Genomic DNA, 144,179 nt, shown 5'->3' on the forward strand with positions numbered 1-144,179 from the left:
ATAATAATAAAATGTTTAAAAATATAAGTCCTTATATAATAACTAGATAAACTATAATATATTAAAAACATTACATAGAAGACAATAAATATCTCCATAGATAATTAGATAAAATTGCAGTGGCCACTCATAACCCATCCTGTCGCCCATGGTCGGGGGGGGAATGACCAACATCATCACCAGCCCATTAACATCCCCACTGCCGGGGCACGGGCCTTTCCTATGGATGGATAGTGAGATCGGGCCTTAAACCTCCACGCGGGCCCAGTGCGGATTGGTGGTTATTAACGACTACTAATGCAGCCGGGACCAACGGCTTTGCGTTCCTTCCGAAGCACGGAGGAGCTCGAGATGAACTTATTATTTTGTGGTCACTCACAACACAACACAAATACTCACAACACAAATAGCCTATATACGTCCCACTGCTGGGCACAGGCCTCCCCTCAATCGACCAGAGGAGAACATACTCTACGCTGCTCCACTGCAGGTTGGGTGTTTTTTACGGCTAATAGCCAGGACCAACGGCATACCTTGCCGATTATCTTACTTTTTCAGACTATCAGGTGACTCAACCCACAGCAACATTTCCCAGAGAAATCACGCCTGTATCCCTAAAGAGGTAGGCAGAGGTGTATGGTTTATACACCCACTCCTAGCTATATAACCTCAAAAAGTGTATTATTTCATAAGATTTATGTCTGTAACATAAATCGGTTGGTGGAGGTGTTTTTACGGCTAATAGCCGGGACCAACGGCTTAAACAGCCTACCGAAGCACGGAATCATCTTACTTTTTCAGACAATCAGGTGATTCAAGCCTGAAAAATCCTTACAGGACAGTCTCACAAAGTGATTTCGACAATGTCCCCATCGGGAATCGAACCCAGACCTCCAAATCGTGAGCCTAACGCTCTAACCACTAAGCTGTTCTACAATAAGTCACGTTAAATAAAAACTTATGATCATAGATTTTTTAGTTACAAAAATATCTCTGAGGCTGTCCGAAGTTGCCGGGGCAGAAGTCGGCAGCTAGGTATAATAAGCATAATTAAACGTAGCATATTTTTAAATATACTTAACTCATTATTATTTTAAATATGTGTGTACTTCCGTAAAAACAGTTTTTATCAATCGTTATCAGGCGCCACAAACCATAGCAACGTGGTACACTTTCATCTTATCAAGCGCAACAACAAATTAAATTTATGTCAATTTAATTAATGACTTACAAACAAATACCTTTGGAGCACTCTAGAAGGTTCACAAACAATTTTTTCGTATTTTAATTGGATTGGGACTTATATTTATTTATTTATTAATACACAATCGTAACAGGTTACATACATACATAACATATAACACAAATAAATAGCCTATATACGTCCCACTGCTGGGCACAGGCCTCCCCTCAATCAACCGGAGGGGGTATGGAGCATACTCCACCACGCTGCTCCAATGCGGGTTGGTGGAGGTGTTTTTACGGCTAATAGCCGGGACCAACGGAATCACCTTCCTTTTTTGGACAATCAGGTGATTCAAGCCCGAAAAGTCCTTACCAAACAAAGGACAGTCTCACAAAGTGATTTGACAATGTCCCCATCGGGAATCGAACCCGGACCTCCAGATCGTGAGCCTAACGCTTTAACCACTAGACCACGGAGGCCGACTACTTACATTTATTTTGAGCTTCTAGTTTCTATCCTCATTAAACCACATGAATACATTCTACAATCAAAAATGACACTTATTTTTCTTGTTCTTACTGAACAAATTTTGAGTTCGGTTAAACATGAAAGTTTTTCTACTAAAAATGATTATTTTTGTATTGAAGAAAATAATTATTTTTTGGATTGAAAAAAAAAAACTCATTTATCATAATTATTTATTACTTACAAAAAATTTTTTGTTGTGATTGTGAACTAAACATCGAGAGATAAAAGTCTTCAATAGCCTATTCTGTCCCATTCTATGTTTCTGAAAGGGAAATACTTGCGTTCTTCTTTAACATACTGACAATAATATAGTTCTGCTTCTATATAGGGTCTTATATCGGTGAATACTAATGTGGTCTCATTGTTGAAGGTGTAAGCAAACGAGCCTATACCGTACAGAATGCCTTGGTAAAACAATGGTGACCCCGACTGGACTCCTTCTATCTTGCTGATCTTCCGTAAGCAAATGAACAATCCATATAGTCTAAGAATAATCTCATCACAATCCTCAGTCGCAGGTACCTTCCCGTAAAATTCAGCTTCTAAATACATATTTGTTTTTATGTGGAACTTGTCAATGTATCCAAACCCCACAAACATCCAATGTGGAGGATGATATGTGGAATTGGCTTGCACTACTCTGACGTAAAATGGCCGACGCTTTTTAGCTGAAAACCAAGGTTTTGTTATTGTGGACCTTGGAACAGCAACATCGTATTTGGTTGTAATTAGCAACAAATCGTGTATGGGATTAAGTACTGTTATATAATTTTTAGCTACATTTTTTGGCCTTATTCTTCTTAATGGATGCGTCATGCATTGAACACTGTGCGTCGATCTACGATTGGGTGTCTTGTTGATAACGTATATTGTAATTCTATCGGGCTCCATAACATAATCCTCGACAGGCATCCCAGACGTCAGGATGACGCGGGGCATAATGAACACCCCCACGCCAACCGGCTTATTGTCAAGGGCTATCCCAGCCACGCAATCGAACCGGTCATCGGTAACGGGCCATTTGTATCTTATTTTCCGGTTTTGAGTAGCGACGTGAGACACTTGCAACATCGTCACGAGTATAGCGTATCTACAACAAACGCAAAAAAAATCAACAAAAAAATCATAGACCCAAATCTTGGGAAAAACTGATAAGGTCGATTTTTGGTTTGTTAACTTTCCTTTTTTTATGATTTGAAGAATTCGACGCGTAATATTTCTATTGTCGGATATTTTACAAAATAACAATTAAAACAAAAGTTGACCTTCTCCGTTTCGTAATAGTGATTATAATTCAATATAAAACTGAGATTTTTTGACAGCGCGTACGTAGCGGAAGAATTTTGGTGCCTTTAGACAGTTTTGTCTAAAATCTTTTTACTATTAATTAGTCTATCTTACGTATAACTACCGGTTCAATTTGGTTATTATTTTTTGTACTTCTATCCTACAATGTTATCACTTGCAATCTTCCTCGGAACGAGTCATGACTGGGGATAAAAAGGGGCAACTAATTACTCATCATCTTCTTAGCATTATCCCGTTCTTCACAAGGTCCGCGTACCTAATCTGAAGATGAGCTTGAGCTTGGCTCACGATCCGAAGGTCGAATCCTTATTTTAGCCTTTAGCCTTAGTTTGGTTAGGACATTAGTAGTGAAGAAAATAATTATTTTTTGGATTGAAAAAAAAAAAAAACTCATTTATCATAATTATTTATTACTTACAAAAAATTTTTTGTTGTGATTGTGAACTAAACATCGAGAGATAAAAGTCTTCAATAGCCTATTCTGTCCCATTCTATGTTTCTGAAAGGGAAATACTTGCGTTCTTCTTTAACATACTGACAATAATATAGTTCTGCTTCTATATAGGGTCTTATATCGGTGAATACTAATGTGGTCTCATTGTTGAAGGTGTAAGCAAACGAGCCTATACCGTACAGAATGCCTTGGTAAAACAATGGTGACCCCGACTGGACTCCTTCTATCTTGCTGATCTTCCGTAAGCAAATGAACAATCCATATAGTCTAAGAATAATCTCATCACAATCCTCAGTCGCAGGTACCTTCCCGTAAAATTCAGCTTCTAAATACATATTTGTTTTTATGTGGAACTTGTCAATGTATCCAAACCCCACAAACATCCAATGTGGAGGATGATATGTGGAATTGGCTTGCACTACTCTGACGTAAAATGGCCGACGCTTTTTAGCTGAAAACCAAGGTTTTGTTATTGTGGACCTTGGAACAGCAACATCGTATTTGGTTGTAATTAGCAACAAATCGTGTATGGGATTAAGTACTGTTATATAATTTTTAGCTACATTTTTTGGCCTTATTCTTCTTAATGGATGCGTCATGCATTGAACACTGTGCGTCGATCTACGATTGGGTGTCTTGTTGATAACGTATATTGTAATTCTATCGGGCTCCATAACATAATCCTCGACAGGCATCCCAGACGTCAGGATGACGCGGGGCATAATGAACACCCCCACGCCAACCGGCTTATTGTCAAGGGCTATCCCAGCCACGCAATCGAACCGGTCATCGGTAACGGGCCATTTGTATCTTATTTTCCGGTTTTGAGTAGCGACGTGAGACACTTGCAACATCGTCACGAGTATAGCGTATCTACAACAAACGCAAAAAAAATCAACAAAAAAATCATAGACCCAAATCTTGGGAAAAACTGATAAGGTCGATTTTTGGTTTGTTAACTTTCCTTTTTTTATGATTTGAAGAATTCGACGCGTAATATTTCTATTGTCGGATATTTTACAAAATAACAATTAAAACAAAAGTTGACCTTCTCCGTTCCGTAATAGTGATTATAATTCAATATAAAACTGAGATTTTTTGACAGCGCGTACGTAGCGGAAGAATTTTGGTGCCTTTAGACAGTTTTGTCTAAAATCTTTTTACTATTAATTAGTCTATCTTACGTATACCTACCGGTTCAATTTGGTTATTATTTTTTGTACTCGGAACGAGTCATGACTGAGGATAAAAAGGGGCAACTACTTACTCATCATCTTCCTAGCATTATCCCACTCTTCACAAGGTCCACGTACCTACCCTGAAGATGAGCTTGAGCGTTGGGCTCACGATCCGAAGGTCGAATCCTTAGTTTAGCCTTTTTAGCCTTACTTTGGTTAGGACATTACAGGCTGATCACCCGATTGTTCGAACGTAAGATGACCCGTGATTCGGAAGGCACGTTAAGCCGTTGGTTCTGCGGTTACTACTTACTGATAATGTAAGTACGTAGTCGATACATGAGTCATGTCAGGGGCCTTCAGCGGCTCAATTATGACCCTGGTGTGGGCTGTGAGGTCACAAGGTTGTATGTTAGTAAGTAATCCTGAAGTCCTTCCTGTCCGTCCTGTGTGATGGCCTTAAAATGTTATTTACTTGCTAAAATACGCTGGGAGCAAATGTACAGGCACTGAATAGGCACTGAACGGCGGTAAAAGGGAAGCAATGATTGAGTACCATATCAAATTTAAATAATTATAATTTTAAAGTCAAAATTAGCGAGTGGTTGCGTGCAAAGCAGTTTTACAGTGTTGATTAGTTTATAATGAATATGGGTAATATGTGATATTGTAAAGTTAGGCTGTTTTCTGTTTTGTGTTTGAGATGTCCAGAATTATTATATATTTAGAATTTTTAATATTATTAACTAATTACTAATTCTATGTTTATAAATATTGTACACCTGAAAAGGTAAAGGATGTATGCCTCCAATTGTACAAGGCTTGCTATTTGTTAATCTATAGTTATACAATAATGGACTATTGTTCTAGTTAAATAATAATAATTGTTATGTCTTATATGTATTTGTTTCAGTCGAATTGGTTTTTACTGTAATGGCTGAATGTAAAACTGTAAAAATAAAATAAATAAATAAATGCATTTGATTTGATTTTAAATACGCCGAGTGACCGGCCATTTTGACGCTCACGAAAGTAAGGGCCTATGTCTAAACTAGTTGATAAAATCTCATATCTAGCTTATTTAGAACTTATCCTACAGATAGAAGACACGCTTACCTGATCATTTTAAATTTAAAAAAATACATATATAATTTCTCCGACGGAAAATAAAATATTAAAAAATCTACCACTTTGTACGTACTCATTGTTTGCCTGACACAATAATAATTATAAATACTTATTTAGAGATCTGTAGGTTTTATATTTCGTCTGCCTGCGCCCGCAGTACGATTTCACTATCGCGTGGGGTGCGGTGCGGTATATATTGAAGGCTTCGCCCAGTGGCCGTACGATATGAAGATTATCCACATAAATAGCATACGCTGCGTCTATTGGTTGTGTCAAAAAAAAATCATAAATATTTATTTTTCAAAATTGGCTTACAAAGTTAGGGCTTTTTGAACGTCAAAAATTAAATTACATATTATGTAACTACTTTTTTGACAAATTAAACCGTAAGTCTCATTAAATGTGAAATATGATAGTGCGACACGGTTCTAAAGTGGGCTCATGACTGTACCGTTGGATCGTCGATCCCTAGTCACATCACCAACTTGTGGCTAGCGAGGTACCATGGTCTGTTCAGTACCCCGAAAACATCCTTTGGTAGCTCACCCTCGCCATCTAAGTTGTAACGGCATCCATAGTTCAGTGGTTGAGCGTTGGGCTCACGATCCGCAGGCCCCGGGTTCGAATCCCGGTGGGGACATATCACAAAAATCACTTTGTGATCCCTAGTTTGGTTAGGACATTACAGGCTGATCACCTGATTGTCCGAAAGTAAGATGATTCCTTTGATCCGTTGATCCCGGTTACTACTTACTGATGTAAGTATGTAGTCGTTACATGAGCCATGTCAGGGACCTTTGGCGGCTCAGTAATAACCTTGACACCAGGGTTGATGAGGTTGGTATTCCACATCACAACCCACACGATAAGAAGTTGTAACGCGCGGTATAATACAACCGCAAACCTGTGCCGCGCGTGCTTAACGGTAAACAAACCAGGTGCCAAAATAAATAAAACAAGTATTACGTAACATTCGATGTAGAGGAATGTCGCTTGAGTAATTATACATCGTAGTACGTAGATATATATTTTATAACATGCATACAGCTCAAAATGTAGCTCAAACGGAATCCTAGTTTTCTATACAAATATAATCTATACAAATTGAGCACCAAACGTTAATAAAGTTTGTATAGAAAATATCTCGTGAAGCGCAAATTAAAAATTTCAATAAGCATTGAAAGACGATAATGCAGGAAACGAGATATCGCCTTCAATCCTCCGCGAAGAGATATTAAATTTTGAAGTCGCAGCAAATGTTCACTTTGTGATGAGATTCGTTATAATATAATATTTACTTATATAAAAAATGAGAGTCAGTAGCAATTGCAAATAGGTGTGACAACCCTCTCATCATTGGCGTCATTAAGTGTGTCAAATCCTTTCTAGTGTGTGTCTTTTTTGTATTTCCTGTGCAATGAGGTATAGTATTTGCTATGTTGTGTCGTTTTATATAATTGATCCTTGTAGGTATATAATAAATAAATATTATTATTGTAATAAACATTGTTATAACCAAAAAAACAACTTCCAGTTTCGTATCATTTCATAGTGAGCCGTGGTAGCCTAGTAGGTAGAACGATTGCCTCTCACATTTAGGTCGCAGGTTCGAATCCAGCACAGGCCTAAACCAATTGTCGAATTTGTTTTCGAATTCATGTTTGAATCATAAATGATTATCACGTGCTCAACGGCGAAGGAAAACATCGTGAGGAACCCACATTCCCAAGAAATGCATTTTCGGAGGTATGTGACCCATCCTGTATTGGGCTGGTTTTCCCTTTGCGGGTTGGAAGGTCAGACAGGCAGTCGCTTCTGTACAAAACCGGATCTGTCAAATCTTCAGGTTAGGTAAGCGGACCCTGTGAAAAATGGGATAATGCTAGGGAGATGATGATGATGATCAATTTATAACCTTGTCGAGTAAATACTGATCCTCATCATATTTTTTATTGAAAATTTACCTACTTATGATACTTACTCGTTTTTTATTTATTGAGCGTTGGGCTCACGATGCCGAGGTCCTGGATTTGAAATTTGTTAGAGTCATGTAGCATAGAATGGGGAATAATATAGTATAGAACGACAACTCTCCGCCCCCCACCAGCGTCTGAGCTCGGTTTACCTCACCCCCTCGGTCTTACTTTAGTATTCAATCGTATGGCGTCAGACGTCACATACACAGATGCGCGTGCATGATAATGTTAATGTTTCTGTAAAACGAGATTTTTTGGATGAACTGTCCTAGTCCAGGTTGTGAATGTAGTGAGAGGATACAGAGGGCAACAGGTTGTTTCTTGCACCATCCCGTGCTCCAATGCATAAACTTCTTTCACCCTAAGGTAAGGCTCAATCATAACCCTGACACCAGGATTGATGAGGCTGGTATTCCACCTCACAACCCACACGATAAGAAGAAGACCCTAAGCTTGCCTGGCAGAAATTGCTGTTCAGCAATAAGGCCGCCTATTGTGCTATTGTGCCTTTGTAGAGGTATATTATTATGTCGTTGTGCAATAAAGTATCATTGTTTGATTGATTGGTGTTCAATTCCTAAGCCATTTTCATAAGGCAGGCAAAGTCCCCAGTATAAAAAACATCGACTTTCGACACATTATTGGTGAGAAACATACCCCTCATTATCACACACACACATAACCTCTCGACTATATTATGTCAATTAGATTAGTCAGAGGTACATCCATTGCAAGATGAACTAAGTACCCACGCCTCACTGAGATTTTTGTTAGAGGAATGTGATAGTCAGTGAGCCGTATCGCCGTCTATATTGGACACCTTCACTATCGCAGTCCACAAAACATTGTCTATTATTGCCAAGAACACCGCAAATAAGCTTTCCGGAGTCGACCCTTTTGAGATTTATTGTTTTGATTGTAGAGGGTACATCGATAAATGGTCGCTACCTGCGAAGGGATTAATTATTTAAAACAAATTTGCTTCTAGCGACTATAAAATATTTAAACTACTTAGTTCCCGTGTTGTTGTTGTTCTTACTCTTAAATATTGGATAAAAGACAAATTTATTTATTATTTATTTATTTACATTTCACGACTTAACAGTGCAGAAGCGCCAATGCGCCGTGAATTTCAATATAAACAATAATATAATTTAACATGAAACTTAAATGTAAACAATATAAAAACATATTTTTATTTTCACACATTATTCATCATCTCGCAGAACCTCATACACTCGCGACACACATACGTCCACTCACTCACAAACATATCACGGCACGGAGGAGTGGCGAGTGTGTGAGTGTGTGTGAAATATTGAGAGGCAACACAAGCTTGTATTGACAATACAAGGAATAAAAATAAAATTGTTGTTCAAAATTCTAGATTAAGTAAATTATACTCGCTCCTTGTTCGAGAGGTTTTAAACAGTGTAGTCTACGTCTTATGCTCCAGCATCGTCACAATTTTCAAAGCTCATATCCAAAGCTAAAAAAAAAAGTTAGTTTCCCGCTTCCTGAACGCAGCTGTCAACTAATGTCATTACGGTTTTTGTGCACCGGCGCGTCACTTCGCCTCCGTAAATAAACTAATTGAAAACTAATATTTAATACAAAAACATGATTGATATAGTGCGAAAAATGTGTTACTTACATAATCAAGTGCTTTTTTCTCTAAAAAAGCTAGAAACAGTACCAAAGAAAAAATGTGGATGACGACGAGCGTAAGTTCTTTTTGATAAAACAAAACGTGGATTATACTGGTAAGTCTTAACATTATCCATCTACTAAAACAAGAGAAGATATAATTATGATCAATTCAATTTAATTCCTTTTATTGTCGAAAACAAATTACTTTTTTTTGAGGTTATAATTTTATAATCCTAACATTCGAAGAAGTAACTTAAGTTGGTACTTATTACTAATAAAAGTAACTAGTTTTATTAACAGAAATAATAATAATATTAAAATTGTATCGTGTTCGTGTTATAACAGTGATTTAAAAGTTATACTTTATTCCGATGTTGATGTTGTTTAAATTCGCCTTATATAAGGCAGGCAAAGATCTCAGGACTATACAGTCTTGACTTTAGTAATTTAATATTCGAAAATCACGATCAAAATAGGCCTAAGCCTTGTCTTCAGTCCCTGATTGCCGCGTTTTTATTTTCATCTGTCAAAAAATAAAATAAAAAAATTTTTGTTTCTTTTTGTAATTGTGTTCTTGGCTTATGTTGCGGTTGATAACTTACTATCAGCGAATGAAATGAGCAGTTTTTTTTATAAAACAAAGAGAACCAGTGAAATATAACCGCAGAATGGCATAGAAAAGTAAATAATTAACTCGGAAATAATTTGACAAGTTCAGATAATTAGATGACAGAAGCACTTCATGTTTACCCTGTTCATCAAGAAGTACCTATGACACAGTAGTACTCAATATCACAGAGGTCATCTACACCATTGGTAGACAAGATACATAACTTATTCAAGATAACACTTAAAACATTTAGAGGATTATAATTGGTTTACTACAAGATAACCATACTTAAAAATGATATTATATATATTATAACAGTACATAATCCCTTCTCACAGTCTCTGTTAAGTGGTGTTAATAATGTTATCTTCTCCGAATGATACTTACAATATAAGATGATGAAAATATACCCTAACAATAAAAACAGAAAGAGTGTTAAGAGAGTACAGGCAAAAGATAGCCTTATTATAGTAAGCAATTTCTTCCAAATTACTCTAATCTTATTATAATTCAAGCTTCCAACGTATGGGTGATGATTATTGGTACCAACCTAACCAACAAGAGAACACCACTTGGAGAGTCACCTAGTTAAGCACTAGTAGTGAACTGTCTGACTAGAGAATAGACAGACTATTTGTTTCCCTTTAGAGCTATCACAATAGAGGATAGACAATGGACTTGATGTATCAACCCTATTAACATAAAAATCAACCACTAAGACCATTGCTAAGCGCTAATATACCTATTTTACATTTCCATACCTAGAGCTATCACTTAGAGGATAGACAATGGACTTAAAGGCACAATGCACATAAGAGCTACCATTAGGAAGGTCGCCATTGATAAGCGATAATATACCTATTTGTCATTTCCATACCTAGAGCTATCACTTAGAGGATAGACAATAGACTTGAAGGTATCAATGCAATGAATGTAAGAGCTACCACTAAGAAAGTCGCCATTGACAAGCGCTAACATATCTATTTCTCATTTCCATACCTAGAGCTATCACTTAGAGGATAGACAATAGACTTGAAGGTATCAATGCAATGAACATAAGAGCTACCACTAGGAAGGTCGCCACTGACAAGCGCTAACATACCTATTTCTCATTTCCATACTTAGAGCTATCACTTAGAGGATAGACAATGGACTTGATGGTATCAACCTAATTAACAAAAGATCTACCACCAGGAAGGTCGCCATTGCCAAGCGCTAATATACCTATTTATCATTTCCATGCCTAGAGCTATCACTTAGAGGATAGACAATGGACTTGAAGGTATCAACACAATGAATGTAAGAGCTACCACTAAGAAAGTCGCCATTGACAAGCGCTAACATACCTATTTCTCATTTCCATACTTAGAGCTATCACTTAGAGGATAGACAATGGACTTGATGGTATGAACCATATTAACATAAGAGCTACCACGATTATGGTCGGCATTGGCAAGCGCTATATACCTATTTCTCATTTCCATACCTAGAGCTATCACTTAGAGGATAGACAATGGACTTGATGGTATCAACTCAAATAACATAAAGCTACCACTACAAGTATCGCCTTTTGCTAAACGCTAGTAGATAGCTAGAACATAGACCAACTATTTTTTATACTTTTATTTCCATGTTTGGTTTGTCACTTGAGGAATCGAAGATAAACCATTGAATTGTGGGGGCTTACCTACCCATGTTGAAACTCAAGATTAGACTAATGCTGAGAAACAATAGACTATTATGTCAAATTGATTATTATAAAATAATGAGAGTACAAATTCTGAAGAAATAACCGACAATTCAAAACCTAAAAGCCTCTGTTCTATTAATCAACCTCAACTGTGCTAGAAATCAAAGTATGTAATGTCAGAGATTACTTTCAAAAGAGATAACTGTACACAAGACATGGTTAGAGAATACTGCTATTAAATTCTTTCAACCAACATCATAAAATTCAAATAGCACATAAATAATAATGAATAACATTGCCCGAAGAGTGAGTAAACGAGATAGCAACAGGATCTGTGGAACAGAGACAACAGTATCAGCAGGCAGCCCCACAGCCAACAGCATGAACAGAAAGCCCACAAGGAACAGTATCAGCAGGCCGCCCCACAGCCAGCAATAAAAGCAGTGATGCAACCAGTCATGATCAGCAGTGCTATAACCAGCAGTACCAGCAGCCCTACAGCCAGCAGTAGTAGCAGAGCTACAACCAGATGTATTAGCAGTCTCACAGCCATTAGTATCAACAGTGGCCCAGGCAGCAAGGCCGTTTAAGAATAGTACCTCATGAGGAGGAAGAATTCCCTATAAAGTTATAATGGGAAAATTTGCACAAGCAAATATATTTTTCAAAATTCTGGTAAAATTAATTCCGAATGTCTATCACTAAAAGTTTTAGCATTATCATTAAGACATGGGATTCAAATCCTGTCTTTGTTAATCAGGAATAACAATACTAATCTCAGTATAAATTGGGGTACCTACCTGATAATATTATAACTTCAATGAAAATTTCCTTCAAGTATTACATTCGAAATTGTAAAATATTGATACCTAGTTCGGTTAGATAGAATAGTTGCCCTTTTTATTATTAACTCATAGGTGAAAAGGAAGGAAAAATAGTTCATTAGTAACATATAACTTACATCACCATTAGCGTTTTCTCTAAATTATGTTGTTGTAGATTTATTATGTTGTTGCTGATCAGCCCAAAACACAGTTTACAATTAATATAAAAATTACAACAATAATGTCCCTCCACTTAATCAATCGGAACCAAACTGCAGTGGAGAAGTAACAATAATATTTTCATGATAAATATATGTTTATCTTATTTTTCGGTTAGTGTTGTAACGTAAATCAGGCAGGTCCCTTCACTAAATAACCTGACATATTAAATCTTCAGGATGGGTACGAGAAGTGAATCCCTGTGCAAACAACAGGATCATGTTAAGTTAGGTTAAAGGAAAGGATGATTTTTACGAACGATGATAATATACCTACACGACCGATAATTAATAAATTAATGTTATCCTTATATGTAACTGCACACCTAAGGGTAAAATATGTTTTATTCATTTATTTATTTTTTCCAGTAAATAATAGGACGTCACTATTACTGTCCTAAAAACAAATTCAATAATTATTACACTAAAGAGATAGCTGCGTAAACAATGTTACGTGTGTTAATGTGTTGTGTGTACGTTGTTCTATCATCTGATTGGTGGGTGAAAGGTTGCATAGAGGAATAGGAAAAAAATCCACAACAAGTTATATTTATTATTACCACATAAAAAAAAAATATACTAAATATTATTACCAAGCCCATATGGTCGATATTAGGTAATACACAATAACTTGGGCTCAGGTAATCTATTTTAATAAAAACAAAATCTTAATTATTACGAAGATAATTATCACACAAGTACATAATGTAAATGCACTTCCCCTCTTTATACTTTCAGCCTCATTTAACAATATCTTATAATAAAGAGGAAAGTTTAGTTCAGTGGTTCTGAATATTTTAATGAAAAAGGTCATTTGAATAAATGTATCGAAATTCTTACTTGCACTTATATTTGTATTTTCTCTAATCAATTTGACATGTTGTCTTAGGATTCATTTAACTACTCAATGTCGACAACAATTGCCAACTTAGCACAGGATGTTACAATCAATCTTGTGTCTGGGTGCCCTCGTCATTACCCGTTCTTCTTTATGTATTTCTTCTTCTTTTATGTATGTAAACAAATAATGTGTAACTTTGATAATTATTGTAGCCCTTGGTATGCCAATGAAAAATGAGTGTTATACTATATGATGAAGTCTCACAGTCCTTTCGACTATAACTATCGTTGTTTATTTATTTATTATTTATTTATTTATTTGTACACAATGAAACAGACACGAGAAACATACAAAGAAAACAGATAGTACAGGCAAGCTTATCTAATCATTAGTTGAGTATGATTAGTTGTTGTTCAAGAGCTTCGGAAATGTGCTCTATGGTGAGGTCCCTGTGAGGCTCTTATAGCCAATCTTGATGTTGAGCTCATTCAGAAATTTGTTCTTGTGTAGTTCTTTTGTTGTGAAATTGATAGTAATGTGAAATAGGTATTTAATGTACTCGCTCAACTTCAACTTAATTATTTAGAACTATGTATCTATTCTAGTACAGTATAGTATAACCATATATTATATAACATACATAATATCGATTCCATTCTTGAGAACTGGTGAAACTTGTTTAGCTAACAGTTATTATTCTTATTGTTTTTTACATGATAATATCAAAACGTTTGGTGGAACGCCGCGCTGAGTTTATCAGGCGACGGCTGTGCCTCTCACTGCCTTTATTGGGATTAAAGTCATGGGCAGCTTAATTAGCTTTCGTGATAACAATGTACTTTATTCACTAATGAATAATCATATTATTGGTACTCGTTTCAATTTAAATGTTTCATTCCCAACTAAACTTTGAACATCTACACTGTTTAAAACCTCTCGAACAAGGAGCGAGTATAATTATGAGATTAAACGAACTTACCTGTAAGTGAAGTTCTATCTCAATTATACGAAGCTCCTTGTTCGAGAGGACTCCCTCCCTTCAATTTTAATATCCCGCCCTAAAGCTTCCACAGGTGATAGAGTTGTCCATGAAACATGCTTTAAACATAATGACATTAGTTGACAGCTGCGTTCAGGAAGCGGGAAACTAACTTTTTTTTTTAGCTTTGGATATGAGCTTTGAAAATTGTGACGATGCTGGAGCATAAGACGTAGACTACACTGTTTAAAACCTCTCGAACAAGGAGCTTCGTATAATTGAGATAGAACTTCACTTACAGGTAAGTTCGTTTAATCTCATAATTAAATTCATCTTTTTTGGGGTTATGTATACGTTTTTACAATAAAATACCAGATAATATTTTAAATTTGTCAGAGAACGAATTTAAAGCTCACGTGAAGCTTACTTTATGTAAAAAAGCCTATTATAAGATTAATGATTACCTAAATGATAAAAATGTCTCTAGTTATTAAATAACTTGTAATGTACCCTCATTGATTTAAAAGACGTAAATTCAAAAATGTTACATTGACCTTCAACAAGTTTATCCATGATAATTACGTTGAATAAATGATTCTGATTCTGAGAGTTTTTGCGGACAGAGAAGCAAGATGATTGGACACTTAGTAAGACACGACGAATTTATTAATAACATTATAAAAGGAAAGAGAGGAAGGGGTAGACCAAGAAGATCTTACATGGCACAGATTAAGGCGAACGTCGTGTCTTAGAGGTATTGTATATGTCCCTATAAAACACTAGGCATCCTGGAACCAGCAGAACAATGTCAAGTGTCAGGGGCCTTTGGCGGCTCAATCATAACCCTGACACCAGGGTTGATGAGGCTGGTATTCCACCTCACAACGCGCACGATAACAACAACATCTTAATTAAAATAATACTAACCGCCTAGAAAAGTAATCGAGCAATTACGCTCATCCATTACAAGCGGGAGTGAAAGACCGGTGAGGGATCAACGGCTTAACATGCCTTCTTACTTTTGAACAAATCGGGTGATTAGCCTACAATGTCCTAACCAAACCAGGGCAAAAATTGGCTAGCTTCCAACTAGCCAACTCATTTATTTTTTGCACTAAATGTCACAGCAAGTTTTCACACTGTGTAGAAAAAGTCATAGAAATGTCGGACTTATTATTAGTTATTTTTTGATTAAAAAATGTTTTTCGACAATTTTGGATCTTGAACTAGGATACTACCCAATTCAAGCTCAAATTTTGATTTATTCAATTCAAATACCAAAATATCTTTATTCAGTAGGTACACTTACACTTTGAATCGTCATAACGAACAGCTCATCCGCTTAAAACAACTACAGCTTCTCACATAGCCGGGGAACAGAAGCTAAAAGCCTCGGCACAGGGCTCTGGAGTTTATTAAAAAGAAACATAGGATTAAATGGGCCATGGGTTATGGACCATCCGGGCAAAATTGTTAATTGACTTAGGTATACATAAAAATGAGAGGGTCGCTTCTCTATTCACACAATCTAACGACTCTCAGCTGAAATGCCAGTCCTGCGGACGCTATTGCCGCTCTCGTATTGGACTTTCCAACCATACAAGACGTTGCCACAGAAACGCTGTATAAATCATCAGATCAAGATGTAAAGGCCTATATATGATGAGGATGACACACGTACACATAAATGAGATCACGCCTATTACCCGTTGCGGGAGGCAAAGACCACGACACACACCTTTCGCCACACACCTTCCAATCAGATTCAGATTCTTTATTTGCATTGAACATAGGTACATAAAATTGGTGTTACAGTTTTAGGTTATAGTTAGTTCTCTACGTTCCAAATACAAATAGGTATACAAATATTTAAATAATGTTTAGAATTAAATGTAAAAGCACATATGAAAATTACAGAAAACATAGTCATTTGAGATTAAATTAGATACTTTCTTACATAGCAAACTTCAGTAATAATTAGGTATTCGTGAATTCTCTTACATCATATATACATTTATCCAATAATAATAACTCAAATCTCATTAACTACTTCATGCACGCTTCAGTCGGTTTATAATCAGTCTATAACACTGCTTGGTTAATCAAGTTACCCGTAAAATATAATAAATGTATACACTAAGCTCTGTGCTAATAGCCACCGTGGTCTAATGGTTAGAACGTTAGGCTCACGATCTGGAGGTCTGGGTTCGATTTCCGATGGGGACAATGTCCAAATCACTTTGTGAGATTGTCCTTTGTTAAGGACTTTACAGGCTTGAATCACCTGATGCGCTTCGGAGGGCACGCTAAGCCGTTAGTCGTTAAAACACCTCCACCAACCCGCAGTGGAGCAGCGTGATGGAGTATGCTCCATACCCCCTCCGGTTGACTGAGGGGCTTGTACCTAGCAGTGGGACGTACGTAGGCTATTTATGAATGTATACTTTAAGCATGTCCGTAAGTCTTTTTACAAAGTCCGAACCAAGCTGACTTGAGCACTTTCTGGTGGATATTAAGCACAACGCAATATTTTTTCCTTAATATCCGGTCCTGTCTCTATCATTTCCGAAGAATTTCTTTCGAATATTGTGTTTCGAATTGTTACTTTCATATTTATTTCAAAGTTACGCAATAACTTTCTGATTTTATTTCATTTGGAACCTTAATACAATGAGGGACTTTCTACGTCTACGTTCCCAAAAATAGATGGCGCTGTTCAGATTTACTGTGATAATTAAATTTAGCTTTCTTATTGCGCGGGGTACATACATACATACACATACATAACGTCACGTCACGTCACGTCACGTCACATCACGTCACGTCACGTCACGTCACGTCACGTCACGTCACGTCTATTTCCCACCGGGGTAAGCAGAGACTATAGAAGAATTCCATTTGCTTCGATCCTGACACTTCTCTTGCTTCCTCCACATTCATCAATCGCATCATATACGCACGCCGGTTCAGAGTAGATCGTATTAAACCTTTTCTAAGGACATCTCCAATTTGGTCAATGTAAGTCTTCCTCTGCCAGCCTTACCATCAACTTTCGCTTTATATACCGCTTTTGCAATTATATTATCCTTCATCCGCTCTACGTGTCCAAACCAACCTGACATTCCCGGGGTACTTAATAGTTCAAAAATATAATCTAATGGCAGAGGTATTATAAAAATAATTGTAGCTTGATATTTAGATCAGATACGTATATGGTCTACGTCTTATGCTCCAGCATCGTCACAATTTTTAAAGCTCTTATCCAAACTAAAAAAAAGAATCGTTTCCCGCTTCCTGAACGTAGGTACCTGTCAACTAATGTCATTATGTAATTAAGAACATACTCACTCAAGACGTGGCCTCGGCCTTATTAAGTTTTGGACATGACGAAAAATTACATTAGCCGACGGCTGCACGGTTTTACCTTTGCCTTTCCACAAGGGGATAAACAAGTTTTAAAAAAAATTAAAGCATTTCATGGACTACTCCATCACCTGTAGACACTTTAGGGCGGGATATTAAAATTGAAGGGAGGGAGTCCCGTCTCGAACAAGGAGCTACGTATAATTGAGATAGAACTTCACTTACAGGTAAGTTTGTTTAATCTCTTAATTATGTCGCTTCTCTTTATTTTGATCAGAATAATAATGGGTGGACACATCTGTTGTGTCTGGGTGTAACAAGGTGACTCTTGTTGTGTTTGTGTGGGAGGGGGCAAGAGGGAATATCATGGATAACAGACATATTATGCAACTTTTATCTTCGTTTTTGGGTATAAATGAGTCATCATTTGATGATATTCCCTCTTGCCTTCCGCCCCGCAGTACTCTGTCCACTGCTCTATTTTTCCCTAAAAAGTAGCATGGAGAGTTAGGAGAATGCTATACCGACAAGAACGTGGCTCTTAAATTAGTGATGATGATCCATGATATTAGAAGGCTAAGCGAAGGGAAATCTGCATAGCGCCATTTGTATTCTTATTAGCAATTATTATATTATCCCTTCCATCGGCACGTAGTGTTATTCCTTATTCTATGCCATCGGGCTAGATACGTCAAGGTCACGTTGTGGTTACCATGGCTACTCCCCACCAACTCGTTCGAGATCGTGGTTACCATGGTTACGCCCCGCCGATTTGCTATTAGACTACACGATCTGATCGGCAAACCCGTGACCTTGACGCTTGCAGCTAAGCTAGCCCGGTTGCAGTTTTTTGTTGATATTAGCGAGAAGGTTCGCAGATATGATTAAAGGTTCCAGGGTCTGATGATGACCAGATAGTCATAGAAACTCGATTAAAGAGAGTAAAATCCCTCGAATTTGGGCTTGTTTCATTTAATCAGTCTTGATGAGCACTCTGGCCCTAGGTGGTTGGTAGTCAGCGTCTGATGATGACCAGGTGGTCATAGTATAGGTGCTCGATATTAAAATGATGCACGACCTCTAAATTTGGACTTGTTTGATTTGTCTGGATAAGCACTCTGGTCCTAGGTGGTTGGTATTCAAGTTCTGATAATTACCTGACCCCTGATGGCAATTTGTGCGGAACCCTCGGTGCGCGAATCTATATGTATATATTAGTATTGTGTTTATATATTATGCAATAAAGCGTTTTGTCGGGTATTGTATTGTATGTATTCATCCCACGTACATGCCGCGTGGTGGCCCATTTGTTAGGACGCTTGCCTTTCACTTTGAGGTCGCAGGTTCGAATCCAGTACAGGCCTAAATGGATTGTCGAATTGGTTTTCGAATTCATGTTTGGATCATAAATGATTATCACGTGCTCAGCGGTGAAGGAAAACATTGTGAGGAAACTTTCCCGAGAAATGCCTTTTTGGGAGGTATGTGACTTAACCTATATTGGGCTGGTTTTCCCTTCGCGGGTTGAAAGGTCAGATAGGCAGTCGCTTCTGTAAAAAACCGGACCTGTCAAATCTTCAGGTTACGTAAGCGGACCCTGTGAAAAACGGGAAATGATGATGACATCTCACAGCTGGACACAGACCGAAAGTCCCCTCAATCAACCGAAGGCGGTGTGGATCATACTCCGTCTCTTGGTTGGTGATATCATTAAGTAAGGACAAAATTCCTTTTCACCAAATGTCCGGGAAGAAAGCAGTTGAGCTCCTTGAAAATAAAATAAACATATCAACATTATGAAGCTCTTTTATTTTGAACAATATCACTTAACCTTAAAGTATTTAATACTATTGTTTTCACAGTTCACAACTGTCCCTTTAAGGTTGAATTACATCTGACCACACCGCATTGAACTCTTCTATGTTTCTATCCTTGTCTGACACTCACAACCGTCGTTTCCTAGAGCGAGAAAGAGCATAAGAGCAACCGCACGAAATAAAAGGATATAAAGCATAGGAAAGTGCGGCCCGGTGCTGTCAGTTGTGGTTCAACCCTTAATACGCAATGATGAGGAAACTACACAGAATAAGCACAGACACTTGCAACCTTGCTGCTGATGACCATAAAGTCCAATTTGGACTCTCCTCTGGTCACGACGTTGGTGATACATCTGCAGTAAGAAAGTACAGTTATTAACTGTGTTATTCCAATCTCTTTTGTTTTTTGATATTATACACAAGGTATTTGTGACATCGTAACGAAAAGACATAATAACGGGTTCTTACCGCGTTTAAAGCAGGGATATGAGACTCCCGATATTGCAATAGTGTCGAAATATCGGGAGTCTGATATCCCTGCTTTAAACGCGGTAAGAACCCCTTATTATGTGTTTTAATTGTGATAATAACCGCGTAACTTAAAACAATGTATCGTAACGAAAACTTTGAGGGATGATTTAGACCATGATTCTGAGTTGATATCAAGTGGAATTTTCTGTCGCAAAAGTATGGAACTGAAAATAATTAGAAAAAAACATGAATTTTCCGACAGGAAATTCCACTTGATATCGACTCAGAATCATGGTCTGAAATTCTGAATCATCCCCCTCAGTATTCGGTTCGGTGTCACTAACACCCAGTATTTATCCAGGGGACGTACCTACCTAAGTTTTGCATTTGATGTTGGCTGAGGACAACTACAAAGTTATCCTCATCGAAGAAGTCTTTCTTCAGGGTCCGCTCCTCATCCTTTTCCGTATCTGTGGATACAAGAAGGCTTTATAAAAAAAAAGCTCCGATATTTCCAATCGGGGTAGTTAAGGTGCATCGCATGACGCCTTGAAGCTCGTGTTTCATGTGCGTGCGTGCTACTTATATCGTCTGCCAGGGTAGGTTTTTCAAAATCAATATAGATGGCGTTGTACAGATTTAACATGTTAATTTCCATATTTCTCAATTCTCGCGTACATAATTATACTAAAATATAATGTAATGGCAGATGCATATAATATATAAAAATAAATGTTGATTGATATTCGGATCAGATTATGATACAGAATTATGTTGCTACCTATATTGCTTTCTTTTGATCAGAATGATGTATTGGGCGGATGATGTATTGTGTCATAAAGATAAAAGATGCATATGTCTGTTATCCGTGAAATTAGATGAAGATTAGTTAAAAGAAAGCAACTCTGTACAGAGTCATCTATGTGTTTTTTGACACCTTAGCCTGGACAGTCCCTCATCAGAAAAAATGCTTAACTAGAATAGAATAATAATAATAATAAAAACTAAAAAAATAATGATAATAATTTAAAAAAGATACATAATAATATAATTTAGTTCTGTGCAATAAAGTATATTTGATTTGATTTAATAATTTATTTGCCAGAAAACTTTATTTACAGTTATTGTATACAGTAGTCCGTGTTTTTAGCTTACAAGTAAGCATGCATATTATTATACTGTTATGCTACACATGCATCTACAATTACATAAGAATTATATAATACAAATCAATCATAAAATAAAATAATAATAAAACTCTAATTAAAAATGTAAAACTCTAATTAATGAATTACTAGTTAATACTATAAAAGCAGTGTTGTAGCAACCATTTTGTCAAATTAACTTTAAGAGCAGCTTTGGTCATATTTGTAAATGCGGTGGGAAGTTTATTATATATAACTACTTATACACATATTAGAAATATTCCTCTTGTAAATATTATTTCCGGACAGGAGGTTGATATAGCAGGTTCATAATATATTCAAATTCAAAAATATCTTTATTCAGTAGGTAACATAGTTACACTTTGAATCGTCAATTTTTACATAACGAACGTCTCATCCGCCTAAAACTACTGCAGTTTCTCACAACCTGTATAACCGGGGAAAAGAAGCTGCAAGAAAAACCTCGGCACAGGGCCCTAGACGTTCTTTAAAAAAATAAAAATAAACATAAAATATTGATATACAATTGAGTAATTTAGCTGCCTAATATCAGTTCTCAGACAGTTAATCCCATCCATTCATATCTTCTAAATAATCACTAACTTTATAATAACCTTTTTTGTAAAGTTTTTGTTTAACTACTGTCTTAAAAGTATACTTACGTGGATTAACCGTGGTGGATATTACTTCGTGTTTCGTGGTCTCTACCGAAGTCGACGTGAACGTAGTCGTAACCAGAGCTGAAAGAAAAATACTTGTTTAATGTATAACAATAATAAAGCCTCATCTTTATTTTTCTTTTTCTTTCTTTTTTTTTCTTTTTTTCTTTCTTTTTTTTCATCGTATCAACAGTGGCTGCAAGTTGTCTTTGATTACTTGTGGCTCTGCCTACCCCATTAGGGATTACGGGCGTGAGTTTATGTATGTATGTATTATTTTGGTCCTTGACTTCCTTATAAGACACGACGTTAACCTTTAATCTGGTCCATGTAAGCTCCTCTTGGTCTTCCCCTCAAGGAATTGGCCTTTGATAGACTGGAATGGAAAATGTTACACCGACAAGAGCGTGGCTCTTAAATTGATGATGATGATTATTTTGGTGCAATAAAATTGAATTGAATGAAACAATGGATTTCGTATAATTGTGAACATCATCATCATCATCCATCAGCTCGCATCATCCCGCCGCTGGGTATTATGTCGCCTCTTTGCAATCTTCATCAACCCTCCATCTTTTCCGGTCTAAAAAACATATCCAACCTTATCAACCCTGCCGAGGATAAAAACTGCCTATTTATAGTATTATGTGTCGCTACGCTACTGTTGAGTGTTTTTAAATTTCGTCAGTTCCCTATACTATATTTAAATAAACAAACATAATTATTTTAGTTATATTTTTAGACTATAACCCTTTACGCAGCGTGTAACTGCAAAATCATATTTATTTCCTAAAGATCAGAACGAAGAAAATTTTCAAAACTACCAAAGTGTTCTTTTTTATATTATGTTCCCACCGAGAATCAAACCCGGGACGTCCGGATCGAGATACCAACGCTCTAACTATCAGACCACCGAGGACGTCACAAAAATCACTTTGTGATCCCTAGTTTGGTTAGGACATTACAGGCTGATCACCTGATTGTCCGAAAGTGAGATGATCCGTGCTTCGGAAGGCACGTTAAGTCGTTGGTCCCGGTTACTACTTACTGATGTAAGTATGTAGTCGTTACATGAGTCACGTCAGGGGCCTTTGGCGGCTCAATTATAACCCTGACACCAGGGTTGATGATGCTGGTATTCCACCTCACAACCCACACGATAGAAGAAGACCGAGGACGTTATATTGTTATTGATAACAATCCTATTTTTTTATTATCTTTACCTCAATCTAGTAAAATAAGAAATATACCTAAGGATGAATGATTATAGGTAATTGGCCAACCAACCTACCCTTAAGTAGATAATAATTTAAGAATGTATACTCTAAAAAATATATTTATAATAAAAAAACTTCTTAATTATTTCAGGCAAATATTTCTTTTTCTTCCATTACCAAAACCCTTGTTAAACAACCTTCCTTAATTATTAGAAGAGGAAGTAGGTTTAATTAGGCTTGCATTTATCATTAAAAATCTTTTTTTAATAATTATTTTAAAAAGACTAGTGCCCCCGTGCCCCTAACCGCCCCGCAGTGTCGGTTTGTTTACTAGAAAGTTGTGTATGTATGTAGTCCAAGTTAATACATACATACATAAAATCACGCCTTTTTCCCGTTGATTGTAAGTTTTAATGAAATTATATGAGAAACCAGATTGATGGCTGAGGAAGACCTCTAGGTCTAGGCCGTCCTTCTAAGGACGTACGTATATATGGACCAAATTGGAAATGTCCTTAGAAAAGGTTTAGTACGATCTACTCTGAACCGGCGTGCGTGTATGAAACGATTGATGAATGTGGAGGAAGCAATAGAAGTGTATCAGGATCGAAGCAAATGGAATCCCATAGTCTCTGCTTACCTCGCTCAAAAATCAAAATTATTTATTTATATACTTACAAAGTTAGCGCTTTTTGAACGTCAAAAATTAAATTACATATTATGTAACCAGCTGTAAAACTACTGCCACATCGGAATCTGTAACGCTGAAGGAAAGACGTGGCCAGAAAACCTCCCAGCACAGGGCCCTAGTCCTACTGTGTCATGTTTTCCTTCCTTTTAAAAAAAAATCCAGTTTCGGTGGGAAATGGACATGAGTTTATGTATGTATGTATGAAAACCCATTATGATAAACACAGGAGAACCTGATAATACTTACTGTAAAGTGTAATGTCATCCCATGCAGACCCTAGGGCGTTTTCAGCGTGACAACTATACGGCCCAATGTCATCTCTTGACAGCTCGGTCACCCTCAGGGAGGCTTCATGCTTATAACCCTTCGACGACACACTCATCTGGTACTTTGAACCTGTGGAGTAAAGAAGTGCCTGTAGCGACAGCATAGAATAAGGACGACTACGTATAGAACGGCAACTCTCCGCTCCCCGCCAGCGTCTGAGCTAGGTTTACCTCCCCCCGACCCTCGGACATAGTTTAGTCTTGAATCTTTTTTATCAGTTTAGTTTATACGTTCGAATTTTGAAATTAGACGCCGGCTTTCTTTCGTCTGATTCGAATATTTGATCACACAGTAATAAGCGTTTTCAACTAGTCAAATCAATTACTTTTTACAAAACACGAAATTATTATTATGGAATTTGTTTGAAAAAGCACACTATGACGTCATAGAAAAAAATGATAAAATGTCGGACTTATTATTACGTTTTTCTTGCTTAATATTCATAAATAAGTTATATAGACAAATGAAAATGCTTTTCGCTAGTTTTAGATGTGTTTTTATTTAGTAATCAGAATTTAAGTAATTTGTCTTGAACCTAGTTCACGAGCCAATTGCGGCCTGCGCGCGCCGGCGATGCGTGGCGCCTATAAATATTTACTTTTCATGGTGACAGTTCATCAAAACATGCTCTCTCTCTCTCTCTCTTTATTAATTTAAGAGCTGCGCTTTTGTCGGTGGAGTAATCGCCTTCAATACTCCATAGATAGGGCGTGTAGAACGGTGGTTGCCCCAATCGCCTTCCACAAAACATGCTAATAATTTGGAATAAAATTTAACCTAGGCTAAGTGATTAGTTTAAAAATTATGTGAATGTAATTATTTAGTTTAGTGATTTTTTTAAGCCTAGTGTAAAGCCTATTTATTTACGAGTATATTGTGAAACTTAATTGTTCAAAATTTCTTGTTTGTGATTTGTCAAATAGCAATACTTATTGCTTTTGTAGATGAATTGCTTTTTGTGGCTTTTTTAACTCCCCTGTTATAAGAAGAAAATTGCTCGCTTGGCCGGTGCTAGTGGCATTTTTTTTACCTTTGATGAGTTTGCTCTTGGCCCCAGACTTGCCCGAAAGCATTGACGAGGCCTAAGATGGAGCTCGCCCAGAAGGTAACAAAAAATAAAACTCTCAATGATAAAAGTAACTCACCATTATGCAGTCTTCCCTCCAGATGCGTCCAGTACACTACTGGTACGGGATAAGTCTCAATCTTGCACAGCATCGTCACTGTCTCGCCGACGTACCCACCAATCATTTTCTGAGACATTCTCACTGATGGTTTGCCTGGAACGTTGTCATTTTTTACTCCAAATCCAATACCTATATACATCTACGAACTACAACGTCGCTTTATAGCGAAAAACACGCAAGCGCCTTTTTGAAAATCTGTTTCTGTGAGATTTTCACCAAACACCATGGAGGTGGCCAATCAGCTACCGTCTTTACCATAAGGGCACACGGGGCCCGTGCCCATGGCCCCCATTCTCTGGGGTCCCCGAAGGATCCACAATTTTTCTCACACATTTATTCTCAAAACATTTTTGTCGGGCACATTACATTTTTTCCATAAATCAGGAATCTTATCAGAAGGTTAGATTTACTACGCCATTATATTATTGATGACTGCAACTTTTCCAAAAACAAAAACCTATGCTGTATTTGATTACCTATAAATGGGTTTATAGGTACTTAGTAAAAAATGTAAGTGTTTTTCTTTTTTTAATTTCCAATTCGCTTTCTTTACTTTTAAAAAGGGCCCTAAATTCTTGTGTGCCCAAGGGCCCCAGCCTAGTTTAAGACGGCGCTGCAATCAGCTCGCGACAACAAACACTCAAGGACCCCGATACCGACTATTTCCCCCATTCAGCTCGCTTATCGCTATCGACATACTAGGGTCGATTATAGGTAATCCTCCCAGACGACGTCCTGAGCCGAGGTTCGCTCACCAGGCCTGTTATCTTAAATTTTGTACCGGGTGAGAGCCCTCAGCGCTCCCTATTTGTCCGGCCAAGTAGTTAATGCCATCTGCGGCAAACCTACAATAAGTAACGTTAAAAAAAGTGCTAAGAAGGAATTTATATTTCTTATCCACAATAAAATAACTTTTAGCTTGTAGTTAACATTCTTCTGAATAGTATTTAAGTTTTTTAATTGTGGATGATTTATAATTATAAAGAAAACTTTGGAGACAAAGATATATTTTAGGGATTGTCAAGATGAACTTTACCCTTTGTGTGGAAGAGGTCAAAATACTCAAGCTCTATAACCTGAAGATTTGACGGGTCCGGTTTTTACAGAAGCTACTGCCTGTCTGACCTTCCAACTGGTCAGACAGGCAGTCGCTTCTGTAAAACTGGTTATTACATAATAAGTATTAATAAGTCATGTAAAAAAAAAAGAAAAAACTACTTATACGTCACGTCAAAAAATCTTAAAAGAAGTTGTATGTTCGTACTTACATAGGACGTGGAGCATTATCCTCTTGCTGACTGAGGGCGGCACTCCGTTGGTGGCTATACAGAGGTACGCCCCACTCATGTCCCTCTGCACTGCCGTCATGTTCAACCATTCCCCGCTCCACTTGCCCACTGCCGACAGTACTCAATATTACATAACACAACACATCTACGAGAGAGGGTGAAGAAATAGGTTATAGATTTGGTATGACTTTGTTGAATATAATAATTATTAGGGAGCGGGAAAATAAAATGCGTCATTCGTCGTTACCCCATTTTTGTATCTCTTTTATTTGGCGTTGGTTAACAGCGCCATCTGTTGGTTCTTTTGGTTACTACTTTACAATTTTCCTATCATAAAATATGGACGTAGCCAGCTAGCTAAATTAAATTGTTATAGGTTTTGTAGAAATAAGAAAGGCGAGACGAATATTCGTTATACTCTTTATTTCGTTTGCACCGGAGATGTACGAGAGAGGAGCCTATTAGAGCCCCGTAACACAAACACGCTGCGTTGCTGCTTGTCTGTGACAGAGGGGATGTGTGCTCGCTCCAGGTCCTACCTGATGCAAAGGCTGTCCATCGCCATTCAACGTGGCAACGCTGTGAGTGTCATGGGGACCTTTGCGGCGGGTGAGGCGAGGGCGGGAGTTGGTGTCTGTTTGACTAAGCAGGGATCCCTGCTACAGCTACAATGTTTAGTTAAGGTATTTTCTGTTTTTTATTATTATTCATTGTTTTAAGTTTACGCGGTTATTATCATAATTAAAGCACATAATAACGGTCCATTTAAACGCGGTAAGAACCCGTTATTATGTGCTTTTTTATTATTATTATTTTTAAATATTGTGATAGATTGTATATTATTTTGTTTAATAAAATGTCTACTTATGTAAAAAAATCACAATACAACATAAGTTCACGACTATGTCCCAATGGGGTAGGCAGACGTACATCCATCGTAAGATGAACCAAGTACCCACACCTCCCCACGCTAAAAACGATTTGTCGTCGCCGGGGTTTGAACTCGTAGCCGGCCGCCGCATTACAAAACGGCCCTGTTTTTGAAAACGGCTAGCCGTAATGTAATACAGCGGATTATACAATCCGACTGCGACATAAGTACATATTATTTTATATTTCTACACCCACTCAATAGCTAATATTGTGGGCACGTGGTTAATGCCAATATTTTAATGTCAAGCGCAAATAAATTATTCCCTGAGGCCTTTGATTTATTAACTGTCACCTAATTTTCTGTAGTTCATTACGCGATTCTATATGACTACCTAACAACTTAATCGGGTTTCTTCTAGATACAATTTTTATACTCTATGCAAATCCGTTCAGTGGTTTATTTTTTTTATTTTATTTAGAAGGTATACCAACAGTACACATATTGTAAAGTTATAAAATTCAAGTCTTAAGTTAATTTATGTACATGTGCCTCAATTATAGGTACACACTGCATTCACAATTACAACAACAAAACGTATATATTATATCTAGGTGTTAATATACTTAAATAAATATGTAAAACTTAAACTTGTGGTTTTAAGATTTGCTCGAACGCGTATTTATAGGAAAAAGTTCTATACTCTAACCACTGAATTCCACTTTATTGAGCTGTTTGAATTGATGTTTGAATTATAAAGATAATTTAATATGACGTTGTTTCCAGGATTTGCGGCAATATTTACAATATTTATCATAGAATAATGTTTTTATTTCCGGTTAATGGCAATAGGCTCGTCCCCTATGGGACTTAAACATATATATCTGGCGATGATTGGGTCTACCTATGGGCAAATGGGTCGTTCTTATTTTTTGCTACATTTGACCGATATTGGTGTGTCAAAAATTCGATTGTTTTTCAAAGATATTTATAAGATTTGTATCGTGTGTACTACTTATTATGTTTACAAATAAAATGTGATGGAAGGCACACATACTAAACACTTCTGCCTACCCCTTCGGGGATACAGATGCTGTGTTAAATTATTTATGCTTTACAGAATAAAACACCGTGTCACCGTGTGTGTAAACGTCGTGTCTTATAGGGAAGTCAAGGAATTGGCCTTTGATAGACTGGAATGGAAAATGCTACACCGACAAGAGCGTGGCTCTTAAATTGATGATGATGATGAGAATAAAACACCTATTTAAGTCTAATGTTTACGTTAACAAAAGCGTAAACTATTTTATCTAGGCCGGCGAGGATGTAGACAAAAAATAAAATTTTTAACAAAAAAAAAACCGACTTCAAACGCAAAACTAAAAAGCAATAAATAAATTTACTTCCCACAAAGTAATTAGTACGTATTTTCAATTAGTTAATTATTTTATAAATCTGAAGCCGGTGCCAAGGAAATGCTACAACGAAGTACCGATTCATATATTTTTTAATACTGATTGTTTTGTAATTTTTTGTTTGACATTGTTTTGCAATTGCTTTGATATAGGTATTAAACAATATTGTGTGTACATAGTAATTTGATATTGTAGTAGGGTTGTTGTAGCATTTACTTGGCACCGACTTCAGAATTATAAATTAATTAACTAATTGAAAATACGTACTAATTACTTTGTGGGAAGTAAATTTATTTATTGCTTTTTAGTTTTGCGTTTGAAGTCGGTTTTTTTTTTGTTAAAAATTTTATTTTATTTTACGATTTTAAGTGATGGTTAGACCGAGCAAGGATGCAGACAGACAGATTTTCTGATTTATATTCATATATAATAATATAATATATTATTAGTAGTGATCACAATTATTATTGATGAACATGTTTACACACACACACTCACACACGCGCTAACGCACACGAGCACACGCGCACGTACACACGCACACACACAGATACACGCACACACACAGACACACGCACACACACACACACACACACACACGCGCGCGCGCGCGCACACATACGCACACACACACACACACACATGTGTATGTGTACATACACACATGTGGTTGTCAGTGGAAGCTGCTATCATACACACTCACGCATACATATAGATACAGTAGATTTCGCGTGGTTCGCTCGCTGCTAAAGCAGCTCGCGTGTCCTGTTTATTCGAAACTGTCCCTCTTCGTATGGCGGCCATCTTGTTTTTCCGCCATTTTGTTTTATTTCACCGGCGACAGAATTTGACCAAGATTTAAATGGGTGTCGTGGAAACAAACAAAATCCAGGTGCAATAGGTTTGCCAGACCGTAGGATGTCTCTCTGATTGGGAGCAGTTTTCAAAGATGACGTTCCGATCACACCCCTATACATCATTTTTACCCCCAAGACATTTTCTGGAAAAACAAAATTTTGTATGGCGGCCATCTTGTTTTTTCGCCATTTTGTATTTTTTTCACCGGCCATTAAATTCGACCAAGATTTAAATAGGTTTCGTGAAAGAAAAATTGGTTCAGGTGTGATAGTTTCGCCAGGCCGTAGGGTGTCACCCTGATGCGGAGCAGTTTTCGAAAATCGGGAAGTATTTCCATACTTAACATGACGATCCGATCACAACCCCGATATATATTTTATATCCCGAGACATTTTCTGAAAAAACAAAATTGTGTATGGCGGCCATCTTGTTTTTCCGCCATTTTGTTTTTTTTTACGCGCTATGGAATTTGACCAAGATTTAAATAAGTGCTCTGAAAGAAATATTGGTTCACGTGCGATAGTTTTGCCAGGCCGTAGAGTATCTCTCTGATGCGGAGCAGTTTTTGGTGACCAGAAAGTATTTCCGTACTCTACATGACGTTTTGAGTAAGCGCCCCATACATTATTTTTACCCAAACGGGCTTCTTCCAAAATCGACAAAATTTTGTATGGCGGCCATCTTTTTTTTCCGCCATTTTGTTTTTTTGCACCGGCGATTGAATTTGATCAAGATTTAAATACGTTTCGTGAAAGAAAAATTGCTCCAGGTTGTATAGTTTTGCCAGGCCATAGGGTATCTCCCTGATGCTGACCAGTTTTCGAAGGTCGGGAAGTTTTCCCGAAGCCTAAAGATCGATCCGATCAATATGACTTTACAAACGCACTAGTCGCTCCTACGATTTTTTAAAATTCCCCTCGATTTCTCTGGTCTTCCATCATCAGATCCTGACTTCCTTGACATGGGACCCCCTTGGGTATATCTCCTTTCAAACAAAAAAAGAATTATCAAAATCGGTTCATATACGACGAAGATATGCCCGAACAAACATAAAAAAAAAAAAAAAAAAAAAAAAAAAAAAAAAATATACGGTCGAATTGAGAACCTCCTCCTTTTTTGAAGTCGGTAAAAATGGCATAATTTTCATTAAAAAACTTACGTCATACCAATAATTATATTATTGAATAATTAATAATTTATTCAAAGGTATTAAGTAGGTAGGAACTTTGTCGTACAAAGTTACAGGGCGCACGTAATTAGCATATTTCACAGGATATGTATGAAGCTGTGACAAAGTACTCATTAAGTACCTTATCTTTGTAAGCATAGGACACACACATTCTTAAGATGGATATTATGAACTGTATGGTGACAGGCATTATAATCCATCATATTATAAAATCATTTTAGAAGCAACTACACTCTCTCTCTGTCGGTTTTACGATAGATATACTTAACATAACATAACAAATGCTTTATTGCACAAACAGGAAAAATCAAAATACAAAACAAAAGAGAAATAGAATGAGTACAATAGGCGGCCTTATTGCTAAGTAGCAATCTTTTCCAGGCAACCTTTAAGTATAGGAGCTATTTAATATTATATATTATAGCGGAATAGTGCAGCATGGGAATACTTGCCTACAATGCTAAGGATAGACAGCAAATATCAGAAATATACTAATAAATTATATTTGCACTTGTTTGTTTGTATACTCTTTATTGCATTTCTATAGTATATAACAACGCGTTCAGGGTGCTGATGGGGCTGCCGCGGCGTTCCAGCGCGTCAGGGATGTTCGCTGAGGCGCGGGTCGACTGCTTTTACACCACAATGCGTAAACGATGCACATCACTGACTCGTAGGATCCGCGCCAGCCCCAACAGTATCCTGAGCATGATTGTAAGTAGGCTGGACTGTCCGTACATGACTCATTGCTCCACGAGTCACTTGTACAGGAGCAGTAAATAAATGTCTTATTTTTATTTCAATTTTATTGTGTATGTGTGTGTATTGTGTATCTATGTAATACTAATATTAGTGAGTAAGAAATCATTGTTACTAACAACCTGGGTCTAAGTTACCCGTAATTTTTTTTTTTATAGTGATTATTATTATTAGGTTAAGGTATTATATTTCTTTTTTCTCTTCTTTTTTAAGTAAACAGGATGTTAGTGACATAGTAAAGAAAACTTTGAGGGATGATTCAGACCATAATTCTGAGTTAATATCAAGTGGAATTTTCTGTCGCAAAAGTATGGAACTGAAGATAATAAACAAAACACTTAAACTTTCATGAATTTTCAGACAGAAAATTTCACTTGATATCAACTCACAATCATGGGCTGACTCATCCTTACTCGTATGCCTATCTGTACGGGGTCTAACTGACATCGTAACGAATACTGAGGGGGATGATTCAGTTCATTATTCTAAGTTAAATATCAAGTCGAATTTTCCATCGCATAAGTATACAATTGAAAATTCCACGCGATATTAATCATTGAGTCTATTGAGTCATTGTTACTAACAACCTGGGTCTAAGTTACCCGTAATAAAAATTATTTTATTTTATTTATTTTTTTTATTAACTCAATAATCTACCTCGGTATTCGTTACGATGCCACTAACGCCCTGTATAATATTGTATGAACCATGTTGTCTGATTTAAATATAATATATTTAACTCGGGTCGTCCGCTCATCTTGCGAAGGTAGTACTTTTGAATACCCCTAGTGGTAATATAGTTGTGAGCTCTTGTTAACTCCTTCTTCTCTCGTGTAGGTTGTGAGATTAATGGCCGACATCATCAAGCCTGGTTTCAGGGTTACTATTGAGTCAGGGTTACTATTGAAACAGAGTCAGGTTTATTGTAACGACTATATAAGTTTGTTCTGTGTGTCTGGTTAGCCAAGTTGCAAACGATTATGACGATCGACAGTGACATATAAAATGTATGGTATTGACATAATGTGACATGTGATAAAAGGTATGAAAGTTGTCAGGGTCACATAAGGTGGCAATGATAAAAATGTATGGGATTGACATAGGGTGACATAAGGTGACATATAAAAATGTATGGGATTGACATGTCACCTTATAATATTTTTATCACTGTCACTATTTATTGTCATAATCGCTTGCAACTTGGCTTAGGCAGTATTGTGTGCTGTTATTTAGCTACCTGTGTGTGTAGCTAGTGTGATGGGGCTGTTATCTTCTCTGCGCCAGGTGATGGCTGGCGGTGGTATGCCCGAGGCTGCGCAGTGCAGGGACACGTGGTCTCCCTCGCGCACCAGCACCGACCCGCTGCTGCTACTGTCTTCTATATCTGGTGGTACTGCCGGCAGAATACCATTATCAGGCCCTAGCTAAGTTGCAAACGATTATGACAATCGACAGTGACAGTGATAAAAATGTATGGGATTGACATAAGGTGACATGTCAAACCCATGAATGATAGAATAAGAAACAGTGTGAGTGGATTCACACCCATACATTTTTATCAGAATCGTTTGCAACTTGGCTGAAGCGCCAGGCTTCCCCTCAATCAACAGGTGGAGGTACGGAGCATACTCCACCAAGCTGCTCTACATTGAAGCCTACTGAGGGTACGGATGGGGACGCAGGGGGACGAATTTAAAATATATTATATTACCTGAAACCTGCAAGATATGTGTCTGCGTGATCATGGGTTCCGTGTTGATCTGGCACATGTACCTCCCGCCATCAGAGGGCCTCACGTCCCTCACTGTGAGGGCCCACGATTGCGGGTCCAGACGGGCCACCCCCACCCTGTGATTCTTCGTGATTACATGTGGCCCCAGCGTCAGGATTGTCTGCGTGTCCACGCGCAGCCACGCCACCTGGGAAATGTCTTGATTTGTATATTTTTTATAAGGTAACAAGATACAGTAGCACTGAATTCCACTAACCTGACCACAGATCAAAGAAATAAAGAGATACTCGTATGCACTCAACATTAAATTACACGAGTCTACATGTTGGCTATTAACTCACATCGACGTGAAGTGAAGTGAAGCGGCCGCTCATTTCTGATATTTCTGGCTAGACCGCTACATTGATTTAACCGTTATTCATTGCGTAGTAACACAAGCCCTGGTTATGGTTGCGCGATACCAAAGAAGCAACGAATGTGGAAAGTTTTATAATACCGTTGCTTTATATTATATGATCATTTTGTGCATATTTCGGTCCCATAGGCTGTGCTCCCGCGGCATCATAATAGGAGGCCAAACAGCATTATCGCCAGCTGAATAAGTGAACATCGCCTTTCCTTTACTGACAAAGTGAGTTTGTAGAAATTGCGATCTTCACGTCGGCACCTACCGTCACGTATTGATTGTGTCGAATGATTCATTTTCCACCAACTCTCGTACTAGCACTATTGCTCTCATATTTGTATGAGATATACGTGTCAACTCAAATATTCATAGCTTGGTATTCAAATTGGAAGCGCTTTTCGAGTCTAACGTTTGCGTTTGTTTTTTTTTTTCAAAAAGGTTTTTTGTACGTTCGTGATTGATATCAAAGCCATATTTCGTGTTGAAGTCCGTAGATATTATATGATGAACCATAATTTCTGGTTTTTTAGGCTCAACAGCCTATGTTTACGATGACTATACATTAGCTACATACATCCCACTGCTGGGCAGCAACCTCCCCACAAAAACAATAAGAAGGGGTCTAGAGCATATATATGCCACTGCGTGGCTCTGATGTTGGCTGGAGGAGGTGGTTTTTCACTGCTTTTTCAAAACATTAATTACAATTAGCATTATAGGTATCATTGGGCTCAACTCTGCACTGACGTGCGTGTATGAAACGATTGATGAACGTGGAAGAAGCAAGAGAAGTGCGTCAGGATCGAAGCATATAGAATTTCATAATCTCTGCTTACGCTGGTGTAAAAATTAATCAAACTAATCAAACAATTTACTTTGTAGTTCGAACTGGCCAAAGAACAATCGTTTAAGAACGTGTAAGGTCCTGTGCCGAGATTTTTCTTGCAGCCACTTTTCCTTGGCAGGTTGCAGTGGTTTTAAAATCAGACATTCGATAAAAAATATATTTTAGTAAGTATGTAAAAATTGAGGAGCTCGGTGGCGCAGCGGTAAACGCGCTCGGTCTGCGATTGTTAAAGTTAAGCAACTTTCGCAAAGGCCGGTCATAAGATGGGTGACCACAAAAAAAAAGTTTTCATCTCGAGCTCCTCCGTGCTTCGGAAGGCACGTTAAGCCGTTGGTCCCGGCTGCATTAGCAGTCGTTAATAACCATCAATCCGTACTGGGCCCGCGTGATGGTTTAAGGCCCGATCTCCCTATCCATCCATAGGGAAGGCCCGTGCTCCAGCAGTGGGGACGTTAATGGGCTGATGATGATGATGATGACTGCTATTGGGCTCACCTTGTAGCTGTGAAGGTTCTCCACGGTGCATACCAGTGTTGCATCTCTCCCCACCACCACGGTCACATTGGACCCCTCCCCAGAGAACATAGGGTCGTCTGGAATCAATAGCACTTACTTAGAATAAACATAACAGCATCACGCTTGTATCCCCAGAGGGGTAGGTAGAGGTTTAAAAAAAGGTTTATTTCTCCACTTAAAACACAAAACAAAACAAAAAAATTATTTACAGGCTAACATTGTGATACAAGTGTATTTTAAGGGAGCTGGTGCTTGTAAAAGGATTTCCCTTGTAAAACCCACGTAATAAAGGGCAAGCCCATTACCGGGCACAAATCCTGAAAACCACGTGATATTAATTATCTATCTTCTTCTTATCGTGTGGGTTGTGAGGTAGAATACCAACCTCATCAACCCTGGTGTCAGGGTTATGATTGAGCCACCAAAGGCCACACCCATGGCTCATGTAACGATTACTCACATTACTTATTCATTAGTCAGTGTTATCAGTTAGTCATTAGTTTCTAGTTATCACCCTCCAGATAAAGCCTTGCCTCCAAGCGACAAAACTCGTGTTTTGGCATATGTCAGGAACACTCTTAAAAATTGGATAAGTAAGCGGACCCTGTGAAAACGGGTTGACGCTAGGCAGATGATGAAATAATACATGCTGCAACTTTTTAATTCTTCTTCTTATCGTGTGGGTTGTGAGGTAGAATACCAACCTCATCAACCCTGGTGTCAGGGTTACGATTGAGCCGCCAAAGGCCCCTGACATGGCTCATGTAACGACTACTTACTTACATCAGAAAGTAATAACCGGGACCAACGGCTTAACGTGCCTTCCGAAGCACCGATCATCTTACTTTCGGACAATCAGGTGATCAGCCTGTAATGTCCTAACCAAACTAGGGATCACAAAGTGATTTTTGTGATCCAAACATGAATTATCTGTGATCCAAACATGAATTGAAACTCATAAAGTCGAATTCAGTGGCTTAGAGCCTTTACCGGAGTTCGAGCCCGGAAATATCAAAATAATTACTTTGTTTGTTTTGGCTCAATAGTAACCCTGACACCAGGGTCGATGAGGTTAGTACTCCACCTCACAACCCACACGATAGAAGAAGATTACTTTGTGTCTGGCATTTCGGAAGACACGTTAAGCCTACTAGTCCAAAAGACTTTCACCAACCCGCAGTGGTGCAGCGTAGTTTATTTATTTATTTCAAATCGGGAAACAAACAGCTTAAATAACAATTTATAAAATGCAAATAGTTTGTACCAATGAAGTCTCCACTTATAAATAATACATACATCACTGAGAAGTAGACCCAAGTAATAAATAAATAATTAACAATAACTAAGTAAGTAATAAGTACTAAAAAGAAAAGTTGATGTTACATCTGTTTTAACGCTTTGTGGGCAGACACTAAATTTATTGTGCTTAAGATGAAATATGTCAATGCTATTATTTATTGTGGAGTATGCTCTATACCCCCTCCGCTTGGTTGAGGGGAGTCTGTTTATGTGTGTTATGTTATTAAAATACGTAATACCGGGTTCTTACCGCGTTAATCAAAATAAAGGGATATGAAACTCCCGATATTTCGCGGTAAGAACACGGTATTATGTGTTTTAATTATGATGATAGCCGCGTAAACCTCAAACAATGTTATGTTATTGTTTTTGTTACCTGAATAATTAGAGGTACGCTTTCTCTAAAAGTTATGTTCCTTGAATCATTAATCTTTTGGAAAGTAATTAATATCCAGACAAAAACAATTACCTACGTTATACTTGGCATTCATTAGCCTGAAATTAATTGTGTTTGTGCCGTATTTGCGATTTAGACTTCTATACAAAAGTATAATTGTTTTGAAAATAAAAATAAAAACAGCAAAGGTAGGAATAATATTAATTTGTGTATTTGGTACATGTAAGTATACATAAATATGATTGTTATTTTTATAGCACGCACTCATTCTTAGGGAAACTCATAAAGAAAAAAATAAATCGTAAGAAATGTGACTCGGACAGGACTTGAACCTGCAGTTGCAGCGTGTTAACCATTACACTCATCGTCCCCCTAGCATTATTCCGTTTTTCACAGGGTCCGCTCACCTAATCTGAAGATTTGAGAGGTCCGGCTTTTTATACAAGTGACTACATGTCTGAACTTCCAACCCGCGAAAGGAAATCCAGCCCAATACAGGTTAGATCACATACCTCCGAAAATGCATTTCTCGGGAATGTGGGTCTCCTCACGATGTTTTCCTTCACCGCTGAGCACGTGATATTCATTTATGATCCGAACGTGAATTCGAAAACAAAGTCGACAATCATTGGTTTAGGCCTGTGCTGGATTAGAACCTGCGACCTCTAAGTGAAAAGCAAGCGTTCTACCACGGCCACCACGGCTCTTCTACCGGGTCGATTTTATTTAGCTCCATAGTTCCCTCCAGTCGATTGAGGGGACGCCTGTGCCCAGCAGTGGGACGTATATACGCTGTTTATGTGTTATATTTATCGAAATATAATCACTAAGTTGTACTAAGTTATGGTCGATATTATATATATGTATATACACGTGAGTGCCTTACCAATGCAAGGCAACCATTTAATTTCCATACTACGATGGAATTGATAGTTCAGACAGGGTATTCTAGATATCCGACTAACATTCGGACGTGGCTCGAATAGGCAAAATCACTGAAATATATTTTACCAATAAGAGGGAAAAGGTAAGAATATTGTAGGATCAGGGTATTTTCAAAATCAAATTTTGTGGAGTATATAAATCATCATAATAGACCATTATAATGGAGCCCTGGTAGCCCAGTTGTAATAACTTTTAAATCTCACTGTGAGAGATCGCAGGTTTGATTCCCCGCTCAGACCTAAACCGATGATTCTCGTAATAGTTTAGAATTTATGTTTGGATCTAAACGATCTGCGATTACTCCTATAGGAATAAGGCGTGATTGTGTTGGAATAAAAATAAAAACATTAGGTCTAACAAACGTGATAAAATTTTATCATGGCCATTTTATCGATTCTGACGATATACTAATTATGTTGTTTTGTAGATTGGTATGTTGCACACAAGAAGTCACGTCTTACTGTCAAAATACAAACAAAATCACATGGCACGCATGTTAGGGAAAATAACAAACTTATCGATTTCGATAAAATGTATTGAATCGATCGATAATTTTATCACGTTGGCAATGTTAGACCTGCAGGATTAAAATTATTAAACTTCGTCACGACGCATTGCTACGTTGCTACGATTTTCGTAGCAAATACTACCACAATTGCTACGAGCCTCCTTAAGATAATAATTTGTGTCTAACGGGCTTACAAACAAACGTGGTGTAATTTTATACCGAGCATAAACTAAGAATAGGCAAAATATCTCCAAATAAAATCGGAATAACTTATACCTAGCGTCACCTTCGGGTTACGTCTCTTACTGTTGCTAAACCAACCTCCACACAGGTTTTTGTTCAGTATAAAAACCAAACCGGTAAGTACCAAAAACTGATTTTGACAAACTTAACAGATGTGACTTTTTGGTGATTTTAAGCACCATCTTAGGAGCTTTTGAAACGTTGAATTGTACATATATCAGTGATGGACTTTAAATAATCTAGCACAAACGTTTCCAAACTTTTGGTATAACCGACTATCCACCTTTCATATTATGAAATCCAAATCAAATGTTAGTGTCAAAGACACTTTATATAATTTAAACAAGAATTAACAAAACATAACACGTCTGTCTCCTCAAAGGGGTAGGCAGAGGTGTATACCTCGGCAGCAATGTTTAAGTCCCATATAATTGTCCCATATAGTTTCATTGAGGCGTTGTTGACCATACTTCTGCTCCGCAGCGGGTTAATGGAGGTGTTTGGGCTAGCCGGCACCTACTACTTAATATGCTTTCCGAAGCACATATTTAGTTCTTATCTTATCTTATTTAGCCTAAAGTGTCTCTAAAGTGGGTTATTTAGTTATTAATTAACCGTTCATCCGCCGAGATACCAGACACAATAGACTTTACATTGTGTCTGGTTGAGATCTGCGTTCCGGCGTCCCAAAAGTTAATAAGTACTTAATTAAAACACTCACCTTTACACTGGACGATACAAAGTAGAGATGACGTCACTATAAACTTGATCACATTCATTTTGTTCGATAAAAAACTTCACTGATGCAAACTAAAACACTAGTTTCACATGATTTAAAAACTTTATGATAATATGAAGCAACTCTTCATCATTCATCAATGAAAATACTGATGTAATAGTTTAATTAACACTTAAATAAAAACAACAATTGAAAAAAGAATAACAATTTGAAAAATGTTCGAATTTCAAAAGTTTTTCGATTCGTGCCGGATTTACGGAGAGGTAATACCACAGGAGCGTTCCGACCAAACTTGCGAGCTCAACTGATAGCTCAAAAGAGGATTCTGTAAGACAGTACTGCGCATGTGCGAAATTAAGTTCGTACTTTTTACTTGTAGCAACCCCAAATCCAAACTTTTATGATATGACAAAATTCCAGTCGCGTTTGTAATTTAATCTTGGAAATATTGTTTTGGAGTAGGCACACAGCGCCATGTATCTTTGGCCTAAGTATTTAAATACAGGGTGTTAGTGACATTATCGTAACGAAAACTTTGAGGGATGATGAAACTCTGAATTGATATCAAGTGAAATTTTCCGTCGCAAAAGTATGGCAAAGAAAATAAATTTACAAGTGTAGTTTAATATCCATTTAATTTTATCCTACAATACAAAAATTACAAAAACAACAACACGAGCTAATTATAAATAGAAAACCTCCTCCAGTGCGCCACACTGAGGCAGAGCGCCCAAAACGCTGGCAGCATTTCCCCTCTGAACCGCCAGGCCTATTCTCAAAAAAATAAAAAAAAAATTAAAAAAACTTTAAAAAAATCATTAATTTTCTGACAGGAAATTCCTCTTGATATCAACTCAGAATCATGGTCTGAATCATCTCTCTCAGAATTCGTTACGGTGTCACTAACACCCGTGCCTACTTGTATGTAAGTACTTGTACGGGATGTAACTGACATCGTAACGAATAGTGAGAGGGATGCTCAGCTCATTATTCTGAGTTAATATTCAGTGGAATTTTCCGGCGCAAAAGTATAGATCTGAAAATAACTAAAAAAATCATGAATTTTGAGACGAAAAATTCCACTTGATATCAACTCAGAATCATAGTCTGCATACGTATGTGTTACGATACACCCTGTATATTATTATTAGATCTTCTTATTCTATTTAAGCACCACTAAAGTTGTTTCCTCTTCAATAGATTAATAATAAAAAGATAAGTTGGTATTAAAAACCTTTTATCTGTATAACGATGGTCCAGCGACTGAGCGAGAAGCTTAAGATCCGGAAGTTCTGGATTCGATTCCCGGTGGGGGCATCATTCGTGTAAGTTGACATCTTACAGTTCGAAAGACAGGCGAGGTTATTATAAGATCAATACTTAGTTGTACCGCATTTTTTACGGGATCCCAAGATTTATCTTGGCTTCGCGTAGTTTAAGAACCTCTATTCATTTGGTCTTTATAATGTAAGCACTTAACCTGGACCGTGTGGGACTGTAACCTGGAACCTAACAGACGGCAGCAGTAACTGTCAGTACTATTCAGAGGTGGAGGACAGGAGTCCTAGTATGGCTTTGTAATAGACTCTCAGAACAATAACTAAAGCATAGAAGGAAGGCTAAAATAGCAACAGAACTCTATAATTCTGCTCTACTTTATCTTACGGAACCGGCGTAATGTTAGACAAAGACGCATATACAAAAATTGTTTCGTAATTTCGTAGGTTGTCACAAGTTTTTCATTGCCTAGTGTTGGGTTTCACTTTAGTAATATGTCGATAAAATTAAATTTACTTACAATTAATGTCGATAATTTTTTTTTACAAGATTTCTTTTTGTAGGATGCAATTATCTTCTTCTTGATGAAAGGAGACTCTGTCTCTGATAGGTAAGTATCTAACCATTTTTGGATTATATTGTCTGGTTTATATTAGTTTGGAGCTGCAGCTCACATTCAGGAAGGAAAGAAAATAGCCAACTGTTATCGTTTCATCGGTAAGTATTTTGTAATATTCGAATTTATTTATGATGTCATCCGCCGTGCACTGGTGTCGATCGACGTGCCGTGCAAATTGGAACCGCCGCCGCCGGGTCTAAGCCGCACAGACGGTAAGAGGCCCGATGGGGTCACGCCATAGACATAGAAAAGAGTATGGACTGGAAATACCTACAGAAAAAACGTGCCACTCTGTAAACATAAAATGGCGGTCTTTACTAGGGCTACAAGCTGTTTCAATACTAGGATTACCATACTCGTACCTACTAGATATAGCATTATACTTAAAAAAATACGGCATACAAGTATTCATAAGAGAACAGAAAGGGAAAGTAAAAGGTAGGTAGGTGGTGTACTGTATCTTTCGTGTAAAACTTGTAAGTATTGTATGTTGTGTGCAATAAAGTATATTTGTATTTGTAAAGGAAGGTTTAGTCAAGATTTATCTAAGTCGCTTACACAAATCTATAACATTCATTACATTCTTTATTGGGCGCAGTTCGTATCAACCTGGAGTGTTGGAGTAGGAGTAAATAAGAACAGGAGGTAAAATGAAATATAAATTAGATCGTAAATCTGTTCATTTTCATTAGCAAGTATTTATTTCACACGTTATTAATTATGTACATTATATTTACAATAAATACAAATTTATTAATTTCTAAACAGTGTCAATTTGCTTAGAAACTGTCTTTGTGACACCCTGTCACATTGTTTTTTTTTTTTTTCATTAAGTCGTTTGATCTTGAGGCGGGACTTGTTCAGCTTTTCTTTTAAATTTTTCATCTCGTCTTCTTGAACTGACTGAAATAAAGTTTAATAATAATGTTAAAATAGTATATGTACAAAATAATCTATAAAAATAAAAGTAAAATATATCTGATTTAAGTGCATTGTGCAGCTGGTTGAATTATACACTCTATGTATGTATATCATGTTAAAAATATAAAAAAAGAAAATTATTTGATATACCTTTTCATGTAAATCCAGTCGACACTTTTGGATTTAATATCTGAAATCAAAGATAATAATAATTTACTTATATAAAACGTGTACAACTCATAATTGTTTAGACATAAAACAACTACAGACTTAGTATATACTAAGTTTATTAAGTACATAATAATATGTAGTTGAATGATAGATAGTATAAACGTGTTGTGATAACATGATACAAATATCTTATCTATCTATCCAGCAGTGAGATGATGCAGGCTAGGCTGAAATTTAAATTTAAACACCATTTCATCTGTCTGATCTATAATGTTCAATGTAGGAATAGCATCGTCTCGAAGACGCCTCCACTTTGAATTAGGAACACACATAAATGAATCCGCAGTAAAATGTTTCGAGCAAATACGGCTGTACTTATTTGGAATCCAATTTCGTCTATTAATGCGAATTATCCATTCTTTCTCTTTGTTATCGTCTACAGGAAATCTAAAAATTAAAAGTATCGATAATTTTAGTACATCACTATGGACAATCAACATAACCTCAAATCAATTCCGTATTCATCGATGAAACGTATAATATAATGGATATCTCAAATATTTTATGCTACAAATCTATTCAGCAAAACATATTACTTTCCTAAAATTGTTCAGCAGTTCACATTTCACTAGAAAATTACAAAAAACTTACCGATGAAACGACAGAAGTTGTTGGCTATTTTCTTTTCTTCCTGAATGTGAGCTGCAGCCCCATACCACACAAGACATAATGTCACACAGTCGAGACACTCAATTATTTGATATAAATAAAAGTTTCTTTCCATTTATTTGGAAAAATATTGTTAAATTATCACTTAAAACAATCTGAACACAAGACACTCGTAAACACAGTTGACGCGACCGTGTCAAATAGTTCGGTAAATATAAGTAAAATCTTCTTATGTATGTTACTATGTATTTGGCCGAGTTAAAATGAGTCCAATAGGTCCAAATGACATTTCATGTTGTGACAACCTCGGAAAAAATGAAGCAAAGAGCGAATCATTTGTCCTTTTCTCACTCATAGTTTGTGTCGTAAGCTAGAAGAGAGCCGGTTTATAGTTTCTGAATTCTTATTTTAGCCTTCCTTCTATGCTTTAGTTATTGTTCTGAGAATAGACTACTCTGGGCGCCATCCCACTCGCGTCAGACAGAGTACTGCGGGGCGGAAGGCAAGAGGGAAACCACTGCCCTATTTTTCCCTAAAAAGTAGCATGGAAAATGCTGCACCGACAAGAGCGTGGCTCTTAAATTGATGATGAATGAAGCACGTAAAAAGCACGTACCCTAGTTCATGTGTCTTCATTATTGTATTCTTTCTGATTACAAAAAAAAACTTTCATTTCAATAGATTTAAAGAATTTTCCAAGGGATATTGTATAGATCGGCCAAAGGTTTACTAATCGCGAAATACATCTTCCCATTAGTTGTGAAACAAGTTATAGTGAAGTAAATAACAATGAAGAAGTTTGGAGTGCCACTGAAGTAGGGTTCGTCTATTCCATTGTCTCCGGAAATAAGATAAAACTTTAAGTTAATCGTCTTTGTGCAAAAGCTTTCATGTCGCAATATTACTAAGAATAAGTAGGTACAACTTGGCTCGACCATATAGACGGCGATACGGCTCACCAGCACGTTGGACTAACAGAAATCTCGGTGAGGTGTGGGTACTTAGTTTAACTTGCGATAGATGTACTCTCTCTGACTACCCATTTAGAACTTATGTATAAGTACCTACCAAGTACATACCTATTTGTTTCATTTGACCTCAGGTCTTTCTAAGTTTATTTATTTATTTCAAATTCGGACACAAACAGCGTTAATAACGATTTGTAAAATCCAAATTCAAAACCATGAACAAAACAGTTAGTACTTGTTAAAAATAGACTTATCAAACAGAACAAAAATAAAATGAAATAAAACTAAAATAAAAAAACAAAGGTCCAAAACTCCAAATAGTTTGTACATTAGTTTTTAATTCGTACGACGATTATGTATTCTGCAAACATGAGTGGTATAGGTGTAAGTACCAGAATCTCATGGAAAATGGGGAAATAAAATTTGTATAGTAAGCAACACTCGGGTAATTGGATGAAAACGTCTTGATACTTTTTATTTTTTACCTATTGACGGACAATATACTTATTAGAACATACCATAGGAAAATCAATATATTTTTTACTTTTTTTATGCCATCAGATTCTGGTAGACCTACGTATACCACTCCCACTTTACAATATTTTTGCTTACAACCGCTATGCAAGTCTGAGCGCTGCTGTATAGGTAACTAGGTACCTACTTTAGACAACAAAAATATATCTTTATGAAAAATCCATTCTGTCACTGACAGATTGACAATTAGACGTTTTACTGACACCTTGCTTACATAGTATTAATTTTGAGCATTTACGGCTTTATTTATTTTAGATTAGTTGTATTTTTTTAAAACAATTAAAAATGGAACCGGACGCGGGTATGTCCACAAAAGACGTTCGATTATCCGTGGGTACCATCCAATCTATGGGCAGAAGGTCACTCACCGGGCAGGTTTGAATATCCATTTAAATACAAATAAGTAGGTACATTCCACGCCTGCTTAGAGGTAAAGGTACACATATTGCTAGGCATGTTCCCCGCACGCCGTACGCTAGCACATGCTCGTGGCACATCCTCGTAGCACATGTCTGACCGCGAATACTAATGACCACGAATGTGTGTAGGTACCTACACACATTGCGTAGCGTGTTGTGAATGGCGTGCGGGCACATGATTCGCACTTTCGCTGCCTGTATTGGTTTCCAGGCGATTATTGCCAAGGTTTTCTGTCTTCTAGTCATCATAAACCTTGTAACCTTTGAAGAAGAAGTATTAAAAAAGTTAAGAAGAAAATTATACAAGTCCACAGTCAAGGAACATGAAAAATGCTTGCTTTATTGTCATTTATTCTGTACCCACTTGAAAACCCTGTCGCACTATCATAATATATTTGACATTTAGTGAAATTTACCTACAGCTGAATTTACCAAGAAAGTTAATTTGACACGGTACCAAAGTATGTACATATTAATGTTCGTGACCTTACCTACTAGTCAATTTGACCAACGAAGTTTTCTGAACCGACTCTGGTCTGGTCTCTTGCCGTTACTTCTAGGCAATAATGATTAATGGTTCTGCCTTGGATACAAAATTATATTTATCTGTTTCAGATCAAATCGCTCAGTCGAGTTGCAGTCAGAAGGAAGTCATTTGGCTTTAGTTCTGTACCAGGAATCAAACCTGTGGATAGAACTTCTCAGGTAATCTCAAACTCGAAACAAAGTTTCTGTCATTGTATTGGTTGATTGACACACAGACAAATATGATCACGAGTATATCCCAAATGGGGTAGCCAGAAGTACATCCATCGCATGATGAATTTAAATGATAACCCACACCACACCGAGTTTTCTGTTAGACTAAAGTTTGCTTGTTTGGTTGCTTTATTTAAATGTTTTCGTAGTTATATTGCAATCCATACTATCCACATTAATATTATAAATGCGAAAGTAACTCTGCGACTGTCTGTCTGTTACTTATTCACGCATAAACCGCTGAGATTCGGTATGTCGATAGTTTGAGTTCCAGAAAAGAACAGGATAGTTTTTATCTCCGAAAGCATCCCTTAAGGGGATGAAATGGGATGGGAAAGAACGTGTCGCGCGCGATAGGTAAAGTCCACGCACACGGGCGGAGTTGCGGACGGAAAGCTAGTATGTGTTAGCTATATTTCCGCGGAAAGCTAATAAAGTATGTTTAAATAGATTTCCCCCGCGACATGTTTATTCCACTAAATAACATAAAAACTATCTTATGTTCCTTCCCAAGGTCTAATCTGTCTGTGTATTCAATTTCATCAAAATTGGTTTAATACGATCTACTCTGAACCGGTGTATGAAGCGATTGATGAATGTGGAGGAAGCAAGAGAAGTGTGTCAGGATCGAAGCAAATGGAATTCTATAGTCTCTGCTTACCCCGGTGGGAAATAGGCGTGAGTTTATGTATGTATGGTTTACTAGTTGTTGCGGGAAATCGGGGGTGCATGAAAGGAGCCTCCCCGAGCGGCGCATTGAAGTTTTCTCGCGCCCGGCGCACCCTGGTAACAGTCTGCGGACGGTTTAGTCGGTAACGCAGACTGGCCGATCCTTTCATCACGATGGCGACATCGACTCGCAAAGAAGAAGAAGCGGGAAATCGTAATAGGCAGACAGTTACTTCCGCATTTATTATATTATCCATCCACATATCCATTTATCATACGGTGCAGCATACCTACCAATCTAAGGATTTTTCTTCTTTAACCTTGCAAAGCCGAGGTTTCCAGACACAATAGTAAAACAATGGAGTTTGGATTTTAAAGAGACTGTCGGCGTTACTACCTTAATCCCAAGCTTGGCTGCATGTTGTTCCAGTCAAGTAGTTAATGCCATATGCGGCAAATGTACAATAAGTTACATCAAAAAAGCTGCAAGTTGTCTTCATTTACCTACTTGTGGCTCTTTTTATGAACCGTAGATCGGAGTGGATTTCAAGCGACCACCACTGACGTACCTGCCCACCTACCAGCTCGAACCCAGGACGCCGTTTAACGTCTATGAAGTCACCAAAGAAGTGAACAAAGTAATTGACAGCCTTTTTACGGGACACAAATACGATGCTCGTGTAAGTCTTCTAGCATAAACCGGTATTCTGGAGATGTTAACTCCAACCTTCCTGGATTCCTCAGTGGAGACGATCTAACTTAGCTCGAAATTGATATTCTTAGACGGCGGCTCAACCTTATCTCGACCTTTACTCAAGAGAGGATCAGGGTCAGACATTACATGACATTAACTGGGCACAAATCCTGACCACGTGATACGATATGATCCAAAAGTCGATTTCAGTGGTTTAGAGCACAAGTCAGGATTCGAACCCGTGACTCTACGATTTAAGCCACGCTTTCTCCGAACAGGACTATCACGGATTTCCTATTTTTTTTTATAAAAGTATAAATACTTCCATCTCCTCAGCGTTATCCTGTTTTCACAGGGTTCGCTTACCTTACCTGAATATTTTATAAGTCCAGATTTTTGAAGCGACTGCTAAACAAGATTAAAGAGTAATGATGATGATTAGAGTCCTGTAAATAGAAGCAGGCAGGTAAGCATCGTAACGAAAACTTTGAAGGATGAATCAGATCTCAATTATAAGTTGATATCCAGTGCAATTTTCCGTCGCAAAAATATGGAACTGAAAATAATTAAAACACAAAAATTTTGATGAATTTTTCCGACTGGAAATTCTTGTTAGCAACTCCGAATCATGGTCTGGATCATCCCCGTCAGTAATCATTACGATGCCATTAACACCCTGTGTAGATAGTATGGTCACGAGCATCAATATGCATAAATTTTGGTGCCGTCACATGAATTTGTTTGATGAATTGCACTGTAAGTCTCACTAAATGTCAATTATGTTAGTGCGATAGAGTCCTAAAGTGGTTACATCACCTGATATTACTCATAACTGTACCTGAATCATTAATTTTGTTCGCAGATGTCACCACCACTGGCACTGAACATATCAGCGGAACTGATGCATGCAATCAAAGCAATGTCCTACACGCGCTACAGGATTATCACAGTAGTAACTATAGGACAGAAGCGTTCTCAAAGCTACAACAACGCTATTGGTTTCATTTGGGATACGGAGAGAGACCGCTACGTCGACACCCATAGGGAAGAAACGACGTGCTTTTGTCAGGCCACTGTATTTGCCGTCTACCTTGACTAGAAGTGTCAAACATCCCGAGAGTTGGAAACATCAGGGGCACGTGGTACTTTTCTACGCCATCCACCTCTCCTAAAAGCATCAGCATTCCGGTCCTTTTCGTATCTGATAAGTTATAAAAGTACACCGTTGGTTGGATCCACAGAGATCCTATTACCAGAGATGCCGCGGCAGCCTTGTATAAAAGATCACATTATACAGAATGTAATTGACACCGTACCAAATACTGAGGGAGAAGATTCGTCCATTTAATCCATCTGGCCCGATGCATCACGGTCGTGGTCTCGGGGAGTTACAGAGTTAAACTCAAGTTTCCGTCCTGACAGATTTGAGTCCTGTCCTGTGATTGGCTGAAAATTTCCTAATTGGCTAAATTCCCGTCTTAGTTAGGACCTACGTCCTAAAAGACCCCCATACAAAAATTGAGACCCGTGATGAGTCAGTCAGTGAGTGACCTTTCGCTTTTATTTTATAGACTAGATTTTGCGTGGTTCGCTCGCTGCTAAAGCAGCTCGCGTGTCCTGTGTGTTCGAAACTGTCCCACCTACCTCTTCGTATGGCGGCCATCTTGTTTTTCCGCCATTTTGTTTTTTTTTTTCACTGGCGATAGAATTTAACCAAGATTTAAATAGGTGTCGTGAAAACAAAAAGTAAGGTAGAATGTCTCCCTGATGATAAACTGGTGTTAGGTACACTTAAAGTGCGTCAATTGCTATTTGTGTCACACGTATGCAACTCATACTTGAAAGAGAAAACGAGTTCCAGTTTGCATAATCCGATGTTTGTTAAATAATTTTACGTTTCATATTTAATTTAATTTTATAATCATAGTTTATTTTGTAATAATTCGTTAAATATAATTCTAAATCGTCAATTTTCATTCCAAGTTCGATAGTTCAATCTAGAATTATTTAGATATGTTTATTTTTTAGATTACTATAGTGATTTGTGTTATAATTTTGTAGTTAATTTAATATACTTTATATTTTAGGTCAATTCTTACCTGTTTCATTCTTCTTAGTCTTGTCTTAATTCATACATCAACTTAGAGTAACGTGGTGAGTATGCTCCATACACCCCTAGTTGATTGCAGGGAGGCCTTTGGATAGCAGTGGGACGTATACATATACGTCTGGTTTATTTTTTATTTGTAAGGTGGTATAAGCATACCACTCAATCAAATAATTAATAACAATTCAGTAATTGAATTCAATTATCATACAATTCGACTGAACTTTGCTTGGCTGTAAAATACTTAAACCCACGTTCATCCCTGGTTTATTTTTTATTTATAAGGTGGATAGGCTATTATATGATAGGTAAGTATGTATTTTTTTTAAGAACGCTTCTTGCATTGAACCCATTTTAAATATCCGACTCAAGAACAAATCAACAAAAAATAGAATAGTACAGTTCGAGTGCCAGAGCGATTTGGCGGAGAAATGTAGTATAAAAAATAATGTTGGCTGGTTGGCCGTTAAGCCGAACGAAACAAGTGTGCCAACTAGATATGCAACCTCCATTCGCCTTCACAATATCCCTATAAAACACAATTTATAACCCCAAGACCTCATACTGTTTGGAAAAACGCATAAGAATTTGGTGCACGTCAAAAACTAACGTTTTTTTTTTTATTTAAATATAATACCGAATACTGAGGGGGATGATTCAGCTCAGGATTCTGAATTACAAATCAGCATAAAATAATAACTCATCTAATGTACCTCGTCTCTACCTAATTCTACTTATAACTTTTGACGTGACGTGACTTATTGTAGATTTGGCGCAGATGGCATTAACTACTTGGCCGGGCAAACGGGTAGCGCTGAGGGCTCTCATTCGGTACAAACTTTTGAGACAACAGGCCTGAGGGTGTCTAGTTGGGCGCGAACCTCGGCTCAGGGCGTCGTCTGAGAGGCAAAATATTTTAAAGAATTAATCGACACTAGTGGGTCAATAGCGATAAGCGCTGAATGAGGGAAATCGTCGACCACGCCGGCGGGTATCGAGGTTCTGAAGTGTTGGTTACTACTTATCACGGAAGTAATTCTTCCCCTCTGAATTCAGAGCGGTTGCAATAGAAACCACTACCTGACAACAGGTCAAAATGAAAGTGCCAAATCGTTGTGTCTGGAAAATGAATAGTAGTAAAGTTACATAACATCGATTGCCGATTGCTATAACCAATTAATAACTAAACATGTGTTACTCAGTGTAGCAAAGGTATGAAGTTTCCATTAAGTAAATAAAACTCGTGGTACGCGGACAAGTTACATATTTATTCGAAAAGAAAATTTCCAAATAACGTTAACATATAGTCTAGTCATATCGTGATGCAAACACACTGACCAAAAATATATTTCCATTTTATGCTATAAGAAACATGTCGAAACATAACTCGTACCATGCGAGAATTTAATAGAATTATGCTATAAGAAACATAACTCGAAATATAACTCGTACCTTGCGAGAATTTAATAGAAAAAGATCAGGAATTTTTCTTATTTTTTACAAGCGACTTCAACAACGAAGAACAACGTGGACAAGGCCCAGCCTAGAACAAGCACAACAATGCAGCCAGTGAAATGCACAAGCTTCAATGGTTCTACACCTCTATTCGCCGCTTGACGAAACAGATTCCTAATATAGGCCACATATTGGGCATATAGGCGTTCACTGAACCCGCCTTCAGTAGCTACCGTCAGACACTTGTTTACAGGACCAGTGAAATGAGAGTTCCTCTTAAAATATATCACCGTAGGACTGTTCACGATCTTCTGAGGAATTATCTGCACCTTTCTCGACCCGTTGTACTTCAGCAGATTGGCTATCAACGTCTCCTTATTGACGGCCATCACAAAGTCAGTGCTGCCTGACGACATCTTGTCTATCATCTGACTAACCTCATAGTGGTCTATTTGCGTCCAGTTTTTATAAATGGTAGGATCTTCTGTATAATAATCTTTCAGTGTTACCAGGCCCCCAAATGGATATCGCTTCTCTAAAACGACCGAGAAATTATCTAATGAATCTTCATAGGCTCTCAATTTTAAGGAGTTTACCAAGGTACCTTGGTACACGCATCTTATAACACTACAGTAGTATATCCAGCTGTAGACCAGTATACGGAAGGCAGTTCGCTTTGGCAGCTTTATTACCGGCATGCCCAAAAACACTATCCAAGAATAAAGAAGTATATTCAAACCATGAGGTTTGATTTGAAGAAATCCAATAACACTTTTCCAAATCTTTGTTTTTGTAAAAATGTTCATGAGGACGATGCCAATAAACATAAATAGCAAGATAATTCGTAAGTAAACTGGGAACGGATATAGAAGCTTTTCCCATGAAGGTTTGAGAGGTGGCATTGGCGCGGCCCATACCATGTCCATGGTATTGTACGTGAATGAGATTTGGAAATTTCCATATTTACCAACCGTTAAAGGGGTTGAGCACATGGAGCAGTGAGCTCTGCCGTTGAAGACGTCTCCTAAGGAACCGGTCCAGTTTTTATCCACGAAGTGTCCCCAGTCGGCGCCATCCGGTGGAGTACGTATAACCAGTGTCGCATTCAGTAACGCTGCGACCAATCTGAGGACGTCTCCATCTCCTCCACTGGGTACTAGCCCTGATGTTCCATTTGTTATGTACATGTAGGGAGGCTGCTCAATGGTTGAAACGATAAAATCGCATTTGTAAAGATTTCTGAATTTCTCCGGGAATAGGAACTTGTAACAATCTTCGTCTGAGCAATTGTACACTATGTCTAGCTTTACCGGATCACTGTTCCAGCAGTTATGCGGTTTAATAGGGTACATGGTGTAAGCTTCTGGCTCATTATCTCTCAGCTTTAAGTATACAAAATTTGCGATGTAAAGGGTCGACAGCGTCTTGAAAAGCGATTGTTCTTCGCATTGCTGAGAATTTTTCGATTCGCAAACAATTACATATCTTGCCGTGTTGTCATAATTGTATTCAATGAGCCATTCCATTTTATCTGATAATTCAGCTGACTCGTGGCCAAATACCACAAATTGTGGCACCTGTGTACGTGGTGTGGTCAAATGAACTTGAACAGGTATAAACTTACCTTTCTTTAGAATCATGGCAGTAGATGAATCGCTTAGAAACGCTTGTAATGCAATCAAATGTATAATGTTGAAGACGACTAACGTGTCGAAGCGCCATTCGAAATTATAATAAGCGATCTTAGCAGCCATGAGGCCTAGCTTTGTAAAAGGTAGATCTTCGCTTGGTGACAATTCTGTCGCATTAAACCCCATTTTGTGTTTCCGATTCCAGGTTCAATATGATACCAATTCCGTTGCGATCACCTTTTCTAAGCTACGATCACTACGATGCATTTGCCGTAATGGTTCCGAGATAGTAATCTAATCTTTACTACACTATTATCATCACTGCATTTAAAATGAACTTTAAATTATAATTTTATAGTCACAGATTGCTTTTTTAAAATAATGATGATAGGTAACGTAACTTGAAATCTTACTTCAATATGTGTTATTATTATGCGGGTGGTAGGTAATCAACATTGTGATAAAAAAGAAGATAGTATGGTATCCACCTAAATTGTTGAGTTATTGGCAGGAATACTAACAAATAATTTCTTTACGTATAATAGATACATTAGTAAAATTAGCATCACGTCCTTAACGCTGGTCTAACAGAAAGCCCGGTTAGGTGTGGATACTTAGTTCGTCTTGCGATGAATGTACCTCTGACTACCCCAATTGGGATATCGTCGTAAGCTTATGTTATTTTAAAACTGTTTAATGGAATGAAATGTGAATCATCTATCGGTGTTTGTTTTTACTAAACAATATTTCAAAAAGAAATGTCAGAAAGGACAGTATCCAACCACAGAAGAGTAAAGCGTAACATCCAGTGTAATGATTCATGGTTATTGGTTCCTGGTTGTTCACACGTTTAGGTCTTTTCTTGTTAACTTGTACGTAGATCCTGTATAATTTATCAGGTATACCAGCCTCTACCAGCCGCCACAACACCCGGTTCACAGAACGAGCGAGAGGTGAAAACTTCTTGAAAAATATCACTGTAGGACTCACGACAATTTTCTGGTCAAGTACGTGGAACGCTCCCCCGTAGGTCTGTATGAAGAAATCAGCCGCATCCAAATTAACTGACAATCCAAAATTCTCGCCTCGCGATACCCTTATCTTGGTATCATTGACCTCCTTAGTGGTCAAACCTATGAAATTGTCGTACACCGCCGGATAGTCGTTGAAGTAGTCTTGCAACGCCAAGCCACCACCAATTTTGTAGTTCGCATTCATCAATTCTTCCACAGTTTCATAATTTGATGCAAATTTTTTGCTTTTCAAAGAATTCATCAAAGATGCTTGATACACCGTTCTGATGAAAAACGAGTACCAAATCCACAAGAATACCATGTACAAGAGAAAAGGCTTTTTTGGCAGCCTGCTCATGGGTAAACCCATGAATATCACCCAGGTGTAAAATATCATGCTGTTTCTTGGAGAAATTCCAATTGTTTTATTGAGTTCGTGAAATATATCGCTCTTGATAAGAAATGCTGTGACTATGACAATTAGGTAAGTAACACAAACGGCTGCGTGAGTGTCCGGTTTAAATGGATGCACTAGTTTTAGCGAAGAGCCTTCTAACTTCGTGGGGCTAGTGATCCAGCCAATTTTTGCAAAATTGTAAGAGAAAGAAAGCTGGAAGTCAGTATATCTTTGGGAGGTTATAGCTGCTGATGTCATTGATATATTAGCGAGGTCGTAGTATATGTCGCCGAGGGAACCTTGCCACTGACCGTCCTCATTCAATGTTCCCCAGCCATCCCCGTAATATGGCTTCATCACTTCCAAGGTAGCGTTCATAGCTTTGGCTATAATAACCAGCAGGTCTCCATCCGAACCCTTTACCCCTCCATTCTCTAATAGATACATGTATGGCCGCTGCTGAAAGGTTGACGCTATAAGAGGACAACCAAATAAATCATAGAACTTAGCAGGAAATAGGTCGCAAGCGTCATCGTCATCACCTAAATTCAGACAAGTTTCCAAATCTTCAATTTTGACGGGTGCACTCATAGCGCAGTTATCTGCGCTGTAGAAGTATGTATAACCAGACACTATTCCATCAAATTGTTTAAGAAACACGACGTTCGTGATTTTATGGTACCAGAAACTAGCTACGGCTTCAGTCTCGTTGCATTTTTCGGCCGACTGACAAATTACAACGTATTTGCCAGTGTTATCAAATTGGTATCCTCGTATCCAGTCCAACATTTTAGTTATGTCTGCTATGTCCTTTCCAAACAGAATATACTGTCGTGTGACTTCAGGATGGTACCGTGGCCTGCGCAACCCTTTGGTGATAATGAAGCTCTTGTCATACAGCTGCCAGAAATCTCCAACGACATTTAAAATCGTCGAATTAAATAGCACCAAAGTCAAGTATCGCCATTCGAAGTTGTTAATTGCTATCCTAGCGGCAGTTTCGGCGAGGTTCGCGGTGATTGTGATGTTACTTTTGGGAATAAATAAACTGGGGGAATCCAACTCGGTAAGAGACATGACTTTCGCGATGAAAGATTTATGTCCTTGTGTCCGAGCTGTGGAGAAATATAAGCTTTATGGCTTACGTACCTATTTATTACCGATAAATTCCAGCTTTGGTGCTAATGGAAATATAACGATCAGTCAGTTCCATTGTATTTAATATTCAAATTACTGCGCGTCGATTCACTGTTAGATTTATCGGCTTTGATATCTTAACTGTGTTCAAAACGTGTCATAAACATAAATATGACGAAGCTGTATTATTATAAAGCTTTTATAGGATGCTTGACATTATCATTTGCATAAATAAACGGTGATAACCCTGTTTGGAGAACGCATATATGACTTATTATATGGTAATGCCACGGGTACGGATCCTGGCTCGAATTCTAAACCACTGGATTCGTTTGGATTTTGGATTCATGTTTTGATCATAGTTAATTAATATCACGTGGTTTTGGCAATGCCAATAAGCTCGCCCCCTATTACATGGCACTTAAACGCAGCTGGTGAGGAGTGGGCGTATACTACACACCTACCTCATAATATACAGGGTGGCCCAGAAGTTCAGGTTCAAAATGAAAAATTAGAAAGAGGGGCTCATTAGCTACCAGAAACACCCCCATGTTGACTTCCGATAACTTTTTTTTTATCTTTGATTTGACTTTGATTTATATTTGATTGAGCGGTACACATACTTAGGCATAGTTGTGAAGTAAAATAAAATAATTATTAAGAAAGGGATAGCGACAAAATGATTATTTCTGAAGTAAGGTGGAAAATCTAGAAAAAGGTACAAAATGGGTCATATCTCCTAAACCGTAAATAATTGCTGAACATACATGGGGGTGTTTCTGGTAGCTAATGAGCCCCTCTTTCTAATTTTTCATTTTGAACCTGAACTTCTGGGCCACCCTGTATAATAGTACCTTCTTACCCATACTCAGGATATCTCAGGACTAGGGTCATCTATGTCCGATACCTTTTGGGATAGTAAATTAATATATACATTGTGGTGTCACTTTAAGATGTAAGTATAATAGGTAAGTAGCTACTTACTATTATACCTATATGCCTATGTGACGGGACATACTCGTAGATGACACTGACTGATGACACAACTAATGATAATATGATCTAAACATCTATGAGTATCTATCGAAGCTCCACAATAAGAAGGTAGGCTTTACAGTATCAGGTAGAATTACGAAGCGAAATAAGTTCGTGATTGACATTTATTTTTTCCACACAACATTTCGCATAAGAACAATAGGATGGAAATTGTCCAACCGCTGATGAGCAAAGCGTAACAGCCAGTGTAATGGTCCGTAGTCATCGGTGCATTGCTACTGTCGACACGTTTAGGAGTTTTCTCTAGAGCTTGTACGTAGATCCTGTATAATTTATCAGGGAATCCAGCCTCTACCAGCCGCCTCAACACCCGGTTCACAGAACCGGCGAGTGGTGAGAACTTCTTGAAAAATATCGCTGTAGGACTCACGACAATTCTCTGCCCAAGCACATGCAACGCTCCTCCATGGTTCTTAATAAAAGACTGCACTGATCCCAAATTTACTGCAACCGCAAAGTTTTCGCCTCGTGATATTCTTATTGTCGTTTTCCTGAGTTCGCTAGCGTTCATGCCTATAAAACTGTTATACACAGCTGGATAGTTGATGTAATAGTCCCGCAAGGCGAAACCACCTCCCACTTTGTAGTTTGCTTTCAACAATTCTTCTACCGTCTCCACATTTGACGCATATTTATCACTCTTCAAAGAATCTACCAGAGAGGCCTGATACATTGTTCTGATCATAAACGTGTACAGAATCCAGAGGAAAACCATGTGCAAAAGAAAAGGTTTCTTCGGCAGCTTGTCCCTTGGTAAACCCATGAATATCATCCATGAATGTAATATCATTTTGTTACCGGAAGTAATCCCCAACATTCTATTCAGTTTGTTGAATATTTTGCTTTTGATTACAAATGCTGAAACGATAACAATCAGGTAACTAATACCTACGGTTATATGAGTTGTCGGGTGAAATGGGTGCAACAGTTTTAACGAAGAAGGTTCCAGGCGGGTGGGGCTGGTGATCCAGCCGATAGTCACAAAGCTGTAGATGAAGGACAATTGGAAACCTGAGAATCTGTTTTTGGTTAAAGCTGCTGACGTCATAGATATATTGGCAAGATCGTAGTAGATGTCAGCGAGAGATCCAAGCCAGCGTCCGTCCGTGTCCAACGATCCCCATCCATCCCCACGATGCGGTGTCATCATTTTCAAGCTAGCGTTCATGGCCTGGGCTATAATAAACAGCAAATCCCCATCAGCACCTTTCGGTCCTTCCTTGGCTAACATATTCATGTACGGCGGCTGCTGGAAGGTTGACGCTATAAGAGAACATCCGAACAGATCGTAAAACTTCTCAGGAAACAGGTTGCAAGCGTCATCGACTTCACTAAAATCCAGACATTTTTCTAAAGCTTCAATTTTGACGGGTGCACTCATAGCGCAATTGTCTGCGCTGTAGAAGTATGTATAACCAGACACTATTCCATCTGATTGTTTGAGGAGAACGACGTTGGTGATTTTATGGTACCAGAAAGTGGATACGGCTTCAGTTTCGTCACATTTTTCTTCCGACTGACAAATCACAACATATTTGCCAGTGTTATCAAATTGGTATCCTCGCATCCAGTTCAGCATGCGAGTGATGTCTGATGTGTCCTTTCCAAAGACAATGTATTGTCGTGTGACTTCAGCATTATAGTGTGGTTCATGCATCCCTTTGCTGATAATAAAACTCTTGTCATACAGTTGCCAGAAATCTCCGACCACATTCAAGATTGTCGAATTAAAAAACACTAAAGTTATGTATCGCCATTCGAAGTAGTTTGTTGCTATTCTAGCGGCGGTTTCTGCTAATTTCTCGGTGACAGAGGTATTATTAGCTTCCGACAGAAACAATCTGGAGTTGAACTCCGTGAGTGACATGACTTTCGCGATGGATAAATGGAATAATAATGTGGGAAATATGAACTTTAGAGGCATTTCTGTTAAATTGCGGTCGCGTTGCAACAAATGGAAAGATAACAATCGGCAGTGGACGCGCGGCACGCGGATTCATGTTTTTTTTATCGCGTACCTATATTTCGTGATGAACGCGTGGTAAACTCGCATTTGTACAAGCGACATATAATTATAAATCTATTACGGATGGCTGTTACGATATATTACTTATACTCAAATTAAAAGACGTAAACTTAATAACAGTAAAAGGAATCCCTCTAAAATTATGAATTTTAGGTTCTTTTTTCATGGAACTTTGTCCAATAAACTCCTACAAAGACAAAGTACCAAGTATCACATTTACAAATGAAACAAAACTGAATAAAACAAAATATAAAAAGTGTCAGGGCGCAAGGTAAAGTAAAACTACTCGCATAGCTGAAAAAAATTATATTTTATGAGAAATTATAATTTACAATATTTCATACAGGCATCCATCTTCAGTCGGAACTTAAGCTAAAATTCTCACAATCTCACGCGAAGGTAAAGCAACGTTAGACTATAATATAGTTTTAGCAATATTTTGTGTAGTCGCCCAATCGTAAAACAAATAGGTAAGAAACACGCATTTCAGTCCATTCGTAAGGAAGATACGAATCCGTGATGCCTTGCGCTTGCGACGCGACGTGCGCGGCCGAGCGATGCGACCGACTACCCCCCATGTTACTTTGTTCAGCCTAGTACGAAATATTTAAACATTACCAATTTACGATGTTGAAAATCATGCCTATACCTACGTTGTCGTGTTTGTTTGCCTAAATTGTTTGTATGGTTCAATTCGATTGAAAATAAATACATAATACTTAAATAAAAATCCTACTTACCTCCGTATTTTTTTAAAGTAATTCGTATTTTCTTTTGAATTTTGATGATGCATTTGGTCGAGTTTAGTTCTAATCGAAAATTATGACAATTGTAAATGGTATAATTTAATACATATTCTAGAATTAAATCACCATACTTACTAACTATAAAAATCTGTGCCAATTTTTTTTACCTAATAGAGAAGTTGTAAAAAGACACAATTTAATAAAAATAAACAATTATAATTTTATTTTGTGCTTCGTTTGTTTTGGGGACTAAATTAGATATTTTATAAAAAGTTTGTGTGATGGGCGTGTCACATTACAAAGGTAATTAGTTTGTTAATGTTAGGTTGCAGTAGATAACACGGCAGTGGCTTCGTGATACGTTATAGGCGTGGATATTGTGGAAATTAATAGCGAAAGTTGTCAAGAGACAATTATGGATGTTTGATTGACGTTTGGGCACGTTACTGACATGTCAAGTCACGCAAAGTTAGCAATGTTACTTTGTAATTAGTATGTTTTGTTTTATAAAGACTATTAGTAAAAAATCTGGGCCGATAAGAAATAATGAGCTCGAAATGGAAAGTACTTACCTATAGTATAAAATATTTTAAGGGCACAGCTAAACCATGGACAATAAATGGGTTTAAAATAATACGACTAATTCTGAATTTAGTCTGGAGATGTGCTTGACTGTAAATCCATGTTTAGTTGAATTTAAAGGCTAATATGACGCATTAAAATACCTATTTATTATTATTAAGTCAAAAAAGAAGTGACATCTTTTTAATGAAGCTAAACAAAAATCTATGAAGATCTTACTCAATGGCACATTTTTGGTATGTGATACTATACAAGAGAGAAGTAAAGTTAAGTGGAAGACAAGTAGCGAGTTCAAACGAGGCTTCACTCGCCAGTTTGAAAAATGTATCATATCAGTCAATATGTGATTTGTGAAATGTATTTACTGTGATATAAAATTAGAATCAATTTTGACAATAGTTTCCATTGATTGCGCAGCTTTAAATGGAGATCATGGGAGTAATTAATGTTTCCAAGTGATTCTGATAAGGGTGTTTCTTCTTTCATATACAGTATATTTATATATTATATTTTTTTTAATAATTAAAGATAATGCGATTTCAAGTCTGTACTAATAGTTTCAATTAGTTTGGGATTGTTGATTACACACAGACAAAACGTAACTGTAATTTGTGGAATATTTTTTGAATAAATCATATGTTTCAAACTATCGACAACCCTACGTGACATCACACGTCAGTAACGGTGTGTTTGTATGTGTGTGTGTGTGTTTGTATATGTGTGTGTGTTCGCGCCGCCCGCACCGCGCAGCGTCGTGCCAAATAATTCCAATATTTCTGTACAACTGCACAAACTAAACACAGCTCTATATACAGGGCATACAGAGATTGAACTTCAGTGGGTAAGGTAACATCAATAAGAAATTTCAATATTGTGCGCTAAGTTTCAATTTCACATCATCTTGAGCATTACAGACAGCTGTATATTAATTAAAGCATACAGTTTTGCTATTGACACTGTCCTGTGCTTCGCCGGTCCAATGCACATGCAACCGCTCAACTAGAAAACGAGGACCCAACAACAAATAAGTTAATAAGTTATATGTATATCATCAAAATAGAAACTTTGTTTCTTACTATACATAAAATAACTAAACCATAAATCATAACACGAAGCAACACACTAAATTAAGCATAGCATAATAAAATACTCTATATGGAAAACAATTATAAAATTATGTATATTTGTGCTTCACGTTACAATAAAAAATTGCCAATAGCAAAACTTGGCACTGTCAGCTCAAATCACTCAGCACATTTAGACCCAAATGTACAATATATTACATTCATGTGGTAAAAGCTTTCGTGCAAAAAACATCGGTATCGGTTTTTACAATTCACTTCTCGCGTATCCCTCTGGTTTCTAGTAAAAAAAGTTTATATCAAATGCATCAAAAATGTCCTTAAATAACTAACGTAGTAACTTCCTATACTTGACATACGGCTAGCTGAATGGAATCATACACGGATAACATTAGGAAGAAATCAATTACACCAGACCACTGCGTACACAAAGCCTACAGTTAACATAAAACATTTTGCGTGAAGTCAATTCGTTTAGAAAAACACCATCTTTAAATATAAACAGCTTAAATAATAACATATATTCAAGTAACAAAATTCCAATGTACAAAAGTAACGTAATATTTAAATACAATAAATTTATAAATCTCCCAAGCTAACAGAACAAACGGTAATGATATATTATGTGTGGTGCGGCTCGGCGGCTCCGCCCGAGCGGGCGAGGCCGCCTCGCTCGAACACGTTACTCCATTGGACTAGTTTGTTCAAATCCATCCGTCTGGACATAAATGTATACTAATGTAGAAAGATATTATGGCAACAAACTTTACAAAAATCCTAAAACAATGACTAAAAGCAGCTCATGGTAAGGCCAAGACTCACCATAACTTTTAAAATGCACGATTTAATTTCACCGATACAGACACATACATAAATTGTAAATAACTTCATCATAAAAAAACATGTCAAAAAACCTGACGCGTCGTGAAGCGGCCGTGTGGGCCGAGAACTTAGTGCGCGCGCGGGCAGTGCCGGGGCACGTGCCGTCACGTGCCGCCACGCAGCGGCACGCGGGCCACGCAGCGCCACGTAGCGGCACGCGGGCTACGCAGCGGCACGCGAGCCACGCACGGGCTGCGCTCGCGTCTCCCGCGCGCCGACACCCAACTGATACTAGTTTTTGGGTTAAATGACTTACAATCTATCCTTAATTTCTCATTAAACATTTTAGGGTGAATAAGTTCGTCCATTCGACGTCAGTTCGTGAATTTACACATTCTGTCGTGAAGTGATGATGTTTAATTAATGTGTTATACACAATCACAGATTTGTGTCGGAGACCCGAGGTGGTCGTTTACACGAGGTTGTATTCCTTCAGGTTAGATTGTAGGATTGTATCTTTGACTGCGGCGAACACGAACCGGATGTTTTCAGTGTCTGCAAACAGTTATACACAATGTCAGACCGATTATGCTTTTTACGACTAATTTTATATACATATAAGTATTTTAGTTCACAATCTTCCTTTCTTACTTAATACACACTTACCAATTTTACAACAGTGGCTTTTTAGAATTAAAAATAACTGCACTTTAAAAGATCTTTTATAACTGTTACTTCAAAACATTTTTTATAGTTTTTATTAAAGCAAATATCACACGTTCACACGTTTTAATTTTATTTTCATGCAATATATATTTAATTTTGAATATAACCAACTGAACATCAAAGCTGTCATAGTTAGTGACATCGTAACGAAAACTTTGAGGAATGATTCAGACCATGATTCTGAGTTGACATCGAGTGTAGGTAATTTTCCGTCGCAAAAGTACAAATACAAAATCATCCCCCTCAGTATTCGTTACGGTGTTACTAACACCCATACATACGCGTATGGGTACCTGTACGTACTTGTACGGGGTGTAAGTGATATCGTAACGAATGCTAAGGGGGATGATTCAGCTCATTATTTTAAGTTAATATCAAGTTGAATTTTCCATGGCAAAACTGAAAATGACTGAAAATAATTTGAAAAACAAAACAGATCACGAATGTTGCAACGGAAAATTTCACTTGATAATAACTCAGAATCATGGTCTGAATCATCCCCCTGAGTATTCGTTAGGATGCCACTAACACCCTCTATGTATTAAATAATTGAAGTATTATGGGCCAGAGGCGCGTACGTACTTATGTCGATAATGGTGCCTCTGACAAACGCAACATCATTTTAATTCAGTTTGACAGTTCCTCCCTTATTCTAAGTAAAGGACGGCTCTATTAAAAAAAAAACAAATTAAGTTTAGTTCGCCAGAATCAGCACTATTAACTTAATTTTAATTTAGTTTGACAGTACTAAAATTAGCTCTATCTCTTTCTTTCACTTAACATAAGAGAAGGACGGGACTGTTTTAGTGTCTGACGCTAATCAGATTTTGTATATTCCTACTTTTTCTTGGGAAGTTTCGACATTTAACGTAGCATGTTTAGAATGACAACAAGACAGAGATATTGAACATCAATGTGGTTATACCAATACAGACGCAATGCTCTTCTCACAACAAAAAAGCGTGCCACTTTATAGAAATGATGACGTAGCTTTGAAACGATAAATATATCTAAATGAACATACATTTATCTCCTTTACTCCTACTACACTTATTTGAAATTGACATTCTGTTTGATAAGGACAACAATCGTTTGCCAGAGACAAACCAGGTGATGCCTGCATTATAAAAGAAATATCTGGAAAATTAATGATTTTTTAATGTTATTACATTTTGAAATATTGGTTTGACACTATATGAACATAATAATTACGCAGTAAGAGAGGTGTGTTTTCTCGCATACGCACGGGTTTTCGTAAGAAACATTTTTATACAACTACACATAAACACATAAAAAAACATTTTAATTTTATTAATAATTTATATTTACAATTAAACCCGTTATCAACAGAAAGAAATTACAGATAACACTACGGATAGACAGGCAACAACTCCCAGTAACTAACTGAAACTAACATAGTCTTTAATGGCAACACTGCTGTTAAAATGGAGTCGGTTTTAGTTGTATTCTGGATAATCTTAACATTTGCTTGTGAAACGAGACCATTTGACTTGTGAGCTGTGTAAGACCGCGATGTGCGTGCTTTTAATAGCTAATTTCGCCATTTTGTGTTGACTCATTGACACATCTGCTGTCAATTTTTTCAAATTGGCATTGAGGACTTAGGAGCCCGCCTGACTTATAATTAGTAGTATTACTTTTTGCCGCACGTTGCGAATTTAATGTTACTATAGCAACATTATATCAATGTAGTATATCCCCAAGTGTGAAAGAGACGAGAGATATGTCACTCTATTCATGCTACGTTAAATAGGGTATAACTCCAACCACAAATATTAGTAAGAATAAGGCAAAAGAAATAAAACATGCGGTTAATATGAAAAATAAACATTTAATAGGCACAACACATCCATAGAGACACTATACATTCATGCCAAGTTGAATTCTTTCAAAGCGGACTGCATTATGGTATCTTTTACCGCGCAAAACACCAATTTTATGTTCTCGGTGTCTTTAATAAAAACATCCAAGGCAGCATGCGAAAGTAAAGAATAAATAAAAGTATACATAAAGGCACATGCATTAGTATGGCAATTAGGAAATAACATTTCGTCGCCTTATAGAAACCACGTCGGCGCCATTTCGAAAAATTATATTTCTTCAAGAAAACCTCGATTATTAAAAAAAAATTGAGAACGCAATTTTTTACCTTGATTAAAACTAGCGTAACGCGTAGTTGCGAATTTGCGAACGCGAATTGCGAATGTTTCAAAACGGCTCTTACGATGTTCTCAGTTTGTTTTTGACGTGATTTATTGTAGATTTACCGCAAATGCGCAATTAACTACTTGGCATTTGGCATTTCAATCAATCAATCAATAATACATACATGCATGCATTTTTATTTTGGCTATGTGGAAGAAGCAAGAGAAGTGTGGGAAATAGGCGTGAGTTTATGTATGTATGTAACTTGGCCGGAAAGGTTTTCACTATAAGACGACGATTTATAGGTATGCTTCCATGCTGGGCTTGAAGGGAAGAATAACATAGAACGCATTATACTGCTTATAATCCCGGGAATTATTATTACATTGTCCTGTCCACCGGGCTAGATGCGTCAAGGTCACAGGTTTGCGTACGAACAACTGTTCGTACGTACTCGTGATACGTACTGATTCGTCCGGGTAATTATTTGATTAGCTCATTCATTAGTAATTAGCTGTCAATCATTCGTACCTTTCCTTTTCGGCGGATAAGAAAGTGACAGGTATAACTCCAAATAAAATTAAAGTAGCGGCACATGGTATGATGGCTGTTTTGACACATTCAACTAGAAACCTAAAATGACCATTTATTTATCGAAAAAAAAATATAATCAAACGCAGCGACATCTGCAGGTTTTTGAATTTAGAACGAATATTGTAAGTAGTATTCGTTAAAAAGTTTCGATATATTGCTGACTGCACGTCAATAAAGAACAGTAATTTGTATCTTCAAACCAGTTATTTAATTTATTAGAAACTTCATGAGCGGAAAAACGTCAAAACGGTCATAAACGTGCAGCTATTTTAGGTGTCTGCAGGAATCAGTACAATGGTACTGATGTTTAGCTGTCATTTAAAATATAAAAGAATATTCAACGAAAGAAACGTTAACAGCCATAACGTTATCTACAAACATAGCATAGAATACAAATTTCAAGCGCAAACAGAACCATGCATCTAAGTACTTAGCACACGAATTCAAAAGATATTTACTTTACAATACTATCCTAATATTGACTTACCGAATACGCCCATGCAAAAGGGTACTCAATGATCTTTGTTGTAAAACTGAAATTCTTACGTATTAAAGTGCAGTTATTTCGATGTTTACAATTTATATATGAAAAATTAAATTAATATAAAACGTAACATGATTAGAGTTAAAGCAGGACAGAGATATAGTACATCGCCTAGTGCGAAAGAGACGAGAGACATCATTCTAATCATGCTACGTTATAGAGAGTATAAGGCGCCTTGAAAGCGCAAAAGCCACGATTGACGATACATATCGACACACACCGATATATTTATGTTTGTGTTATGTTTGTACAAGCTCTGATAGATTGTTCGATTGTAGAGCGGATTAGGCATAAACTAATTTCAAAGACGTTTACTTCGATGTATTTAGTCTTTGACCTATTTCATCCTATGACCGGCCTTTGCGAAAGTTGCTTAAATTCAACAATCGCCGACCGAGCGCGTTTACCGCTGCGCCACCGAGCTCGTCCTCCTCCTCCATATTGAAATATAATAATAAATAATATATTCTATATCTGGTACCTTCCTTATATTTTAGATTTAGCACCAATGCTCGCCAGTGACTCTTTCTCATAGTACGGGTAGGGACCGCAGTATTACTCATCTATTTCGCCATGGAGTAACTAGATGTCGCTAACCGTATAAACTGACATTTCGTCGTTGCTAGTTTAAAATCTATTATGTGCAATCGGGTCAATTTTACAGAAATTAAAAAATATTCCGCCTGATTTTTTTTCGTATGAACTGTGTATTCGATCCTGACAAAAAAGAAATTTGGTGAGGGCGACACATAAGAGCTTTTAAATTGGCAACGACGATATGGAAATAAGTGCCATCGAGTGACGGTGTGTTGTATCATTGTTGACTTTGACAATTAGTACAAAATAAATGCTCGCCACTGGCGTTTCATTTGCGCAACTTTGCCAGTATGGCGAGAGACTCCTGTTTAACACTTTCAAGAACAGAACGTCTACGGACGTTCCGATTCCAAGGTGTCATACTACCTACATTATTATGAACCATCAATGACCCATGGTCTCTGTCTGTGAAAGGGTTAAATAGTATAATAATGTAAATGGTCACATTACCTGTCGCACAAGTGAAGTGTGAGTATATGATTTTCTCCGCGTCGGGATTGAGGTCGACGAACATCCGCAGAATGAACTCGCGGGCCGTGATGGCGTCGCGTTGTGGGCCTGCGGACATAGCCATATCTAGCACTACTGACATAGCATACTTCATACGGGGGCATAGCATACTTCGTACGGGGGCATAGCATAATTCGTACAGGGATATATAGCATACTTACTACTGGGGTTTTAAAAAGGCCACATTGAGACAATTTATTATCATCTAAAATAAATTGTACCATTTGACGTCTGTTATACGAGCCATTTCACAACTTTCCATAGAACACTAACAAAAAGTTGAATATAAACAAAGATTTGCAATTCGGACCATAATAATAGAAACATGTGTTAATTTACTAAAAATATCCTTTTTAGCCCCCTATGGGCATAGCACACTTCGTAACAACTTGGACATAGGATATTTTGTAGAAAATTCGTCATAATATATTTCATACAAAACACATAGCAAGTAAGTAATAAGACGTAATAATTTTGCAGACTAGACGTATGAAACAAACTAGCAAGTATTCTAGCCCGTATTTATCGTATTCTAGTCTGTATTTACTGCACTCTATCGTATCTATACTATCTAAAGGTTTGGTATTCAACCTGTGGCCGTTGTGAAGTGGGAGTAACACGACCGGTCCGGGTCGGGGTTCTCTTTAAGATATTTCTGCAGGATATAGTCTAGTGCGGGTGGCGCTTCGCATTTTGGACCTATTTCGTTGGTTAATAGAAAAAGTGTTAAGAAAATATTTTGAGCAATATGTTTCTTTGTAAGGAACAAAAAATCTAAATATAAGGTATACATTTACATTTCATTAAATCTTCAACTAATTAACAAGACTTCTCCTTTTGCAAATAAATTATATGGATTAGGATTGCAGTTAGACAATAAGACTCCAGCATGAAATTTACATATTACACATATATTTGCAAAAGGACAAGTCTTTGTTGAAGTTTTAATGAAAAGACAGTGTTTAAGAAAACACTTATTGAGATTGTCCCTGGTTTTGCTCAGGGCATTGCAAGGCCACATGGAAGCAATTCATCTAAGAAAGTAAGTGCGCAATACACACAAATGTCAAATAGCAATATTGCTTTCTTAGATGAATTGCTTCGATGTGGCCATTTTAACCCCCCTGATTGTCCGAAAAATAAAATGATTCCGTGGTTCAGAGGACACTTTAAGACGGTACAGGTTTCTGTTTATTTAAGGGGCCTATGGCTCATTAGTAACCCACACCAGGGCTTATGAAGTCGGTCATTAATTAACCCACACGAGATTAGGGCTCGTATATTGAATCGAAAATATATACCTGTCTCATGTTACAAACGACAAGTTCTGATGTGCCACGTGAAATGGGTATATAATCAAAATCGTACGACTCGAAAATACGGCACAAGGACCATGGTCGGTGAGGACCTTGCAATCTTAGAAGCTACATACCGTCGTATTCAGGGAAATAGTCGACCAGATGGGAGTACATGATCTTCTCCTCGAGCAGATCTTTCTTGTTGAGGAAGAGGATCACCGACGAGTGCTGGAACCAGGGGTACGTGATGATCGTCTTGAAGAGCGCCTTGGACTCCTCCATCCGGTTCTGGAATGTTCGTGACATCGTGTTAAAACTCTCGCGTTTGGATCAGTGATAGCGCTAAATTCGACTTTTTTTCTATTTCTAACCTTAAGTATTTTTGTGTACATTTTTGTGATAATATTTGTTTATGTGCACTAATGACGGCCGTTCCTGTTGTAAAAACTCTTTTACAGTTAGGACACTGGCTGCTTTTCTTTTTTAAGTTGGTCTTTCTTTTACTCTGGTCTTATCTGCCTAAAGGTTGGACAGTAAAGCTCTTTTCACACAACTTTTGCTCCATTTCACTACTGGGAACGTTCCCGAAGTGGGAACACATCACTAGTAATTTCGTATTATATAATCTATGTACACTATTAACGCATATTTATGGAACACGATGTTCGTGGCTCACCCAACAGGGTCCATATAATACCAGCGTCGTGGTTAACGCCGCGAGTTGTGCTGAGTGAGGCCGTTTTATCTCAGGACCTCCAATCACCTTATGATCATTTCGACGAACATCCGTTTTGCATTCTTGTAATTGTTTTGTGAAAATTTTATGTTATTGTCTCGTACGTTTTTGTGTGTTGCGTACATACATACATACATAAACTGACGCCTATTTCCCACCGGGGTAAGCAGAGACTATACAATTCCATTTGCTTCGATCCTGACACACTTCTCTTGCTTCCTCCACATTCATTAATCGCTTCATACACGCACGCCGGTAAGAGTAGATCGTATTTAACCTCCGCTGTGTGGCGTCCTTTTGTAATTAACTATTTCTGTTCTATTTTACTTTATGAGTTTGAGTTCATGTTTGCGACATAGATAATTGATGTCAAGTGGTTTCCAGAATGTGTTCCCCTATTAGGTGAGACTCGTACCGAATACTGAGGGGGATGTTTCAGTTCATGATTCTGAGTTAATATCAAGTGGAATTTTCTGGGCCTGACAACCTCCCAGAGGGGGTATGAAACTGCTTCTCTACTGATTGATGGAAGTGTTAGGGCTAGTAGCCAACCTATTTGTTAAAGCCGCTATTTTGAAGCCACCCGAGTGCCTTGGCTTGGATTACACAAAAATCATCATTAAATTATGTGTACACACAATAAAAATCGTTTCATAGTACACTGCAAGATTCCCATTGACATTCAGAATTTGCCTTTCAGTTAAACAAAAACTTTACAAAAAAGGTTATTATAAAGTTAGTGATTATTTAGAAGATATGAATGCATGGGATTAACTGTCTGAGAACTGATATTAGGCAGCTAAATTACTCAATTGTATACCAATATTTTATGTTTATTTTTATTTTTTTAAAGAACGTCTAGGGCCCTGTGCCGAGGTTTTTCTTGCAGCTTCTTTTCCCCGGCTATACAGGTTGTGAGAAGCTGCAGTAGTTTTAGGCGGATAAGACGTTCGTTATGTAAAATTGACGATTCAAAGTGTAACTATGTTACCTACTGAATAAAGATATTTTTGAATTTGAATTTGAATTTGAACTTGTGAATAAAACTTACCTCATTTTCAGATTCAAATAAAATTTGATCATATTCACTAAGAGCTACTAAGAATATGATAGATGTGACGTTTTCAAAACAGTGAATCCACTTCCTTCGCTCGGATCTTTGGCCCCCGACGTCCACCATCCTGCGGACGTTAATACTTGTTGTTAAAAACTGTTATTAACAAAACACACAAAAAGACATGAAAAAATATTAATGAAAAACAAAATGTGTGAGAAACTAGATGAAATAAACAAACCCATTTTAAAATGAAAATATAAAAACTAAAATAAAGTATTCATAATTCTAAACACTTTTAATATATTATATCTAATAATAATGTCATCACATAATACAACGTCAACCAAAAAAAAAAAACAATCAAAACAAAAAAAGAATTAAACACATTGCCAAATTAAATTCAATCAATTATTGTTTTACAATTACACACGGCATGCCTTTGATTTGATTGATTGACATTGCTAATTGATTCAAAGTTACATTATATTTAATAAAAAAAAAAACACAAAAAAAAGTACTTCCACACATATTTTTGGCCTATTATATTTTTTTTTTCTATTACTTACAAATGTTTTGGGTACAGTACCATGTTTGCTGTTATGCAAGTGTAACTGGCTTAAGAACCACTGCTAATTAAATTTAATTCCATTGTCTTCGCCGAAAATGCCAAAAAAATGTGTAGAAAAACACTTGTTAATAGGTACACGTTATAGTAAAAAAGCGTGCTGCTAGAATACAACATTGCAGTGTTAAAAGTGGACATAAACGTGTTAAGACAACCAAAAAACGCACATGCAAGAAAGCAGTTAGAACGAACAGTGAAGCACGATCTGGCGGACTTACTGGGTAGTTATAGGGTACGATTACAAGAGTTCGAGCTTATTATACACACCCAGGAGCGGGGATCTGGCCAATCTAGTCTCGAGGGTCATCTCAGGGTCACCCCAGGGTCGGAACATACCTAAATATAATGCCATCAAGGTCGAATGGGTACTCTAAGATGCCCGTGGTCGGCTGACGAGCGCGCAGAATATCCTGCTCGGTGGGCAAGTAGTCGTCCTTTTCGATCCGTGCCAGATCGCTTAAATAGCTGAAATCCATGTCATGCACTACTAAGCTCATGCACATCAACAGCCCACCGTCCCACGGCGGACCCTTGATACGAAAGCCGACACACAAGCTGACACGGCCAACGGTTCATCTTTACCTAAATCTCAGTTCTTTGTACTTTAAGTCCAAAAATTCGAAGAACTTTGGCTTTTTATCACGAGCGAAGTCGAGGGAATGCTCTATGATGCCCGTGGTGGGCTTGCGGGCGCGCAGCACGTCCTGCAGGCTCGGCAGGTAGTCGGCCATTGCAATTCTTTCCAGATCGTTTAAATAACTGAAACCCACGTGTCTACTAGGGCCGGTGTTACCATGCAGAGTCTACCGTCCCTTGGCACGGTAAACCCTTGTTAGACATAACAAGCTCCTCATGCAACAGAGAAGCACACGGCGTAGGTGCAAACTGTTACCTAAATAGTTCCTTTAAACCAAAATCGAAGATGTATTCTACGATGCCAGAGGTCTGTTGTCTCGTGCGGAGTATATCCTGCACTGTAGGCAGGTACCCGGGATTGACAATCCGGTCCAGATCGCTTAAAAAACTGAAATGTTCATGCAACTAATGTCTAAGCCCACTAAAACCATGCAAAAGAATTCACTGTTACAGTGAAGCCTTGAGACACAAAGACATGAAGGAAGAAAGTCCCATGCACCCAAGCGTCCCACACTGGATGCGTTACCTAAATCGTATTTCCTCCAAGTCAAATGGGTACTCTATAATGCCCGTCGTGGGCACTCTCACACGGAGGATGTCTTGTTCGGTAGGTAAGTAATTTGGTGCCGCGACGCGGTCAATCTCCTGCAAGTAGCTGCACAAAACAAACCTTTCTCAGTACTCAGGACTCAAGCTATAACACTCATACATACTAAACAAATCTATTTCATTCTTAGAAGAAAGTTATATCTACGCTCTAAAGTTGGGGAGTTTCTTAAGCTTCTTCTATTCAACCGCGACACATTTCAAAGCGAGAGTACAGAGGTAGGTTTGTCATATTGAAATTTTTCGTTCAATGAGTGTTTTGTAATGATCCTACATTTATCAGACACTGACATTTTCTTTTGGGAGAAATATTAGTCATGTATCCGCCACATTCATTTATTATTTTACATGTAAATCTATTTTAAAGAAATGTTTCTTTAAAAGTGTAAGCTCATCTACCTGCTAACCTACCTAGCTGATCTAACCTACCTAGGTTAGATCAGGTGAGAACATTTTATGATAATTTTATTACATTATTATTATTGGCCTCGCTATCTTGTAATTGAGCTTCTTCTATTCTAGAGGAGCCGTGGTAGCACAGTTGGTAGAATGCTTGCCTCTCACTTTGAAGTCGCAGGTTCGAATGCAGGCTCGAATCCAGCACAGTGATTGTCGAATTTGTTTCCAAATTCATGTTTGGATTGGCTCAGCGAAGGAAAACATCGTGAGGAAACCTACATTCCCGAGAAATGCATTTTCGGAGGTATATGACTTAGCCTGTATTAGGCTGGTTTTCCCTTCGCGGGTTGGAAGGTCAGAGAGGCATTCGCTTCTGTAACCGGACCAGTCAAATCTTCAGGTTAGGTAAGCGGACCTCGTGAAAAAGGGGATAACGCTAGGGACATGATGATGAGATAGTGTTCAGATTTCGAAACAACGTAGGACCCGACAGACTAAGATAAAAGACCAGTTCACGGCCAAACAAACACGTGTGAACTGAAGTGTTTTTATTCCGAAACGTACTTAAATAGACAATTAAACAACGTAAGGATAGTTGTAAAATCCGAGTGTGCGTTTGTCTGGCTTATCTATTTATAAAAGTTTTGATAGTTTTGATTGTACTGTATTCATGTGTTATGTCTGATTGATGTAATTTAGTTCTGTGCAATAAAGTATATTTGATTTGATTTGATAGTACTGCAGTCTTGAGAGCCAGGCTGAAACGTATTAAGTTTGTTATCGCATGTTATCCCTTTTTTCACAGGGTCCGCTTTCCGAACCTGAAGATTAGGCAGGTCTGGTTTTTTATTAACGCATTTTTCTCGGGAATGTGGGCTTCTCACAAAGTTTTCCTGCACCGCTGAGCACGTGATAATCATTTATGATCAAAACCAGAACGCTATTTGCGATCGCCTAATAATTGTTACGTTGTCTCGATTGATCCCGTGTCGTGGTGACAGAGCCACAGGCAACCAAGACTACATGCTGCCACACATGGTGTAGAAGTATGTACGGTCACGAGTACTAATACGTATACACTTTGAAACCATGTCACATTAACTGTTTTGACAAATTAAACCGTAAGCCTCATTAAATGTCAAATATGATAGTGCGACAGGGTTCTAAAGTGGGTAAGCACATGATATTGCTCATGACTGTACATCGCATTTAGCGGGCGATAATGAGTTTTCATACACTTTTTCTTCCCGCTTATTTGTATGGCAGTAATGACTTACTTTCTGCCTCGTTTTCAAAAAAGAAATCATTTTAGCAGTAGTATAAATAACGGCCTCTGTGTTCCAGTGGTTGAGCGTTGGACTCACGATCCGGAGGCCCCGGGTTCGAATCTCGGTGGGGACATATCACAAAAATCACTTTGTGATCCCTAGTTTGGCTAGGACATTATATGCTGATCACCTGATTGTCCGAAAGTAAGATGACCCGTGTTTCGGAAGGCATGTTAAGCCATTGGTCCAGCTGAAAATCCAGCTAAATGCTTCATGATTTTATTCGCTTCGCAAGGTTATAATATCACGGCCATAAATAGCGAATAAAGAATATCCATTCCATTATTGATTGAAATCTATCTATACTTAACTAAATTGAATAGGCCGATTTGTTTCCTCCAGGGTATAAAACTAATATGACAAATTGATAATGTAAACGAATTAGGATGTGCAAACCTTGAAAGTATATTTTTTAGACAAAGTACACCGCGCAGTATAATAATGATACTTATAGAATTTATACTACTTTTCTTCTTATCGTGTGGGTTGTGAGGTGGATTACCAACCTCATCAACCCTGGTGTCAGGGTTACTATTGAGCCGCCAAAAACCCCTGACATGACTCATGTACTGACTACTAACTACATCAGTAAGTAAGTGACCGGACCAACGGCTTAACGTGCCTTCCGAAGCACGGATCATCTTTCTTTCGGACAATCAGGTGATCAGCCTGTAATGTCCTATAACCAAACTAGGGATCATAAAGTACCTATATTTTTTCTTATTCTTAGTGTGAAGTCTCCGGGGTGCGCTTGTCATGGCGCGAACTCTAGCTAAGGCGTTCTGTTTTTTTTTTCTGTCGAGCATAGATGTTACACAAGCCCCCTATAGCAATTGTGTTATAATCTTATTAAAACTTCATACACGATTGAGTCATATTAATATAATGAGCGGTGAGGTAATCATAACAAAGACCTACTACCATTGTCCTTTCATTTACGGAATTTGTTTGTATTTTATAATTTTAAATGGTTAGTTTCACTATTGTGTCAATAAACTAGTTTGTCACTACTGTCTTACTTGTAGCCTTATACGTATATTGCACATACAATCACGTAACCTGAAGATTTACAGGGCCGAAGTTTTACAGAAGCGACCTTCCAACCCGCGAAGGGGAAACCAGCCCGTTTACGAATAAAAACACTTCAGTTCACACGTGTTTGTCCGTAAACTGGTCTTTTATCTTAGTATGTCGGGTCCTACGTTGTTTCGAAATCTGAACACTATCTCATCATCATTTTCCTAGCGTTATCTCGTTCTTCACAGGGTCCGCTTACCTAACCTGAAGATTTGATGGGTCCGATTTTTTACAGAAGCGACTGCCTGTCTGACCTTCCAACCCGCGAAGGGAAAACCAGCCCAATACAGGTTACGTCAGACCTCCGAAAATGCATTCCTCAGGAATGTGGGTCTCCTCACGATGTTTTCCTTCACCGCTGAGCATGTGATAATCATTTACGATCCAAACATGAATCCGAAAACAAATTCGACAATTATTGGTTTTGGCCTGTGTTGGATTGGAACCTCAAAGTGAAAGGCATGCGTTATACCAACTGGGGTCTCTATATCAATTATCATTACTAGAAATCTCCATCTTATAGCGAGGTTGTTTATTTTTTGACGTGACTTATTGTATATTTGCCGCAAATGGCATATTACTACTTGGGTAGAGAAACGGAGAGCGCTGAGAGCTCTCACCCGGTACAAAATTTAAGTTAACAGGCCTGAGGGTGTTCAGGTGAGCGCAAACCTAGTTATAGGGCGTCGTCAGAGAGATGTATATTTTTGAAAGAATGACAGCGATAAAGGCTGAATGATAGAAATAGTGTGTGATCAGCCCGTTTTGCCCAACAAACATGTCAGGGGTTAAAAAGGCCACCAAGCAATTCACATAAAAAAACAATATTACTATTTGATATTTGTTTGCATTGCGCACTTATTTTTATATGCGCAAATGTCAAATTTTGCTTTTTAGATGAATCGATGTGGCCTTTCTAACCCCCCAGGTCATGATAATCGATCTTTTTTTAACTAATACTGGCTAGTTTAAAGTTCAATATCTTGCGTTCTGCGAGAAATTCCAAATTCAAATTAATTTTAAATTGAAGCACAATTTAAATCAGTCGAAATCAGTAAGAAGTTCACTTGTTTTTCTATCTTTTGTAATGTATAGTTGACTACATACATTTCAAATATTCTTTATTTCAAATTGTACTAAAAATATCAAGACTTCAGCTTAAAGTTTATCAATGTTGGTGTTAAAATTGCAATAAGGACTTCAAATTAAATAGGGACTTTAAAATATTTCACTTCGTGGTTAAATCAATTTAAAAAAATATTCAAATTTTCTTCTCTATTAAAAGGGACAAAGATTGCTGGTTTCATATGTTTTGCTTGAAATTATCTGGTGTAAAACAGGAAATAAAATATTTTAAAGGAAATCTTTCAAACAATAAAATAGGCAATTGAATCCAAAAAGATAAAACCAGCAACCGTCAGGAACATTCCAGGTTCTAGAATGTTTCAGAATGTTCTAGAAGTTTATGGAATTTTGGAGAACTTACTATTTGGCTGAATCAGTGAGCTGATACTCTCGCCGGCGGTCGTAGCACTCCTGGATGCCCGCGTCGCTCCATAACGCCTTTATGGCTTCCACATACGGACTCTCGAACGTGGTCACGCTCTCAAAGTCGATCGCTGATATCAATTCCGCCTTTTCCTGGAAATTAAAAATAAAAATGTTTGAGATTTCTTTTTTCAGACAATAATGGGCAACAGTTCTTTTCGCTTAAGGCGTAATGATTTAATACAAACCTTTTAGTTAAGCATCTTTTTATGAAACTTATATTAAAATGTAAATTAAATAGGTTGTCTATGTAATATCAATTTATAGTCTGCTCTAAGACGCGTATGTCATTGTACTTTCAATGTAAAAATACCTAACATAGTCATTACTCTGCCTACCGAAGGCCACGCCGTATTAAAAGACCTTTTTCCTCCTACGTATACTCTAATGGGCAGTAGAGCCAACCCTAAAGTTTTAACTGTAGATATACAATTTTTTTGAATATTTTTCAGTTTTTAGTTTAGTTTAGGCTAACTAGTAACGCCATCTATTTCTTTTGCTGCGTAGTTCGCACAAATTTCTAGCATAATAGGCTAGTTTCCAACTAGTCAAATCAGTTACTTTTTTCTAAACGTCAAAACACGAAATTACTAAGGAAATTGCACACTGTGACATTATCGAAAAACGTGAAAAAATTCCGAACTTATTATGTTTTTCTTGACTAAAATTCTTAAATAAGTTAAATAGAAAAAAGAAAATGTTTCTCGTTAGTTTTAGTACTGTCTTTATTTTGATGATCAGAATTTCATCAATTATCTTGAACCTAGTACACGACCCAATTGTCAAGTTTTTTTTACACGATTTTTTTTTTATTATAAAATACTCACGTCCGCAATCCCTAATGGGGTGGGCAGAGCCACTAGTAATCAGACTCGCAGCGACTGTTGACACGATGTCCTAATATACCAACATAGATTTCGCCATAGATTTACTACTACCATTAAAATAATTAATACCATTAAAAAAAATCAGACAGCGACGTACATTTTTTTTAAATAATCTAGGCTCGTGTTTGACCACAATCTCACCTGATGGTAAGTGACATGTTCTAGGGTGCGTCACGCTTACCTAACAAATGCCTATTCGCTCTAGCCTTGAAGACTCCCAGATTATAACGAGTTGGAAAACCTGACGACGGCAGACAGTTCCAGTCTTTAGTTAATAAAGTACTTTTCTACAGCTTTTTGAGTGTGTATATAGTTTTAGTCTAGGTTAATGTTGTCAACACCATAGGTAAGCGGACCCCGTGAAAACGTTGTAACGCGCTTGGAGATAATAATGAGGTAAAACACACGAAAGTATAATGTAATGACATAATAGAAAAAAAATGAGGAGCTCGGTGGCGCAGCGGTAAACGCGCTCGGTCTGCGATTGTTGAAGTTAAGCAACTTTCGCAAAGGCCGGTTATAGGATGGGTGACCACAAAAAAAATAAAAAAGTTTTCATCTCGAGCTCCTCCGTGCTTCGGAAGGCACGTTAAGCCGTTGGTCCTGGCTGCATTACCAGTCGTTAATAACCATCAATCCGCACTGGGCCTCCGTGATGGTCCTATCCATAGGGAAGGCCCGTGCCCCAGCAGTGGGGACGTTAATGGGCTGATGATGATGATGAATAGAAAAAAATATATTGTTTTCAATCATTTCTAAACATATTTATTACCTACATTGATGGGTTGGCAATCCACCTCACAACCCACACGATAGAAGAAGTAGAAGAAGACATACATTGAAATATCGGTTCAAATGCCAGTCATACATACATAACGTACTTCAATGACGTATGTATAATAAGAAAATTGAATTGTTCCAACGCTTTGTTTATGTATTTGTTGTTTTTACAAGCAAATCATAATGGTTAAGTTTCTAGAAGAGCAGTGGAAATCCCTACAATTAGTAAGTACAATATGAGTAAAAAATGCAATTTAACCCGTTTTGTACATTTAGATAAAGCTCCATTTGATTTACAAAAAATATCTGAACCTCTTGATTACCTAGAAATACCTATTCACTTTAAAGCTTACTGTACATATGTATTCTAAGATGTTAACTCGAAACTTCCTCTCGACTCGGTTTCGGCTGAGCATTTCAGTATTTTAAGGAGACATTTACATCCTCGACTTAAAGATTTTACTCACTGGAGTCGAGCATATCATACTGCCAACATAATAATACTAAAATAATGACGTCATGCCTTACTGGAGTGATGGTATTAGAAAACCAGTTATGCTCAATCCTATCACAAGCCGCCATTGCTAGCCCTTTCAGGACTAACGCGAATTACTGACTAATGTATTTACTTACTATTACTTGTCACATATAAAAAAATAATTAAAACTGTAAGTAAATCTTTTACTAAAAGTTCAAAATTTCCTTGCAAAGTAAATATAAAAACATTGGCCGTGGGTAATTTCTTTTTTACTAAATGGCAACACAGGGTTATGACGTCAGCAGTGGAGAAGCATGGTTGACGAAACAATATCAAGGATTAATAAATGAATACTTACTACATTGGACGGATTCCCGTATTGTATTTTGAGTAGGTCCATAGCGCGTATCATACTCTGCATGGCCATGAAAATGTTCTGGTACACCAGCTTGATGAAGCCGCGCTTGTCATCGTCGCTGTAACCGGACCCGTGGATAATGCGCATCTGTTTGATGAACGTCGACTTGCCCGACTCGCCGGTACCTGCGACAAACAACAAATTATTTACTCATAACACATACATAACTCTCCCGACGACCCGATTACTCTAGCCATAGAGGCAGCCAATCAGCTCGCGACACCAAACACTTCAGGACCCCGATACCGAACCCGCCGGCGTGGTCGACGATTTCCCTCATTCAGCGCTTATCGCTATCGACCCACTAGGGTCGATTAATTCTTTCAAATATTTTTCCTCTCAGACGACGCCCTGAGCCGAGGTTCGCGCCCAACTCAGGCCTGTTGTCTTAAACGTTGTACCGGGTGAGAGCCTTCAGCGCTCTAGCTCTAGTTAATGCTATCTGCGGCAAATCTACAATAAGTCACGTCAAAAAAAAACATACATAACTCAAGCTATAACATACATACTAAAACAAATCTATTTCATTCTTAGAAGAAAGTTATATCTATGCTCTAAAGTTGGTGAGTTTCTTACGCTCCTTCTCTTCAACCACAACACATTGCAAAGCGAGAGTACAGAGGTAGGTTTGTTATAATGAAATTTTTCGTTCAATAAGTGTTTTGTAATGATCTTACATTTATCAGACACTGACTTTTTTTTTTTTGGAGAAATATTAGTCATGTATCTGCCACATTCATTTATTATTTTACATGTAAATATATTTAAAAGAAATGTTTCTTTAAAAGAGTAAGCTCGTGTTCTTACCTAATCTAACCTACCTATTTATTATGAAATTATAATGTTACAGGTGTAATTTTATTACAATATTATTGGCCTAGCTATAGTGTAATTGAGCTTCTTCTATTGTAGGGAGCCTTTTTCCCTAAAACTGATACACTGACAAGAGCGTGGCTCTTAAATTAGTGATGGTGAGTAAGGGTTGCATGACTTCGTGACAATGATAGTCATGAATCGTCTGTAACAAACGTATGAGGCCTATGATGATGATGATTAGTAAGGGTTCCAGTTGTTTTTACTCCCATGTGTCTTAGTGAGAATGTCTTAGGACACAAGCTTAAAATCCTAAACTTTAAATACTACTGTAATTATCATAAAATTATCATTATTGTATGCTGCCTATCTTCCATAAAAAAATCATAAACCTATATCTGTTTCTTTTTTCAAATATACATAAATAAAGTCACGCCTATTTCCCTTTGGGGTAGGCAGACGATGAAACAAAAACTACGATCCTCCTTCACTTTCACACCACCTTCATTTTCTCCAATCTTTTCTCGAAAGTATCAAACAACACTGGAAGAGGGAAAGCGTCGACCACGCCGGCGGGTATAATAACAATACTACTAGGTATATACAAAGCTGCGGGTTCAAGTCCTGTCCGAGTAACTTTTTGTGACTTTCCCTAAGCACAGACGAGTACTATAAAAACAAAAAATACTTACTATCCATAACATACATACATAAACTCTCGTTTATTTTCCACCGGGTTAACAGAGACTATGGAATTCCCGTTGCTTCGAACCTGACATACTTCTCTTGCCCTCCACATTCATTACTCGTTTCATACACGCACGCCGGTTCAGAGTAGACCTTACTGAACATTTTCTAAGGACATTTCCAATTTGGCCAATGTACGTCCTTCTCGATCTTCCTCTGCCAGCCCTACCACTAACCTTTGCTTTATTTATATACTGCTTTCGTAATCCTATTATCCTTCATCCGCTCTATGTGTCCAAACCAACTTAACATTCCCTTCTCAATCTTATGGTCTTTTACACCACATCTCTCTCTATTATCACACTGTTTCTCACTCTATCACTCAATTTAATACCGCAGATGCTACGCAATGACCTCATTTCTACGGCATTAATCCTACTTTGATGCTTTTTCTGCCATACCCAACATGATCTACCCATAAACAAAGTTAAAAAGAAAACTAAGTACACTTTACAATGTATTTTATTTTATAGAAGGCGAAGGTTTCTGATCAGGTGATCTATCCCTGGCTACTTTATAAATAGAGTTAACTATAAATAGAATTACAGAGATCAGCTACTAGAAAAAATGGTGAAACTTTCAAAGCTTCTAAAGGACATAACTATTATTATGTACCATACCCCTTCGTTTATTGAGGGGAGGCCTGTGCCCAGCAAAGGACTATAGGCTGTTTATGTAACTTACAGTTACATTCATATTGGCACCCTATTTCACACCGTAAAATATGTGGTAACGCCTTGATATTATTTTCCATTGAATTAGGATAAAAACTACCTATATCTCCCATCAGGTGTCGCTACTGTTGAGTGTTCTTAAATTTTGACAGTTCCCCATGCTATTTGAGGAAAGAAACATATTTTTCTGGATATATTTTTACACCATAACCCTTTGCGCAGCGTTTAACTGCGAAATCATAGTATTATATTATTCCGTAAAGATCGGAAAGAAAAGTACTTAGAAAAACTTATTTTCAATCAAAACTGCCTTTTTCCAAGATGGCTGCTTTTCTTTTTCGTAACTCATCCTTCAGAAGGGATACGCTCCACGTTGCTATAAATTTTATAGCAATTTATCGCGAATTTTAGCTGGCCAATATTGAGGAGAACTGTCAAACTTTAGGAACACTCAACAGTGCTGCCGCCTACATTTGAGCTTCTAGCTTTTTTTCTTCATTGACTAATACCATGAATGGTGTACTTCAGTATAAATCGTAATTACTACAGTAAACTTGATGTAATACCTACTACAGGCTTTAATGTATGTGATTATTTGAATCATACTTTGCATGATTAGAGAATAGTCTCTAATCATGCAAAGTATTATAATAGGGAAGCAGGGTTTTATAGTTTGACTGCCTCCGCGGTCCAGTGGTTGAGCGTTGGACTCCCGATTCGGAGGTCCCGGGTTCGAATCCCGGTGGAGATGTCACAAGAAGAGAAAATCCACGAAGTCCTTTTCAACCTGGGCTTAAAATGAAAATGTGCGGTTGTTAGTCAAAGCACAGATCATCTTACTTTCGGACAATCGGGTGATCAGCCGGTAATGTTCTAACCAAACTAGGGATCACAAAGTGATTTTTGTGTCGTCTCCACCGGGTTTCGAACCCGGGACCTTCGGATCGGGAGTCCAACGACCACTGGACCGCGTAAGCAGTCAGACTAAAACTTAGCCAATAGCTTATGGGCATTATGTTTTTGGATCCTAAAAAAAACCTAGACCAAAAACCTAGCACAATAAAGATCATTGATTGAATCAGAAAGGAGACTGAAGACTATGAAATTACAGGTCTATGTATGGTTAACGTTTCAAAGTGTTACTATGTTACCTAATAATAAATATATTTTTGAGTCTGAGTAAGTTCAGTAAAAAAAATCTATTTATTTACCAATGTTACACTAATACTAAAAATGTAAGCTTATTAGAACTGTTAGAACATTCTGTGTTAACTTGTCAATCTGTAGAATAAGTATCAGAATAACACCTCGGCTAATATGCTACATAAAACCCTGTTCATATATGAACACAACGGGCCAGAGCATGGAAATGGTTTAGTTAATTATATTTCAACTTTGAATTTTAAAATTGTTCCATACTGCTTATTATAATTGGTATGTTTTATTATTTTGGTTTCATATATCACTTAGCAAACCACTTTAATAATATTAATATATTTTTTTTTCCAATTTCGTTCTACTTGCGATCGGTCGTTCGACCATAAGCAGGTGTTTTAAGGTGTGGATATGTGGGCGTTTACAATCACCACATTGGGTGCACTTATAATGGTGATGTGTTTGTATTGTTAGATATAAGTAAATAAAAAAAGTATATGAGCTGTGGCTTGGAAGTGAGCATGTAACCCTTAATGACTCATACAACACATATCATACAAAAATGACGTCATAAAAATGAAGCATTACCAACATGTGGTATTTCCAATTCTGGAATTATTTATTTACGTTTATATAAATTGTTTGAAATATCTAATGCAATTTTCCTTAATAAAAGTAACACTAATTTGAATTCTAATTTAAACAGATTTCTTAAGATTTTTTTTTATAATTATTATTTGTTCGTAAAAACTGTTGGGTAGATAAACTGTAGGTAAATGGATAACTTTAATAGGGTCTGAAGACAAAACTCCCTCTGGTAGACACAAAACTACCTACATGTTGTTGTTAGACAACTAAGCAGCAGAGACTACAAAATGTAAAGGGCCCTGTTTAATGAACATTTTACATTACAAATGCAAAATAAAATTACATTTTAATATACATTGTGGAATGCCTGTGTAGCTTGATCAGAAATAAATATTAGTTTCATAGTGGTGTTGCAATGAAAAATGTTTTTAAGCTGATCTGTCCCAAAGGAGTATTCATACATATAGTTTTAGGACAAACAGCCTCCATGGTTCAGTGGTTAGAGCGTTATGCTCACGATCTGGAGGTCCGGATTTGATTCTCAATGGGGACATTGCCGAAATCACTTTGTAAGACTGTCCTATGTTTGGTAAGGACATTGCATGCTGAAAAAGTAACATGATTCCGTGCTTCGGAGGGCACGACAAGCCGTTGATTCCAGCTATTAGCCGTAGAAACATCTCGACCAACCTTTACGATTGTAAAATGCAATTTGAAAATGTAATTTTACAGGTCCCTGATAATTATGAGTAATGGTAAATAACATTGTGGTTGCAGGTTTCTTTTTCATCAAAATGTGGCTTTATTTGCCACAATAGACAACAGATATATATATATATGTACTTATCAGTGTTATTTTATATATTTTAACATAACAAACCTAACCCAATACCCTATATCCCAATTGGGGTAGCTAGTGGTACATCCATTGTAAGATTTGTAAGATGAACTAAGTACCCACACCTCACCAAGTTTTCTGTTAGACCAACGTGGTGGTGAGCCGTATCGCCGTCTATAATGGTCGAGCCAACTATGTTAATGAAAACTGCACTTAAGATGATAAATGTATTGTATTATTATATTGCTTCATGTTTTAAGAAAATGTACCTTGACATTGACACACAAATGAAACGAGATTAAGAAGACAATGTCTGAAGGGATGTGGCATTTGTGGTAGACAAAAACTTATCTCTACAGTTGATAAGTAATATCTGAGTGATAACAGTAAAGAGAGAATCAAATGTGCATATTTATGTGTGTTTCATGTTTGAGTTTTAGACCAATAATGCCTATTTGGTTGTACCTATTAATTTTTAACTAAGCCAACCTGATAAAATGGATTTGCCATTAGACACATACATATATAAACTCACGCCGTAGCCCGCAATGGGGTAAGCAGAGCCACAAGTAATCAAAGAAAACTTGCAGTCACTGTTGATACAAAGTTCTAAGATTATGCCTTATGGTGACAAGGCATTAGCCTGTCACCCATAACAATAATTGTCCCCCATTAAAGAAAAAAACACATAAAAAAGGACTAATTCTAAAGTCTTAAATAAATAATAAATTAAACACATTACACAAGATGACAAATAAAAGTAGTTGTCATATCTACCTACTTTTTTAAATCCTTATCCTAAAGATGAAATAAATGAATGGATTGATTAATTATGTTAATTAAAGATTAAATTATCACAAACAAACTTATAAATTGAAACAAACAGATAAATAGGTACTTCTTCGAATTGCATTTGGATTTCTGGAATTGGCTATGTAGGGTTGTCAATCAACACAGGCAGTTCAAATATTTGTTACTTTGAATAAATGAATAAAAATATCTTCCCCACTGAATGCATAATAGTCATATTTCTATTATTTAAATGTCTTTCGTAAATCATAGCAAAACAAATGAATGCTGATTTCCATGATCATCAATTTATAAATTTATCATGTATCAGAAAAAATATTTAAATTCAGAACTAATTTATAACTAAGTAGGTACTTTATTGGTGATTTGTTCATGCGGGAATCAAAACAAAAAAAAACAATAAAGTATCTCCTTACTTCTGAATAAAAATTGTGATATAGTAGGCCTCCTCCAGGGGATGACATTTCGTGAATTGTATTGATATTATAAAATGTAGTCCTGAACAGTTCGAAATTTAAAAAAAAAATCATACCCGATTAACAGAAAAACTATCCAATTTAGTGTCAATGAGAATTTGTGTTTTTTCACACTGTTCATCATCTGCACAGCACTTACAAGCATGTTCTGAGCACAGCAGTAATTATTATAGGTACTAAGTTGGTTCTTCTGCTTCTATAGTATGGTTCACGGGGTGAGGTTAACGACCAACCTCAGCAGGTTGTGTCAGGGTTATTTGTTGGTCATCCACCACACAACCCTTATGAGAAAAGAATAAAATACAAGCCGGACCAACAGCTCAACAAGTTTGATGTAACGACTTGTAGCTTTGTCCAACCCTAGGGCACCGCTTCTTCGCCTTATCCTAATCACATATTCCAAAGTGGTGGTAAATGATCACATTGTAGAAAGCAACTAAACTATACAAATGAGTTCCAATAAATTTTCTATAACATTGATTTTGATCAGGGCTCAATAGCGGTTAAGATTTATGTTACCGTTTTATGTACCAATAAGAAATCATAACCTGAACTGCTTGTGTATGTTAACCACTTCGAAGGCCTGATTTTGATGTAGGTATGTGTAAATGTATTGTGTATTAGTATAAAGAGATTTAACAGGAGCAGATCCAAGAAATAAAATATTGCTTATGTTTTAACTAAATAAACAGCCATAACTTTTGTCTGTAATAACCTATCAGACATTTTATAAGAATTATACATATGAGCTCAATGTATCTGAAAACTTCTGTGACAACTTTGGTAGTCCAAAACATACCTCAATTTATGTACCTAGTCAAAATATTCATAGTACAACTGACTGATAAAATATTGTGTTAAGTAGTAGGTACCTACATGAAAATAAATGTTGCTTAATACCAAATCACAGTATGGATTTCACAATGAATCTGAGTTTTTTTTATGCCATAAATATATTATCAGATAAGATAACCTACACTGCTTAATAATGAAATACCTATATATGATTAAAACTTAAGGTAAACAGAATAGTGTCTGGAATGAAATGACTATGTCACGTCGCTGACACCTACAATTGTTGGTTTATCTTGAAATAAGCAATACATACATTAATATATGGCTATTTTACATAAAAGGGATTTCATCATTTTTGTCAAATGTATTGTTCACTACAGGAAGTTTTGTGGTTAAGCTTGTTATAACATATTGTCACCATTTATTTATGGAATCCGTTAATATAATTAATTAATTAAAATTCTCAGAAGTGTTACTACCCTATATTTCAGACAATGTAATATAATTAATATTTATACTGTAACGAAATCTTCATTCTTAAAGGTAAAATTGTTCACTTTAATTTCAACCATTAAAATTCACCTAAATTACTTTCTTGTGTCATCCAATAAGTGAGGTTATTATCACTAAACTGAATAAAAATATCTAATAGGATATTTTTTTTGAATGTCAAGCACTAGAACCAGAAGACATAAGAACTAAGACTAACTGTTCTATAAGAATTGGGCTTGTGTGAAGCACTTGCTTATGTTTTATTTATAGAAACAACAAAAATGCAGGCTTACCCAGCAGGAGCAGTTTGAGTTCTCTCCTGGCATCGCGTTTGTCCTTTCGGAGTTGCCGCTCTATCTCTTGATTGATTCTTTTCTGTTCTTTGGCTTCTTCTGACATGCAGCACTCCATGGTTCCTCAGAGCGGAGCGCCGCAACCCGTCCTCGCGCGCGGAGCCCTGTCCCTTCGCCAGGCCTTTCAACCGAGGCACACCACTCCTAGAAAGCGCACATCGTTACATACACTGCACCTGCCGCGCGGGCCTAGCCGCTGCAACGCACCAAGATCGCTCACAGATCACGTACCGACGCGACGACGCGCGAACAATCATCCGAACTATAAACTATCAAATACTAAAACCGACAATCCGGTCACTGGGTGTGGTGACTTATGATCGGTCATATACATATACGCTCCTGTCAACTGCCGACATAAACACTTCGAAATCCGTTTATATACGAGCGTAGAACCTTGTGAAGCGATCCTATAATCTTGTTAATGTAACTAGATTCAAGAAACCTATGGCTACTCCCCACACGTGTGTATTAATAAGATTAAAACTGTGAGCAAACAGCGGATTGATGATACCTAGGTAATCTACTGATAACTAGAACGGCCTATGTCTAGGTTACGACGGGATTTGCCAGGGTTCACTGCACCACTTTACACGCCCCCTTGATGCGTTTTCTTGCGGATTACGTACCCGAATGTATATCCATAGGGCACGATCAAACGTTCCACTTCAATTTATTGCACTAACCACGATATAATCACTCAAGTCATACAACGTCCGCCTCTCTCAATATGGCGCTGGGAGATTTTGGGCGATGGAAGTTCTGCGCGTGCGTTGTGCGAGTATTAGCAAATAAAAAGTAGCCGACTGAAATTCAATTAAAAATTACGAAAATTCTTTAAATAATAAATTTAATTCAATTCTATTGGAAATTAAGTAATGTAATTAGAAAATCAGTTATAATTTTCATGCTCATCAAAATAATTGACAGCTAAGGCTGTCAATTCTGTCAACATCTGTCAATTTTTAATTGGATTTTTGTATTTAATCCAAGAATAATTTGATTGTGAGTAATAAATTAGCAAAAACAAATATAAGTTAAAATAAAATATTTCTGAATAGAAATACTAGCCTATACTTCAATCGAATCTTTAAGATAGCCTGAATGTAATCTATATCCATTGCCATTCATATCAAAGCTTAGTAAAAATCAGTGCAGAGTGTCTATGTCACAGCCATAGAACGTAAAATTTGATATTTGTAGGAGCTAGTATTTTATACAATTTATACTTGTTTGTCGATGTGCTAGTGTGAATAAATTCATACATTTCTTATTTTGATATTGAAACAATTATGCGGATGGTCCGCTTGTAGAGCGAGAGATTTTAAATTAATAGATACATTTTAGGCTTTGATCTCTGCGTGTATTATTAATATTCGTTGACTATGGGAAATAAAATGGAGATGCCTTCGATATTTTTTTATTTTCATTGTGAAGAATGACTTACATTTACGAGATAATAAATAATTTATGTAAATTATAAACTTTCGATTATGAATGTTATCAACATGTTATATATCACTAGATGTTTGTTATCAAGATTCTTAAAACAATAAACTGATTACAGAAGCCTTAACCTTAAACATAAAAACATCTATTTTTATGAATTTTAAGTACATAATACAAAATACAAAGTCATTTCAGTGATGTCTTATAATGAACAACTCACTATCAACTTTGAGCCTTTTAATCTACTTACGACCACTGTCGTCGAGTTTCAAAGTAGGTACATCGTCATGTAGAAACGACGGTACATGTTACCGGTGGTAACAAGCGTTTTGCTCCAAGGTTAATCGCCTCAGTGTAGGACAAGCACGCGACATTGCGCGGTCTGTCTAGGGCTTCCTTGTCCAATGACGAGAATTAAATCACTGGGCCGTTTGCACTAGCCTTGACAACCACTGTGTAACCTTGGCGCGTTCCGCTGACCAGCGTTTCGAGTTTTGAACTTTTGACGTTTCGTCATGGGATTTTGGGGCGTGTATCCGATTTGTCATTTCCGCTCTGTATTTTTCTGGGAGATTTGAAAGTAGATTATAATCTTTTTCTACTCCTCTACTTTAATCTGGCATTTAAATAACCAAAAAGTCTAATATAAGTACATACATAATTAAACTCTTTGAAAAAGTGTACGCTCTATGGCCTATAAAAGCATTGTTTACAAAGTGTAACTGTACTATAATGTCGCCAAAAAAGCATTGTTGTTGTTTTTTTTTTTTTTTGACCTGGAAACTGGCACCTTTACTTTGTTTGGTGCCATAGATATACTATAAAAAAAAAGTATACATTTGCCGCCATTTTCCCGCGCGTTGGAAAATAAATTGGAAATTTTTTGTGTTTCGTTTAAAATTACGTCGTCGTAGAAAAAGTATTGTATGCAACGTTGTATAACTAGGTCAAAAAATGCTCGTGGCGTCTCTTATTGCGATGTTCGCCAAGGCTCACATCGCAACTCACGCCACTCGCATTTTTTGACCCTTCTTATACAACTGTTGCATAAAATACTATATCAGATTATTTCGGCCTTCGAGTTTTTTTTTCTTTCAAAATCAAATCAATCAATCTTTTTGAGCATATAACGTATCATTTTTGTGCCAATCATGGCGTCCTTTCTAATAAGATGAGCCGTTACAATGGGCGATGTACCGATCTTCTGTGTCCATGATGATTATTATTATAATGATTAATGGGTCATTATACTTATAATTTAAAGTCGTATAGGCGACAAAAGTGGTGGGTGGAAGGTAAAAAAAAACTATAGAAAAAAGTGTAGGTACTCATTTAATTCGTGTAAAAATACTCGACATAAATAATGATATTCTACATAATTCTATAATATACCTAGTTACCTACTATCACAAAATTGCGTCATTAGTTTAGATTTTTGTGATGAAGATGTAGGCAGAATGTCGAAGCAAAAATTCTAATTTATAACAGCTATAAAAGTCACGAACTACTTACAAGTCCAATTTTACTCTGCTATAGTGTTTTGTGATTTAAAAGTGCTTATTATTTATTTATTATGAATAGGTATTAAGTTAACTCAGATACATACTTACTTAAATATACAAAAGTAAAGCTAACCACTCGTTTTTGGACACAGACGATCGTTAACACGATTTATTTGAGCACGATTCTGATACTTATAACTTATAACAGAAAGTTTTAACTAAGGCCAAATGTGCTCCCGCTGACCCGATTACTGTGTAGCCGTAGCATAGGGCAATCATCTCTTTACAACAAACACTTTCAGCTGTATGATATAGGCCTACTTTTGGCCGATTCTATCCAATACAATCCTTTCAGACTAGTCATTATCATCATCATAATGTCATCCAAACCGTATTCAGCGACGGCGACTCCTAAATATCTATCCTGAGACGTTGTTGTGGTGGGCTCTGATGTGGCTGGCGAAACCGAAATTGGACTTGAAGATCCGGTCACACGGCACACAATAAAGCTGGCCTGACGAATTGAATGTGTTTTTATAGGAGGGTTTCGGCAAATCTTCAAGAAATCGCCCTAAAAGGTAGTTCTTCGAACACCCGAAGTCAATATCAGAAGGGCGAACGTAAAAATATAATAAAATCTTTATTCTTTTTGCAAATAGACAGTTAAAACTTAGGGTTCTAGATATTTTTGCGTTAATAATGAGAATGACCATCGGTATTCAAAGATTACCCTAAAATATACGATCGCACCTGCGTCATCTTTAGTCTTAAAAGCCTTAGGCCATTTAAACCTCATAAGCAATCCAACAATAACACATGACTATTTACAAACGATAAACAAACTAATCTATTTCTAAGCAGTCTTGACAGAGTTTATCAGTTCTTGGTTCGGTGGAACCCAGCCACCGAAAGCCTTCTCGAACTCTTTGGCAACAGCTATTGTTAGGTGGTCGTTGCATTTGTTGCCTACGATCTGGATGCCTACAGGGAGGCCTTGGCTGTTGAGGCCTATTGGACATGCGGTGACGGGGAGGCCTAAAGCGTTGAATATCGTCAGGTATCCGCAGTTAAGAAATCTGTAGTAGACGCGGTAGTGCAGGTGAGCAGGGTAGGGATACGTTGGGAACAGCAACACTGCATCGTTTGATAATGCTTTCTGAAAAACAGAAGAATTTAAGATTAGTTTTATTATCACTTGCGACGTCGCAGTCGACTTGCTGACTACTTTACGTCGCCGTCGACTAAATCTCACTGGTCTGAAGCGCACTTAACTTATCGCGCTCTTAGGTTGCCGCGCGAAAAATTTAGGACAATAGGCCTGAAGTTGCCGAAAGTTAAATAAAATATATAAAAAACCGGATAAGCGCGAGTCGGAGTCGCGCACGAGGGGTTCCGTACCATTATCTATATACTTATATTATTTTTAACCTCTCATATGCCGAGATACCAGACACAATAGATTTTACATTGTGTCTGGTCGAGATCCGCGTTCCGGCGTTTAAGGGGTTAAAGTAACTAAGTATTCTGTGAATATTTCAAGCGTCTATCTGTTGCCGTTATTAATATAGAGCCAAAACGAGTTTAAAAATCAAGGATTTGTATGGGAGCCAATTTAAATATTTATTTTATTTTGAATTAGTAACTATTGTTATAGTGGCAACAGAAATATTATTATATCATCTGTGATATCAACTATCTGACTATCACGGTTCATGAGATACAGTCTGGTCACAGACGGACGAACGGCCAGCGGAGTCTTAGTAATAGAGTCCAGTTTTTTACCCTAATGACAGAAGATCTCGGTCTCACCTGAAAATCTTCTTTAATCTCCTCGAAGACCTTAAGAAGATTCTGATAGTACCCTTTAGGTAGCGCGTCGAAGAATTTCTGCAGTGGTCCGTAGGCGACGCTGGTGAAGCTGTGTGAGGACATTCCGAACATCTTCTTTAGCACCTCAGGCCACACTGAGACCCATTGGTCACGTTTCTCAGGGTCTGTGTATATGTTTCTGACGTGTCTAATGTTTACAAGCACTCTGACGCTGATCTCCCACATATGCTCTATGTTCTTTATCTTCAGCTGGAAAAGAAAACAAGAAATAAAGATGATCAATTCTAAAACAGCCTCTGTGGTCTAGTGGTTAGAGCGTTGGGCTCACGATCTGGAGGTCTGGGTTCGATTCCCGATGGGGACATTATCGAAATCACTTTGTGAGACTGTCCTTTGTTTGGTAAGGACATTGCAGGCTTGAATCACCTGATTGTCCGGAAAGGTAGACGATATCGTACACCCTTGGCCACCATCACATCATTCTCTATTCTTGTCTATCAAAGGTCAAATGTTTCAATTCCTTATAAGACACGACGTTCACCTTCTCTTTAATCTGTTCCAAGCTCTTCTTGATCTTCCCCTTCCTCTCTTTCCTTGTAGCCCATTGTTGTTTGTTTGCCTCTTTCAATGTGTTTAATAAATTCGACCATCACCCGCCCACCTTTTTTTTTGACATGACTTATTGTAGATTTGCCGCAGATTGCACTTGGCCGGACAAATGGGGAGCGCTGAAGGCTTTCACCCGGTATCCGCCCCCCTTCGCCACCATTTCCAACGTTATTTATTGACATGGTGTCTCAACTAGTAGGCTTTTATTTGGCATGTACCTTGAATACTCAAGTCTGACTTATGAAGCCTTAGAAGTAGGTAAGTATTTAATGTCAAGGTGCCTCTTCGTAGTTTAACAAGTGTATTACATACGTACATAAATAGCCGACATTTGTACATCACACTAACTCACACAGCTGGGCACAGGCCTACCGGAGGGGGAATGGAGCATACTTCACCACGCTGCTCGAGTGTGCTGGTGAAGGCTTTTGGGTAGCCCGGGACAAACGACTTAACTTGCCTTCCAAAGCACGAGATCATCTTACTTTTACGGACAATTAGGTGATTCAGCCTGCAATGTCCTAGCCAAGAAGCTCACAAAATGATTTTCGACAGTGTCCCCATCGGGATATAAACCGGACCTCCAGATCGTGAGCCCAATGCTCTAACTACTAGACCACGGACTGACTCTTCAGCTAGTTCCTTTGAAATCCGTCGACTTCTGCAGTTTGGCGACATATTTAGCTTTAAAACACATAATAACTGGTCCTTACCGCGTTTAAAGTAGGGATATGAGACTCCCTATATATTATGATAATAACCGCGTAAACTTAAAACAATGTATTTAGCTTTAAGTAACGTTTTGTACATTTTCTACTTTGAGTAAATAAATAAATACTTCTTTCGTATCGCTGGTTATTATTTGAAACCTTGTTTCTTTGTCTCTAGACTGGTTGTGTAATAAATAATACGCTGTTACATTGTATTTGAAACTTTTACCTCTTCAACGTCCGTGTTGTAAGTATTCTTGATGTACAATTTGGCTCTCTCCATAGCATTTCGTACGTCCGTTCCGATTTTGTTAGTCACATTACTGTTGTCTCCATTCATGTAGTAAAACTTCAGTTTGGACACGTCCACCTAGAAATGAAGGTGATAGAATTAATTTGCCATAAACTTAACACATAACATATCAAGCCTGTAGGCAGATGTGTATATTACACCTACTCGCCAGCTATCTTTAAGTCCCATATAATAAAAGGCGAGCCCACTGCCACTAATCGGGCAGAAATCTAGGAAATTACGTGATATCAATTATTCAGTGGTTCATAAAGGGCTAATACCGTGGCGGCACGCCGTTGGTCCCGGTTACTACTTACTGATGTAGTAGTCATTACATGAGCCATGTCAGGGACCTTTGACGCCTCAATAGTAACCCTGGCACCAGGATTGAAGAGGTTGGTACTCCACCTCACAACTCACACGATAGAAGAAGAATACCACGGCTTTCTTTTCGAAGTCTTTAAGAAAGGTTTAAGCTGATGAAATAACATACAGGTTTATCCAATGGAACATCGGGAGCACCAGGTTGCTTCAGCACCTTAAGAAGTAGGGTTAGGTCCTCAGCATAGCGCGTAATGGGTCCTAAGGCGAAGTATTCTTCGAAATCTGGGTCTAGACAGTCTGGTACATGACCTGAAAATTTACACATTATCTACGTCAAAAAATTGCAAGTTTCTAATCTGGGGGGCTAAAGTCACATTGAAGCAATTCACATCAAAAAGCAATATTGCTATTCGACATAATCTCATCCTGACATTGCGCATTTATTTTTATATGCGCAAATGTCAAATAGCAATATTGCTTTTTGGAGTGATTGCTCTTTAACAACCCTGATCTGCCTAGTCTTTATACTAACACCCGTATTCTCGGATGGTAACTTGAACCTAGCCTGTAATGAGTCCGCGCGAGTTTACCTTCAATGGACAGAAGCCTGGGCGTGGGTTTGTGGCCAAATATGCCAGTGAACATGGGCGGTAGTCGCAGGGACCCGGCGATGTCTGACCCCACGCCCATAATTGAGGCTGCCGCCGATATCAGAGCCGCCTGCAATTGTAAGATAACCAGCATTAGTTACACGAAGATACGCAAAGGAAGTAAATTGGGTAGTAATAATAATAAAATTATTATTTTAATAAAATATATTTTAATAATATTATTATTTTATTGGGTAGTAATTATTATTATCAATAAATGACTATGACTAGTTTCCTAGGTCAAAGATAAATTATGAAATTCTGATTACTAAATAAAGACAAATCTAAAGGTGACAAAAATTGATTTCTTTTTTCTATTTAACTTATTTATGAATTTTAATAAAGAAAAATGTAATAATAAGTGCGACAGTTTGTCACGTTTTTCTATGATGTCATAGGTAGCTTTCTCATACAAATTCCATAGGTAATATTGTGTTTTAACGTTTAGTAAAAAGTAACTGATTTGACTAGTTGGAAATTAGCCTATTATGATGGACTTTATTACAAACTAGATGTCTCGGTGAACTTTGTATTACCATTTTTCACATTTTCTCCTTGAAACCTCTCCTGGACTACGACAAACATTTCAAAACCAAAATCGGTTCAACCGTTCTCTAGTTTATATGTCAATATAGAAAAACTGAGGGCTCATGTTCACTACATGATTAGGGCTCTGATATAAGCATCAGTACCGTAGCTCGGTCCTTCTTCTTCTAACGTGTGGGTTGTGAAGTGGATTACCAATTCCATCAACCCTCAGGGTTATTATTGAGCCGCCAAAGGCCCCTGATATGGCTCATGTAACGACTAATACTTACGTCGGTACATAGTAGCCGGGACCAACGGCTTAACGTGCCTTCCGAAGCACGGATCATCTTACTTTCGGACAATCAGTGATCAGCCTGTAATGTCCTAATCAAACTAGGGATCAAAGTTTTGGGAATAAAGTTATTCTATTCTATTCTATCATAAAGTGATTTTATGTGCCCACCGGGATTTGAACCCGGGACCTCCGGATCGTGAGCCCAACGCTCAAATCACTGGACCACGGAGGCCAGCTCGGTCCTAACTATAAGGGATGCGTGTGTAAGTATATAAAAATCCTTTTTTTTCCACTCACCTCTCCACCTGAAGACCCGCCAGTGGTTCGTTTCTGGTCATAAGGGTTCATGGTTAGCCCGGTGACGTTGTTATAAGTCTCCCAGTTCATACACAGTTGCGGAGTGTTGGTGACCGCTATGGGGATGGCCCCAGCAGCTCGAGCTAGCCTGATGATGGCGGCGTCTTGCTTAGCTGGGTTCCTGTAGGGGTATACGGTACCACAGTCGTTGCTCATGCCTGGAATATATAACAAAAATCTATATCAGATGATCAGAATGAGTCATTGACTCATTCATCACGAAATCTCAGAAACTACAATATAATATGTAAATTTCCTTTGTATTTTAAAGCAATAAAGAGTATAAACAAACAAACAAACTACAAGTACTAGGCGTGGTATTAATAAACTAATCTCAGCTTTGAGACTGCCCTCAAGATCATGTCAATTCTTATACATTCTTATACATATAAAGACATGGACTTGAGCATGGTTTTGAATGAAGTCTCATGATTTCAGTACTTTTGACACTAAATCGGTACCGGCTAAGAAATTCGGCGTCTGAAGCCGGTGGTGGTGGAATGGTTAACACGCTCATCCCGGCTTGACAAGGGCTGCGGGTTCAAATCCCGTCCGATTGTTGGTTTAGCGATTTTATTTGTAGAGATTTTGCATAGTTTATGCTCGGTATAAAAATCAATACCAGGTTTATTTTGAAGGCTGCTAGGGTGGTATTAATAAACTAATTTCAGCTGACTATAGAATTCCATTTGCTGCATCTGCTTACCCCGGTGGGAAATAGGCGTGAGTTTATGTATGTATGTATGTAATCTCAGCTGAGACTGCCCTCAAGATCATGCTCAAGTCCATGTTTTTATATAAGTACCGTTACATTGACATGATCTTGAGGGCAGTCTCGAAGCCTAAGTAAGTACCTACACTTTACTGAGTTTTCTGTTAAACGAAAATAAACTAAAGATTTTGAATCTATTATTGCGAAAGAGGTATTTTCTATTGTGATGACAGTATGTAATAGGTACACTGGGCTTGTATTCTGTATAAGAGTGAATGCAGCGAATCCTGTTCGCGAGGCGCTTCGCAAGAGTTGCTAAACGTGTTTATGACACGATACTGAATGGCAGACGAGCTGTACAGACGGGCGGTAGACCGCAGGATGTAGGTACAGTCATGAGCAATATCATGTACCCACTTTAGAACCTTGTCGCACTATCATATTTGACATTTAATGAGACTTACGGTGTAATTTGTCAAAAAAGTTAATGTGACATGGTTTCAAAGTGTATACATATTAGTACTCGTGACCGTACACCAGGTACAGATAATTTTATTTAAAAAAATTGTGCGTTAGATCACGATCCTGCCTGCTGTAGCGACACACCCCGAAAGCTTCATACAAAAAAAAACCTCGTTTTACACAGACGTTATCATACACGCGCATCTGTGTGTGTGGACGTCTGGCGCTCATACGATTGAAGACTAAAGTAAGACTGACTGTGAGGTGGCGCAGCCGCTGGTGGGGAGCGGAGAGTTGCCGTCCTATTCGTAGTTATTATTCCTTATTCAATGAGGTTTTTTTTTTTTATTTATTTAGATAGGGATACCAACAGTACACATATTGTAAAGTTATAAAATACAAGTCTTAAATTAGTTTTTGTATATGTGCTCCAATTACAGGTACACACAACATTCGTAATTACAACAACAAACTTGAGGTTGAGACTTAGCGATGTGTGGTCTAAAGTGGAGCTCGCAAACTCAAACAGTCCTACTCGCTCTTACAAGTACCACTCAAGCTATTTAAAAAAAAGAGACGCGGTTTTTCAACCGCTCGTCTGTGTAAGACAAGAGTGCAATGGAACGGAGGTAACAGTACAATGCAACAGAGCTAATTATTGGATCATGTAACGGATACAACTCCCGGTGAGCACTAGCATTAAGTGTACTAGATTATCAACTAGCGGCAGAGGAAACATGATGGGTAATTAAAATACGTTATTTTGTAAATTTCGTCAAGGTAATGCAGGTGGTAATTATTAGGTGTAATTAATATGAGCGTTTTGCTAAGTTCATCAACATCCTCCTGCCCTTCTGTTCTATCGTGTGGGTGGAGTAGAGTACCTCATCAACCCTGGTGTCAGGGTTACTATTGAGCCGCCAAAGGCCCCTGACATGGCTCATATAACGACTACTTACTTACATCAGTAAGTAGTAACCGGGAACAACGGCTTAACATGCCTTCCGAAGCACGGATCGTCTTGCTTTCGGACAATCAGGTGGTCATCCTGTAATGTCCTAACCATACTAGGGACCACAATTTTTGTGATATGTCCCCACCGGGAATCGAACCCAGGACCACCGGATCGTGAGCCCAACGCTCAACCACTGGACCACGGAGGCCGTTCTCCTCGTCGGTCAGTCGGTCGGTTCCGACTTTTTTCGTTTTGTTTAGTTCATAACATCTCTCTCTCTTTATTTAAGAGCTGCGTTCTTGTCGGTGGAGTAATCGCCATTCTTGTCTTCTTCCCGCCAAATCCAAAGAAAAGAAGGAAGAGAAGGTGCAGGTCGTGTCGTATCAGGAGGTGAAGGATTTGGCGGGAAGAAGAGAGCTCATAACATAAGTATATAAAAATTAACAGCCTATATACGTCCCACTGCTGGGCACAAGCCTCTCCTCAATCAACTGCAGTGGCTATGGAGCAGACTCCACCATGCTGCTTCACAACGGGGAGGTGTTTTTTGTGTTTTATTCAATTTAAATAGTATTACTACGTTTTAAAATATTTACAGAATCAATTCAAATTATCACCAGACCTGTCAAATCTTCAGGTTAAAAAAACGAAAAACGGGAACGGGTGTTCGGCGGATAAGAAAATGACTAGGGACCACAAAGTACTTTTTGTGATATGTCCCCACCGGGAATCGAACCCAGGACCTCCGGATCGTGAGCCCAACGCAACCACTGGACCACGGAGGCCGAAAAGTTAATGTAACATGGTTTTAAAGTGTGTACATATTAGTACTCGTGACCGTACTGAATTTCTTCATTTATAGACACCTACTCGTTGATGTCTTTTGTTTGTACTTAACTTAATAATTCGATTCAATATCGATACAACATGGAAGAATTTTGGTAATTCATTGTTGGTGAAGGGCTGATGAAACGTGAAGTAATCTTGACATTTAGAAGATCAGGTCATCCATTATCCACAAGGAAAGTAAAAAGAAATGCATTTACGAATGCAGGTATGCATCATACCATGACCTTTAAGAGGTAAGGTTTTTATTGTATGAAAAATCATTCATTCATCTCAACCTTTTAAAGGTCGTACATAAACTCGGGCCGCGATAGCCCAGTTCGGAGAACGCCTGGCTTACATCCTAATGTTACGGGTTCGAATCCTGGCTCGGTCTTTATACCACAGAATATGAGTTTGAACTCATATTCGGATTATAGATAAATAATTTGTCTTGTGGTTTTCAGGATTTCAAAACGTTAATGGTAGTGGAGCAGCGTGATGGAGTATGCTCCATACCCCCTTCCGTTGATTGTGCTCATCAGTATTAGTAGATACCTATATAGGTTGTTTATGTTATGCATGGTATATTGCGTACTTCGGGCGCCTATACTTTTCGGTACCGTTACTAAGCGGGATATATTCGGAAGCCGCAGTGTTTATTATGAGTAATCTACCCTTTACGGACGGAGATTTTCGTTTTCCTTTTATAGTAAGAATCTGTACCCCATTAGTCTTATTAAATTAAAAGTTTACATACTCAAATTCAAATTCAAAAATATCTTTATTCAGTAGGTAACATAGTTACACTTTGAATCGTCAATTTTTACATAACGAACGTCTCATCCGCCTAAAACTGCTATAGCTTCGCGCAACCTGTATAGCCGTGGAAAAGAAGCTGCAAGAAAAACCTCGACACAGGGCCCTAGACGTTCTTTAAAAAAATACTAACAAATAAGTATATAATAATAAATACTTACATAAAGCAATTTCCTACCACTTGGGTCAAGGCGCATGTTAATAGCTCTCTACGGACGATTTAACTTCATAAAATTGTAGGTATTATAACAATAACTGTTTTTTGCCTGGTCTGTACACAGTAAGTAGTGGGGAATCGCTCTTTATGTTTATGTTATGTCTTCATTTTGTATTTTTTTTATGTTTTACGACCGGATTGGTTGAAGCTGTGAATGAATACCTCAGTATGACTTCCATTTAGATTCGTACTATATAAATTAGAGTCTAGTGAATAACCAAATAGTGAATGGTAATATCACGCATATAATAAACTAAAAAATAATAATTTATATTTTACGATTATTTATTCCTTTAGTCAGGCACGTTAGGCCGTTGGTCCCGGTTACTACTTCCATCAGTAATACCTGGTGGTACTGATGTAAGTAGTAACCGGGACCAAGGGCTCAACGTGCCTTCCGAAGCACGGATCATCTTATTTCCCCACCGGGAAATATGACAAAAAAATTGAGGCAAATGATTGAGATGCAAAGTCGTTTGTACTTTTTTCGTAAGGTGATCACCGTAAAATTATGAAAACTAGTTCGTATTAATTAAAACACATAATAACGGGATGACTGATTCCGTGATCATGGCACTTGCAACAGTGTCGAAATATCGAGAGTCTCATATCCCTACTTTAAATGCCGTAAGAACCCGTTATTATGTGTTTTAATTATGATAATAACCGCGTAAACTTAAAACTAGTTCGTTTTGTCACTTTACAAGCTTCGCAGGTCAGAAAATAAATTATACATAACATAACATAGCTGTGTAAGTGCTGTAAGAGTAGAAGAAAAAAGAACCATAATAAGGACTAGAGAACCGGAGACGAAATATGATTGGCCACCAGATACGACACGATCTGTTTATAAAAACATCATAGAAGGAAGGATTTAAGGAAAGACAGGAAGGGGTACACCTAGGAGAACATTTATGAAACAAATAAAAGAGAAGGTGCAGGTAGCGTCATATCAGGAGGTGAAGGATTTGGCGGGAAGAAGAGAGGAATGACGACTACTTCACCGACAAGAGCGCAGCTCTTAAATAAAAGAGAGAGAACATAGCAGAACTGTATCAACATACAATAAGAAATATGTCAATGATTACAAGATAATTTGATTACCCTGGCATCATAAAGCGAATAAATGAGGAAAATTGACAGATTTTATAGCTACGCGACCTTTGCCAGAAGAATGATCTATAAGAATCTGACCAGGTAATTTAAGACAACTTGTTTGATTTCTTGTGATAAAGTTTAAATGCAGGTGAACTGCATTTGAACTGCAAGACAACTGCGCCAAGGTGCTTTGCCTCCTCGGACGGATTTCATTATCAGCCGGGTCTGCATGACAACCGCGCGACAGGCGCGAATAATATTGAGCGCTTCGACCAATAAACGATACGAATTGCTATCTACGTAGATGGACGTCAAACGGTTATTGGTCGAAGGCCTCGATATAATCCGCGTCGCGCGCGGTGCGGTTACCGTGCAGAGCCTACAGATCATAGAAACAAGGGATGCGTTGCGTCTTGTTAGGTTTATCAACTTTATTATGTGTTGTACAAGTCAGTTTTTAGTATTTTAGTGGTTAAAGGGTAGTATAGTTGTAGTAAATGCTGGTAAAGAAAAATAGTGAATGAGCGCGACGCCAACAAACTACGGTTGTAGTTTGGCGATAGTATTAAAGTGTATATACGGGTTGGCCCAGAAGTTCACGTTCAAAATGAAAAATTGGATAAAGGCTTAGCTATTAGAAACACCCCCATATATGTTCAGCGAATATTTACGGTTTAGGAGATATGACCCATTTTGTACCTTTTTCTAGATTTTCTACCTTACTTCAGAAATGATCATTTTGTCGCTATTCCTTTCTTAATGATTCTTTTATTTTACTTCATAACTATGGCTAAAGATATGTACCGCTAGGTGAAAAAAGAAAAACAGTCAAATCAAAGATAAAAATAAAGTTATTGGAAGTCAAAGTGAGAATTCGACCAAAAATGTTAAATTTGTTAAAACTTCGCCGAAGAATAATAAACACATGATGAGATTGTCATGGACTCTGAAAGTATTTATTGACATACTTATGCGGCAAACAAAACAAGTCACGTCAAAAAGCATACTAAGTACGTATATTACTTTTAAAACTACAAAGTACTTATATAAAATGTGGCCATAATCTTATTTAACGGGCAGTATATCACTCAATATAACTACGTTATACAAACGTGTTACAAACTCGTTTATAGAGGCAGGCATAAATGTACAGTACATGACATAATGGTCCTACTGGTTTTCTTGTTTCTTATTTACTACCAAATTATTTACTCTGTTAGAGACGTAATACGCATGACTTGATAAATACGATCTCTTAAAAATATCGGTAAGGTAGGTATTAAAGTAAACGGTTTTCCGCAAAGCATAATTATACTGTCAGTTTGATAAAACGCGGTAGAAAAATACCTCATCATCTCCCTAGCATTATCCTGTTTTTTACAGGGTCCGCTTACCTAACCTGAAGATTTGACAGGTCCGGTTTTTTTTACAGAAGCGACTGCCTGCTGGACCTTCCAACCCACGAAAGGAAGGTCATATACCTCCGAAAATGCATTTCTCGGGAATGTGGGTATCCTCACGCTGTTTTCCTTCACCGCTGAGCACGTGACGATCATTTATGATCCAAACTTGAATTCGAAAATAAATTCGACAGTCATTGGTTTAGGCTTGTTTTTTTGTGTGTGTTTTCTAGCTACTTATTCAAAATTTCCTTGTTATTGACTACGTCGATGATAGCAATAGAAAATGAATTTATTAAATACCGGTATCAAACCGGTAACGATAATAGTAATCCGGCAATGACCTTAATTATAATAATTCGATCACGTTGTTGCTCGGGCAACTGATTATCATGAATCATTTAGTTAATTTTTCCTTTTTTTTCTTTTTTTTTCGTAGCAATGCGCCAATGACAAAAATCTTGACAGTGATCTTAGTCTTCAATGATCACTGTCAAGATTCACTTCAATGATAATATAATTATCGTGGCCTGACTTATTTTCAATAATAAAATATACCGGATAGGGATCTGAATTTGGAAAAGGTGAGGACCAAGAGAGAAATAATAATAAAAACAGGACGTGTTATTTTACATAACATAAACAGCGTATATACGTCCCATTGCTGGGCCCAGGCCTTCCCTCAATCAACCGGAGGGGGTATGGAGCATACTCCACCACGCTGCTCCAATGCGGGTTGGCGGAGGTGTTTTTACGGCTAATATCCGGGACCTACGGCTTAACGTGCCCTCCGAAGCACGGTATCATCTTACTTTTTCGTCTGAGAGGAAAAATATCTGAAAGAATTAATCGACCATAGCGGGTCGATAGCGATAAGCGCTGAATGAGGGAAAACGTCGACCACGCCGGCGGGGTCGATATCGGGGTCCTGAAGTTTTTGGTGTCGTGAGCTGATTGGCTGCCTCTATGGCTAGAGTAATCGGGTCGTCGGGATCGTATATTACGTCCTTCGGACGCCGATACTTTTCAGTACCGTCCCTAAGCGGAATGTACTCGGAAGCCGCAACTACCAGGGGATTTGAGTGGTGCGGAGCAGAATCGAAAAAACGTTTGGAAGCTAATTTGAGCCATTGGGCAATGGGGCAGACCTAGGTCAACCGGTGGGAGGTAGGCTTGAGTTAATGTATGTATTTTTTTTACCTGGGTACTTAGCTCATCTTGCGATGGTTGTAGCTTTGATTACCCAAATTGGGATATAGTCATAAGCTTAAGTTTATGTTTTATTTTTGTCTGATGACAAAAATAATGACAGAAAGGTCTACATACCTTCAACAGCTATGCTTTCTTTCACTGTCATAGGGACACCAAGAAGTGGATACTCCTTCGCCAGGTCTTCAGGAGTCCTATCGTTGGATGCTATCATCTTGTCAATAACCCTCGCCTCCTTCAAAGCTACCTCGTATCTTGGTTCCACCACAGCATTGAGGTAAGGGTTTACTTCCTTGCATCGGTCTATGTAGGCTGATACTACTTCTTCTGAAGTCACCTGTAAAGGAATAAGTGTATATAGCAGATAGATATGATAAGCACAATACAATAACAGGGTGTTAGTGACATTGTAACGAAAACTTTGAGGGATGATGCAGACCATGATTCTGTGTTGATATCAAAATAAAAGAAAGTAGTTATAACTGTAACTTTCTTTTTTCTTTTTTTTAACTTCCAGACAACTATAAGGCGAGAAAATATGTAAAAATTCAAAGCTAAAAATTCTAAACCGGCGTGCATGCATGAAATGTTCTTACTAAACAAAGGTTTCACAAAGTGATTTGGAAAATGTCCCCATCGGGAATCGAACCCGGACCTCCAGATCCCAACGCTTTAACCACTAAACCACGGAGGCTGTGAGGCACGATAAAGACAGTCACATTTATATAAAACTTAATTATTTACTTATTTTTTTTATACTAAATTTTATAAAAGTTCCGAGGTTGACTGCACGACTTGTGTTTTGGCGACTTGCACCTTGCATTGCCAGCTCAATAAAATATACAATAATAATAATTGTCTAATTTTACTGATGAGATTAACGGTTATTTAGCGAATAAACAGTTTGTACTGACAGTATTTTTCGATTTTAAAAAAGCGTTTGACACTTTAGAAACGAGTACATTATTGAACGCAATGGAAGAGTGTGGAGTGGGAGAACCGCTGAACAAATGGTTCCGCGATTATCTCACCTCGCGCTCTTATAAAGTTAGATTGGGTGACACGTATAGTGACGAGAAAGCGGTCCGGTGCGGGGTGCCCCAGGGGTCCGGATGCGGACCTGTGTGCTACTTGATGCACGTTAATAGCCTGTGCGGAGTGCTGCAGCACTGAACTGCGCATATGTTCGCGGACGACCTGTGTGCTCTGCGTGCCGGCACTGACATCGAGGAGACCTGCCGTCTTGTTCAGATGGATGTGGACGCGGTTGTCAAATGGTCCCATGACAATGGAATAGTCCTCAATTCCGATAAAACTAAGCTTCTAATAATACACTCGCCATACTTGCCACTCAAACAAACACCTCATCTTATGTATACTCATACTTTTACATGTTTTCATAATAGTAGAACCAATTGTACTTGTAAACCAATAGAACGTGTTAAATGTGTCACTTATTTGGGAATGAAAGTTGATGAACATTTTTCTTGGTCTGATCACGTCAACTATATTTATAGTAAATTAAAAATATTATTGGGTAAGTTCTACCATTTAAGCTATAAAGTTCCTACTAGTACCTTAAAGTGTTTATACAAATCATTAGTCGATTCTATCTTAGGTTATGCTCTTAACTGTTATGGTCTTACAACCAAAACGAATATAGAAAAGCTAGAAAATATGCAAATTAGATTTTTAAAACTCCTTGTTAATAAAAAAACTAAAAATAAATGTAAAGATAACTATAGAATGCTATTCAAAATTTGCAAAATTCTACCTGTCAGTTTGAAACATAAATATTTATTATTAGTACTTAATCACAATAAACCAAATGTATCTGTAACAGTAAATAAAATAGTTAATAAGTATAATACTAGATCAATGGCCTCAGGCAAACTGGTTGTTCCGAGAGTATACAATTATTATGGGGATAGGACCCTAAGTAAGCGCATACCTTATCTCATCAACAGTTTGCCTGAGAACATTAAAAATGAGACAAAAATGTTTGAAAATAAGTTAAAAAAATATTTATTAGATTTAATTTAGCACGTACTTACCTATTTTTTTAATTCTTAATTATTGTAATTTAACCAAGTGAGCGAGACTGTGATCCTGCAGACAAATTGCTTATGCAATTTTGCAGGACATTGCATTTAAACTAATGTTATACTTAAGGCTTAATAATAATAAATAAAATAAAATAAATAATAAATAATTATATTAAAGACTAAAAATATCGTTATCTACCTTGAAAGTTTCAAGATTTTTAAATACATAGGTGTCAGTTTGTTTTTATTTTGTACCAGAAATGCAAATAAAAACGAGTATATAGGTACTTACTTTAAAGGAATTTACTTTAAAAATCATGCCGTAAGCGTGAAAAATTACATTGGGACTTTTAAATTAAAATGAAGTTATTTTTCAATAAATTATTGATGCCTGATGCCCTTTTTTGGCTGCTATCAGACGAACTACACTGTTGCAACCAAGCGCAGTCGGATCAGCAACCGCCCGCAGTCGAATGTACAACTACATGCGGTTGCATGCATATTTTCTATCATCTCACCTGTTTATTCCTAATCATACCAGCCAAGGTGGTAGCAGATTTGAAGAGCAGAGGGTTGGCGGGAGGAGGACACTTCCTGTTCCGTCTGATGTTGAGGATGTAAGTCAGAGGCCACACCACGAGGGCCAGGAGGGACACCAGGAACCTCAGGAACCATCGCATGAACCCGTTCAGCATGGCTGTCTGAAACAAAGACAACACTTATGTATGTATGACAATAGGTGGTTCACGTAGCTCGACCGTCTTTTGACGCCGCCTTTTTTTATGGGAAGACAGGCAAACATATGACCACTATCTCACCTGATGGTAACTGACGATGTGGTCGACGGTGGAACATGCTTACCTAGAAAGTGCTTATTCAATCTTGCCTTGAAAAGTTTGAGATTGAGACTGTCTCTCTCTCTTTATTTAAAAAAGGCCACAACAAAACAAATCATCTGAAAAAGCAATATTGCTATTCGGCATTTGTTTGCATTGCGCACCTACATAAACTGCCTATATACGTCCCACTGCTGGGCACAGGCCTCCCCTCAATCAACCGGAGGGGGTATGGAGCATACTCCACCACGCTGCTCCACTGCGGGTTGGTTGGGATGTGGCCTTTTATCCCCCTTATCGGGAAACAGATTCGCGGGCGGAGAAATCCAGACCTTAGCAATTCGCATAAGGAATGAGGAAGCGAAACATCACAGGTCACAGAACGGGGTTTGGTTAGGACATCACAACAAAGTAAGATGATACGTGGTTCAGAAGGCATGTTAAGCCGTTGGTCCCGGTTACTACTTACTGATGTAAGTATGTAGTCGTTACATGAGCCATGTCAGGGGCCTTTGGCGGCTCAGTAATAACCCTGACACCAGGGTTGATGAGGTTGGTATTCCACCTCACAACCCACACGATAAGAAGAAGACCTAACCTGAAGGTTTGACAGGTTCTGTTTTTATAGAAGCATAACAAAACACACATGCAGAAGAAAAACATGTCACAAATAAAGGGATACGACAGATTACCTTACTGCTTTGCTATAGGTAGTAGCAATTTCTTCTAGCCAACCTTAATAAGTTTAATACCATTTTTTTAAAGTATATCCGTGGATCTTTCTGTTTATCCCATTAAACACAAATGTCGATGTTTTTAAGGCTAAAGTAGTTAAATAGATATTGCCTAGGTCAAGATGTTGAGGTAAGACTGCGGTTAGGTACACGATAGTAAAAATCATACTAAATACTAGTGCAAAGTGCGCATTTTACAAGAATAACGGGTGTATTCCTATACAGTTCACTCGCATATAGAAATTAATGCTATTTAAGTAATACAAGACGTCTCAAAAAAAATTGAACTGTTTCTATAGTTTAAGTTGAATCGGTGGTAGTAGGGTTAGCATACTCTTTGAAAATAGGACAACTTTCTCAAACACAATCTGATACTACATCTAACATTGTACGGTAGACACATTTGAAGAACTTTAAAGGATTCTAAAGGACTGGCAAATAAACAAAACACGACCATTTTACCTTAACAGCGATTATCCTCATTACAAACCCAACAATATTGGTCACATGATTCCGACTCTTAGCTATAGGTACGGCTAAATACGGCGGATACACCAAATTGTAACTATTCAAGAACACTTCCACAATCACAAAACCTTGATAAATACTAGCACTCAAAACTATAAGCACTGCTCGAGTGAAAACATATAAACTTGCATTGAAACACGAACTGCATAAATTGAATATAGGACTTATCATTTTAGTTGCAACAATACGTGCGTTTGAGGGTAAATAGCAAAGTAAAATAGGAGATAATAGTTCCGTAACCATATTGCGTTATCGGTGTAGGGTGACTATTAGGTATTGATAAAACAAAATAATAAATAAGTAATATAATGTCAGATAGATCAATATATTGGCGATTGAGTCACCTGTTATTATATTAATGATTTGGTTATAGACTTCAAAAAAGGAGGAGGTTCTCAATTCGACCGTATATTTTTTTTTATGTTTGTTCGGGCATAACTCTATTTATGTCTATTTTACAACTATAATAAAGAAATATACTCTGTGTTATTCCAAAACAAAGAATAAAGATAAAATGGGTGTGAAACAAAATCCGCGCCACGAAAGAAGTCGATGAATTATAATGAACAAGTCAAAATATTTCTATGTAGAATTAGCGACAGCAGCGCCGCGGCGCGGCCGCTTGACTCTTTTAAATTTAAAAATATCTTTATTGAGTAGGTAACTTAGTACCACTTTGAATCGTCAAATTTTATTCTCATCCTCCTAAAACTACTGCAGATTTTCAAAACTTGTATAGCCGGGCAAAAGAAGCTTTTGTGACACGTACTTTATTTTAAACCTAGTGTCTCTTTTAGCTTTTTTTAGAAAAAAAAAACACTGATAATTTTTAATACTTGCCAACTAATCTTAATCCATGTTTTATTACCAAAAAATATACTTCTCATCAAAAAAAAATCGAAACACTTTCGAATTTTGGTTCAATAAAACAATTTGAATTTGTAACATCCCCACTGTAACTTTACATTTATTTTTTATTCCTAGTACTCACATTACGTACACATTACATACGTATTATAAAACGTTGCATTGTTTCGTTTTTTTTTTTTTTGATGATTTAAGTAGACTTATTTCATTTGAATCGTGTTGCGCGCGGTGCGAATTATATCGAGCGCTTGGACCAATAAACTATACGAATGCTATCTACGTAGATGGACGTCAAACGGATATTGTCCGAAGCGCTTAATATAATTCGCACCGCGCGCGGCGTGGTTGTCATGCAGACTCGGCTGAAGGTCGTTTTTTATCTGGAATATACCAACATATCCAATGAAAACCCTGGTCACCCTACAATGAGCTCGCAGAATACCCAATAAATAATCTAAACATTTATTTTTATTACCGCTTCAAATGATATCTTGACATTGATCAGCTGGAGCAGTTGTGGCAGTGACCGAAGGGTTACCCGGACAAAGGAACTGATAACACAGTTTGTGATAAGACTGTTACTAATTAACATCCAAACAATTATTCAGATTGAACTTTGTTCCTATTTAAACAATACATAGCATCACGCCTATATCCCGTGAAGGGGTAGGCAGAGCTGTATAGTACAGTCATGAGCAATATCATGTACGCACTTTAGAACCCTGTCGCACTATCGTATTTGACATTTAATGAGACTTGCGGTTCAATTTGTCAACAAAGTTAATGTGACATGGTTTCAAAGTCTATACATATTAGTACTCGTAACCGTACGTACACCTACTCCTCGCCAGCTATATTTAAGTCCTATGTAGTAGCGGTAGAGCCTATTGCCATCTATGGCACATAACTCGTGTTAACCATGTGATCTATGACTAGCTTTTGCCCGCGACTTCGTCCGCGTGGCGTGTTATAAAAAGAGAGATCTTTGTGTGTGTGGGAGTGCATATCAAATTTCAAGCATCTAACTTATGCAGTTTAGATTTCTTCATACATGTTTTTCCCGTTAACTCCCATTTTTCAAAATACAGCCATAATTAAACTTTATATTTACTAAGGTATGCATGCATGCTAGATTGACAACATCTACCTATCTTACGCGGTTTCGATTTTTTCATACAAATGTTTCTTCCCGCTAACTCCCGTTTCCGTGGGAATTTTGCAATATCCTATTGCAACTAATCTTTAATTTAACTAAGGTACCTGCATGCCAAATTTCAAGCGTCTAACTTAAGCGGTTTAGATTTTTCATACAAAAGGATTTTCCCGCTAATTCCCGTTCCCGTGGGAATTCCGGGAATTCCTTTCTTAGTGCACCTCTACGGTACTTAAGCTACGTCCCTTCCAAATTTCAAGTGCCTACGTTTAGCCGTTTAGGCTGTGCGTTGATATGTCAGTCAGTCAGTTTCTCCTTTTATATATTTAAGATACAGACATGAATTCAGCCACCCAAGAAAGTGTGGCTGGATTGTGTAGAAAGGATATGTGTGTGAAAGGTGTGAAACCTAGATGATGATTAAATGGATGGAAGAGGAATACATGTTGTGCCGACCCCACCTATAGTGGGATAAGGGCAGAAGGATGATGACAGACATGAACTCTAGCTCAGAAAGTCAAATTCAGTAGTTTAGAGTTGGATCCGAGATTCGAACCTGTGACTACAATGGAACTCCACGTACTCCGAACAGGGTTATCACGGATTATAACAAATCCACATATTAGGTATAATATAGGGAAATAGTTTTTTTTTTATGTTTTCGTTTTCCCCGAAGGGCAAGGCAAAGGGAACTATGCCCATACAGCCATGTCTTATGTATTTTTTTCTTGATAATAAATAATGAAATGATAAAAGGCGATGACGATGAATGATGAAACTTAAGCTCCCACCCTCAGAGCAGACTCCTACTCCGAACCTTAAACGAATGAACTCAAAAGTCCGCATAAACTTTTGAGTTATAAAGCGGCTTGTTGGCACGAAGCGAACATAAAAGATACACTTTATTTATTGAATATTCCGATATAATAACACTCCCGCGAATGTTTTCTGACTGACTTAATGCGATCACTAACCAAAAAACACTACTTTGTATTGATTATTGAGATTATTCAATGAAGAAAGCAAGCGTCCCGTTTCCGTACCCGCCAAAAAGCCAATAGGGAAATAGTAAACCTATCCACAGAGTTTTTATCGTCCACAGACTCCAACCTCTGATTTAAAAAGTAAGCAACGGGAAAATGAGATAGGATCCAGTTTATCTTGTGGTTTTACCCACCACGTACCTATCACATGCTCAGCGCTGAAGGAAAACATGGTGAGGAAACCCACATACCCGCGAAATGGGTTTCGTAGGTATGTATCCTAACTTGTGATGTGCCGTTTCTAGGATTGTTCCCTCTTCGGGAATATTTCCGGCAGGAAAAAGGCGCGAAACTTCTGTAAAAAGAGCTTTATTACCTATTTTTTAGGCAGACAAGACCAAATTACAAGAATAATTTGAAAAAACGATTGCGTTTTGCGATCCGGAGGTCCCGGGTTTGATTCCCGGTGGGGGCATATCACAAAAATCACTTTGTGATCCCTAGTTTTGTTAGGAAATTACATGCTGATCACCTGATTGTCCGAAAGTAAGATGATCCGTGCTTCGGAAGGCACGTTAAGCCGTTGGTCCCAGGCACGTTAATCGTTACATGAGCCATGTTAGGGGCCTTTGGCGGCTCAATGACAACCCTGACACCAGGGTTGATGAGGTTGGTAAGCCATCTCACAACCTATACGATAGAAGAAGAGAAGAAGACCAGCCGGTGTCTTTACTATTAAAGAGTTTTTACAATGGGAACATTCTCACTTTGGAAATATTCTCGGGAACGGCACACCACTGGTGTTGGCCTTAACTCGCTGTCTGCAATCGGCGCAAGACTTCAATAGCCACCGTAACATTGCGTGTTGTCGCTTGTTTTTGCTATTGCCAATCTGTTTAGGAATTAAGGATGATTGTCAAGTTACGAAAATCTCGTATGATTTAGGTTTTTACCTCATAATTATAGTATTGTTTACCTCATTGGTACATAACCTGAGTAGATTGTACTGTTACGAAAACTTCGCCATCTTCAATGACAGACAGACAGATCACGCTCGTTAGAGCGTCTCCAGGGTGGGCAGAGCAAGATCATCATTTCCCTCGCGTTATCCCGTTTTCACAGGGTCCGCTTACCTAACCTAAAGGTTTGACAGATCCGGAATTTTACAGAAGCCACTGCCTGTCTGACTTTCCAACCCAGGCCAGCCTAATACAGGTTAGGACCAGTGCCGTTCTCAGGAATGGTCCCGTTGTAAAAGCTCTTTAATAGTAAACACACCGGCTAGTTTTCTTTTTCAAATTGTTCTCTCTTGTACGGTCATGAGTACTAATATGTCATCACACACACACACACACGCACACGCACACGCACACGCACACGCACACGCACACGCACACGCACACGCACACGCACACGCACACTGCAAACTGTAGGTATAAATAAAATTCGCTTAGTACCTTAGCGTTATTACGGCCTCTATGTGAAACTTTATACCCCTTAAATTGAAACTAGTACTTACACTTATGATATCTCTTGATTTGTAAACACGACGTACTTAGTTTTACTTAATAACTGTAGCCTAGTTAAATAATAATGTAAATCTAGTTATAGAAGAGCGGAGTTTCCTATCACAAGCAAATCGTTGCTTAAATGGACCTGATAATGTAAAAATAACTAAGATAAAGAAATAAACATTTTTATTTTTATTTTTTTTTAATATGTATACACTTTGCAACCATGTCACATTAACTTTTTTGTCAATTTAAACCGTAAGCCTCATTAAATGCCAAATATGATAGTGCGACAGGGTTCTAACGTGGGTACATGATATTGCTCATGACTGTACTCTGATCCTATCTGCATAAAGGCTAAGTAACTCTTTTTACTTCACTTTTGCGTAAGAGCAGCGAAAAGGCGATCGCTTTGTGATATCACTAAAACAACATAACATTTCATCACTATATTATATAGGTACCTCTGAATTGGACTTTACGAGTTTGATTTATGTTTGGATCATACACAATTGATATCACGTGGTTTCCAGGACCTGTGCCTGATGATAAGGGATTTAAAATTGCTGGCGAGACGTACCCCTTCCGAGATACAGGTGGGATTCTACGTCATATTAATAATCTCTCAGTTGACTTTTGTATCTGAACCCAATCTACCGTTCCAGTCTTTACTGGAGTAAACCTAAGAACTGTTTAAAACAAGTCTCAAATCACGGAGTTTTCAACGTTCATGATAGTTTCCTTTAACAGTTAGTGAGTACTTGTAGGTATGCGCAATTTCTCAGACAAAATGTGGCAATCTGACAACTACTTGCCGTGCCAGTACGCTTGGTCAAGCCCTTTGCGCAAGTTTCCTACAATTTAGAGACAGGCCACACGGCTGTCGGTGCGTTGCGACGCCGCAAAGGTGTAATTCAATGTACTGAACGTCCCGACGTCTCAACGTGTGGTGTGGCTTTTTAACATAAGTTATCCTATTAACCACTACTTCAGTACAGGCCTAAACCAATGTTTGTCGAATTTGTCTCCGAATTCATATTTGGATCATAAATGATTATCACGTGCTCAGCGGTGAGGGAAAACATCGTGACTGGGCTGGTTTTCCCTTCGCGTGTTGGAAGGTCAGACAGGCAGTCGCTTCTGTAAAAAACCGGACCTGTCAAATCTTCAGGTTAGGTAAGCGCCCTGTACAAAACGGGATAATGCTAAGGATGATGATCCTATTAATTACTACTAAGTACTTACTATTTGTTGATTTTATTATGTGTTTTGATTGTAAGTTATGTGTTATTCCTTTTTGTGTGGTGTTCTTATATAATAAACGTTTCTTTCTTTCTAACTTTGGAGATGTGTCTCGAATGGCATTCACTGCTTGGCCGGGAGGTGCTGAAGGCTCTGACCACAGGCCTGAGGGTACCCAGTAGGACGCAAACCTTGGCTCTTCTTATAGAAGCGGCCGGAGTGGATGGGCGGTGGATAGCGACAAGTATAGAAAGAGGGAAAAGTTCGACTATACAGCGGGATTGGTATTTAGCTTCTCAAATTTTTTGCTGTAGCGAGTTGATTAATCGCTTCCATGTCTACGTAGATACAATCCGGACACTCCATACAAAAACGTCATTCTTATCGAGTGCCGCTAAATGCGTAAGTGCGAGCGAAACAGTTTGCGCGGGGTTTTTTTTGAGGTGACTTATTGTAGATTTGCTGCAGATGGCATTAACTACTTGGCCGGACAAATGGGGAGCGCTGAAGGCTCTCACACGGTACAACGTTTGAGACAACAGGCCTGAGGGTGTCCAGTTGGGCGCGAACCTCGGCTTAGGGCGAAAAATATTTGAAAGAATTAATCGACCCTAGTGCTTCGATATCGATAAGCGCTGATTGAGGGAAATCGTCGACCACACCGACGGGGTCGGTATCGGGGTAGGTTTGCGTGGGGAACCCTTACTCCTTAGTAGCTTACTGGCATTTAAGACTAAATTAAGACCCAGAGGTAGGGGTAAGGTAGGCGCCAGATACGAATTGGTGAGGAGCGGAGAGTTACCGTTCTATACGTATAGTATTATTTATTCTATGGTAATAGGGTAAACATCGCAACGGACCTACCGTGAGGGATCCCTCTTAACTTGACCGACTATTAAACTACTTGCCAGTCCAGTGGAGCGTTTAGTCTTTGTTTTGCATTGAGGTTATTGACTTTTGTAAGGACGTGCTTCGCTACTTACTAATAAACTGTCTGATAGCAAACTAAAAACTAACTGTCTGTCTGTCTGTTTATATAATATAAAAACTAACAAAACCATAAAGAATGTGCAAGAAGTTCTGGAGACTTCTTTCACATTAGGTAATAACTTGGAACAAGTCTCAAGTTAATAAAAGTAAATACAATACTCGAATAACTCCTAATAATAATATACCTCCTCATTTAACTAAAAATGCTATGATAAATTATTCATTTATTATTTTAAATACTTACTTTAGTGAGTACCCATTTTTTAGTATTTGATTTGTTTTATTTTTAATTTATTTTTGTTGATTGAGGATGGTTGTGACCTGCAATGACGTATATAGACTTACTTATATTTTTATGTCAATTTTTAATAAAACAAATTTTACCATGTTTGATAAAAAAAACAAACAAACAAACATAAGGGTAGATTTTTTGACGTGACTTATTGTAGATTTGCCGCAGATGACATTAACTACTTGACCAGACAAATGGGGAGCGCTGAAGGCTCTCACCCGGTAGGTAGAGTATAATATATATCACTCATTTCTCGCCAGTTATATTTACGTCCCATGTAATAGACAAAACAATGTCTTTTAAAGACACGTGGGTCTGTCTGCCTCGAAAAGCATTTATGGCTTGAGTTCATGTATGTATAGCGACAAAGATATTGTGCCCTACCGCCTATCACCATACGGTTCATTATATCTATCATACTACTTCGTATCAACAGTGGCTGCCGGTTGTTTCTGATTTTTTTTAAATTAAGATGGGTTTGCTCTTGATTCCATTCTTCCACGATGCAAAGAAGGGGTCGTCGGTGGAGGGAGCTTACTCAGAAGATGCCTATTCACCCGTGACTTAAAGTACCCCAGGTTATAACATGCAGGAAACACCGACGCCGGCAGCTCATTCCATTCCTTGGCTTTTTTTTACCTTTGATGGGTTTGCTCTTGACCCCAGACTTGCCCTAAGGCATTGACGAGGCCTAAGATGGAGCTCGCCTAGAAGGTGCCTGTTCACTCTGGCCTTGAAAGCACCCGGGTTAGGTATATGCATTCGGAAATGCAGAAGACGGCAGAGAATTCCATTGGCTGTGCTCACCCTATTAGGGATGAGCGGTAGTTTAGGTATGAATGAGCAAATGTTTTATGAATGAAAACTGTTATTTTATGAACTAGGTCAGCGCTAAGGCATTTTTGGCAGCTAACCCGATTCGTGAATGAAAATAAAAGTGAAATTACGTCTAACACGCCGATTGGTGGACTAACAAACAGTATTACTTTCTCCTCGGCTTTAACTTTCGTTTAGGTTACTAAAGAAGTATAGGTTGTTACTTCTTTATTTAGTTTTTATGAAGCAAGCATGACTGGTTAGACGTTTCTTTGTAAAAATTGTTAGTAAAGAATAGAAATAGTTTATTATAAAAGGACGCCATGCACAAAAACAAGACTAATTACAAAAGGCGGCCTTATCGCTGAAAGCGATTTCTTCCAGACAACCATAAGGTGAGGAAAAATGTAAAAAAAAACCCGTATACTCGTCTTGGCACCCAATGCGTGACGATCCGTGCCCGGTGGACGGTGCTCAGGGTGCCCACATTTCTCACCACGTTTTGAATGGAAAAAGGAAGGAAGGCCTTTGCCCAGCAGTGGGGTCTTGTAGGCTCGATTAGATAGGTTAAGAATAAACACGTTCTTCATGGTAAATGAGTCTTGCAGCTAGATATGCCATGGTATGACCCATACCTACACTCGTAAATGCATTTTCTTACTTTCCTTGTGGGCAATGGATGACCTGATCTTCTAAATGTCAAGATTACTTCACGTTCATCAGACCTTTGCCAACAATGAATTACCAAAATGGTTTGCGTTTTATATAAACTTTCAATTCTTCCATCTTTATTGAATCGAATTATTTAGTAACAAAAAAAAAAAATCAAAAAAATCGAATCAAAAACGAAATTCGAATTATTTAGTTTTGTAGTGTTTTATTTAGTAAACATAATTCAATGAATTTTAGTCGTGACAAACAAGAAACAAAAGTATAATAAATCGAATTATTTAGTTAGGTATAAACAAAAGACATTAACGAGTAGGTGTCTATGTAAATGAATTATTGGTGCCGATTCCAGTACAAACCATCTAATTTTATTTTAAGTTATACCTGTCATCTTCTTAGCCGCCGAAAAGGAGAGGGACGGGTAATTGACATGCATAAAATTTACGGAACACATGTAAATTTTAGGCAGTTTTTTAAAAAACCGTTCCAAAATTTTATATTGTCCAATAATTAAGTTGACAGCACACGTCAAACGGATTGCATCTGAGCGAGATTCGTATTTTATTCGCCGGGGTTATTCTTTTATTTGAAAATTAACAGTTATCAATCATCCGTCCCTTTTCTTTTCGGCGCATAAGAAAATGACGGGTATAACTTAAAATAAAATTAGGAGGTGGTTGCTTAAAAATATTATAAGTAATCTTTATACTTTTTTTATAACGTGACTTATTGTAGATTTGCCGCAGATGGCATTAACTACTTGGCCGGAAAAATGGGGAGCGCTGAAGACTCTCACCCGGTACAACGTTTGAGACAACAGGCCTGAGGGTGCCCAGTTGGGCGCGAACCTCGGCTCAGGGCGTCGTCTGATAGGAAAAATATGTGAAAGAATTAATCGACCCTAGTGGGTCGATAGCGATAAGCGCTGAATGAGGGAAATCGTCGATCACGCCGGCGGGGTCGGTATCGGGGTCCTGAAGTGTTTGGTGTTGCGAGCTGAGTGGCTGCCTCTATGGCTAGAGTAATCGGGTCGTCGGGATCGTATATTACTTCCTTCGGACGCCGATACTTTTTAGTACCGTCCCTAAAGATATAGGTATTAATTTCATAGCAAATGTTAATTAATACTAAACCCTCATACTAAAACGAATAGTTATTTTTTTAAAATATAGCCGGCAATCAAACTTCATCTTTCAGACAGCAAATTTCGTTAGCGTTTACTATTAGTGACTCAATTATTATTTAAATAATCGAAAAGTCATATCTATCTTATTACCTACGCTATAAGTTTAAATTATTCATCCACAATTACAATACAATTTCGCATTAAAATATTTAAATGGTTACGTCATGATCATTTTGTATTCTAAACACAAGATATAGAAACATTGAGATACGGTAAATACTAAACTTTGACTTTGACAGTTTAAAATTACTCGTAGGTATTTGTGTTCGAAATTCAAAAATACTAAATTCAAATACCTAACTAAGTATCTGTAAATGGTCATGTCACGTTTCTATATTGACATGTTTCTATATTGTGTCAGTGTTTACTGACACATGGTAAGTAACTAAGCTTAAGTACTTAACTGTGTATTTACTCTGTCTGAGATCACAGTTTCAAACTCAAAAATACTAAATTCAAATATAAATGGTCATGTCATGACATTTTTAATATTCTGTGCACAAGGTAGAAACACTGAGACACGGTATATACTAAGTTTCCATATAAGTAATATATCTATTTAGAATTAGAGATCACAATTTAAAATTACTCGTAGGAATTTCGTGTTCAAAATTCTAAATTCAAATATTCAAAAATGGTTAAATGTAACATTTTGTATTCTGAACATAAGATAATAATTATAGAAAAACTGTGACACGGTAAATACATGTATTTATTCTGACCGAGAACATAATTTATTAATTTGTGTTCAAAATTCAAAAATATAAAATTTATATCCAAATGTTTGACGTTCTAATACACGTGTCTAGTCGAAGGTCAATTTTAAAATGATTTTACTTTTAAATTCATAAATATTGGCATGATTTGGTATTAAGTAAGTATCTAAAAGTTTTCTTTTATATATTCTTATTATATTTATATATTATTATAATCTTATTATATATATTCTTACTCTTAGCCACCAAAGGCAGGGGCTCAACAGCAGGCATGGCTCATGTAACGGTAGGGATCGACTGCTTAGCGTAACCAAACTTGTCCCCCCGCCCTAGGACTTGGACTTGTCAACCCTGGAACCTACTGATCGACAAACTTGTTTCTTTTTATTTATGACACAATATCAAGCCACTCTGGACAGTCTCAGGTTTGCTTCTCAAACAGGGAGTAGGTACTGGTTCGATCCCTGACATTGGATTTGTACCAATGAGTTATCAACTCACTAACACAGTTGGCTCAATCATTATAGACGGCGATACGGCTCACAACCTATCATGTCGGTCTAATAGAAAGCTCGGTGAGGTTTGAGTACTTAGTTCATCTTACGATGGATGTACGTCTCCTCATGACCTTTCCGGAGAAATGCGTTTCGGAGGTATTTGACCTAACCTGTGTTGGGCTGGATTTCCATTCGCGGGTTAGGTCAGAAAGGGAGTTGCTTCTGTCAGGTAAGGTAAACGGACCCCGTGAAAACGGGAAAACGCTAGGCTAGGCTGTTATTGATATTTTATAATTAAAATTTTCTCATGAAAGAACAAGCCAGAGAAAATAAATTCCAAGTAAGTAAAGATATGTATAACACTCGTAATTACAAAGTATTAGGAACGCTTTTCCGTTACATGTGAAACTTCGCTTAAGCAATGTAGGTACTTACTTACAATGCAATGTTTTAATAGGCACAATACATTCTAAACTACATAAAACTACGAAAAACAAACCTACAGCTTATAAATAAAAAAAAATATCACTTACTTTTGTTCACAACCGCAAAATATCACTTTTAAACGAAAAAGTTTTTATTCTTCAAACGCGGTAAAATCGTATCGTAACAGCGAGGCGTCCGGACGGCGCACGCGCGCTGTAGACTATGCGCATACGCATACAGCAGCGGCAGTTGTCGAAAGTTGCAAAATTTGGTAGCTTGACACCGCGACTTGCGACCGGATGGACCTTCAGCGCTCTCCACTTGTCCAGCCAAGTAGTTAATGCTATCTTCGGTAAATTTACAATAAGTCATATCAAAGAAAGTTCTAGTATTTATGAAGCGTACACCACCACGCTGCAGAAAGGAAATATACTTACCTACTTTTCAAATTCAACTTATTTATAAAATAAATTGTTTGATGAAATTTATTCAATAGCGTTCGTGGCTCTCTTATATGGATAGGTTAATAAATTTATAATGAACTATAGGAACTATATTATAATAAATATAATTTGCGAGAACACATAAAATTAATATAATTATAAATTAACATTTCAAGACCTTACGTGTCTAATCGTCAAACAAAAATAATTAATAATTTACTCTCTCTCTTTCTTTTATTGTAACCGTATGAATTTCCATATGTAACTGCGAAATTAGCAGCTTAAAGTCTTTTCAGATAACGTGTAGCGTACGGCGGATTTTGACCTGCGAATTAATTATTATAATTAAAACACATAATAACGGGTTCTTACCGCGTTCGGGAGTCTCATAATTTACTTATAATTAATCATTTTATTTTAGTAAAGATTTTACAAAATATATTAAAAATAAATAAAATAAAAAAAATATTTATTTATAAAATATATTTATAAGATACAAAATATATGTATAATTTAAGACATATTTTTTGTAAATCCTAAACTAAACACAATAGTGGCGTAAAAGTATGTATTTTGTGTCAATCCTATTATTAACATAAACAACCTATATAATAATCTCATTGCTGGGCACAGGCAATCAATCAAACGGTGGGGGTATGGCGCATACACCCATTAAATTTTACAACAAGAACAACAAACAAATATACTTTTTCGCACACAACATACAAAACAAGTAATTAATTAGTCAGTATTTTAATAAAAAAAAAGATTTTATTTTTTATCTAAAAAAAATATTTCGATTTTATTTTTTATTAAAAAACATATTTTGATGTTATTTTTTATTAAATTTTTTTGAAGTGAAGGAATTGGCCTTTCATTGACAATAATGGAGAATGCTACACCGACAAGAGCGTAATTTTTAAATTAGTGATGATCGTTTAATTCCTTAAGTGACCGCTAGTGTCTCTTTAAAATAAACCGTGCGTTTTAAATATACATCTTCTGTTAGAGGGTTGAATACCCACGAGGTGTCTACTGAGTTCGGAAAAGGAATTTACGTTACCACTCAGTTATGTAAACCCACGATGGAGCCATAAATTAAAAATATCAGATGATCAGATAAGTCAGGTATCTGTTCAAGATAGTGTACTGTTGCGTTATTATCATTATCAATAAATTAATACTTATCGGTGTTGGGTGATTCTTAAATAGTTTCCAGAGAACCCAAAAAAAAAAAAATATATATTTTTATGAGTTTTTATGATGCAAATCAAAAGTTTATGTCAAAAGCATATTTTAGATGCATATGGACAAGCTTAATACCCTCAGGAATATTAAAAAACAAGGGTAGAAAAACACGGTTGTGACATTTGTGCCTCGGTCGTGACATCACTAAACATGGCTGTGACACAATATGACATGGATGTGACTGTTTTGCATTTTTCATTGTAACTGTTGCTGTTATTTTTTTGTCATCTTAGTTTTTTGTCTCAATTGATTGGAGCGATTAGGCAGTAAGCAAACACTGAATTCCGTTCCGTCCGTTCTTTCATTGTATATGCTTGAAAAAGTAGAATTTGGTGATACTTACTATTTTTATGCACTGTAATCTGCAATGTACCTAACCTGAATTGATGCAATAAACGTTTATTATTTATTTATTTAATTGGTTTAATCAAAAGTATTTATTTGGTAATCTTCTTTCTGATTATGAGATACTTAACTAAATCGCAATAATTGAGATCGCGTCATAAAAAAGTAAAATCCTATATTTAAAAACTGTAATGCTCTCTTATCTGCAAATGATGTGGAAACAAAAACCTTTATACTTTCGCCTACCAGTAGGGGGTTCTTGCAAAACAGAAACAACGTCTTCAGGACCTTTTTTTACTTATTGTACATTTGCCGCAGATGGCATTAACTACTTGGCCGGACAAATGGGGAGCGCTGAAGGCTCTCATCCGGTACAATGTTTTAGACAACAGGCCTGTGGGTGGCCAGGTGGGCGCGAACCTCGGCTCAGGGCGTCGTCTGAGAGGAAAAATATTTGAAAGAGTTAATCGACCCAAGTGGGTCGATAACAATAAGCGCTGTATTGAGGGAAGTCGTCCACCACGCCGGCGGGGTCAGTATCGGGGCCCTGAAGTGTTTGGTGTCGCGAGCTGATTGGTTGCCTCTATGGCTAGAGTAATCGGGTCGTCGGGATCGTATATTACGTCCTTCGGACGCCGATACTTTTCACTACCGTCCCTAAGCGGGATGTATTCGGAAGCCGCAACTACCAGGGGATTTGGGTGGTGTGAAGCAGAATCGAAAAAACGTTTTGAAGCTAAGTTGCCATTGGGCAATGGTTGGCAGACCTAGGTCAATGTGCAGATTTTCATTGCGAAGGAACCACGGAGCTCCCGTGGCTTTCCACATGAAACGATTTTGTATTACCTGTAGATAGTGGATTTGAGAGGGACTCGCGTGAGTGAAAACTACCCTGCATAGGTCATGATCGGACGGAATTTCACCTTATTCCTAAAGGACAATTTACTACGCTTGTTAAGGAGACAATGAAGACGGCCCATTACAAATGCGCGCGATTGCGTTTGATATGGGCCTTGAAAGTAAGACGTCTATCTAAGACTACGCCGAGATATTTGACTTACTCCTTCCAATCGGCTTGCCAAACATCTTGATGACTTTAAGTTGACGGCGTGACCGTGGCGTGTTATAATAGCTCTTTGAAAAGTACACCGCTACACTTTTCTCCGGGTTTACCTCGATTCTCCATTTGCGAAACCACTTGCCCAAGGCATTGGCCGCGCGTTGGAGAATTCCAGTCGTCATAACTCGACCACGGCACGAAGAATAGATGGCTGTATCATCCGCAAATGAAGCTAAAACCAAACTGCTCTGTTGGAATAAGACTATTGGATTCGGCGTAGTCCCGTAATCTAGCAAATATGAGCCGCTCATAAATCTGCCCCATGGTATTGAGGAGACTTATGGGGCGGTAACTCGAAGGTTCGTTTTTAGGTTTCCCAGGCTTTGGTATACCAATTACAATTGCTTCTTTGACTTCTTTGACGCAGTTGCTCATGGCAACGTTGAATATTGCCGTTAGTAAACAGATGAGGGGAGCACCGAAGTTTTTAAGGACACGATTCGTGATACCGTCTGAACCAGGGGCTTTTCGGGTTTGAAATTTTTTGATGATACCTAGTGCCTTTTCCTCAGTGACCTGTGGAAGAGGAGGATCGGTGCAGAAGCCCTACGCTGAACTTCAGAGTTCACCGTCAAGCGGTGCCTACGATCGATAGGGAGAGTGCTGGGCGAGCATTGGGCTTCGCGACTGTCGGCACGGCATTCGGCTTTTTCGTCATCGTCAAAAGCGGGGGGTTGGTTAGGCCTATTGAGAGGAGGAGTAGGAACAACCGTATCCTTTTGCAGAGACCTAGACAGCTGCCAGATGGCCTGGTGGCGCATGTCATTAATACGTTTTCTTACAGTATGCTGCAAGAGACGCAAATGACGACGGCATTCCTCGGTGCGATTGAAATCATATGCGCGGGTGGCTGCGTTTTTCTCATGGATGTCGGTAGGCAGTTTCCAGCGATGGTCTTCAACCTGTGCTGAACTTTCGTTCAAAACCGACCTCACGTGATCCGTGAGGGAGTTAATAGCTGTCGAGGCCTCCTCTAAGGAGGTTATTTCTACTGGGAACTTCAGGGCCAAGATCTGCAGAATCGTTGCTATTCCAGGTAAAGACCGTGTCTCCTGATATCACGCTATGATACTTCTTCTTAGTAAATTTAGTGTAGTAAGGGGGATCAGGGTTGTCGTTATTTATACTAACAATTTGACCAACAAATGTTTCTTCTTGAACTCAGTTAGTTTCCTTCCAATCCCGAAATCCACCTCCGTAACAATACCATACAACCGCCTAAAAACCCCTGCCTAGTGTGGCTATGAATCATTTCCTTCCAAATATCTTGGAAGAGGCCCTTGCCCTATACTAGGATCTATATGGACTAGTAAAGTAAGTACTCGTGTGTAAGCATATCAAACAATAATATAATTTATAAAAGCAACAAAACCCACAAAATTATTGAAATAAAAAGAATGTCACGATCGTGCATTATATGTCACAACCATGTGTTTAAAAAGTCCACGGCTGTGACATTTTTATCATTACATGGTCGTGACAATTTGAAACGTGTTCGATATAACCCAAAAGCTATCCACGATACTGCAAATCTTAAGTAATTATTTTAAACTACACTGTATGACGTGCATATTACTTTTCAAACAATAGTGTAACACTGATACTTAAGTTTAAAACTCTTACACGGCGTTGAAGAGTTAAGGTTGACCTTTTTTTAAAATGTAAAAGCAGATTGATTTTATACTGGTCTCAACGCTCTTAGCCATTTGTAATACTGACAAGATGATATTGTTGCCGTTCTAAAAAAACTTAGAAATGGTTGTCAATGTCATAGATTTATTTCTACCGAGTATTGCAATTTTAATGTGTCGCACACGGTCGTGACACAAAAACTGCTCACAAAATGTATGTTGTTCAAAATCATAAATAGTGTGCATTATTTATATATTTTGTTAAACAGTCTTATAGAACAAAGGTTCGTCTTGCATAGTTGTTGTAATATTTCGAAAAATAACATGCCACATCTTCAGAAAAAAACATTTTATCTGCAATTCTGGCAATCTCACACGACACGTTCCGTGACATTTATGACTTATAATTTTTTTTAATATAATATCTAATAATTTTATGGCAAAAATTATATCCGGACACGATACTAGAAGTAATTACCTAAGTAAAATAATTCAGGGGTCACCGATTTTCCTAAAAAACATATACAATTCTTACAACTCACACAAAAAAACGTAAGAATAAGAATCACCCTGTTAAAGAAAATTTATAGACGAGAATTAACAAAGGGTTCCTTAGATGGTTCGTAGAGAGTACATGTAGAGAGAATGAATGAAAGAAGACTTACGTAAAAAAAGGACTTAAATCTACTGAGGGACTTCTAAGCTACGTTCTCAAAAAAAAAAAAAAAATAGATGGCGTTGTACAGAGTTACCTTCGTTTAACCTTCTATTACATAAATAACAGACATGAGTCATCTATCATTTGTACCCAAATATAAAGATAATTATCTTTTATAGTTAGGTGGATTACCAACTCATCAACCCTGGTGTCAGGGATACTATTGAGCCGCCACAGGCCCCTGATATGACTCATGTTACGACTACTTACTTACATCAGTAAGTAGTAACCGGGACCAACGGCTTAACGTGCCTTCCGAAGCACGGATGATCTTACTTTTGGACAATAAGGTGATCAGCCTGTAATGTCCTAACCAAACTAGGGATCACAAAGTGATTTTTGTGATATGTCCCCACCGGGATTCGAACCCGGGGCCTCCGGATCGTGAGCCCAACGTTCAACTACTGGACCACGGAGGTCGTTAAGTAAATAGTAGTCATTATCTTATTTTCGAACACTCGGGTTATCAGACAAGTGATTATGAAGCGATTTTCGTGTTATATCTCAATTGGGAATCGAACCCGGGACCTCCAAATCGAAAGACCAACTCTACTACTATACCGCGGAGGCCGCTCGTAATGTAAACCGGGCTACGCAAGCGGAACTATGGTTGGTCTACTTTATAACTCTAGGTAAGTAGGTAATAAGGCAACACTGCGCGGGCGCAGTTGCACATTATATCGACAATATCTATACAGTGTTGCGGTATGCTCCCGATGTGGTTACTGAACAGAATACGTGTCAGCCCCAACAGTCTCCTGAAGACCATCGCAGAGAGGAATGACTTCCATATCATAAGGCACTTAATATATTATGTTACTAAGTCCCTCGTTGAATAAAAGTACTAACTTAGTTTCTAAGTGTAAACTAACATTATTTCGGATCTATTGCTCTCCGTAAATAAAGAAGTATTATATTCTTCTTCTATCGTGTGGGTTGTGAGGTGAATTGCCAACCTCATCAACCCTGGTGTCAGGGTTACTATTGAGCCGCCAAAGGCCCCTGACATGACTCATATAACGACTACGTACATACATCAGTAAGTAGTAACCGGGACCAACGGCGAACTTAACGTGACTTCCGAAGCACGGATAGTCTTACTTTCGGACAATCAGGTGATCAGCCTGTAATGTCCTAACCAAACTAGGGACCACAAAGTATTTTTTGTGATATGTCCCCACCGGGAATCGAATCCAGGACCTCTGGATCGTGAGCCCAACGCTCAACTACTGGACCACGGAGGCTGGAGTATTATATGTCGTTATCATATCTCGGGCCTATGAAGTCCCGGACTTTTGGAAGGCGTGCGTAGGGCCGAAGCCAACACATAGAGGCCCCTTAAGATAATTTAATCTAAATATTGTGTGACACCAACCGGCGATTATCCCTGTATGCACTATGGGAGTGCACCCAAAGACAATCCCCGGTTCGTGTAGGACTATTGCAGATTATGGGAACAAGGGGAACTGGCTATTGAGTTCAGAGTTAGTGGACCGGGATACTGGGGCTATGGCGCCTGCTCGACCAATGTTGGTAAACATGTATAAAATGAGCAGGCGGTGACTCGCCACTCACTGGATCCCTAGCCGACGCGACAGGACGGCAAGGCAGCAACATGGTTGTGAGCTTTTCAGGGTGTCGAGAGGTGTACACCGCTTTCTGCGAGGCGGTTTACCCGCCTTACCAACTCGCGACTTATGCATCTTTCACTTCCACCCTGCGAGCGTATAGCTCTAACGCCCCACTCTGGCCGGCCAATGAAGGAAAGCCAGAGGTGACAGTCCTGCGGCCCCCGCTGGGGTCCACTCCGGCCGGCCAGTGAAGGCAAGCCGGAGACGGAAGGCCTGACCAACTCTCGGGGGATCTCAGCTCCGTGGTGTCGTCACTCACCAACAGCTCGCCACAAGCTGGCCTGCGGAGACTGACTGCACTCTTGAATTCACTAGATTCACTGATGAATTCGCCAGGGGGCGATGGGGTCGTCACATCCTAATTATTATTATAGTGAGCGTGAAGTTGGGTTATGATGGCACAAGTGGGGCAGGTAGATAGGTTCATAAACCGCGCTTGTAATTCTTGATGGGTTGGGTAAACTTACACTATAGCATCACGCCTGAAAGGGTAGGCAGAGGTGAATGACTCGACCATCTGTAGACGGCGATACGTCTCACCACCTATCATGTTGAAGAAGAAAAGGAAGCTCGGTAATAGACGTGCCTCTGTCTACCCCAATTGGGATATAGTCGTGAGCTTAATGTTTAAGGACGTTACATTATAACTAAACATATAATACCGTGTTCTTACCGCGTTAAAATCCAGGATATGGGAACTATAAAATAACGATAAAAGTTACACAAATCAACGAAATGCTGCATTTAGAATTAAAGATAAAAAGTGCAATAAACTTTGATAACCATAATGCTTTGATGACCTCTGTGGTTAATGACTTTTGCCGCCAATCAGAACGTCCTGAGTTTACTTGCGGTCTGTTTAGTTTAAGAAGTAAGCGCGGTGAAGAACGGGTGACCTAAACCGCTGAATTGGACTTTATGAATTTGAATTCTTGTTTGGATCATAAATAATGAATTGATAACACGTGGTTTTTAGGATTTGTGCCTGGTTAATGGCTATAAGCTCGCCCCCTATTACAAGTGTGGGGCAAAAACAGCTGGCGAGGTGTGCGTGTATACTATATTGTTACGTTATTTTATGTATGTGATGGAAGATATCATTAGATACAAATTGATGCAATGTACGACTAACATGTACAAACATTGACATAAACACGTACACCTACTCAATTTAGAACAATAATATCAATAAAACAATCTAACATACAAAGTTTTAGAAAACCTTTTAGCCTGACAGAGCCATCTAGTGTATAGCTTGTAAACTACGTGCGCTTTCACAAGACGCAAAGTTTCATTGAAAGAGTTTCATTATAGTTACCGCTACTTGCCAATAGATGGCAGTAATGTCTAAAATAAGACCAAGATGATTTTAAATAGGACCAATTCCGGAACTGATAGCGTCGAAATAAAATTAAAATTTTTAATAAAATAAAATACATTGACCCCAAAGGTGAATAAATAGGAACTCATATGTATTAATTTTCTAGATTAGATGGCTTTATTCTACTTCACACTAGATGGCGCTAGGTGCAACAAAATCGTCAACAAAATGACTTATTCGATGAAAACTAATGCAATTTACGAAAACGTGAAGTTGTAATTGACTACTCATTCCACATTAATAGATTATTTAGTTAAGTTGTAGTTTAAGTTTAACACTTTAAAAGCCCAGCGAACTTTTTTTTTTTTGAGGTACTTAACTTGGAAAAAGTTACAACTTTGAAACTTTCACGACACTGGTAACTGTGGTACTTGTGGTTATACATTCATAGTTAATTACGTAAAAGTATTAGTATGAAAAGTACTTATTAGTTAAACAATTTGAAGAGCCAGTTGCTATATTTTTTTTTGCGTTAAACACACATTAAGACTTTAGTAAGTGTCTGTAACTCGTCTGCATGACTATTTGTGGCTCTGCGTAAGTCGTAAGGTACATCGGGCGTGTGTAAACATAATTATTAATAATAAAACAATTGTTTAGCGAAAGTAGCGCCAGGAAAACAGTGGAAACGGAATAAAAATCAGTTAATGACAAAAAGCGGCGCGGCGCGACGCGTTGCGATAAATCAGGGGGGAAAATCCCCCTCAGGGGGCCGGGGTGGTCTAAGGGTGGTCTACAAAGGTGGGGATGATCTTTCCCTCAGATCCTACATTTTTATAACGTAACCTCGACGTTTCCGCGTAGCAGCGAATGTGTGTTTATATTACTGTTTTTTTTTTTACTTATTTATCATGACGCTTCCTCTTTTTTGGGGTAGAAAGCAGGAGGTATTTACTTTGACGCGACTTTTTTTTAATTGTTTGCTAAGGATAAGGGTTTTAGCAATTCTGTTTGTTTTTCCTTTGTGTAGTTTATTTTATTGAGGGAGTAATACTATATAAAAATGATTATTTAAATCATCATCCCCCTAGCGTTTAGTATCCCGTTTTCCACAGGGTCCGCTTACCTAACCTGAAGCTTTGACAGGTCCGGTTTTTTACAGAAGCAACTACCTGTCTGACCTTCCAACCCGTGAAGGGAAAACCAGCGCAATACAGGTTATGTCACATACCTCCGAAAATGCATTTCTCTGGAATATGGGTTTCTTCACGATGTTTTCCTTCACCGCTGGTTTATGGCCCCCTATTACATGGGACTTAAATATAGCTGGTAAGGAGTCGGTGTAAATACCGTACACCTCTGCTTACCCCCTCGGGGATACAGACGCGATGCTTTGTTATGTTAGGTTCAGATGCGTTTCGGCTTCTACTAAACGTTACCTACCGCTACTGCCTGTATGTGCGTTGACCTTTAATATAGCGTGATAACGCGACCTGTAAACATGAAAGGTGTTATCAACGCGTGACCCTATTAGCGGGGCCATTACTGCAAGGCCCCCATGTAAACAGAGGGTCCCAAATTCGTAATACAAATAAATAAATGGCCCTAAAATTTTGCCATTTTGCACGGAGTTGTGAAAAATTAAATGATTATGAGGACTGGCTCCTCAGGCACGTTGGAGTTGCGCAGTCAACCGCTTTTTACCATTACATACATACATACATAAACTCACGCCTATTCCCCACCGGGGTAAGCAGAGACTATAGAATTCCATTTGCTTCGATCCTGACACACTTCTCTTGCTTCCTCTACATTCATTCATTTTTACCATTAGGTTTTTGTAATTAATAAACTCGTTAAAATAATAAAGTAACGGCCTCTCTGGTCCAGTTGAGCGTTGGGCTCACGGTCCGGAGGCCCCGGGTTCGAATCCCGGTGAGGACATATCACAAAAATCACTTTGATCCCTAGTTTGGTTAGGACTTTACAGACTGATCACCGGATTGTCCGAGAAGCCGTTGGTCCCGGTTAATTCTTCCTGACGTAAGTATGTTGTTACATGAGCCACGTCAGGGGCCTTTGGCGGCTCAATAATAACCCTGACACCAGGGTTGACGAGGTTGGTATTCCACATCACAACCCACACGATAAGAAGAAGAAGAAGGTAGGGTAGGTTTGTTTACAACATATTATTATACGATTATTACACTCACTCCTAGCCACCTATGTTTCCCAGTTAAGTCCCATGTAGGCCTTGAGAGCCTTCAGCGCTCGCCATTTGTCCGGCCAAGTCGTTAATGCCATCTGCGGGAAATCTACAATAAGTCACGTCAAAAAAAAATGTAATAGGCCGACCCTATTGCTGTTAACTAGGCACAAGTCCTAGAAACCGCGTGATTTCAATTATTATGATCCAAACATGAATTCAAACTTATAAAAGTGGAATGGTTTAGAGCCCGTATTGGGGGCGGAAGGCAAAAGGGAAACCACTACTCTATTTTCCCTAAAAAAGTAGCATGGAGTATGTTATACCGACAAGAGCGTGGCTCTTAAATTAATGATGAAGATGAGACCCCGAATCGGGATCCAAACCCGTGACACTACGAAAAAAAAAGAAAAAGAAAAAAAAAAAGAAAGATAAAGACTTTGTGCATAAATTTAGGTACAGTTATAGATAATAGTTGCAGTTACAGTTGCAAATTACGTCTCACTAAATAAGTCATTAATTTTTTTATTAAATCTACCTACTTAATTCATTTTCGGATACCAAGACGATCTCTCCTTTTAAATCTGTACGACAATTTAATCGCTTATTTTATCTCCAACACTTGGCCGGACAAATGGTGACGGCACTTCGCCGTTGTTGATACCTCGGGTTGAATTATAATTTAATACTGGAAGTCATTAACTCAGAACCGTGCGGTCTTCAATACGCAATGAAGCCATAAACACTGGTTCTCACTCGAAAGACACCCCTCGCCCTGGTTTGGTTAGAAAATTACAGGCTGATCATCCGAGAGTCCGAACTGATGTAAGTAAGTGATCGTTACATGAGCCATGTCAGGGGCCTTTGGCGGCTCAACAATAACCCTGACACCATGGTTCATGAAGTTGGTAATTCACCTCACAACCCACACGATAGAAGAAGAGGAAGGCTTGCATCAGATGGCAATAGCTACAAAAACATGTGTGTGTGTGTGTTTGTTTTGTATTTGTTACTGTGGTGTCCCTTTATAATAAACGTTTCTTTCTTTCTTGCTTTCAAAAGGTTTACCAAAATATTGTCTTGGTCCACATATTTACCACTAATGAAATCTATTTACCGAAATAAGTCACTAAAATTAAATACTTAGGTACTGCGTAGTAAATACCAAATTGCAGTCCAAATATCAGTAAAATGTTCGGTGAAATAAAGAATCGTGTTTTAATAACGTTGTAGGACTTACAATCAAAGGGCAAACCTTCAGCCACTGAGCGCAGCGAATTATTTGTAAACAGTGGCGTAATTATGAACCATTAGTTGTCATAATTATAAAATTTATGTTTTTGTAGGTGGTTTCGGTCTATTATAGAAACAACATGTAACCAGTAGGTCTTAAGTGCAATCAGAGGGGTTAAAATGGCCACATCGAAACAATTCATCTAAGAATACAATATTGCAATTTGACATTTGCGCATATAAAATTAAGTGCGCAATGCAAACAACTGTCAAATAGCAATATTGCTTTCTTAGATGAACTGCTTCGATGTGGCCATTTTAACCCCCCAGTTAATTTATTACTTTGCAAGAAACTGGTTGGACTTTTGCAGCTTTTCGCACATTGACCAAATTGGAGATGTCATTTAGTACGATCTACTCTGAACTGGCATGCGTGTATGAAACGATTGATGAATGTGGAGGAAGCAAGAGACGTGTGCCAGGATCGAAGCAAATGGAATTCCATATTTTCTGCTTACCCCGGTGAGAAATAGGCGTTCGTTTATGTATGTATGTATGTGTTAATAACCTCTTTATGGGTGTTGGACTTTTGGACCACTTTTGGTCCATCTCCTTTAAGACACCAGGCCTTAGGTTGCCTGGTTAGGCGCGAACCTCAGTTCAGGGTTCGTATGAGAGGATTAGGCTCAGATCATCAATAAAATCAGATATACTTGCGGCACGCTGGGTGGTGAGGATATGGTATCCCGACGTGCCGGCAGAGTAGGGGAATGATTGGTGATGACGGTGGTAAATTAGAAGCAAGCAGCAAGTAGGAATATATACAGTTTATTAAAAACACTTCACAAACAGGATAGAATATACATAGTTCACAATATACACACTTCACAAAAGAATTAAGACTTAGGAATTAGAGGGCCCGGCCCTAAACAGTATAATACACTTGTTCTTATGAAGGTCGGGGATGCAGTGAGTCAAAAGAGTAAAATGAAAGGAAATGCGAATGGAATGGAATGAGAATTTCGTAATTTAAAATGATGATGGTCCGAATAAAAGGCCAGTATGTGCAGAGTTTGTACTCTGCTACATACTTAGAAAGCAATGGTAGGGGTCTATCTGCAAGCAAGCGGGTCTGAATCTTCGAGCCCTGTGCGGCGATCCGACCCTAAGTACCTGAAAAGGTGCCAATAAACAACCTTAGCCAAAACGCCCCAAACATCATTGCAAACCAAGCAACCTTTTACTTTAAAGCTAGAGGATTACGGTTGGGTTTGATGTAGCTTGGCGGAGTTTATTCGTCGGAAAGGATGGTAAAGGGAGAGGTTCTCCAAGAAACAACGGGTTTCCCTCTATGGGTCACCCAGGGGAGGGGGGTATCCCATCTAAATCTCCCGAACGAGGGATTCTGAAGCGAATTACCGAAAAGATGTTTCGGGAGCGACTCAACGAATTTTCCGGGTCGTATTGTATACCGGAATTTCGTCGTATATCGCGTATCGTTGTTTAATTTATATTCTATTATGTTCTTATGAGATATTTATTGTCTTGTTTACCCTGTAGCGGGCGTGGTGTGATGATAAGTAAGTATCTTTATCTATTAACGTTGGTTTAACAGAATGCTTGGTGCGGCGTTCATCTTGCGATAGATGTACCTCTGACTACCTCAATTGCTATATAGGGTGTTAGTGACATCGTAACGAAAACTTTAAGGGATGCTTCAGACCATGACTCTGAGTTGATATCACGTAGAATTTTCCGTCGTAAAAGTATGGAACTGAGAATAATTTAAAAAACACTAAAACTTCATAAATCCGACTAGAAAATTCACGTGATATCAACTCAGAGTCATGGTCTGAATCATCCCCCTCAGTAAGTGATATCGTAACAAATACTGAGGGGGATGATTCAGCTCATTATTCTGAGTATAGAGTATTAATATTTTGACATTTGGACAAAAAAGAGACAACCGTCAAGGTTAGATACGTATACCACCGAATTTCCCCACTTATCTTCTTTTTTGTGGGTTATGAGACCAATAACCGACCTCATCAACCCTGGGTTAAGGATTCCCGGAGGACTATTGAGCCGCTGAAGCCTCGGACATAGCTCATGTAACGATTCCATGCTTACTTAAGTAAATGGTAGCCGACTGACATATACTTATGACCAAGAAAACATATACTTATGACCAAGAAAGCTCCAAGATGCAATCGAAGAAAGCAATATTGGTATAATGACATAAGTGTATTAACATTGCGCAAATACGGCCTTATTAGACAGGACAGACCAAAGCGGAGCGAAGAGGTGTGTTTCATAACCAAAAGTGTATAACTACAATACACACAAACATAAACTTGCGCCTATTTCCCACCGGTGTAAGCAAAGAGTATGAAATAGGCTAATTTCCAACTGTTCAAATCAGTAACTTTTTACTAAACGTCAAAACACGAAATAACAATACAATACAAATACACTTTACTGCACCAAAATAAAAAGAAATAATTACAAAAAGACTCTTAACTAAGTACATGGCAAACGGCGGCCTTATCGCTAAAAGAGATTTCTTCCAGAAAACCATAAGGTGAGGAAAAATTAAAAAAAAATATTAAAAGATTGCGGGTACAAACTAAAAGTACAACTTACCAACTATGGATTTGTATGAAAAAGCACACTGTGACGTCATAGAAAAACGTGATAAATTGTCGGACTTATTATTACGTTTTGTTCATTAAAATTCATAAAGTTAAATAGAAAAACGAAATTCCCTTATCAACATAAGGTTCATCATGTCCAGCTTACGACTTCGTATCAACAGTGGCTGCAAGTTGTCTTTGATTACTTGTGGCTCTGCCCACCCCATTAGGGATTACGGGTGTGAGTTTATGTATGTGTGTGTATGTAGAAAATTTTTATAATTTATCTTGAACCTAGTACAGGAGGCAATTCCATTTTCTTCGATCCTGACACATTTCTCTCGCTTCCCCAACACACTTCAATCGTTCCATGCGTCGCCGATTCATTTATTGCTTGGACAGGGTTGGCATATCTTAATAGAAACAAACCTCAATTAAAATAATCATTTAAAAATAATAAGCGCTCCATATTTCTCCGACCAACTAAATTTGCGGCAAATCTACAACAAGTCACCAGCGAACCCTTTGTTCGTTTTCTGAGTAATCAACTGTTCAATCATCATTTCCCTAGCGTTATCTCGTTTTCACAGGGTCCGCTTACCTAACCTGAAGAATTATGGCAGGTTCGGTTTATAAACTTTTAAATAAAACATAACATAAACAGCCTATACAGGGTGTTAGTGACATCGTACCGAATACCCAGAGGGATGATTCAGACCATGATTCTGAGTTAATATCAAGTGGAATTTTCCGTCGCAAAATTCATGTTATTTTTTTAGTTTTTTTAAATTATTTTCAATTCTATACTTTTGCGATGGAAAATTCCACTTGATATTAACTCAGAATAATCAGCTGAATCATCCCTCTCAGTATTCGTTACGATGTCACTTACACCCCATACAAGTACATACAGTAGACATACAAGTAGGTATGGGTGTTAGTGACACTGTAACGAATACTGAAGGGGATGATTCAGACCATGATTCTAAGTCGATATCAAGTGGAATTTCCCGTCGGAGAAGTCATGAAAATTTTAGAGCTTTTTTAAATTATTTTCCGTTCCATACTTTTGCGACGGAAAATTCCACTTGATATCAACTTAGAATCATGGCCTGAATCATCCCTCAAAGTTTTCGTTACGATGTCACTATCACCCTGTATACGTCCCACTGCTGGGCACAGGCCCAGAACTAAACTATTAAATAAATAAATAAAAATAAATATACATAACATAAACTGCCTATATACGTCCCACTGCTGTGCACAGGCCTCCCCTCAATCGACCGGAGGGGGAGTTTTCTGACCACGTGAAAAAATAAATAAATAGCAAAAAACAAGAATAATAAGTCACGTCTAAAAAAAAACAACTTTCATGTTTCAATAACGAAATTCTATTGGTTACCAAAATATAAGGTATATTTTGGTAGTATATTTTGGTAGGTTTCCGCTTTGGTAGAGTCCGGACCTTTAGGTTCTATTCAGCCCTACAGGGACTCTACAACTAGAAACTTCTAGTCTTTCCTACAAACTAATACAAGATCAACAGAATACACGTAACTAATGCCTATGTCTATCTTAAGTTACTTAGAGATCAAGCTAACACATATTAAGTTAGCATTACATAACCCTTTGTCAGTACACAAAACTTAAACCTCTGATTTTAGCAACGTTGCTGTCAGCGAATAGAGCGCACGGCAATGTCTTAGACAAGTTCCTAACCAACTTTAAATATTATCGTCAGCTCAATAAAGTAACAATAAAATTCGTATATATTTAAATAAATGCTAAGGTATAAAATTTAATGAGGAAATTGCTATGAAACCTCAATTGTTTTCAAAAGCTCGAACAGGCCAGTGTAACTGACCTACTCATGTCACATTCCAAGCAGACAAGCCCACTACAATGCATCAATTTATTCGTCAATTAAAAACGCAGTAATTCCATAGCCAGTCTCGTTTTAACCGCTTTTTCGCGTCAAACTTTTTCAATATGGCCGCCGTGCTGCCACCATTAACCACCGACACTTCACCGTTGCTATAAACTCACAAATCATGAAACGTGCCATCGGTGGTACACCTCACAAATCTCAACCCAACTCCCGAACCACAAGGTCCATTATTGTACCAGATAAAAGACTAGATTGCCAGGAACAAACCGTATCGCCCCACAAATTATTTTGAACCTTGAATCTGTACACGAAAACTTATTTTCAATTAATCCCAGTGGAAAATCGTGGAGCGAACAAAGAGAGCGAGAAACGAGGCCAACATTCGTTAATAATGTAATGTATATTTATTCGTCTACATTATTTCGTCGTTGATGTCGGTTCGCGTTTAATTGGATCACTTTCATATTAATTACCACGAAATTGCGATAATAATAATCGTTCCCCTTTTCGCTAACAATTTTCAGCTTTTTCATAAAGCAAAACATTTAGTAGGTAAGCACCGATAAAACATAATTAAAGAAATAAAACATTTTGTTTCGTTTATTTTTAATTTTCGGTAAAGCGTGAACTGCTCTGCATATGATTCGTGGACGCAGTTAATTTAGCGAAGAGCGCGCGACGCCACTGCAGCGCGGCGGGCGGTACCTGGCCGTTTCGTAAAAGATCCTTTACGTAAACATTTTATAAAGAAAATTGAATTTGTAAAGAAAAGTTAAATATTTACAAACAATACTGCTACAAAATCTGTTTTTCTGTGCGGCCTAATTTATATGGCATCGGGCGTTCCGCATCTAATCAATACGAGCTTGGTGCGGCGGGCGCGTCGCTCGGGCGACATCGGGCGCGCTCGGGGGCGCTCGGCGGCGGCCTAGACGCGCCGCACTCAGGCGCTCTCGCTTCAATCGTAATTCCATTTTCCGCCCGCCTTGGCAAATTGAAATGTCGTAACTCTTGGGGGAATATCGGCTTTCTGCCCAAGAAAAATATTCTGCTAAGGCATTGTAACGACGCTTGTGATATTATGGAATATTTCCAGTCCATCATACCGGGGCGCCCCTCAAATGGCCGTAATCGGGAATCTGCCGCCACTTGCCCGCTCGTTCGAATGAAGGTGTTCGCTCCCCCTTCACTTTCGATGTCAAGTTGCTCTCAGTGTTTATGATCTGGAAAGTACTCTCTATTATTATATTTAATCGTAAATCTGTCACGATTTGCATATAAAAGAAACTACTTTTTCATGCAATCGCGTTAATGAAAAATGGCTTGGGGTAGGTCGGGAAAGTTTCACATGTTGGCTATACGCGCGGTGCTGTGGAGTTAGTATGAAGCTGAGAGCTTTTCGTTTTTATTTGCGTGTTTTATAAATGGAGTTTAATTTGCGAATGCTGTAGAAATTTTGGTGTTCATTTCTCGGCGTCACTTTTAGAATTAATCCGGATCAAAAAGGTTCGCTTAATGAAATTGTTTTTCTACTTCAATTTCATCTCGCGTAGACGTATTAAGACATCAAAAATAAGGTAGTAAAAGCGTCATTACATTTACCTGATAGAAGGTTCCAGAATACAGTCTTCAGCCGCCGTTATGCGCAAAAAAGGGCCATCAAAAGGAGATGGTAGTTACCTACAAGCAGTTCCAGCGTTATATTAGCGGGTGGCCCAGTAGGTCAGATAAATTGAACCCTCGCGGCGTTGTGTTCACACGTAAATAACATGTAGAGTTCGGGGTATGGGCGGCCCTTTGCCAACATTGCGGTTGTAAAAGAAAATTCCACTTCAAAAGCATCCCTAACGCAGAGCGAAAAAGATCAAGAGGATTTCCATGAAACGCAAAGTAATGTTGTCGAGCGTAACGCCTCGGCAAAGTTAAATTTGCGGACGGAAAACCGTGTTTTCCACACATAAAGAATCTTAAATATATAAGAGAGAAGGGGAAGATGAATTTTGTTTAGAATCGCATGAAACGACGGCAGAATGAGAATGGATTTCGTCGAACACGCAACAGGACTAGAGTAAACTTTTGTCACGGTTTGTTAATCTTAATGTTTTATAGTTTTAGTTGATTTTGTACTTGTAAAAGCATAATTTCTTTCATATTTTCAGTTGGAGTATTGTAATTTAATTATGATAAAGTCATTAAAATGTTCAAGGGCGATGCTTTGATCATTTTTCGAAAAAGAAACTGTGTATTAAAATTTAAGAAAAGGTCATCTTAAATCTTGGAAATTTGTGTAACCTTATTTTTCGGAATTGTCCTCTTTCTAAGAAGATGTTGGGTAGGGGGTTGGGGGTGAGAGAGACTGAAACGGGTGGGGCGAAGGGGGAGTTTTGCATTAATAATGTTGATATCGGCCCGCCTTCCGATTAATTTGATTAGTTGACTTATGTTTGGGATAACCGAAGGGCTATTAACACGCTCCTTTTGGCAATATCCGTGTCAAGTTGCCCTTAAGGGTTAGTATTGTTTAATATATCATTGCGGGTAAATTGGATATTAGTGTGATACACGTCCCAATATCCTTAACAATAAGGCCCGGTTGTATTCTTTCGGTCCGAAGTAAAGCCGTAAAATAAGTTCTAATTCAGTTGCAAATACAATGTTTATTAGTGTTACCCTTTATTTTACACCCCTGCATTTACTCCAAGTGACTCCAACATTTTTTTTTATTATTATACTTACATACATCATCATCATCATCATCTCTCTAGCGTTATCCCGTTTTCACAGGGTCCGCTTACCTAACCTGAAGATTTGACAGGTCCGGTGATAATTGCGACTGCCTGTCTGACCTTCCTACCCGCAAAGGGAAAACCAGCGCAATACAGGTTAGGACACATACCTCCGAAACGCATTTCTCGGATTTCCTCACCGCTGAAGTCTCAATCATTTATGATCCAAAAATTCATAAAATCATAGGTTTAGGCCAGAGCTGGCTGAGCAGGATTCGAAACTGCGACCTTACAGTAAGAGTCAAGCGTGCTTGCAACTGGGCTACCACGGCTGTATTATACGTACAGACAGAAATAACCTAAATACACATACTATACGGCTTTCGTGGTCCAGCATTTAAACGTTGGCCTCACGATCATTCGATTATTTCTTTTTATTTTGGTGCAATAAAGTGTATTTGTATTGTATTCTATTGATCCGGAGGTTCCAGGTTCAGATCCCGGTGGGGACATATCAGAAAAATCACTTTGTGATCCCTGGTTTACTTACGACATTGCAGGCTCATCACCCGATTGGCCGAAAGTGAGATGATCTGTGCTCTCACTCAATAGTTACTTTGACACCAGTCGAAGCAATTCATCTAAAAAAAGCAATATTGCTATTTGACATTTGTTTGCATTGCGCACTTACTTTTATATGCGCAAATGTCAAATTGCAATATTGCTTTCTGAGATGAATTTCTTCGAAGTGGCCTTTTAACCCCCTAGTTTGATGGCGTCGGTCATTACCTCACAACCCACACATTTTTATTTTAAATCCGTTTTGAAAGGGACTCCGTTGAATTTTTCTTTTTATTTACTTATTCGTTTTTTAAAAGGTAACATTGTCAACGAAGTATAAGTATTCTATTTTTGGTAGACTGATTACTTTTCCGGGGGTTTTTTGGGTTCTGCGTAGGTAGCCAAAAGGTCGTGATACTGGCTTTTATATAAAGTCAAACAAATAGTATTATTAATAACTTTACTACTCTTCAGAATTATTTATTAGATACCTACTATTCTGCTGAACTGGACTCAACTAATATAATTTTTTTTTTCTCTGACTGATTGTATATTCATCATATGAATTGATTGTATATTTCGATCATGACCCAGCTCCAAATAAAAACTCTTCTGTCCACTATATGCCAACAACGCATCCTTTCTTATTTCGGCCATACGATGCGCAGAGGTGATGACAGTTTGGAGAAACTGATTGTGGTTGGGAACACTGAAGGCAAAAGATCGCGTAGTCGTTCACCGACTAGATGGACTGATCAAGTGAAAGACGCGTCGTCATCCAAGTTCTGCACAGTAGTAAGGGAAGCGCTGGACAGGAACCGGTGGAGGCAGATCATACGCTCCAGGTGCAACCCTGATGCTGGCCACGATCCTCAGATATGAGGGACCGACCAAGAGAGAGAGAGATTGTATATTTACCGTACTATATAACTCGTTATAAACTGGAAGTCTTCAAGGCTAGAGGGAATAGGCATTTCCTAGGTAAGCGTCATCCACCCTACACTACATCGTCATTTACCATCAGGTGAGATTGTGGTCAAACGTGAGCCTATATTACAAAATGGCATTATCTAGTCGGCCGGACAAATGCGGAGTGCTGAGGGCTCTAACTTTCAGAACTCACCTTCAGCCAACCTCCACTAGCTGGAGAGGCACCTGAAGAAGAAGAGGGCTCTAACCCAGTATAAAATTTAAGACCAACAACGCTGAGACAGCCCGGACACTTCATACAAAAATTTCGTTCTTACCGTGTGCTTTACCGCGAGTGTGGGAGTGAGACAGACGGTCGGCGCGAGTAAAACAGGGTAAGTTAAAAAAAGGAATTAATTAGCGTAGCCATGGCGGATAATAAAGTCGCATTAAGTGATACTTCGGGAAAATTCGGGCGGCGGTGGGCGGGGGCGGGCGTCTTAACCTTTCCCTAACTTCCACAAGTGAGATTGAGTACGAATAGGGTTGCCAGACGGAGAAAATAAGCTTCAAAGGTTTTTGGTATCTGTGTAAGTCAATATGTACAGTCATGAGCAATTTAATGTACCCACTTTAGGACTCTGTCGCACTAACATAATGAACATTTAGTAAGAGACTTACAGTTCAGTTTGTCAAAAAAGTTATTCAAATTCAAATTCAAAAATATCTTTATTCAGTAGGTAACATAGTTACACTTTGAATCGTCAATTTTTACATAACGAACGTCTCATCCGCCTAAAACTACTGCAGCTTCTCACAACCTGTATAGCCGGGGAAAAGAAGCTGCAAGAAAAACCTCGGCACAGGGTCCTAGACGTTCTTTAAAAAGAAATAAAAATAAACATAAAATATTGATATACAATTGAGTAATTTAGCTGCCTAATATCAGTTCTCAGACAGTTAATCCCATGCATTCATATCTTCTAAATAATCACTAACTTTATAATAACCTTTTTTATAAAGTTTTTGTTTAACTACTGTCTTAAAGCAGTTGAAAGGCAAATTCTGAATGTCAATGGGAATCTTATTGTAGAAACGTATACATTGCCCCTTAAAAGATTTAGTAATCTTATGTAATCGACTGACTTGTAAAGCAAGTTTATTTTTATTCCGGGTATTAACAATGTGCCGATCGCTATTTTTTGTAAATAATCCTATTAATTTATCTTAGTTAGTGATGGCTCACCTATCACGTTGCTCTAACAGAAAGCTTGCTGAGGGTGGAACTTAGTTTGTCTTGCGACGGATATGACGATGTCTACCCCAATTGTGTCGCGAGCTTCTTCTATTGTGTGGGTTGTGAGGTGGACCAAAAACCTCATGGGTCATATAACGACTATGTACTTACATCAGTAAGTAGTAACCGGGACCAAAGGCTTATAACGCACATATTAAGTTAAACGTGATTAAAAATAAGGTGGAAAATAATAACCTTATTAATTTATTTTTCCCAACGATTCTGGCGCGATGAGTGGTTGTCATTACCAAGGTGTTGTTTTAACTATCTACCCTCATTTTTTTATCAGATGCCGATGCACAAAATCTTTCGTTTTTCATGGAATTATGGTCTTTATATCAATTTATTTATTTATAAAGGTACATACAAACAGGTAAAAAGGTACATTAGGTATGTACATAAGGTATGACGAGAAAACAATATAAAACCTAATACAACAAAAATAAACAATGAATGAATGAAAAAGAAAAATAAGACTATAAATAACATGAAAAACATAAAAAAAATACAATTACAAAATTAAAAAGTAAAGTAACTTACACAAAAAAAATAATAATAGAAAAAACAAAACAGTAAATCATTAATATATATTATCTTCTCGCAAAATGCCAAACACTCTCAAAGAGGATAAGGTCGACTTTTGCATTGTTAATTTGAAAAATTCTTATGACGTGGCAATACGGTTCAGCTCGCTAGATCACATTGTTCTAATAAAAATTATACATATAACTCAGTGAAACGTGGGTAAAGACTTCATCGTGCGATGCTGTATATCAAACTACCCTAATTGGGTATACCTTATAACAGTTCTGGTAGTACTTATATTCTTATTGTAGTGCTTATAATATATTATTGAAGTATCTGTCAAAATCTGTTTTGCGAAAACTACTGGTTGACTTTTGTCAACCCTAAGTACGTAACTATATAGAGTAACTTTAATTAACACGCCTAGCTGTTTTGTCAGTGTGCATTGTTTATGAGAACGGAATAATTAGGATTTGCTAAGAAAATGGGATTATATTCGTCTGGTTTTTTTAGGAAGCTTTTGTGGCTTTGTGGCTTCAGCGGTACTCGACCGCTGGTTTCTAGACGCATAATTTTGTGTCCCTATAACCTGCCTATAGAAATAGAGCAAATCAATTTCGTGTAGCTAAAATGTATTTAGGTTAATATAACATAGAATCGCGACTGTATTTCCGCTGAATGGTGCCAAATCCATCCATCACAGCAAAAGCTGAGCTATTTCCTTTTGCCCGTATTCGTAATATTCATAATTAACTAGTTCTTACAGAAAAATGTAAACTGTTACTGGCAATAAATTTATTTTATTCTTATTCTATTTCATACATACTTACCTCATTGCCAGCTATATTTAAGTCACACGTAATAGGTTATAATATAATAAGTACCTTAAGTAATTAGCACTCAGTCGTGCTTAGGAAAACTCATTTTTTTTGCTGGTTCTAAATCTTCTTATAGTTATAATATGTCAAATTAAAACCAAAATCTCACTCAAATAAATATAAACCCCACAAAAAAAATTACCAACAATAAAAATTTGGGCAAAAATTGACACACCAAATTCACCTCTGTCACAGTTAAAGCAGCTCTATATACGTAGCGGTTCGTCTGATCTAAGTTTGACTGTGGAAAGGAGAGTTCCAACTCCCGACCGATGGAGCAGCGTAGACGAAGCTAGCTATAGTCCGGGCCTTTATTAGTGAAACCTCCCTGTGATTCATTGATGCTGTTGCCAAGGGAAGGGTACTACTATACATAAGCACTCACCTGCGATCCGTCAGCATTGTCTGAGTGAATTTCAAGGTAAATTAACAAATCTTCTTTTTGGTTTGGTTGCTATATTGCAGAATCACAAGATTGTTCCATAGTAAGATAACTTCGTGTTTCGGATTCCAAAAAGCACGCTATGCCGTTGGCATTGGCATAACCTGGATACTCCATACAGAAATCTCGTTTTTACCATGTGCCACCTTACCGCGTGAGTGCGAGCGAGACAGAGTCTCCGTGCGCTCCTTTATTCTTTAACGGGTTACGGCTATTTAGACTATAACACACCACGGTCACTTCATACAAACAACCTCGTTTCACACAGACACTACACATTGACATTATCGTACTCGCGCATCTGTGTGTGTGACGTCTGACGCCATACGATTCAAGACTAAACTATGTTCGGGTCGAGGTACACCTAGCTCAGCTTCGCCGCTGGTGGGGAGCGAAGAGGGACCGGTATATACGTAGTACTATTATTTATTATTATAATTAAATATAATACAAGGAGCTCGGTGGCGCAGCGGTTAACGCGCTCGGTCTGCGATTGTTGAAGTAAAGTAACTTTCGCAAAGGCCGGTCATAGGATGGGTGACCACAAAAAAAAAAGTTTTCACCTCCTCCGTGCTTCGGAAGGCACGTTAAGGTCCCGGCTGCATTAGCAGTCGTTAATAACCATCAATCCGCACTGGGCCCGCGTGGTGGTTTAAGGCCCGATCTCCCTATCCATCCATAGCGAAGGCCCGTGCCCCAGCAGTGGGGACGTTAATGGGCTGATGATGACATATTATGTACGAGTGTAGCGTAGAAGTCGATTTTGGAGTATCACTTAGCGGTGCTTTATCGATTCCGACGAGACAATTTCAGTAAGTGCATATTAAGTGCACATGCATTTTCATGTAGTGTTACAGATGAGAAAACTTGAGCCTTCTTTGTTACAGAATAAGTTCTACAGCAGTTTGTTCTGGGGTATTGAAGTTTGAATCATAATGCTTGTACCACAGATCATGGAAACGAGGGTGAAAACTATTGAAAAAAAATCAGACCTAAGTTCGTATAATATATGTTAGTAACAATGTGAACTTATATTATATGTTGTTATTCTACACATACACATAAACACACACGCACATACGTTTAGAACTGTGACGTTCCTGTTGTTGAGATATCTACAACAGCCTTCTCTTAGTGATCTTGAGGACATGCGACTTCACCCAAGAGCTTACAACAATGGGTTTTTACATAACTAACGTCTCATTCGCCTAAAACCACTGCAGTTTCTCACAAGCTGTATAGCCGGGGAAGAGAAGCTGCAAGAAAACCCTCAGCTCAGAGTCGAGTGCTCTTAAAAAAAAAGGTTTAACTGAGATGCCACTCGCTTCCGTATTACCGTTAAACCCATCAGTGGACGATTCGAACATCCTCGATGCACCATAGTATCTTGGTGTTCCAACAGCATCCTGAAAGCATGGTTGTACTTCCATCTTTCTTCCTTCGTTTTTCCTTCGTTCTCCCTTAGTTTTTCCTTTCTTCTTTCTTCTTTCTTCTTTCTTCTTTCTTCTTTCTTCTTTCTTCTTTCTTCTTTCTTCTTTCTTCTTTCTTCTTTCTTCTTTCTTCTTTCTTCTTTCTTCTTTCTTCTTTCTTCTTTCTTCTTTCTTCTTTCTTCTTTCTTCTTTCTTCTTTCTTCTTTCTTCTTTCTTCTTTTTCTTCTTTCTTCTTTCTTCTTTCTTCTTTCTTCTTTCTTCTTTCTTCTTTCTTCTTTCTTCTTTCTTCTTTCTTCTTTCTTCTTTCTTCTTTCTTCTTTCTTCTTTCTTCTTTCTTCTTTCTTCTTTCTTCTTTCTTCCTTCTTCCTTCGTTCTTTCTTCGTTTTGAGTTATTATTTATTGTTGTACTGAACGTCGCTTACTTACTATTTTTATGCACTGTAATCTGAAATGTACCGAACTTTTCTGGCTGGACCGCTACATCGATTTACATTTTTATCTACGGGTTAAGATACGAAAAACGACAAACAATACTATACTTACAACGTATTACGTTACACATAACGTAAACGTAAGCATCACGCGTGAATACCCGCAGGTGTATGCAGAGGTGTATATTACATACACCCACTCTACGCCAGCTATGTTTAAGTAATGTAATAGGGAGCGAGTCTATAGCCTGTTGCTATGTATCAAGTTGTTTTCTTTTAATGTTAAACTTAGCAAACCGAAAACCGCTTGACTGCTAAAAACAAAGAAAATTCTAGAAGGAAACAAAACATCATATCGTGACTCGTTTCAGGAACACACGAAAATTTTGTCAGGATTTCCTAGACACGTAATACCAACGTTATTTTAATATTATTTTATAAAATATAATAATGAGGGCAGAAGTTGGAAACAACAGTTTAATTTTCAAACTTCATGTTCAGTTTAACTTGGAATTTTCACCAAAGATTTGGAAGAATCCTGCTGTCCTGTGAATAAATTATAATAAGAGCCGGTATTACTACACTGCTGTTATCAATTATTTTAAAAAGTTTTTAAAAATATGAATTAACAGGGTTGAATCACTTGTCTTTGTAAGGTTGATAATGGCCCCGATTCCTGCAGACACATTCTAATTTTACTTTAAGTTATACCTGTCATTTTCTTATCCGCGAAAAGGAAAGGGACGGATGATTGACAGCTCTTAATTTTAGGAAGAATGAGTAAATGAATGAATAACCCGGGCGAATCAAAAAGGTATCTCGCTGGTATGCAACCGTTTGAC

At 37.9% G+C, this 144,179-nt stretch overlaps 6 protein-coding genes, 1 long non-coding RNA gene and 2 pseudogenes across 15 annotated transcripts; 2 read left to right on the top strand and 7 right to left on the bottom strand.

Annotated features, from left to right (window-relative positions):
- Positions 1–19,721: 19,721 nt before the first annotated feature.
- Positions 19,722–39,600, bottom strand: LOC126369680 (lachesin-like). 3 transcript variants are annotated; one of them, XM_050014239.1, is made up of 10 exons: positions 39,464–39,597; positions 35,330–35,427; positions 33,561–33,768; positions 33,087–33,242; positions 26,737–26,865; positions 25,427–25,561; positions 24,201–24,350; positions 22,050–22,127; positions 20,596–20,691; positions 19,722–20,103 (listed from the first exon to the last, which is right to left on the bottom strand). In XM_050014239.1, the coding sequence occupies exons 1-10, from the start codon at positions 39,519–39,521 to the stop codon at positions 20,084–20,086; spliced, it is 1,128 nt and encodes a 375-aa protein (XP_049870196.1). In that variant the 5' UTR covers positions 39,522–39,597; the 3' UTR covers positions 19,722–20,083. The 3 variants fall into 3 exon arrangements, with proteins under 3 accessions (XP_049870196.1, XP_049870197.1, XP_049870198.1); XM_050014240.1 differs by lacking the exon at positions 39,464–39,597 and adding an exon at positions 37,454–37,568; XM_050014241.1 differs by lacking the exon at positions 33,087–33,242 and having other exon boundaries at positions 39,464–39,600.
- A 2,476-nt stretch (positions 39,601–42,076) lies between these two features.
- On the bottom strand, positions 42,077–43,407 carry LOC126369758 (uncharacterized). Its single transcript, XR_007566771.1, has 3 exons — positions 43,122–43,407; positions 42,450–42,489; positions 42,077–42,281 (listed from the first exon to the last, which is right to left on the bottom strand). It is a non-coding gene; the product is annotated as an uncharacterized LOC126369758 (long non-coding RNA).
- A 1,519-nt stretch (positions 43,408–44,926) lies between these two features.
- Positions 44,927–48,281, top strand: LOC126369838 (dynein light chain Tctex-type protein 2B-like). The gene is made up of 4 exons (XM_050014403.1): positions 44,927–45,016; positions 45,676–45,765; positions 47,022–47,168; positions 48,045–48,281. The coding sequence occupies exons 1-4, from the start codon at positions 44,927–44,929 to the stop codon at positions 48,279–48,281; spliced, it is 564 nt and encodes a 187-aa protein (XP_049870360.1).
- A 2,471-nt stretch (positions 48,282–50,752) lies between these two features.
- LOC126369839 (uncharacterized) lies at positions 50,753–52,835 on the bottom strand (annotated as a pseudogene).
- A 257-nt stretch (positions 52,836–53,092) lies between these two features.
- LOC126369840 (uncharacterized) lies at positions 53,093–54,862 on the bottom strand. Its single transcript, XM_050014404.1, has one exon. The coding sequence runs from the start codon at positions 54,860–54,862 to the stop codon at positions 53,093–53,095; it is 1,770 nt and encodes a 589-aa protein (XP_049870361.1).
- Positions 54,863–55,110: 248 nt separating this feature from the next.
- LOC126369842 (uncharacterized) lies at positions 55,111–57,845 on the bottom strand. The gene is made up of 2 exons (XM_050014405.1): positions 56,138–57,845; positions 55,111–55,169 (listed from the first exon to the last, which is right to left on the bottom strand). The coding sequence occupies exons 1-2, from the start codon at positions 57,843–57,845 to the stop codon at positions 55,111–55,113; spliced, it is 1,767 nt and encodes a 588-aa protein (XP_049870362.1).
- A 450-nt stretch (positions 57,846–58,295) lies between these two features.
- LOC126369685 (guanine nucleotide-binding protein G(q) subunit alpha) lies at positions 58,296–86,905 on the bottom strand. Of its 3 annotated transcripts, XM_050014248.1 has the most exons (10): positions 86,617–86,904; positions 85,928–86,131; positions 78,187–78,371; positions 75,622–75,776; positions 71,252–71,380; positions 70,426–70,554; positions 69,459–69,588; positions 67,806–67,959; positions 66,314–66,421; positions 58,296–61,791 (listed from the first exon to the last, which is right to left on the bottom strand). In XM_050014248.1, exons 2-10 carry the CDS (start codon positions 86,043–86,045, stop codon positions 61,709–61,711), a joined length of 1,191 nt encoding a protein of 396 aa, XP_049870205.1. In that variant the 5' UTR covers positions 86,046–86,131; positions 86,617–86,904; the 3' UTR covers positions 58,296–61,708. The 3 variants fall into 3 exon arrangements, with proteins under 3 accessions (XP_049870205.1, XP_049870203.1, XP_049870204.1); XM_050014246.1 differs by lacking the exons at positions 70,426–70,554; positions 71,252–71,380 and adding an exon at positions 70,982–71,113 and having other exon boundaries at positions 86,617–86,905; XM_050014247.1 differs by lacking the exon at positions 70,426–70,554 and having other exon boundaries at positions 86,617–86,898.
- A 1,845-nt stretch (positions 86,906–88,750) lies between these two features.
- On the bottom strand, positions 88,751–117,948 carry LOC126369628 (fatty-acid amide hydrolase 2-B-like). Of its 5 annotated transcripts, none has more exons than XM_050014140.1 (9): positions 117,829–117,948; positions 104,794–104,976; positions 102,348–102,567; positions 94,474–94,691; positions 93,294–93,423; positions 92,873–93,012; positions 92,317–92,457; positions 90,748–91,017; positions 88,751–90,094 (listed from the first exon to the last, which is right to left on the bottom strand). In XM_050014140.1, exons 2-9 carry the CDS (start codon positions 104,968–104,970, stop codon positions 89,792–89,794), a joined length of 1,599 nt encoding a protein of 532 aa, XP_049870097.1. In that variant the 5' UTR covers positions 104,971–104,976; positions 117,829–117,948; the 3' UTR covers positions 88,751–89,791. The 5 variants fall into 5 exon arrangements, with proteins under 5 accessions (XP_049870097.1, XP_049870099.1, XP_049870095.1 ...); XM_050014142.1 differs by lacking the exon at positions 117,829–117,948 and adding an exon at positions 106,308–106,599 and having other exon boundaries at positions 104,794–104,972; XM_050014138.1 differs by lacking the exon at positions 117,829–117,948 and adding an exon at positions 106,308–106,599.
- LOC126369684 (uncharacterized) lies at positions 103,147–104,384 on the top strand (annotated as a pseudogene).
- Positions 117,949–144,179: the final 26,231 nt, after the last annotated feature.

The sequence above is a fragment of the Pectinophora gossypiella genome, chromosome 9, assembly GCF_024362695.1.
Source record: "Pectinophora gossypiella chromosome 9, ilPecGoss1.1, whole genome shotgun sequence".
Taxonomy (NCBI): Eukaryota; Metazoa; Arthropoda; class Insecta; order Lepidoptera; family Gelechiidae; genus Pectinophora; species Pectinophora gossypiella.

Coding starts and splice junctions, on each gene's coding strand:
- LOC126369680 (XM_050014239.1), bottom strand. CDS start 39,521: ATGAATGTGATCAAGTTTATAGTGACGTCATCTCTACTTTGTATCGTC. Junction 33,769..35,329: donor AGAACCTTCACAGCTACAAG/GTGAGCCCAATA, acceptor GACATTTCCCAG/GTGGCGTGGCTGCGCGTGGA. Junction 20,692..22,049: donor ATCCACCACGGTTAATCCAC/GTAAGTATACTT, acceptor TTGTATCCACAG/ATACGGAAAAGGATGAGGAG.
- LOC126369838 (XM_050014403.1), top strand. CDS start 44,927: ATGGAACCGGACGCGGGTATGTCCACAAAAGACGTTCGATTATCCGTG. Junction 45,766..47,021: donor CTGTGGATAGAACTTCTCAG/GTAATCTCAAAC, acceptor TATGAACCGTAG/ATCGGAGTGGATTTCAAGCG. Junction 47,169..48,044: donor GACACAAATACGATGCTCGT/GTAAGTCTTCTA, acceptor TTTTGTTCGCAG/ATGTCACCACCACTGGCACT.
- LOC126369840 (XM_050014404.1), bottom strand. CDS start 54,862: ATGTCTCTTACCGAGTTGGATTCCCCCAGTTTATTTATTCCCAAAAGT.
- LOC126369842 (XM_050014405.1), bottom strand. CDS start 57,845: ATGTCACTCACGGAGTTCAACTCCAGATTGTTTCTGTCGGAAGCTAAT. Junction 55,170..56,137: donor TTACGCTTTGCTCATCAGCG/GTTGGACAATTT, acceptor TTCTCCAAACAG/GGTTATCACCGTTTATTTAT.
- LOC126369685 (XM_050014248.1), bottom strand. CDS start 86,045: ATGGAGTGCTGCATGTCAGAAGAAGCCAAAGAACAGAAAAGAATCAAT. Junction 71,381..75,621: donor CTCACTGATTCAGCCAAATA/GTAAGTTCTCCA, acceptor TGTTTTGTGCAG/CTACTTGCAGGAGATTGACC. Junction 67,960..69,458: donor TATTTGAATCTGAAAATGAG/GTAAGTTTTATT, acceptor CGAACATTCCAG/AACCGGATGGAGGAGTCCAA.
- LOC126369628 (XM_050014138.1), bottom strand. CDS start 106,544: ATGATAAGTCCTATATTCAATTTATGCAGTTCGTGTTTCAATGCAAGT. Junction 94,692..102,347: donor AGAAAGCATAGCTGTTGAAG/GTATGTAGACCT, acceptor TATATATTCCAG/GCATGAGCAACGACTGTGGT. Junction 93,424..94,473: donor GCGGGTCTTCAGGTGGAGAG/GTGAGTGGAAAA, acceptor TTACAATTGCAG/GCGGCTCTGATATCGGCGGC.